Genomic DNA, 138,697 nt, shown 5'->3' with positions numbered 1-138,697 from the left:
TATTACATCAACCTAGATGTGACCCAGATACCACCAAGTAGAGGCTCTTCATTTATTATAAGCAATTAGGTCAGATTTTTTGTAAAAGTGGAAACAGGGAAAGTATGATCCATAGAGGACGTAAGGACATAGGATCCCTTCAAGTAATGGAATATGTCCCAGGGGCTTGAAAAGAGACTGTTTTGTTTGTCCTTCCAGACAAGGGAGTTCAGGGACATTCAGCAGCAGACAAGGGTGATGGATACCCAGAACATTGCCTATGAAATGATTTATATTTTTAATAATACTTTGTAGTTTACAAGGATCATTTGTACATATTATTTGATTGGATGTTGAAAACATTCCTCATTAGGGACAGCTAGACTTAGAGAGGTGAAAGGTCTTGCACAAAATCACACAATTTATAAATAGCAAAGGTGGGATCTGAACCCAAGTCTTCCTAGTTTCAGTTTAGTGCTTTTTACCAAACAAAAATGCTACATATTGATTTTTTTTTTTTTAATCCTGGGAGGGTGACTAGTTGGACATCTCAAATGGAGTAAGGACTTTACTTTTTCACTGGACTTTATTTTTTCAGTTTCCATGTGATTTGGATGTCATTGTGAAGACGTCAAGAGTCATGTCCACAAAGATAATACTGGTTATTACTTGGTGACCACCTACTGTGAGCCAGGCCCTGAGCTGGACACTTTATTTATATCTTATTTATTCCTCCTAACGACCCAACAAGGTAGGCATTATTATACCTATCTTGCAGAGGAGGAAGCTGAAGATGTTAGGTAACTTTTCCCAAACAGAGAGCTAGTAAGTGGTTAAGCCAGGTCATGAATCCAAGTTAATCTGCTATCTTCCCTCTCAGTGCTGCCTTGAAGAACGAGGGGTATCTGCTGCTCAGGCCTCAGGAATGGACACATAGGTAATGCTTGGTAATCTCAAGCCTGAAGTAAGAACAATTTATTTAAATTTGTCCCAAACTCCTGACTTCTCATTGGATGTCCTAGAAATTAAACCCAAAGTGAGGTCTTCGCTAGCCATGACCCTCAAAAATCCTTGTCCATTAGGCTCAGTCATTTGTGATGTCAGAACTGGAAACAAACTTAAAGTTCCTCTGGTCCAACATGGCCCTTTTACAGATGATAAAGCTGAGACCCAGAGGGGGGAAAAATAACTTGCCAACAGTATCAGGGCTATTTCCTGGCAAAACCAACATATTCCTTTGATTCTCCAGGCTTCAGGCCCATGAGGACCTCCTGGACTAAGAGCCAGTCTCACTGCCACCTGTCAGAGCCTTCTTCAAGGGAGTAAACAGAGGGGCAGGACTCACCTCGCTTCGTGCTGCCAGGGCTAGAGCTATCCTTTCTCCTCACTCCATTCCCACCTCGCTGGGCGAGCCTGCAGTTTTTCCAAGGCAGGGCCAGCCTGTCCTGTGCTGGAAGATGTATTAATCAATTTGATGAGGATGTTAAAGCTTTCTCTTTGCAACTAATTATGGCCTGATTTATAGGCCTGGCCTTGGTTTGATAGAGCTCTCCTCATGACAGGGATGAATGTGGTACTGGCATGGACCCCTTCATCTCTTCCATTTCTCTCTCTTCCTCCCTCCTCCCTCCCTCCCACGGCTCCTGCCTCCTGCCTCTGCTCTTGGTTCCCACAGGAACACCCTAATGACATGTTGACAAGCTAGTGAAGCATGGCTCCCTCTCTGTTGCATCTGCCTCTGGCACCACCATTCCTCCTGTATTCTCTGACATGGGCAGATGGGTGCTGTGCTAGAGGAAGCTCTGTACACCCTTTCCTTCTGGAAACAAGAAACAATAAAAATATTTTGGGTTGACGCAGCATCTTTCTTCCCAAACCTTTCAAGAGCTTGTTGAAATAAACTTTATCCCTGATGGAACTTCCAGGTAAGATTTCAGGTAAGGTTTATTCTGGTTATTTTACAAATGAGAGCACTGAGACAGAGAGATGAACTTGTCTGTAATTTTACACACAGCAGGACAATGAAGATGAGAATAAATTGGTGTCATGGTGTCCAGCTCCAAGATCTTCCCATTGCTGGGGTCTTTGGGTCACCTTACTATTGCTAGGAACCCTTTCCTCATACCTGCACAACTTGACAGAAGGAGAGCCCTCACATATGCACTGCTTTTTTGTTTTGTTTTGTTTTGTTTTTTGGAGACAGGGTCACACTCGGTCACCCAGGCTGGAGTGCAGTGGCGTGATCTTGACTCACTGCAGCCTCCACCTCCTGGGTTCAAGCAATTCTCTGCCTCAGTCTCCCGAGTAGCTGTGATTACAGGCACCCACCGCCATGCCCAGCTAATTTTTTCTTTTGTATTTTTAGTGGAAACGGGGTTTCGCCATGTTGACCAGGCTGGTCTCAAACTCCTGACCTCAAGTAATCCGCCTGCCTCAGTCTCCCAAAGTGCTGGGATTACAGGCATGAGCCACCCTGCCCGGCTGCACTGGTTTCTTAACAGTAAGCATAAGGACATTTGTGGCCACCGTATGCAAATAGGGATATGAAATAAGATGTAAATCATCACTCTGCACAAAGAGTATGTATGCACATGCATGCGAGCACACACAGGCCAGTTTCCAGAAGTCTGCATGTCACACAGAGTATAGATAAGGAACAACCCCAAATTATCACCTTCCTTAGTCCTGAAGGCCATTATGAAGTCACTTTCCCCAGACTCAGCAAGGTTCGATGGGCAGCTCCCCTGTGTGGGTATATTTCCTAGCAGTGTGCTATGACAGCCACTTCCCAGTAGGGCTAATGGAGAGAAATAGTGGCTTGGCAGCCGTACAATTGTTTGTACTCAGACTTGAAATTCATTGTGTAATATTTTTGAAATACATTTGTCTCTGCAAGATGCTAACCTAAACCTAACCAAAGTGCAAGCTCTAGACCTAGCCTGAACCTGAACCTGAACCTGAGCCTTAGCCTTACTCCTAACTCTAAATCTAAATCGTTTCCAAACCCTAACTCTAATCCTAATCTAAACTTGAACCCAACTCAAAATGTAAACATAACCTGATCCCAGATCCTAATCCTAACTCTAAAAACAATCTTAACATTAACCCTAATCTTTATTTTAACTCAGTCAGGGGTGATTACCCCTCTTCTTCTCAGGGAATATTTGGCAATGACTAGAGATATTTTGGGGTCCTACAATGCAGAGAGAGGGGAAATACTAGAATCTAACCTGTAGGCTGGTCCGAGTGCAGTGGTGTTTACAACTAATTGATCACAACCAGTTACAGATTTCTTTGTTCCTTCTCCACTGCCACTGCTTCACTTGACTAGCTTTAAGAAAAAAAAAAAAAAAAGAGGAAACTAATGGGTAGAGGCCAGGAATACTGCTAAACATTCTAAAATGTTTAGGATACACAGAACAGCACCCTTAAAACAGAATTATTCAGCCCCAAATGTCCATATTGCCAACTTTAGAAATGCTGTCTCAACTTTAACCCTAATTCTAAAATAAACTAATACTATTAACCTTAACTTTAAGAATAAACCAGGCCCGGCACAGTGGTTCATGCCTGTAATCCCAACACTTTGGGAGGCTGAGGCAGGCAGATCACCTGAGGTCGGGAGTTTGAGACCAGCCTGACCAACATGGAGAAACCCCGTCTCTACTAAAAATACAAAATTAGCCAGGTGTGGTGGCCCATGCCTGTAATCCCAGCTACTTGGGGGGCTGAGGCAGGAGAATTGCTTGAACCCGGGAGGCAGAGGTTGTGGTGAGCCAAGATTGTGCCATTGCACTCTAGCCTGGGTAACAAGAGAGAAACTCTGTCTCAAAAATAATAATAATAATAATAATAATAATAATAATAATAATAATAATAATAAACCTAAGGAGGCCATGCCTGTAATCTCAGCACTTTAAGAGGCCAAGGTGGGCGTATCACCTGAGGTCAGGGGTTTGAGACCAGCCTGGGCAACATGGTGAAACCCATCTCTACTAAAAATACAAAAATTAGCCAGGTGTGGTGGCACATGCCTGTAATCCCAGCTACTCAGGAGGCTGAGGCATGAGAATCACTTGAAAACTGGGAGGCAGAGGTTGTAGTGAGCTGAGATCATGCCATTGCACCCCAGCCTGGGCAACAGAGTGAGACTGTGTCTCTAAATAAATAAATAAATAAACCTAAGGCTAGGCACGTGGCTCACACCTGTAATCTAGCACTTTGGGAAGCCAAGGTGGACAGATCACTCGAGGCCAAGAGTTCGAGACCAGCCTGGGCAACATAGTGAAACCTCATCTCTACAAAAAAATACAAAAATTGGCCTGGCATGATGATGTGTACCCATAGTCCCAGCTACTTGTGGGATTGAGGTGGGAGGATTGCTTGAGCTGGGAAGGTCAAAGCTTTAGTGAGCTGAGATCACGTCATTGCACTCCAGCCTGGGTGACAGAGTGAGACCCTGTCTGAAAAATTTAAAAAATGAAAACAAAAATAAGCTTGGCATGGTGGCATGCACCTGTAGTTCTAGCTACTCAGAAGGCTGAGCAGGGAAGATTGCTTGAGCCCAGGAGGCAGAGGTTGCAGTTAGCCATGACCATGCCACTACACTCCAGCCTGGACAATAGAGCAAGACCTTGTCTCAATAAATGAATGAATGAATGAGTAAATAAACAAATAAACCTAAGCCGGGTGCGGTGGCTCACGCCTGTAATCCCACCACTTTGGGAGGCTGTGGCAGGCGGATCAGGTGAAACCCCGTCTCTACTAAAAATACAAAAACTTAGCCGGGTGTGGTGGCGGGCGCCTGTAGTCCCAGCTACTTGGGAGGCTGAGGCAGGAGAATGGGGTGAACCCAGGAGGTGGAGCTTGCAGTGAGCCAAGATCGTGCCACTGCACTCCAGCCTGGGTGACAGAGCGAGACTCTGTATCAAAAAATAAATAAATAAATAAACAAACCTAATTTCTCATTCCTAACTCTAAACTAACCCTAACCTAAACCTGAATCCCAATTTGAAATCTAAACCTAACTGGAACCCAACCCTAACCCTAATCCTAACATAGACAATAATTATAAATTAAACCTAATCTAAACCCAACCCTAACAACATCCAGATGACCAAGTGTTATTAAGATGAGAAGAGGGAACCCAGAACCTTGTTCTATTGCGATTTCCCTTGGTTTTTCTTCACAATGGACATGAAATTGTTCAGATCCTTCTGGAGCGTACAGGTCTTCTATTTTCCCCGGCCTCCATTATGCTTATATTACTGCTTGTCAGCTCCTTCTGCCCAGAAGAGAAGATATAAAAGGAGATGAAATTCAGACTTGGCTTAGCAGATAGCTGCTTACCAGTATATCTCAGAGGACACTGATGAAGGAGGATGATTTAAAATATGTTACAATATTATTTTTTTCAATTAAGAAAAAGTTCAAATCTGCCCTCCCACATGATTTTTAATTTTTTTTTAGTGGTGAGGTCTTGCTATGTTGTCCAGCCCGGAGTGCAGTGGCTATTCACAGGTGTCATCATAGTGCACTGCAGTCTTGAACCCCTGGGTTCAAGCGACCTCTTGCTGCAGCTTCCCAAGTAGCTGAGACTAAAGGTGCATGCTACCATGCCTGACCCATTTGATTTTCAATATTTTTTAAAGGTCAATGCATCAGGCAGTATTATCCTCACCTGAAAAATAAGACACTGAAGCACAGATACGTTAAAGGCTTTGCCCAAGACCACACAGGAAAGTAGCAGGAGAGCCTAGCCAGAGGGCTTGATTCGTAGTCTATTTTCCACTCTTTTACCACGCTTACGATCCCAATTACTATTATCTCTCGTATCCCCCAAGTGCAGTTATCCAAGAATTCTCAATTTTTTTTTAGAATTTAAAATGACATCAGGGCTGTGTCCAGGATTTGAGAAGGGGAAGCAAAGCCAGTGAAAAGAGTAGAATAAGGAGGATTAATCCATATGCCCAAGTGCTCAATGACAAACACTTTTTGAAGCTCCAGTTCTTGAATGAGAGTGGAGTGGGAGGTGGAGAGAGATGACCAGGCAGTCAAGACCAGGTGAAAACACTGGAGGATGGAGCCAAGTGTCGGGTTGAAGTGCTGACTGCGGACGATAAGAGAAACCAGTCTAGAGCCTCAGGAAGAACCTAAGCTCAGTCCTGTTTTCCCTGCTTCTTTCCTTATAGAAGGTCAGTGCCCCCTTTTTTTGGGCAAAAACATTTCCAGGATGTTTCTTATTTCTATGGAAGCTGGAGCTTTATATATTCACAACCCTGTGAGCATTACAGTGGCCAGTGACAAAGCAGGGTTTGCTCAGACGGGCATTTAAAAAAAGTGGTGGGCTGGGCCGTGGTGCCTCAGGCCTGTAATCCCAGCACTTTGGGAGATCAAGGTGGTTGGATCACTGGAGGTTGGGAGTTCCAGACCAGCCTAGGCAACATGGTGAAACCTCATCTCTACTAAAAATACAAAAAAAATTAGCCAGGCATGGTGGCGTGCACCTGTAATCCCAGCTACTCAGGAGGCTGAGTCACGAGGATCTCCTGAGCCCAGGAGGTGGAGGTTGCAGTCAGTAGAGATCATGCCACTGCACTCCAGCCTGGGCAACAGTGAGACTCTGTCTCAAAACCAAACCAAAGCAAACCAAACCAAAACAAAACAAAACAACAGTGTTGAACAGAGAGGGGGAGGGATGAGTGGAAACCCAGCACAAAAAGGATGTGCATGAGGTAGGGCTGGTTGGGAAGACATAGGGGTAGTGAATCTTGGAGCCCTATAATGTTGGGCAAAACAGACATTTAGAGATCAAATGTAGAGAAAAAAACCCTGGACTGGGGTCAGAACATGTCTATGTGAATCTCCTCTTTGATGTGGACTTTAGACAAATCACTTCCCACAATTTCTGCATCTGGAAAATAGGAGGGTTGAGCCAGAACTCAAATTCTGTCTCGACTTTGATATTCTAAAATTCTTGATGTTCCCAATCAAAACCACCCAGTGCACATCTTTTTCTAATTCTGTCCTCCCTCTGTACATCTGAACCAGCCTGGCCCTCTCCCGGGGGCACTTAAGTTTTTGTTCCATTGGATTTGCTTTCTGGTGAGAGAAGTCCCTGGTTTCTCCTGTTAGACACGAACTTTGAAAAGATGATGGCAGTCTGGAACTCACAGCTCTTGGAGCCTCCAGTTAGTGTTTTGCTGGCCAACAAGGCTCCAAGAGGTGCTCAGGCAGGTATGTCTGACCTGTCACATGACCTTCCCTGTGTTCTGGAAGCTGCCCCTTCCCTGCCCTTCCCTGCCCTGTCCCCAGGCCCCAGGGATGCTGGGCCAGGAGCTGGGATGCTGGGAGTCCTCCACAATGGCACACTCATCCCGCTGGAACTGGAGGCCCATCCCTCAGAGGAGCTGATGTTTCTTGATGAGGAGCCTAGCTGCACAGAAGATGAAAAGCTGTCTTTGCGGTGGAATGAATTCCCTCAGACCCAAAGCAGCTGCTCCTCAAGGTCTCTGAAAACAAAAACCCTCATGAATAAATATTAGGGAAGAAATGAGTTTTCTCGAGAACAAAAGCAGATTTGAGGAAGTTCTCTGGGAGAGGGTGGGATCTTTCATCTCATGAAATAAGTAATCTATGTATCACCCAGACTCTGCTTGCAAATTCCCCTCCTGTTCCACTGATCTGCAGCCACATCCTGCTCCTCCCTCACATGGAAACAGGCAGCACCTAGGCCATCATCTGCTCAGACTTTCCTTCAGAGGAAAAGAGAAACCACAAACAGCTGCCGCGTGGGCCCTCCTGCCAGATTCCGGATTCCAGCTCAGACCACGGATCTTGATGACTTCATTGGTATCTGAGCTGGAACTCTCTTCTCCGGAGACAGAGAGGCTGCTAACATCCCTGCAGAGCCCCTGGAAAAAGAGGAAGCTGCATGGTGGGTTCACACCTGGGCCAGTACAAAAAGGGCATGCTTGGAGAGATGCACCAAGATCTTCACCTGAGGGCTGAGTCCTGGCCCAGGGCTTGCTTCACTAGTCGGCAGCTTGGGGTGAGTGCCTCTCCCCACCTCCACCCTGCCCCTTCAAAAAGCTTGTTGCTCATTGAATCAAAAGACATTCCTAAGTGAGAGTCTCATTCCCTTTCATCTGGATCCAAATGGAAATGCAAATACCATGGGACAGAATGTGCCTCTGTGGGAATGAATTTATCAGACCCTGTCCACAGCGGTTTTGCTGAAAGAGAAATTTAGTTTTTCTGAGAGAGCCTGGTGAGGCAATGGAGTTAAGGGGCCAAATGGTTCAAAACTTCTACAAGGTTAGCGCTGGAGGGGAAGCTTCAGCAATCATGAGCCAGACTCCTCCTGTTGCAGATGAGGAAACCAAAGCCTAGAGAGGAGTATCTTTCACAGCATCATACAGCAAGTTAATATGGCTTAGGATGCTAGAACTCAGGTGTCCCAACTCTTAGCCTGGTGCCAGTCACAGAAAACAAAAGCCCAAGGCCTGAAAGATAAACTTGGCCTCCTTCAAAATCTGATGGGGGCTGGCACTTTCTGCCTTCAGAATATTTGTTTCCACCCGGAGTGAATCTCAGTTCTTGGCTGTGAGCAGTTGCAGAGGTCACATGAGTGGACAAAAAAGGAACGTGAGTGAGAAGGGAGATGGGGTGAAGATCTTCCTGAACAATGACTTAGCGAGGACAAGTCTGAATCTCCAACTGCATCAGACTCTGTGACCGGTGTTAAATCTTGACTTAGGGGCTATGGGCTTTTGCCTCTCTTTGTAGCCACGGTTGCCCAAAGAGAACTAGTAATGCTGTTATCTTCACATGCAAAGGATAACACATTAATAAATTATTCCTTGCTTATACTTCTAATGTCACATTCCCCTTGTCTTATAGTTGTTTTGTGATGAAAGAAACTAATGGGATCTTAGAATCAGACCTGGGTTACACGGCTTAAACTTTTTTAAAAAAAATGTAATTGTGGTAAAATATGAATAACATAAAATTCACCATCTTAATGATTTTTAAGTGTACAGTTCAGCAGTGTTAAGTATATTGATGTTATATTGCAACCAGTCTCCAGACCTTTTTTCATCTTGAACAATTGAAGCTGTACCCATTAAACAACAGTTCCTCATTCTCCATTCCCTTTCAGTCCCTGACAACCACCATTCTACTTTCCATCACCATGAATTTGACGACTCATGAGTGGAACCACACAGTATTTGTCCTTTTGTGAATCACTTATTTCACTTAGCATAATGTCCTCAAGGTTCATTCATGTTGTAGCACTTGTCAAAATTTCTTTCCTTTTTTTTTGAGATGGAGTCTCATGCTCTGTCCCCCAGGCTGGAGTGCAGTGGCATGATCTCGGCTCATTGCAACCTCCACCTCCCGGGTTCATGCCATTCTCCTGCCTCAGCCTCCCGAGTAGCTGGAACTACAGGTGCGAGCCACCATGCCCAGCTAATTTTTTGTATTTTTAGTAGAGATGGCGTTTCACCGTGTTAGCCAGGATGGTCTAGATCTCCTGACCTTGTGATCTGCCTGCCTCGGCCTCCCAAAGTGCTGGGATTACAGGCATGAGCCGCCGTGCCCGGCCTTCAATTTCTTTCCTTTTTAAGGCTGAATAATATTCCATTGCATGGATATACCACATTTTGTTTATCTATTTATCCACTGATGGACACTTGGGTTGCTTCCACTTTTTGGCCATTGTGAATAATGCTGCTATGAACACGGGTGTACAGATATCTTTTTGAGACCCTGACTTCCTCAATTCTTTTGGATATATATCCAGAAGTAGAACTGGTGAATCCTATGGTAGTTCTATTATCAAGTTTTGGAAGAATAACCATACTGTTGGCTTAAACTTATTGGGCTTTTATTTTCCTCATCTATAAAATAGACTTGAGGTTGTTGTGAGTATTAAAGAAATCATGTGCATAAAGCTCTTGGCTCAATGCCTGGTACATGTTTGAAATTTAAGAACTGGTTGTTTCCTATGAACTCTTGAAGACAGAGACTGTTTCATTTCGGTATCTAAGCATTTAGCATGGCATCAGACATATAGTAGGGGTTCACTATATGACTGTTAGTGAATGAATGAATAATGAACAAACATATCCTTGTAACTTTGAAGTATGGCCGGGAGCAGTGGCTCACGCCTGTAATCCCAGTACTTTGGGAGGCCAAGGCAGGCGGATCACGTTAGGTCAGGAGTTTGAGGCCTGGCCAACATGGCGAAACCCTGTCTCTACTAAAAATACAAAAATTAGCTGGGGGTGGTGGCAGGCGCCTGTAATCCCAGCTACTTGGGAAGCTGAGGCAGGAGAATCACTTGAACCAGGGAGGCAGAGGTTGCAATGAGCCGAGATCATGCCATTGCACTCCAGCCTGGGAGACAAGAGCGAGACTCCATCTCAAAAAAAACAAACAAACAAGCAAACAAAAAAAAACAACTTTGAAGTACATAGAATAATTCCTGCACTTTGTGGGTGTTTAATAAATGTCAAATAAATGCATGTAATAATCCTATATAAGTAAGGCCTATTTCTTCTGCATCCTACTTCATGAGAAAAGGAATTTGCTCTTGTCCCTAAAGTTCCTGAAGGACAATTCAGAATCAAGTATTTGACCTACTCTCAACTTTCTGGGGATCCTCCTCTTCCAACATTCATGGCAAATTCCACTGTGCAAGGGATACAAAGGAGGAAGATCTCCGTGCGAGAGTAACCGAGCACTTCAGTCTGCACTGGGCTTGCTAAGCTTTCTCTCTTTCTGCCATGTTCACAGAACACTTGCTGTGAGCTCCAAAGCATGTTGAAGAGCAGGGCTGTCCATGTTGAATCCTGTTAGTCATGCAGCTGAGGGAATTCCAATCACCTGACCCAGGTCTGACCGCAGTTACCAGTCTCAAGTCTTAGCAGCGTCTCCAGTGTTGGGCTGCCTTCTTGACTCCAGGAGGCATGCCTGCTCTTACAATGAAACTCAAGTCTTTTTTTTTTCCTTCCCCAAGTTTGGCTTCTACTTTTCTAAGTGCTGTTCATAATATACTCTGTGTTATAAGTACTCAGCTCTCTAGCATCTCTTTATACTACCTTTTATTCTTCTGGAATATCCTTCCTTCCCACCCACAAGTATATTGGCCAAAACTTGCCCACTGTGGTAACTGGAAACAGGACTGAGGGGAAGGAAAACTCTCTTCCAGGTGCATGGAGTGGGAACTGATTTAGGGCATCCTTAGTGCCATGCATAGAACCTGGAATACAGTAGGAGCTCAATTAATACATGTTAAATGGATAAATATTGGTCAAATGCATCATGTTTCTATACAATTCTCTTTAAACTATAAGCTCCCTAAGCACAAAGTTAAGAACAATGTCTCTCTTATCAGACAAGATGCCTCCTAACCCAGATTATACAGAAGCATTGTGAGGGCAAGCCCATGCCACCTCCACATTCTGTGAGCTCCCAAAATTCCACAAGGACCTTGCTTAATGATGACTTAGACCAGAGTTTCTCAACCTCAGCATTATTGACATTCTGGGCCAGATCTTTCTCTGATGTGGGGAGCTGACTGGTACACTGTACAATGTTCAGGGACATCCCTGGCCTCTACCCACTAGATGCCCATAGCAACCCCCTCCCAGTTGTGACAACCAAAAATGCCTCCAGATAACAACAGATATCCCCTGTGTTTGGGGGAATGAAGAGGTACAAAATCACTCCCAGTTGAGAACTACTGACTCAAACTGAAGCAAAACAAGAAGGGATTTCTCTACTTTTTATTGCCTGTGGGAATGGAAAATATTTTTCTAGCAGAGAAGTTGAGTATTTATTAGATTAAGAATTGGGCCGGGCGCAGTGGCTCATGCCTGTAATCCCAGCACTTTGGGAGGCCAAGGCAGGCAGATCACAAGGTCCGGAGATCAAGACCATCCTGGCTAACACAGTGAAACTCCGTCTCTACTAAAAATACAAAAAATTAGCTGGGCGTGGTGGCGGGCACCTGTAGTCCCAGCTACTTGGGAGGCTGAGGCAGGAGAATGGCGTGAACCCAGGAGGCAGAGCTTGCAGTGAGCCGAGATTCAGCTCACTGGACTCCAGCCTGGGCAACAGAGCGAGACTCCATCTCAAAAAAAAAAAAAAAGAATTGGGCCAGGTGCAGTGGCTCACACATGTAATCCCAGCACTTTGGGAGGCTGAGGAAGGCAGAACACAAGGTCAGGAGTTCGAGACCTGCCTGGCCAAAATGGTGAAATCCCATCTTTACTAAAAATGCAAAAATTAGCTGGGCATGGTGGCGGGTGCCTGTAGTTCCAGCTACTCAGGAGGCTGAGGCAGGACAATCATTTGAACCAGGAGGCGAAGGTTGCAGTGAGCCAAGATTGCACCACTGCACTGCAGCCTGGGTGACAGAGTGAGACTCCATCTCCAAAAAAAAAGAATTGATGAAAAATGTACTTCCAACTCCCAGGTATTCTTAGAATTGAACCTGGGAAGACTCCAGGTGAGAAAATCCTTGCCAGGGACAAAATTTCCTTGTCTAACCATTGGAGTGCAGAACAGAGTGACAGAAGAGGGAAGTGCTAGTGGGTAAGGGCATGCCCCAACAGAAGTTACTGGAAACAGCAATTACTTCCCATTCCTTGGGACCTACCGGGGATCTGAACCTGGATTCAAATACATAAAGGCCCACTATGGTTGGGGCCTACCTGCCTACTGAAATTGGAGTTTCAGAGACTGAGTGACCTTTCTGATATTGCACAGCACATCAGAGACAAAACTAGCACTTGAACCACCCTCGAGTTAGACATCGGAAGGATAAGGGGATGTGGTGCACCCCAGCTATCCAGCACCTTTTCTTTTTTCTTTCCCAATCCAGTGACCCCTCTGATTGTAGGATAACAGACCAGAGAGAAAGGCAAAAGGTATCTGTGGGTGATCTTTGCTTGGGGGTGGGGGTGGGTAGGGGACAGAGCTGCTCACAACAGCAGGCCATTTCCCAAGATGCTCAGGGTTGCTGGCTTCTGCACTCACCATCTCACTTTCTGGTTGCTGCGTGGAGATAAGCTATCGACTTCTGCACAGAATCAACCAAGGAAGTCAGGAGGGTGGGGAGGCCCTGGCAGCTGGCAGGAAAGGGCTGGCAGAAAAAAAAAAAAAAAAAAAAAAGGAAAGCATCCTGGGGACAAAACTGCTGACTGGACTGCTAAGAAACAGGAGGGAAGAAAAAGGAGAATCGATGCAAGGGGAGAACACTGGAAAAGCAGGAAAGGCAGAAAGACCCACAAAACCTAAAGAGACTCAGCAAAGCAGAAATCAGGAGAGTTTTCCCCTTTCTATTAAAAATGTATTTTCTTGGCCAGGTGCAGTGGCTCACACCTGTAATCCCAGCACTTTGGGAGGCTGAGGCGGGCGGATCACCTTAGGTCGGGAGTTTGAGACCAGCCTGGCCAACATGGTGAAACCCCCTCTCTACTAAAAATACCAAAAATTAGCCAGGCATAGTGGCGGGCGCCTGTAATCCCAGCTACTCAGGAGTCTGAGACAGGAGAATTACTTGAACCCGGGAGGCAGAGGTTGCAGTGAGCCGAGATCACGCCACTGCACTCCAGCCTGGGCAGCAAGAGCGAAACTCTGTCTCAAACAAACAACAAAAAAAATATTTTCTCATCTACCTGTAGGTATGTCATTTTAAAACATGCTTTTCTTCTGCCTTGGCCTTCAAAGAGTGAATGCAAGCCAAATATTCTTAAAATGCATTTGTGATCCAATAAACAAAGGATCAAGTCTTCAAGAGTGATTTACTATGTGACTTCTGGAAAGTCACTCAACTGTACTGAGGCTTTATGCCTGTCTTTTATTTAAAAGAAAAAAAAATGCAGAGATTACCCCAGCCGGCTATAAGGAGAGCCCTCATTGTCTAACTCACTGGAAGTGCTAAAGAGCTGTTCTTTCATCTGGAACTACCTAGGGAGAGATTTTCTTACCATGAGCTTTTACATCCTCATTCATTTGAATTGGTGCTCTGGGAACCAGGCAGGGAACAGGTATTTTCATCTTACTTTAGTGGATAAGCAGTAGTGTAACTAGTGGAAAAAAAAAAAGGGGGGGGGCCGGGCGCGGTGGCTCATGCCTGTAATTCCCAGCACTTTGGGAGGCCGAGGCTGGTGGATCACACGGTCAGGAGATCGAGACCACCCTGGCTAACATGGTGATACCCCGTCTGTATTAAAAATACAAAAAATTAGCCGAGCGTGGTGCGGGCACCTGTAGTCCCAGCTACTTGGGAGGCTGAGGCAGGAGAATGGCGTGAACCCAGGAGGCAAAGCTTGCAGTGAGCCGAGATCATGCCATTGCACTCCAGCCTGGGAGACAGAGCAAGACTCCGTCTCAAAAGAAAAAAAAAAAAAAAAGGATCTCTCTTTTATTACACTCTGATGCGTACTATAGAAAAGGCCCTGCCTTTCTCCTTTGGATAGAATTCAGATACTAGGCTGAGTAGACTAGATTTGGGTGGGCAAATCCTGCTCTTTGGAGAGGGAAGGGACCCATAGACTAGCAGGGAGGCTGCTGGTGTCATGGAAAAGCTCAAACCCAGAGCCTCTCGCCTGAATCCAAGCCCCTCGCAGTTATGTGGGTTCACAGCCTTGGCTGCTCTGGCTTGGTTTCAATGCTGGAACTGAAGCAGGACTACATTCCATAACTCTTTGATAGAGCAAGTCAGGGGTGAGTGCGGAAGTAAAATCAGGATTAAGAATTCCCGGCCTGGGCTCTTAATGAGCAGGGAGAGTTATTTCCTCTTCTGTCCTTTCTTATGTGCTCACTCCCAGTTTCTCTTTCTACAAGGTCTCCTCTCCATTCCCATTCAACTTGTAGGTGGCAGCCCCTTTTTTATTTATACTCTTTTCCAAACCACATCCTCCAGGAGGCTACTCAGATTACACCTGCCATTGAGGAATCCTTCCTTTACTTTGTTATTAGATCTCCAAATTTGTCTATAAGAACAAGACCCTGCACACCCAAAAAGACAGCAGTAAATTAGGGGTGAGTTATATGCCCAGTGTAATTTATATGCTACCATGTAAGTTAATACCATGTGGATGAAATCTAGATCTGCCCCTGTTAATGCAACCCCTTGGGCTCTGAAATTCTCACTTTTAGGAAACTGGTTTCTGCAGAGTTTCAGGGACTAGGATTCCATCAGGCATGGGGCTGAGTCCCATGGTTGTTAGAATAACTGGACGCTTTTGCTGTGTCAAATCCAGCCCTCGCCCTAAGCCCTAAGCTCTACCTCCCCAAGGACAAAGACTAAGTTAGAGAGGGTGCCCCAGTGGATGATGGCTTCATTCAGAACCAAGCTGGGGCATCCAAGTCGGATTGCTTCTGAAGCATCTGCCTCTGCTTTTGTCACAGGATGAACCCCAATTTTGGACCCCCAAATTTGGGAAATTGGGGTTCACGTGGGTTCTTGACTTCATGCAGGAAAGAATTCAAGAGTGAGCCAATACAGTGAAGTGGAAGAAAGTTCATTAAGAAAGTAAAAGAATAGTCCAGGTGCGGTGGCTCACGCCCGTAATCCAAACACTTTGGGAGGCTGAGGCAGGTGGATCACTTGAAGTCAGGAGTTCTAGACCAGCCTGGCCAACATGGTGAAGCCCCATCTCTACTAAAAGTACAAAAATTAGCTGGGTGTGGTGGTGGGTGTCTGTAATCACAGCTACTCAGGAGGCTGAGGCAGGAGAATTGCTTGAACTCAGGAGGCAGAGGTTGCAGTGAGCCGAGATCATGCCACTGCACTCCAGCCTGGGCAACACAGCAAGACTGTCTCAAGTAAAAAAAAAAAAAAAAAGTAAAAGAATAAAAGGGTGGCTACTCCATAAGCAGAGCATCCCCAAGTGCTGCTGGTTGGCTATTTTTATGGTTATTTATTGGTCATATGAATTTTCCAGGAAAGAGGTGGGGGAATTCCCGGAAGTGAGGGTTCCTTCCTCTTTCAGACAATATAGAGTAATTTCCGGATGTTGTCATGGTGTTTGTAAACTGTCGTGGCACTAGTAGAGTGTTTTTTAGCATGTTAATATATTATAATTAATGTATAATGAGCAGTGAGGATGACTGGAGCTCACTTTCGTCACCATCTTGGTTTTGGTAGGTTTTGGCCAGCTTTTTTACATCTCATTTTATCAGATGGGTCTTTGTTACCTGTACCTTGCAAAACAAGTCCTGCCCAACTCCTGTCTCACTTTGAAGTCTAGGTTAGAAGAATCTCTAAAGACAGGAGGCCTCCCATATGTCAAAGAGGAAGGGAGGTTCCAAGTTCAGGGCCAGGAACAGAAATAGAGAAAGGAAGGACTACCAAGCAGGAGGAACCTTTCCCCTCTCCTTGGGAGTACACAAAATCACCAGGGAACAAAAAGAATGTACTCCTTTCTCTACCCTAAGTGATTCCTAACCACCATCCCCCATCCCCCCAATCCTCCCCCACCCCCCCCACTCCCCCCACCCTCCCCCACCCCCCCCCCACCCCCGCGCTGCTTTTCCTGATCTGGCAAAGAGAGAGTTCCCTTGCCCTTGCAGTAGACCCTTGGGCCAGGCTAGACCAGCTGACCACACCCCAAGGAATCCCAGGACTGGGGAAGAGTGGGAGCATCCAGGCCAAGGGTCCTCTCCAGCCCCAGCCCCTACCGCAGCTGGAGGAATGCCGCAGGTGCAGTTTCCCAGCAGGATGGAGATGGTGCCTCTGTTCTTGACCGAAATTGTTTTCAGGACTGTACCTGCGTGGGATAGTGAGAGGGAGAGGGGCGAAGGGACGAAGGGGCGCCCGGAGAGGCGCGCGGGAATGCGGGAGCCGCGGGCGCAGAGGCCGCCGCTAGGGTGCAGCTGTGGGCCGACGCGGGAGCCAGGCCTAGGGTGGAGCCGCGCCAGAGCCGGGCCGGCAGCGCTGGCGAGGAGGTTCGGGTGTTGTGTTTCCACTGTAACTATAATTAGGCGGATTCAGTGTTTATTTAGGCTGAGAGCTGTAAGATAAATGACAGCTTCGAAGATGCTTTTCAGCACTTCATAAATCACCCATCCGCCCGGGCAGTTTGCTGCTGCCACGTCTCGGTTCTCCCTCCGCGCGCTCCCTGTCCCCCCACTCACCTCGGAAGAGGGCACACCCGGGGACGACTCCGGAGCTGTCACCACAAAGGGCAGGAGGGCAAAGGGGAAATGGTGTCTGTGCTTCCCAGAGCCCGCAGCGCCCCGGAAGGGTACAGGGCAGCCGCCAGGAAAGCTGTCAGGAGACGCTTCCTCCCGAGGTGGTCCCGGCGGCCAAGTGGGGCTCGGTTGACGGGCAGGCTTGCCCTCCTCTGGGAGAATATGGTCTCTAATCGGCTCTAATTCAAGATCTCTTCCCTGTGCCCTGATGACACATCTGGAGATTTACAGGAGACGTTTGAGAAGTATTTATAGTATGGGGACCGTTCTTTACCCTCCTGTGACTGTCTGCGCCTCTCTTGGGGGCTCAGGGTGGAAGGGCCCATGCCCTTTCCCATGGGAGAGTGCATTCTTGGAGAGGGTTGTGGACAGCAGGCCTGTCTCCCAGTGGGAGTTTGGAGCTCTCATGTCATTAGAAAGGGCAAAGACCTGGATGGCAACCCACCCTGCCTAGCCAGGCCTGGGCCTGATCAGTTCCCTTCGCAGGAAAAGGGAGCTGGGTGTGGGGAGGCCAGCATTGGGCTCATCAGGCTTTGACTAGAAGCATCTAAACAGACCCAATGCAGAGGTGATTAACCCAACAGGGACCTGAATATGGTCCCTGGACCAGCGCCTTCCCTCACAGAAGTTTTGAATCAGAGTGGGTACTGCAGGGGCTCATGTCAGACATCAGGGCCAGTGCCATGGACCCTTCTCCCAGTTTCCAAACTGGGAGAAGGAAATTAGTCTTCTGTAAAAGGAAACTGGATTTGGGGAAATTAGTCTTGTGTAAAAATAACAGGACTACTACTTTGGGAGGCCGAGGCAGGTGGATCACGAGGTCAGGAGTTCAAGACCAGCCTGGCCAACATGGTGAAACCCCATCTCTACTAAAGAGGGATTTATTATTTATGGCTACGATCCTCACTGCCCATGCCATGCCTCTAGGCCAAAATGCACCCAGCAAAGGAGTACATAGGCCAAATTCTGGCTTCAGAGATTGGAAGATTAACTATTGACATTTGTATTTGGTAGGGCATGAACGAGGTTGTTCTTTCTCCCACAAGGAAACCAAGCCAAGAGAACAGATGTAGTGGATCAAGTCCCCAATTCGGAGGCTCTGAGTCGTTCTGTTAGTGTTGGATAACCCTGGGAGCTGTGTCAGGGTTTCATTCATCTCTTCATTTATTCAGCACGTATGACACACCTTCTCTGTGCTAGGTGTTGAAAATAAAATGATGAAAGAGAGTTTCTTCAGCTTCTACTCTCATGTAAGAGATGGGAATAAAACAAATAATTACAAACAGCTATAGTGGAGATGTATACAAAATAGGATGGAGTCTGGTACCTACTTAGCAAGGGTGATTCCTCTGTCAGCAAGTGAGCCCAGTTCTCCATAGTGGTGCATTGCTGAAGTCTGAGTAACGCTGTTAAAAACAAACAAACAAAGAAACAAACAAAAATTATAGAGCCATGGTTAAGAGCGTGGACTCTGCAGTGAGACATATTTGAGTTTGAATTCCAACCCTGCCACTTACTGATTTCGGGATCTTGGGCAGGTTGTTTAACTTCCTTGTACCTCTTCTGTAAAATGGGAATAATAACTGTTGTTGTTGTTATTATTATGTTTACTTCATAGGGGTATAGTGAAGATTAAATGAGAGGGCTAGGCATGGTGGCTCATGCCTGTAATACCAGCACTTTGGGAGGCTGAGGTGGGTGGATCACCTGAGGTCAGGAGTTTGAGACCAGCCTGGCCAACTTGGTGAAACCCTGTCTCTACTAAAAATACAAAAATTAGCCGGGGATGGTGGCGGGTGCCTGTAATCCCAGCTACTCAGGAGGCTGAGGCAGGAGAATCGCGTGAACCCAGGAGGTGGAGGTTGCAGTGAGCCGAGATGGTGCCATTGTGCTCCAGCCTGGGCGACAAGAGCGAAACTCCATCTCAAAACAAAAGATTAAATGAGAGAATGTGTATAAACTCTTTCCTGCTACACCATAAGTATACCATACTGTAAATGTTAGGAATAGAAATAAATGAAGGAAGGAAGGAAGGAAAAAGAGAGAGAGAAGGAGAAAGGAATGCCTCTGTGTATAGGAACTAGGAAAAAATGCTCAAGTCCTCCGAATAAGAGAGAAGTAACTCTCACACAGCCACTGCCATCTTCTCCCTGGTTTCTAAGCCTTTATTGTGAATTGGGAGGCCTTGATTCTAATCCCAGGTCTTCCATTAGCTGGTAATACACCCTTGCTCAGTCTCTGGGCTCCCATTCCTCATTTGTAAAAAGAAAGGGGCAAACTCCCTTCTACAGTATTTTCACTTTTAACATTTGATGGCTCTGTTCAAGAATGTACACAAACTTTTGGAGGTGTGGATATGTTTATGGCATTGATTGTGGTGAAGGCTTCACAAATATACAACTAATCAAGTTGTACACATTAAATATGTTCAGCTTTTTGTGTGTCAATTATACCTTAATAAAGTGTTTTTTAAATGCACAGAAAAATACAAACAGTTAGGTATATTAATAATTTTACAAATCAGCTAACAAAATGCATTGCTGCAACAGTTTCTAAGCAATATTCTATCACTGATAAATACCCTATGTGGTGCTCAAAATGATGACATATCAGCTGTCCTCAGTCCTGTCAAATATCTTTGGGACACTATTAACAGCACAGCAACCACGCTGAGGCTGTAGCAATGTCAAGGTTGAAGAGGTCAAATTTCCAAACCCAGGATTATTTTGAAAGTTTTCCCTAAGCCCAAGATACTCAGAAGAAGAACTTAGATCTATTTTCTTTCCAAAATGTGGATCTCTCTGATTAATTTGTCCTTGTCCTCTCAAGCTTCCGTGTTCATTCCATTTAGTCAACATATACTAAATATTTCCTGTATACCAGAACCTGGCTAGACACTTAGGATAAAAACAAATACTAGTACAATTCTTTCCCTCAGCTGTATATTGTCTTTTAAAGGGAGATATCCAAAGACATATCAAATAAATGCAATAAAATGCTGTTAGTTTTGTGACAGAAGTTTGCATAGGGAACACTGGGGTGCCAAGGAGGAAGTGGTCAGTTCTCTCCCATGCCTACGTGGTGCTCTGCACACTATTGGTGTCTGATATGTGTTGGATAAATGAATGATCTAGCAAATAGCTTGGAGTAGAAGATCTGAGTCGGAGGAATAGCAGGAAGGGAAAGAAACCTACCTGCCCCCAACAATGCTATGAGACAAACAAACCAGCTAAATTAAAGGGAATAGGAATGGGGTATACATCCCTGCAAACAACCCCTGGAAACTGACATGTCTAATAGATATACCCTGAAGCTGGTACTCTCTTATTTTATTTTAATTTTTTTTAAAGTTAAATAAATGAGTCAGGGTCTCACTATGCTACCCAGGTTGGTCTCAAACTCCTGGGCTCAAGTGATCCTCCTGTCTGAGCTCCCCAAAGTGCTTGGATTACAGGCATGAGCCACTACTTCCTGCCTAGTATGTCTCAGACGTAAGCCACTACTCTCAGCCTAGTACTCTCTTCCTTTCTGATCTAACTCTTAGAAAATCCCAAGGCTAGATTTCCTAGCCAAAACAAGTTGAGCAGGGTAAGGGCAAGGGAGGGCTTTCTCCCACGCATATCAGAAGACCTGAATCCCTGCCTACCCAGATCATTATATAGAAGGAAAAAAGTCATTTATATTATATTATATTATACTATACTATATTATATTATATTATCCCTGCCTACCCAGATCATTATATAGAAGGGAAAAAGTCATTGTGCTGATTTCCAAAGAAGTTGGGCAAGGATGGACCAAGCCTCTCCAATCTTCATATGACCAAAGGCCACATTGTGTCCTGTTGCACATAGGCTTCCCTCACTCTGCAGCATAGGGTCTGATGCACACAAAGGAAGATAAAATTATAGACTTCTCTGTCTGATGGCTCACAGACTTCACCAGACACAAAGAGTGTTGGATGAGAGTATGTGGGTAAAGCAGCAAAACCAGCCCAACCTAAGTAGAAGAACCTCCAAATTGTGCCCACTCTGGGAGGGTAAGAATTGATAGCTTCCTTTGAGATGTAGTGTATTCCTTTCATTTGTATTTTGGCTTGAGATGCTAAAATGCAAGGAGGAGTGGAATAGCTGTCAAATTTACTAATGGGATCCATCTTCATAACCCAGATCTTCAGAAAACTTATTGCAGCATAATAATTCAACTCTCCTCAGAACTTTCCTTCATTTCTGCCCTCTTGGGGAAGGGAGCAAAGAAAACTAGGCATTTCCCATTCAGCCCTGTGTCCCTTTGATGCACTGAGAGCCCCTGCCTGGTTAACTTCAGGTTTTTCCCATCAACAATCTCAGAGAAAAGCCCCAAACATTAGCGGATGTTAACAGGCAGTGCACAGTTATTGCCACCCAACAATCTCCTTCTGCCGACCCCTGGCTCCAAACTGGGTTCAGTCAACGCGCTTGACTTTTCCCACACTCCCTGCTTCCAGTCAAAGAAAATGCAGCAGAGCCTGTTTTCCAGCGTAAGCATGTAAATTCCACACTCATCAACTTCAGGCTTTTGCGGCTCCTGGCTTGAGCCCTGCTAGGGATACAGAGAGACACAGACAATAGAATTTGTTTTGAAAATCTGTCCTTCGAGTTAGAAAGATGGTGTCACTAATTCTTGTCTGGAGGACCAGTAATTTCAATGTTTCTCCAGGAGTAGAGGGAGAAGTCACGAAGACCCAGAACACTTCTTTACCAGTGTGCCTTGGTAATCAGACTGAGAGCTTTTGCTAATGCTAGGTAATTCTATTTGGCTCAACAAACATTTGTTGAGTGCCTACTAAATGCCAGGCACTGTGACAGGTGCTGGCAATTATTGCTAATAGCCTGTGCTTGTATAGTATTTGGCCAGGGTTAGAGATGCTGTTAGGTGGCTGGGGGAAAAAAAAGGACTGAAGGGAGTACTGAACTCATCATTATAGCTTATCCTCTTTCAGAAAGCTTCTTACACTACTTCAGGTGAGAAACACAATCAGCAGCACAAAGGGGTCATGTCTCAGGATAACACATTTGCATCAAGTCAGCTACTTTGTCTCCACTTCTGAATCATGGCATAGTAGGCATGGAGTCAAAAGAGCTAGGCTCGGATTCCAGCCTCTCCATTTAGTTGTGTGAGCATGGGCAAGTCGCCTGACCTCTGAGCCTCGGTTTCCAATTATATGAATTCAAAATAAAAATACTTGCCCTGTCCGGATCACTTGAGGTCAGGAGTTTGAGAACAGCCTGGCCAACATGGTAAAACCCTGTCTCCACTAAGAATACAAAAATTAGCCAGGCATGGTGGCGGGCACCTGTAATCTCAGCTACTTGAGAGGCTGAGGCAGGAGAATTGCTTGAACCTGGGTGGGTAGATGTTGCAGTGAGCCAAGATCATGCCACTGCACTCCAGCCTGGGCAACAGAGCAAGACTCCACCTCAAAAAACAAAAAAACAGAAAAAAAAAACTTGCCCTGTCTACCTCATAGGTAGAAGAATCAAGTGAGATAATGTAATATGGACCAGTGATTCCCAAATTTAATGCACATATGAATCATCAGGGGATGTTGTTAAATTGCAGACTGTGAGTCAGTAAGTCTGGGTGGATCTGAGATTCTGCACTTCTTTTTTTTTGTTTGTTTTTTCGAGATGAAGTCTCATTATGTTGCCCAGGCTGGAGTGCAGTGGTGCGATCACAGTTCATTGCAGCCTCGACCTCCTAGGCTCAAGCAATCTTCCTGCCTCAACCTCCAGAGTAGCTGGGACTATAGGCCTGTGCCACCACATCCAGCTAATATTTTTAAATTACTATTTGTAGAGATGAGGTCTTGCTATGTTGCCCAGGCTGGTCTTGAATTCCTGGGCTCAAGTGATCCTCCCCGCTCAGCCTCCCAAAGTGCTAGGATTACAGGCATGAGCCACCAAGCCCGGCGTGCAGGCCTAACAAGGTCCCAGGAGATGCTGCTGAGGATGGCCTGTGGATCACGCTTTGAGTAGCAAGCTATGGACTGTTCACTGGTCATATGAAAAAGATGATGACACTGATGAGGCCCACCAGCTAAGTAAACATCTAAAACTCATTCAGCCCCATGAAGTGACTAGAGCTGTGTTAAACAGCCAGTGTGGTCAACAGAAGAAATTTATGTGATGGTATTTGCTTATTTAGGTGAAACCATTAGAGAATAATACCAATCTATCCAAACACAGCAGCTAGGTCAAAAATTTTTCCTATCTCCTTCAGTTAAAAACATTTACCCTGGATGTAAAACATTGAGATAAAGATCAGACAGACTTTGATCCTGCCAGATCATATCCATCCCACTGTAACTGTCTCCTGCCACATTCCCTTGGAATCTTAAAACTGTTAGAACAGATATGCTTGAGGGTGGAGACCGCAAATCCTCCCCTGCCCTGGGCCTTCTCCAAGTGTTTGAAGACACTTTTGAGGTCACTTCAACCTGCTTCTGGGCACTGAAACACCTTCCTCTTTCCCAAATGCCTTCAGAACACGTTTCTTCACTTCCCAAATACAAATGATGACTTACTCACACCCATAGGAATATTAATTAGCTAACATTTGTATAACTCTTATGAGCTCATGGGATTATCCTAGCAATGTACAACCTAGAAGAAATGAGCTTAAATCTGTCCCAGTCGCCTGCAAAGAGACGATCCATTCCTTAGAGCCTGCATGGCCAGGTCTCCAAGGGCCAAGACAAAACATAAAATTAAGGCAATTATTGAGATAAACAGGAGGGGGAAATACTATAATGCAACATCCCTGGATGGGAGGCAGGATTCTCAGATTTTGGTCTTATCTTTGCCATTGTCCTGCTGACCTGGGATGGGACTCTCCACTTTGCTAAGTAGAATTTGCCTGCTTGTAATGTACATACCGCTCGTGTGGATGGAAAGAATGTGTGAGTCAAAGGCAATATGAAGTGAAGAAGAGTAGTAAAAAGCAAGAAAGTAAATAAAACACATAGTTTTTTTTTAAGTTAACATGCCCTAGTGGTTTTTACCTGTGTTTTTCAGACAGTTGTGAGTTTTCTGCTTGTCATTCGTCCTGGAGACTTGGGTTCAGCTGGAGTTAAGAGGAATCAGGGTTCTTATCAGAGTTCCCTGAAGTCTCTGCTCCCTCCAGAACTTCCCTGGAGAGCAGCCAGCACTGAGATCTCAGCTTCTGCTCCAAGCCCATGGCTGATGCAAAGCGGAGTCTTTCCTGAAGGAGGGCGGGGAGGAGTAAGTGGCGACAGTTTATCTGAAGCTGGCTCTGGGTTCATTAAGAGACCTGGTGCAGTTTATCTGCTTCTTGTCCACGGAGTCAGCTGCTCTGAACGCTGAGTCCAGGGCCTGTCACCATCCCAGCCCTGGCGGCGTCAGGTTGGAAGGGTGTAAAACAGAGCATCCTCTCTCTCCCCCCACCTCAATCTCCCCTTGTCTCCAACTATCTGTCCTCAAGGGGTCAGATAGGAGCTGCAATTGTAGGAAAGAAGCTAGAAGCCCTCCTGTCAATGCTTTCTGCCCTGCAGTGAGGTCCTGTGAATTGATTTGACTGCTCCCAGAAGGAAGCAGCCTAGAGCTCAGTGGAGGAGGTGGAGAGAAGAGACATGGACTTACCTTTATCAAAGCCGCCTTGCCTTGAATGTAGGTGACATATATTTTAAGTGATGCCATTTGTCCTTGTCCATGTCACATTCTCATGATGGGGAATGGGATGAAGTTCTGTATTCCAGAAGGGGAGGCCCAGGGATGGTAAGACTTTCTTAATATCCCACAGCAACTCAGTGAAAGCATCAAGAATACAACACACATCTGAGTCCTGGACCAGTCCTTCCTGGGCCCTGAAGTGAGGTCTTCAGTCCTTCTTCACGCCGTTCTCATTATCACAACCAGCTTTAAAAATGAAGATGTTCCAGACCCCTCCACAGGATAGTCAGATGGTCAGGATGTATCACACTGCGCCATCCGTGCTCTCTTGCCTGGTTCTCCAGGATCATCAGCACAACAGGTGTGTCTGCCTGGGCTTAAAGTCCCAGCCTGTGAACAGAGGAAAGATCCATTCTCTGGCCAGGCTCAGTATTCCTTCAGTTCAGGGCAGGTCAGTGACTTATCCAAACAACTTAAGACACCTGTCTCAGGAGGGAGGAGGCACCTTCCTAGAGCATCAGTGCATTATTCAACTACTTGGAGTAGACTCCAAAAACTGAGATGATCAACTTCCTACTCTATTGGAAGAGTACCACCACCATATCTACTATTGGAATTCATTTCCAAAGGGTTATTGACTTTTCCCAGGAAGGTGGGAGACAGCAAGTGGATTTATCCAAGTAAAGGAGAAATGGTTGTTTAATGGAAATCTGCCTCTTCAAAACTCCAAAAGCTGTCAGCCCCAAACCCTCAAAGCCCATCTCCAAATTCAGCTTCTCTGAGGGTCCAATTCACACTTACCCTTTGCTATCTGCTTGATCCATGACCGCCTAGAGTTGCTGCCTCACTCCAGGTTTCAAGCACCCAGTATGCCACCAAGCAAAAGCAGGCAGAGATCTCACACTGGTCTGTAAGCCCCCACAGCCCTCTTTTCCCCCAGGAGAGAAACCAGCCACAGTGCATGCCTACATTGGAGGGTAGAGTTGTGGCTGAGGGAGAGTGAACAGTTTGGCCAGAAGGTGGCTGGGCTCAAAGCCTGCACTGGCAAAGACCTAGGAAGAGTAAGGCTGTGAAGGGGGTCACTGTGCCACTTTTTGAGTTTCTTAGCTGGAAGTGTTTGGGTTTTGTTTGTTTGTTTTGTAGAAACGAGGTCTCACTATGTTGCCCAGGCTGGTCTAGAACTCCTGGGCTCAAGCAATCCTCCCACCTTGGCCTCCCAAAGTGCTGGGATTACAGGCGTGAGCCACCGTGACCAGCGTGGCTGGACATGTGGAAAACATTTATTGTTGCTAACTCAACAAGGAAATTTTAGAAGAAACTGAAGAAGCTTCCCTCAGAGGGCAATGGTTCCTTGCCTCAAGTTCATAATTGCTTGCCTCTCAAGGGGTAGAAAGGGGAGGAGTGGATGTGTCAGGATCCTGGACCTCTGCAAGTAGCAGGATTTGATGCTGTGAGACTGCATAAGGAAAGGGCTAGGGACAGTTCAACACTCGGTCCACTGAGCAACTCTAAACTCAAACCAGAGTCCACAGAACTCTGTACCCTCAGACTCAGCTGCCCATGGTATGTCCCTCTACTAGAGCACAGTTGTTAAGGGTTTGGGGCCCTGGAGCCAGGATATTCCACATTTACATTTCAGCTTGTCATCTTACAAGCTGTATACTTAATCCCTCTAAGCCTCTATTTCCTCATCTGTTAAATGGATATAATAAGAGTATTTATTTCTTGGGATTAAATGAGATCAAGTTCTTAGCCCAGGGCTTGGGTGCATGGTAAGCACCCCATAAATGTTGTTATCATTAACTTCATCTTTAGAGGCTTTTAGGGAGGGGGCTTCCTCACCCTCCACTTCCAAGTGCATCCTTCTAGAATGCTACGTCTGTCCCAGTGGGCCTTTCTCTTCGTCTATCCATCCCCCTCCATCATAAAACAAGGTTTGTCTCTGATGAGCTCTGCCCAGCAGATACGCCTTCTCTCTTACTTCTCCAAAGGCAAGAAGGACAGATGGATTATTTGACTACCTGTTTCCAAAATCTGTAAATAGAGAAAGAGCAAAACACCCTGCACACCAGATAGCTGGAAAGCAAGTCTCACTTGACCCCTTGATATAAAACCTCAGCAGCCCTCACCCCATCCAGCCCTGCTGCCCCTGGTAACTGGGATGGGGGCTCAAGAGAGGTATGTAAAGCCCGTAAGTGGCTCTCCCCAGCTCTTTAGAAAGCTGCTTATCAGGGAATGAAACACTGGCCCAAGCTTGCCGTGACAGCAGGAGCTGCCTGAGAAGAGAGGCTGAGATAAATGAAGTATCCTTCATCTCCATCAGTGTGGGCCAGACAGAAACCAGGTGCGAGGCAGTGAGCCTTCATCTTCTGTAAACAATCTTCCATCGCCCACTGCAGCAGCTTGAGCCTGAGATGAGGATTAGAAGAACAGCTTCTGCAGGCCTGGGGCCTCTCAGCTGGACAGAGAGTTAAAGGGCGCACAAGATAGCTCACTGCTGGGAAGGATGCTTGAGGAAACACAGCCATTCGTCACCAGGGGGTTTGCCTGACCTGGCAGGAGAGAATCTGATATCTAAACAGTTCCCTGCATCCCTGAAGCGCTCTGAAAGTTCTCCAGCTAAATATTTGATACTGCATCAGATAACAGCCCAAAGCTCTTCCCGCTAGTTTGAGAAGGCTGCTGCTACAGAAGGGAGAGGCCTAGCCAGTGCTGGGCTTGGCTGCAATCAAGCAGGACTTAAGGTGGGGGCATCCTAGCTCCCACCTCAAATTTTTGGTGTCCTTTAACCTCGGCCAGGTTAGGGCCAATTAAGGGCAAAGACGTTGCCCACCAAAAGTTAGTGCTCTATAAATCCATGACGAGAAATGGAACCTAAATCCCTTTCAAAGGCAGTTCTCTTCTCCCCACCCCATTCCACCTGCCTCCCCCACTCCTTTGATAGAGGTTTCGCTTGCAGGAGCTGAAAAAATTACCATGACCCCTGTGCTCAGATGGTAGATGGATGCCAGGTTCCTCAACCTGAGATTACAAAACAAAGTTAAGTGCTTGAATCCCCTCAGGGAGCTGGGGACAGACAAGCCTGGCTGAATGAAAGAGCTATTCTGTTTACAATTCCTATTTTTCCAGCAGGGGGGATGAAAATGTCTCCAATTCCGTGTTTCAAATTTCTTGTAAGATAGGCAAATGAAAGCACATTTCAAACAGTATTGCCTCCAAGAGAAAGATGTTCCCCTCTGGTTGTAAGGAAGTGAAGCAGTGGAAATAGTTAAAGATGAGACTTTGGGTTGGGCACGGTGGCTCACACTTGTAATCCCAGCACTTTGGGAGGCCAAGGGGGGGGTGGATCACTTGAGGCCAGCAGTTCGAGACCAACCTGGCCAACATGGCAAAACCCCATCTCTACCCAAAATACAAAAATTATCCAGGCATGGTGACACATGCCTATAATCCCAGCTACTTGGGAGGCTGAGACATGAGAATCACATGAACCCAGGAGGCAGAGGTTGCAGTGAGCCAAGATCACACCACTGCACTCCAGTCTGAGTGACAGAGCAAGACTCTGTCTCAAAAAAACAAAGGGGCGGGGGATGCTTTGGGACTGGACACTCCTGAGTTCAAGTCTCAGCTCTGATATTTACTAAGGGTGTGATCTTGGGCATGTTATGTGACCCCCTCTGAGCTTCAGTTTCCTTATCTGTAGAACAAGGATACTAGTACCTAAGTCATAGGGTGGTTGTGAGGGTTAAACACTAAGACATGTAAAGAAAGCACTTATCAGAGCACCTGATACACTAAACTCTCAGTAAATGGCCATCATTGTCGGTAATGAGATCTCAACCATTAATATAAAACTTGGAGACAGGATTTATGGGAGAAAGTTTCAAAGGGGCAGATTTCAGCACAGAAAACAGATTTATTCTTTTTTAAAAAAAAGTTTATTGCAGAAAAATTCAAACATATACATAAATAAAAGAATATAATGAACTTCCATATACCCAACAACACCCAGCTTCAACAATTATCACTCAAGGCCACTTTTATATCATGCAAACTGCCCTAGATGGATCTAGTCCATTTTAATCTAGTTATTTTGGTCACAAGGGTAGGCATTTTCTTATAGGAGAGGGAATTCGGGATTTAGAGTCTGAAAATGTGTTTCACCTTTGATTAAATGTATGACCTTGGGCAGGTCACTTAATTCTTTTGATCCTCAGTAAAATGAAGATCTTTCATCTGTAAAATAAAATTGATAACACTGGCTACACATACAAAAAGTGTACAGGCAGTGAGATGTCTGTGAAAGAGGCTCAAAAAGGAAGCACTATGTAAACACCTGCCAATGTGTACAGCACCAGGTGTGTGCTCAACAAACATTTATTGAAGTTATTGTTAAGTATTAGGTCATACCAAAAAAAAAAAAAACCCCAACTCTTCAATTTTAGGTTGCACCATTGAGCTTCTCTTGTCACATTGCAAATGTGGTCACTAAGGCAACTGGGCCAGACAGAATGGATGACTCATCCTGCTCCAACCTAGTATGCACATCCTGTTGGACCAGGAGAGTCACTTCTCATACCGCATGTCCTTGTTCAATGTCAAGGCCTGGAAAATGTCAAATCATGTCAAAAGTCTCCAGTCCTATATCTCCGTGAAGGTTCAGAGTGAGAACTGCAGAGCCAGTGGGCAAGACCTGAAAATTATATTTTGAAAAAGCAGCTGTTGTGAACACAAGCCAAATCACCCTTCCAAAAAGAATTTGGAGATAAGTCTCAGATACAGAATTTAAAGCTGCAAGAGGAGACCATAGGGGAATGCCTGACCCAAAGGTTCGTCCGAAAACTATTTTGACTACAGCCAGAGAGATGCTATTTCTTCCTTATTTTTCTTCCCTTACAGAGAAGAGAATTTTAGAATTTCATCTTTGCCCTAACCTCTGCCTCCTGGTGGCCCATGAAAACAATATTGTCCTGCTCAGCAGGGCAAAGCCTCCTATTTCCAGCTGTCCTTTACCCATCCCATAGCTCCACACTGAGGTCCCCACTGTAGATGGATTTCTCAGCCAGTGATTTTCTCACTACCGAGCCCCAGCTGTTTTGCATCCGTGGAGCACATCAGGGAGAGAGCAGAAATGAAAGGACCAAGGCAGTGTCAGCACACTAGGGTCCAGGTCACTGGTGATCCCACTTTTTAATGAACATGGAGTCCAGGGACCTGAAAGGAAGGTCAGAGTTCACAGAAGAGCAAGCACAATGTACGTCTGGATTATTAAATCCTCACTGTGCAGACATCACTGTTCCTCAATACCCATTCCTCTCAGGGGCTTAGTGTTGCCCTGAGCAGTCAGGGCTCCTGATCTCCTGGAAGCCTTTGACTTCATGCTGTCAGAGGAGTATGAAGGACATTTGACAACTGGGTTATGTCCTAAGAATTTGATTCCCACTCTGACTCTCCAGGTTTCTGACTTCTCTTTTTCCCCAGAAAGAATCCACAGCCAAGTTTCCAAAGTGGCTCCAGGAGAAAGATGTGGCCTACAGAAGGGAAGTCTCGCTCAGAGGTCTATTCTGGCCTCTCCTTAATTCAGCTGTTCCCCATATTTTCATTTGGTCATGCCTTTGAATTTCAGAGATCTTGACTTCCTGGTTCCATCACTGAAAAGAATATGTTTTCTGGTGGGAAGCAGTGTTTATTTCTTCCACTTCAGAGTTGTTTTCTTTATCCGCTTCTAGGAGAAGATACTATCCACTTCTTTTTTTTTTTTTTTTTAAACAGGGTCTCACTCTGTCACCCAGGCTTGAGTGCAGTGGCATGATTTGGCTCATTGCAAACTCAACCTCCTGGGCTCAAGTGATCCTCCCCCCTCAGCCTCTTGAGTAGCTGGGACTATAGTTGCACACCACCACACCCAGCTAATTTTTGTAATTTTTTTAGAGACGGAGTCTTGCCACATTGCCCAGGCTGGTCTCGAACTCCTGGACTCAAGCAACCCACCTGCCTCAGTCTCCCAAAAAGCTGGGACTATAGGCATAAGCCACAACGCCTGGCACTATCCACTTCTCTGCAAAAAGGTGATGCCCATTTTTGGTGGTAGTTGTGGTTAAGCCAAGCATGTAGATGTTCACATAAGGTATAGGGAAAACCCAAAAGGAATCCTAGAGTCATTGAGAGATCTCAGGGCATCTGGTCCAAGCTTCCACCCAAGACTCTCCCCTACTATATCACTGATGGATGGTCATACACTGATGCTTTAACAGCTCAAGTGGTAGGGACCTAATTTGGAAGCCCAGCTGAATTTTGGACAGTTTTTATTTAAGAAAACAAAACAAAAACAAACAAAAAAATTTTTTTCTATTCATTTTCTAATTTCACTCAAAGAAGCAAAATGGGATGAATGGAAGCCCTCTCAAGAACCTCATGTGACATCCCTTCAAATCTATGAAAATATTTATAATGTCTGCACTGAGTCTTTTCTCCTCTAAAGTAAGCATTTCAGATTACTTCAACAACACCTTATGCAGGGAAATAACAATTAACTGGGAGTGAAAAGACTTGGATTCAGGTTCTTTTTTTTTTCCTGAGATGGTGTTTTGCTCTTGTTGCCCAGGCTGGAGTACAATGGCGCGATCTTGGCTCACCACAACGTCTGCTTCCCGTGTTCAAGCAATTCTCCTGCCTCAGCCTTCCAAGTAGCTGGGATTACAGGTGTGCACCACTACGTCCTGCTAATTTTGTATTTTTAGTAGAGACAGGGTTTCTCCATGTTGGTCAGGCTGGTCTCAAACTCCCGACCTCAGGTGATCGGCTTGCTTTGGCCTCCCAAAGTGCTGGGATTACAGGAGTAAGCCACTGCGCCCGGCCTTGGATTCAAGTTCTAATTCCATCAGTTTTCAGCTGGGTGACTTTGTCACCCAGTCATTTAACTTCCCTGAGGCTTACTTTCTTTCTCCATAATATGGAGACTACATGTATATAACTTACCTATGGTTGAAAGGATTAAACGAGATGATATATGCCTACATTATTTGATTATTATAAAACATTATACATATGCTTTGTAATCACCATCATTACTCTCCTCTATTCTGGCTGACCTCCTCTGGATCTCTCTAGTTCATAGTGTTCAGCTAAAAATAGCAGTTGTTAGTTCAATAGGCATCTATGAGCCAAACACTGTACTAGGCACTGGGGAAAACAAGGACTAACAAGATGATCTCTGTCTTCAAGGTAATCAGGGGATTATAAATGCACTGGTGTAAAAGCCATGGTACAGGTGTGCATATGGAGTACTATTAGAATACAGGGGAAGGGCTCCTAACTCAGGGCGGAAGGAAGCAACACCTGGAATGGGTCTTAGAGAATGCATAGAAGTTATCTAAACCAGAGGAAGGTAAGAGGGCATTGTAGGCAGGGATGAAAACATGCAAAGCCATGAAGTTTAGTTGGGATAAAGATAAGCTATTTTGAGTTCAAAAAGTCATTGTTGGCCGGGCGCAGTGGCTCACGCCTGTAATCTCAGCACTTTGGGAGGCCAAAGCGGGCAGATCACAAGGTCAAGAGATCAAGACCATCCTGGCCAACATGGTGAAACCCCGTATCTACTAAAAATACAAAAATTAGCTGGGCATGGTGGTGGGCACCTGTAGCCCCAGCTACTTGAGAGGCTGAGGCAGGAGAATCTCTTAAACCCATGAGGCAGAGGTTGCAGTGAGCTGAGATGGCCCCACTGCACTCCAGCCTGGCGACAGAGTGAGACTCCGTCTCAAAAAAAAAAAAAGTCATTGCTCCATCAAAGGACACAATCAACAGAGTAAAAAGGTAATCCGCAGAATGGAAGAAAATATTTGCAAATTACATATCTGATAAGGGGTTAATGTCCAGAATATATAAAGAAGTCCTACAATTCAAAAAAAAAGCCCCAAACAATTCAATTAAAAATGAGTAAAGGACTTGAATAGACATTTCTCCAAAGAAGATATACAAATGACCAATAAGCACATGAAAAGATGATCAACATCACTAATCATTAGGGAGATCCAAATCAAAACCACAATATCACCTCACACCAATTAGGGTGGCAACCATTTAAAAAAAAAAAAAAAAAAGGCCAGGCATGGTGGCTCAGGCCTGTAATCCCAGCACTTTGGGAGGCCAAGGCGGGCGGATTGCCTGAGGTCAGGAGTTCGAGACCAGCCTGGCCAACATGGTGAAACCCCATCCTACTAAAAATACAAAAATTAGCTGGGCGTGTTGGTGCACGCCTGTAATCCCAGTTACTCGGGAGGCTGGGGCAGGAGAATCGCTTGAACCTGGGAGGCGGAGGTTGCAGTGAGCTGAGATCATGCCATTGCACTCCAGCCTGAGCAACAAGAGCAAAACTCTGTATCAAAAACCACAACAACAAAAAAAAAACAAAGACAAAACAACAACAACAAAAAAAAAACAAAGACAAAACAACAACAACAAAAAAAACAAGGTGGGATGCTGTGGCTCATGCCTGTAATTCCAGCACTTTGGAAGGCCAAGGTGGGTGGATCCCCTGAGGTCAGGAGTTTGAGACCAGCCTGACCAATATGGTGAAACTCTGTCTCCACTAAAAATACAAAAATTAGCTGGGCATGGTGGCATGTGCCTGTAGTCCCAGATACTCAGGAGGCTGAGACAGGAGAATTGCTTGAACCCGGGAAGCCGAGGTTGCAGTGACCCGAGATCACGCCATGGCACACCAGCCTGGGCAACAAGAGCAAGACTCCATCTCAAAAAATAAATAAATAATAATTATTATAATAATTAATAGATGGCATAGATGTGGAGAAAGTGGAATCCTTGTGAAGTCTTAGTGAGAATGTAAGATGGTATAGCCATCATGGAAAACACTATGACAGTTCCTCAAAAAATTAAAAATAGCATTTCTGTATAATCTAGAAATTCCACTTCTGTGTGTATACCCAAAATAACTGAAAGCTGAGTCTCATGTTCATAGTAACAGTATTCACAATACCAAAAGATGGAAGCAATCCCAGTGTCCATCAGTGGATAAATGGAAAAACAAAATGTGGTATAGCCATACAATGGAATATTATTCAGCCCTGAAAAGGAAGGAAATTTTGACACATACTACAATATGGATGAATCTGGACATTATGCTAAGTAAAATAAGCCAGGCACAAAAGACAAAAACTGTATGATTCCACTTATATAAGGCACCTAGAATAATCAAATTCACAGAGACAGAAAGTAGCATGGTGGCTTACAGGGACCAGGGGGACCAGTGAATGGGCAGTTGTTGTGTAATGGGTATAGAGCTCCAGTTTTTCAGGATGAAAAGAACTCTGGAGATTGGTTGCACAATAATGTCAATATACTTGACACCACTGAACTGTACATTAAAAATGATTAAGATGGTAAATTTTATGTTTTGTGTATTTAATCACAATTTTAAAAAACATTCAGAGAACATTACAGAAATTTGATATGGACTGGGTTTTATTGCTAATTTTTTAGGTATGACAATGGCACTGTGGTTATATTGAGCAATACCCTTATTCTTAGGAGATGTGTGCTGAAACTCAAGGTTGAAGTACAACTTATTTTGAAATGCTTGGATGGAAGAATGAGTGCTTGCATAATAACATAAAGCCAAACTGGCAAAATGGCAACAATGGATTTCAGGCAGTGGATGTATAGTGTTCATTGTACTAATTGTACTATTCTTTCAATATTGAGAAAATAAAACCAAGCCACCATATGCGCCAAAAAAAAAAAAAAAAAAAAAAGATGTTTCAATATGAGCCAGCTCTGGGTGTCTGCCCCCCCAAAAAAAAGTCAGCAAAATAAAACATGAAAGTAACCATGAGCTGTATTACTAGAAATATATTTTATTTTTTACTAAAAAAATTTTTTTGAGACAGAGTCTCACTCTGTTGCCTCGGCTGGAGTGTAGTGGTACAATCTTGGCTCACTGTAACCTGTGCCTCCTAGGTTCAAACGATTCTTATGCCTCAGCTTCCTGAGTAGCTGGGATTACAGGTGTGTGCCACAGCACCTGGCTAAGTTTTGTATTTTTAGTAGAGATGGGGTTTCATCATGTTGGCCAGGCTGGTCTCGAACTCCTGCCCTCAAGTGATCCACCCGCCTTGGCCTCCCAAAGTGCTGGAATTACAGGCGTGAGCCACTGTGTCTGACCGCTAGAGATACAATATTTTAATATGAGCATGGACAGGTTACTTATCCTCTGTAAGTGTCAATTCTATTGGATGTAAATGGGAATTATAATAATACTTTGCTTCTTTGAGTTATGGCAAAAAGTAAATATGGTTAGCCTTATCATTTAAATCTTGAAGATCTTTACTTATCTGAAGAGAGAAAACCAAAAAAGTGAATAGATTTGCTGTATCTGTCAGCTATAATATTATACTATCTATGCGAAGTGTTGGATCTGTCTCATCTTTACCTTCGTATTCATTCATTTATCTTTTTAACAGTTCATATATACTTACAAGATACATATTTTCCTAGATACTAAGGATACAAAAATGAATAGACATATTAACAGGTGAAAACAGCAATGTGCTATATGCCCAGCAGTGGGTTGACCATGGCACAGAGAGAGAAAACAAGGAGACAGTTTCACGCTGTCTAGGAATGGCAGGGAAGGCTTCTGCAAGAAAGTGACATTTGAACTGCATCTGGGATGATAAAGATTTTCTAGACAGAGAATAAGTAGAAGATCATTCAGACAAATGAAAGGACTTATTGGGCCGGGCACGGTGGCGCACGCCTGTAATCCTAGCACTTTGGGAGGCTGAGTCGGACTGATCAGGAGATCAGGAGATCAAGACCATCCTGGCTAACACGGTGAAACCCCGTCTCTACTAAAAATACAAAAAATGAGCCGGGCGTGTTGATGGGCGCCTGCAGTCCCAGCTACTCAGGAGGCTGAGGCAGGAGAATGGCGTGATCCTGGGAGGCAGAGCTTGCAGTGAGCAGAGATCATGCCACTGCACTCCAGCCTGGGCAACAGAGCGAGACTCCATCTCAAAAAAAGAAAAAAAAGAAAGCACTTATTAAAAATCAAGATAGAAAGAGTGCCACTTTTGTTGTTGTTGTTTTGTTTTGTTTTTGTTTTGAGACAGAGTCTCTGTCGCCCAGGCTGGAGTGCAGTGGCGCAATCTCGGCTCACTGCAACTTCTGCCTCTCAGGTTCAAGTGATTCTCCTGCCTTAGCCTCCCAAGTAGCTGGCATTACAGGTGCATGCCACCACACTGGGCTAATTTTTGTATTTTTAGTAGAGACAGGGTTTCACCATGTTGACCAGGCTGGTCTTGAACTCCTGACCTCAGGGGATCCACCTGCCTCAGCCTCCCAAAGATTACAGGGATGAGCCACCATGCCTGGCCAAGAGTGCCATGTTTTAGAGGGACAAGTAACCAGGTAAGACTGAATCTCAAGGAAATATGAAAAGCCAGAAACATTAGGAACATGTGTCACAGTTCTTAAAGGAGAGAGTTACTTAAGCACCAACCTTCTGTTTATCTTCTTCTTCCCATTTTCAGAGCCTGTCTCCTAAAACCCAGTATCTGTTCGTTCTTAGAATTTCTCTCCTTCCAGGTATCCTTGCATTTTAAGAAGATTTGCAGATACAACCTAGAATTGGTCTCTTCCTCATTGTAGATTTCAGATTTTTTGACCCTACACAGTATGTCCTACCTGCCCACTCTGCCCTTTAATGGGCTTATCTTGGCTCTCTCGCCATGACACTCCCTGAAAGCTTGTCATGTGTGGAGAGCTCTCGGTTTCCTCTGATATCGCCTCCAGCTAATTGAAATTCTGTGAGCCTCCATTTCTGTAGCCACCAATCAGGGCTGATGATGGGAGAGGTGAAAGTGAAAGTGCAGGAGACTCATGAGGCTTTAACTTGGTCTTATAAAAAGAAACTGTAAATCCCACCCCACCCCCTTATACTCTCACTGTCGTTTAATGATTTTTACTGATTCTCAGCAAAAATTGATATTCCCCTTGGTCAGGGGGCTGAGTGACTATCTGCAAAGTAAGTGAAATATTGCAGATTTGGAGTCCCTTAGCTTGTGAAAATTACCAAGACCCATTATTTCAGCCTGGTTGTCTCCAGGCTGGCTCCAACATATGAAAAAAGAACTTGTAAGGTGCCTGGATCCTGCCTTCCCATAAACTATTTAATCTGTTTGACACCTCTTGCTGGTAAAAGCTCAGGTAAAGACATACTGAAGCTAGACGAGAGCTAGGATCTCTAAATATGTTGAAAATGTTATCTGTTCTTTCTCAAATATGTCTCTCCTATTCAGGTATTTGCTCTGTGATAGCCTTTTACCTTGGCAGCCACTGAGGCTCTGTGCCTTGTATTTCAAAACTGATGAAGAAAGGCAAGATCCTCCCACATTGTTCCCTCAGAGCACTTGGTGAGGATGGGCCATATGTGATGTGGACCGCGTGGCCTCACTACCAGTGGCTCACCCACCTCCCCCTTCTTGCACATGCCTTGCTCATCTAGAGAGCAGAAGGTAATGGGAAGGAGAAAATAAATGGGCTTTCTCTGAGGGTCTCACACAGGCACTCCAGTGATCTCCTTATCTGCAGACTTGGCAAATTCTTTACAACATCTGATCAAGGAAGGGCTTTTTTGATATTTCTGCATGTTCTCGATTTACTGCCCTGGTGCTGGGATATGACGAGATGCCCGTATCAGGAGCCCCTCAGAGCTTTCCTGATGGGCTGCAAAGTCTGCATATTTTTAAATAAACAACAAGCTAGTCTCAGAATGTGGCTTCTTTGGGGTTAAAGCAACATTTGCATAAAGCAGAAGAGCAGATGCCAGACCCAAGTGATCTACTGCCCCTAATCTGGTTCTGTGTCCCTTTCCTCTCCTCTACCTGCCTCTCCCCATCATGTTAATTCTGCTGTCAGTACCCTCTACAGGTTCCCCAGGACCTGGGCTAAGTTATAGGATGGGAAGCTGCTTGTGGCCTCCAGGTTTCTGCCTTCCATCTGCCTTGCAGCTGGCTCTGCAGTCCAGTGATGGGAGATTCACAGGTGAAAGGTGTTGGACATTTGCACTTTTGATCCGCTTATTCCCCAAAGTCTTCAAAGCTCTGACCCATATATCTACCATGATGGGGTTTTTAACAAGGTGGGGGAGGAAGTGATGTGCAGGGAGGCTGATTCATGTGAGGGCAGGAAACTGGGCAATGCTGTGGTCTCTAACTCTGGGACTGAAAGCCCCCACTTCTTACTCCTCCCTGTATCATGACTCCCACTATCTGGACAGTCATAGCATTTCATGCCCATTGGAAGGATTTAGAAAGAGATGTCCTCAAAGAAAACGCTTCTCAAATTCACTGTAATAACCCCCTTCTCATTTTCCCAGGCTTGCTGTAGTATACAAACTGGAACCCTTCAACTGCAAGATCAGGTCACGTTCAAACAATATCTTTCCAAACATGGAGAAGACCACCTCAAGCGGAAGATCCCTAAAGCAAAACTACCCATCACAGCCAAGCCATGGACTATTAGAGGTTTTTGCAAAATCTGAGTCAGTGTCTGACTTGGACTCTATTTGCAGTGATTCTCATTCTTAAAGGGTTACACAGAGAGGGGTATTCTCTTGCTGAACCTGATGATCTTGGCTATTTGGGCAGTCTGCTTGATTTTTCTTTTCCAAAAGGAAAAAGAGGAGGGAGTGACCTAAGACTCTAAACAATGATTGAAGATCTGATACCTAGGGGTAGTGTTGAGGAGTAGGGAGAAAGAGAGGCCATCATCCTAAATGTACTGCATATTCAACATATGTAAATTTATATAAATTCTTGAGGACCAGAGGCAGAAAAAGAAAATTATATGTTGCTTTTCAGATATATGATCTGGAATACATTACTTATTTTCTCCAGGCCTTGGGCTCTTCATATGTGAAGTGAGAATAATGATCATACTAACCTCCCAGAGATGTAGTGAGAAATAAGGGCTAATAGCAAAGTGCTAGATAAATGTCAATAACAATAACAACAACAAAGCTAGTAACAGCTGCCACCAAGGAGGAAGGTGGGGATACAGTATCATGAAAGAAATAGATAGTCAGGCATCATAGCTCATGTCGGTAATCCCAGTGACTCAGGATGCTGCGACTGGAGGATCGCTTGAGCCGGGGAGTTCCAGACCAGCCTGGGCAACTTAGTGAGGCTCTGTCTCTAAAAAAAATGAAATAAATTTGTCAAGCGTGGTGACGCACACCTGTAGTCCCAGTTACTTGGGAGGCTGACTTGTGAAGATCTCTTGAGATCTCTTGAGCCCAGGAGTTTGAGGCTGCAGTGAGCTATGATGTCATCACTATACCCCAGCATGGGCAACAGAGCTAGACCCTGTTTCTAAAAAAGAAAAGAAAAGAGAGAGAGAGGAAAGAAAGAAAGAGAGGAAGAAGGAAGGAAAAAGGAAGGAAGGAAGGAAGGAAAAGGGAGGGAGGGAGGAAGGAAGAAAGGAAGGAACGAAAAGGGAGGGAGGGAGGAAGGAAGGAAGGAAAGAAGGAAGGAAGGAAGGAAGGAAAGAAGGAAGGAAGGGAGGGAGGAATAGAGAGAGGGAGGGAGGAAGGGAGGGAGGGAGGGAGGAATGAAGGAATTACCTGAACAGCAATGGAAAAGAGGAATGGAAATGGTTAGCTTCCCTAGCCTAGGTCATCTGCACTTCCTTCCCTTGAGATAACAGGGCCTCTCCTTCTCACCTGTCCACGTTGTTTCTTTGCACTAATGCTCCTTTCCCTTCTCATAAATTACAGATTCTACTCTGCAAATGTTTGCTCCCCACAAATGGCTGCTGATGTGGCAGCTCCCTTCCTGAGCTTGGAGATTTGTATGGATTAAGGTATCAGTGACTGATGCAGCCCCAGAGGTCAAGTAGATGGACACAATTTGCAAGAGAAAGAGAATTCCTCTCATTTCTCACTCCCAGCCTGCCCCATAGTCCTTCCCTGCCCAGGCTATCCTGCTTATGTCAATAGAAACACAGTGATAGCTCAAGGGATGTAGTATTCCCACTGTATTAGAATTTATCTGATTATACAATATTTTCCATTCAGTTCTGGATACCTCATTTTATAGAATATATTAACTAAGGAAGGAAGAACAGAGTGAGGAAAGATCTGAAATCAGGTCTCAGGAGGAACAAATGAAGAAATCGAGAATATATATTGCTCAACAGAGGGAAAGACCTATGGGCACACATGACAACTATCTTCAAATATTTGGAGAGGTAGCTTATGGAAAAGGAATTAAGAGTTATTGTGCTGGCTCCAGAGGGCAACAAAGAGGTAGAATCAATGGGTGTAAGTGCCAAGAGGGCAAACTCCCATTCCATATAAAGAACCATTCTATCATTTACAGCAGCCTAACATTATGGGAGTCTTCCTTATAAATAGTGATCTCTGCCAGGCACAGTGGCTCATGCTTGTAATCCCAGCACTTTGGGAGGCTGAGGAAGGCAGCTCACTTGAGGTCAGGAGTTCGAGACCAGCCTGGCCAACATGATGAAACCCCGTCTCTACTAAGAAATACAAAAATTAGCCAGGCATGGTGGCGGGTGCCTGTAATCTCAGCTACTTGGGAGGCTGAGGCAGGGAGAATTGCTTGAACCCAGGAGGCGGAGGTTGCAGTGAGCTGAGATTGCACCACTGCACTCCAGCCTGAGTGACAGAGCGAGACTCCGTCTCAAAAAAAAAAAAAAAAGAAAACAAACAAACAAAAAACCAAAAACCCACCATCTCTGTCTTTTTGTTTTTTGAGACAGAGTCTCACTCTGTTGCCCAGGCTGGAGTGCAGTGGCGCTATCTTGGCTCATTGCAGACTGCCTCCTGGGCTCAAGCGATCTTCCACATCAGCCTCCTGAGTAGCTACAGGTATGCACTACCACGCCTGGCTAATTTTGTTCATTTTTTTATAGAGACAGTCTCCCTATGTTGCTCAGGCTGGTCTCGAGCTCCTGGGTTCAAGGGGTCCTCCCACCTCGGCTTCCAAAAGTGTTGGGTTTACAGGTGTGAGCCACTGCAACCAGCCTCCATCTGAGTTTTAAAGCCTGCCTCAATTGAAAGGAGAGAATAGAAGAGGGCTCCTCTAGGTTTCCACATGACCCAAAAGAAGAATCTGAGTTATTTCTCAGGGACTGGGCAAACATTTACACTTGTCACCAAAAACAAAACTGAGAATTAAACTTAAAGGTTCTGGGAAGGATAAAAAGAGGGAACTGGGTATTTTCTTGTTTACTAAGGGAGGAATCTGACTTTGAGAGGAACTCAGCACTTGCCCAATGCAGAGGATATACTGAACAAGAGGCTTATGATATCTATTAAATTAAATGGAAACCTAAGGCACTGTTTTTGTCTGGAGATTTGTATACAAGAGGACTAGAGGAAGAAAAAGAATAAAGCAAAATCTGCATTGAATTTTTTTCCAGTCTCCCATATTCCTTTGATTTTGAAAAAAATAAAGAGGTCAGATGTGGCTCATGCATGTAATCCCAACGCTTTGGGAGGCCAAGGGGGGAGGATCACTTGAGCCCAGGAGTTCAAGACCAGCCTAAGCAACATAGTGAGAGCCCATATCCATAAAAAGTAGAAAAAAATTACTCGGGTGTGGTGGTGCATGCCTGTAGTCCCAGAAACTTGGGAGGCTGAGGTAGGAGGATTAGCTTGAGCCCAGGAGGTCGAGGTTGAGGTTGAGGCTCAAATAGAAACTCCAGAGAGTGGAAGAGAAAGAGACTGTTTTCTCATAATTAATGATACTGAGATGGCGCCACTGCACTCCAGCCTGGGAAACAGAGCAAGACTCTGTCTCCCTCGCCAGCTTTCTCTGGCTATGCAGAAACCGGGTCTGCAAAACTGTGTACAAGGTCAGTTTGTTTTCTGACTGAGAACACAAGGAACAATGCTTGTGTTTTCATTTGTTTGCTTGTTTGTTTGTTTGTTTGTTTGTTTTTGAGATGGAGTCTTGCTCTGTTGCCCAGGCTGGGGTGCAGTGGTGTGAACTTGGCTCATGGCAACCTCCGCCTCCCAGGTTCAAGCAATTCTCCCTGCCTCAGCCTCCCAAGTAGCTGGGATTACAGGTGTGCACCACCACACCCAGCTAATTTTTGTATTTTTAGTAGAGACAGGGTTTCGCCATGTTGGCCAGGCTAGTCTCGAACTCCTGACCTCAGGTGATCTACCCACCTCGGCCTCCCAAAGTGCTGGGATTACAAGCATGAGCCACCGTGCCTGGCAACAATGCTTGCTTACAGATAGGTCTGCAAATGTGTAAGGGAGGCCAGCAAGTCTGCAGCAATGTGTCCAGGTGTGGATTTCAATGGGTTTTCAATGGGTTTAAAATGTTCGAACTGTAGGTGGGAACCTGCAAGCACTCAGAGTCTTTCAAAGTCATTTTTTGTAATTCCAATTTCCAACATCCAGATTACTGGATTTGAGTGTTCTGAATGGAGACCCCATGCTGAATTCAGGCCTTGCCCCATCCCAGCCCACCCATCCTCCAGGGACGTCTTCCTGCTTTGCTCAGACTCTTTCTAGTCCAGGGTCTCTCCTGCCCTACTCAAGTGTGGGGATTGAAAATTGCGTTTTGGGGCTGGGCACAGTGGCTCATGCCTATAATCCCAGCATTTTGGGAGGCTGAGGCAGGTGGATCACTTGAGGCCAGGAGCTCGAGACTAGCCTGGACATCACGGTGAAACCCTGTCTCTACTAAAAAATTACAAAAATTTGCCAGGCATGATGGTTCACACCTGTGGTCCCAGCTACTCAGGAGGTTGAGGCACGAGAATCACTTGAACCCAGGAGGCGGAGGTTGCAGTGAGCTGAGATGGCGCCGCTGCACTCCAGCCTGGGAAACAGAGCAAGACTCTGTCTCAAAAAAAAAAAAAAAAAAAAAAAAAAAAAAAAAAACAATCGGGTGCGGTCGCTCACACCTATAATCCCAGCATGTTGGAAGGCCGAAGCGGGTGGATCACAAGGCCAGGAGTTCAAGACCAGCCTGGTCAAGATGGCAAAACCCCATCTCTACTAAAAATACAAAAATTAGTTGGCCGTGGTGGCAGGCGTCTGTAATCCCAGCTACTCAGGAGGCTGAGGCAGAGAATCACTTGAACCCAGGAGGTGGAGGCTGCACTGAGCTGATATCGCGCCACTGCACTCCAGCCTAGGTGACAGAGCAGGGCTCCGTCTCAAAAAAAAAAAAAAAAAAAAAAAAAAAAAAAAAAAAAAAAAAAATGAGTTTTGGAAGAAGACTGAGTGTGAATAGGAGAGATAGTGGAGTAACTGGAGGTGATGGAAGAGAGGAAGTTCTGGGCCTGAGAAGAATATGAGGTAGCTCTTCCTGCCATCTATCTGCCCCCTGTGCTTCCAGGAAGATATACCTCAAAGGCGTCCCCCTGCACAGCTTGTTGTACACATTTTGCCTCTTCAGACTTTCTGGCTTGAAAAGTGACAGCTCTTGGCAGAAGCTTTGAGCTGGTCTGAAATGAGGAATCAGAGAACTCTGGCCAAAATTGTTAGATCCATGCCCTGGACTCTTGAACCTTCATTTTCCTTCAAGTGAGGAATTCTCTCTCCTAGCTTCATTCTCCCTAGGGGGGGTCCTAATGTAGAAATCTAACCCCAGGGTGGAACAGGCAGGTGACCTTCTTCTTTTTTTTTCTTTTGAGATGGAGTTTCACTCTTGTTGCCCAGGCTGGAGTACAATGGCACGATCTTGGCTCACCACAACCTCCGCCTCCCGGGTTCAAGCAATTCTCCTGCCTCAGCCTCCCAAGTAGCTGGGATTACAGGCATGCGCCACCACGTCTGGCTGATTCTGTATTTTTATTAGAGGCTGGGTTTCTCCATGTTGGTCAGGCTGGTCTTGAATTTCCAACCTCAGGTTGGGATTACAGGCGTGAGCCACCGTGCCCGGGCAAGTGACCTTCTTTTTTCTCCTTTTCCTTTTCCTTACCAGTTTTCTCCTTCCCTCTGCCTGACTCAAGTCAGGTTCCGGGTCCTGTTTCTGTGGCATCAGGATGCATGTGTGTAGATCCATGTGTGGAAGAAGGAAGCAAGAAGATGTCATCAATTCCCAACAATTTCCACTGATGGTAACTGACCATGCCAGACTGATCTTCCCAAGGGCTCTGTGAAGCTTCCAAAAGGTGGCCATCCTTGTCCTTGAGTTCCAGTAATGTTGTCCCCTTTCTGATCCCAAAAAACCTAAACCCACAGCCCTGTGTGAATTCACCTTACTCGCCCTAGAAGGGGGAAGACAACCCAGACGTTTTTGGAAAAGATTAAACCAAACCTTGGTACAGTGGTGCAGAAGGGAATCTGACACTAGCTTCTGTGGGAAGTTGGAAGATGGAAAGGAAGGTTTGAGACAGGCTCACTTCTCTTGGGTGTCCCTGCAGGAGGTCTTCTCTGTCCATTTTCTACCAATAGAAATATCCAGCTGGTCCTTCAAATCGTTTACATTTCCAAAGTTGAATCTTTTCTTGGGTTTACACTTGCTAAAGTAAAGGAAGCCCAAACAAAACAAAAGAAGAAACAAAAACTCTGTGGGAGAACCCTTAGATCAGACTCGCCCTGAAGCTATCCAGTGAATGCTTTGTCATTTGCCTGAGATAAATACCTCTAACAGAAGGGAGGGAGAAAGAAAATGCCTCCCAAGTCCTCATCCATCTCTAACCCTGTCTGAAATATCTTCATATTAACATATTCATTATGATAGCACTATTAGACTAATCAAACATCTAAAGCTAACATCATTTCTTCATTTCTTTCTTTTTTTTTTTTTTTTTTTGAGACAGAGTCTCACTCTGTCGCCCAGCCTGGAGTGCAGTGGCGTGATCTCGGCTCACTGCAACCTCCACCTTGCTGGTTCAAGCAACTCCTCTGCCTCAGCCTCTTGAGTAGCTGGGATTACAGGCGCATGCCACCATGCCCGGCTAATTTTTTTTTTTTTTTTTTTTTTTAGTAGAAACTGGGTTTTGCCATGTTGGCTAGACTGGTCTCAAACTCTTGATCTCAGGCAATTTGCCCGCCTTGACCTCCCAAAGTGCTGGGATTACAGGCGTGAGCCACTGTGCCCAGCCTAACATCATTTCAGAACACCGTTTTTGGGGTGCTTGTCTTCTAGGCAGAATTTTGCTTCAATATTCATTTATTTAACAGATATTTACTGAGCATCTACTATGTTCCAGGCATTGTTATAGGCACTAGAAATGGAACAAGGAACAAAACAGACAAAAATCCCTGCTTAGCCGGGTGCAGTAGGCACACACCTGTACAGTCCCAGCTACTCAGCAGGCTGAGGCCAGAGGATGGCTTGAGCCCAGGAGTTCAAGTCCAGCCTGGACAACATAGCAAGATTTTGTCTCTAAGGGGGAAAAAAAAAAAAGCCCTGTCTTCATGGATCTTACATTCTAGAATGTTAGGAGATAAGAGATCAGTTTTCATATGTGTTGCTGAGAAAACAAGTGTCACTTATTTATTGTATTAGCTCTTTTAGTGTCTTTGGAAAGAGTTCAGACTGTTACAAATTTACCAAGTTTCTCTACCACAAACTATGGTTTATAATATTGCACTAATAACACAAAGCTATGTGAAGCTTTCACAGTCCTGGATCATGTCCCCAACCCCACAGTTCCATTTTAGCCAATCTCCATGCACTCTTCCCCCAAAAGACAATCATTTGCTGAGTCTTCTTTTCTAGAGGCTCAGGCTGCTGGTCCAGTAAGGGTGGAGAGACCAGGGCATGACCCCACGACTGACTGGTGCCCTTCCCCCGCACTTCTGGCCTCAGCAGTCCCCCGGACAGGCGGCTCTGTCAGGGCTGGGGAGTGGGGGGGCTGCAAGCCATTGCAGGGCTGAACTCTCCATGAACTGGGAAGGAAGGGGGTGGGGGCAACAGAGCAGAGCCAACAGGAGGAGGCTGGGGAGGCAGGCTTCTGGACAAACCTCTCTGGCTGAGTAAATATTGAGCTGCCTCATCTCCAAGGTGGGGTTTGAAATGGAGCTGTCAGGCCAGAGTAAACTGAAGGGAGCATCAGGCCTCTAAGGAGCAGAGGGCGCATGTTTGGTGCAGCTCCCTCCCTGCTCGGTTCCCCTCCAGGCAGAAAGGGCTGCAGGGCTCAGAATTGTCTGGACTCAGGCCAGTGATCCGGAGAGGACGAAGGAAAGGGGTGATTTTAATTAGCTCTAACTAGGCCAGTAAAATACATCCAACAGGATGCTTCTCCACCCAACCCTCCCATTCCCGTCTCCCACCAAGTTTACACTCTTTCTTACCTAAGTCTTCATCTACCCTCAAAGGAAAGAATGAGTCCAGCTGCAGTGGGATAATTTAACTTATATTAAAGACTGGGAAAATAGGCCCAGAGAGGTTAAGTGACTTACCCAAGGACACAAGGAAGGGTCTTAGTAGACTAAACTTAGGTCTCCTGACTTCCTACAAAATTATTTCTTCTCTGAAACATCTGATCCATTTCTTTTCTGATGAAGAGAATAACAGTGGATGAGGGCCAGGAGGTCAGCCTTGGAGCTGAATCCTGCAGCTACTTGAGCCTCCATGTTCTCCCAGGAATGGACATCTCCAACTTTTGTCCCACCCAGGATACACTCTGATTATAGGAAGCATTTTGAGAACCACAGAAATAGCAAAAGCTGAAGCCTCTGGAATACTCTGGTTGAGTCATGCCGGGAAGTCAGAGCCAGGACTGAGTCACAGGGGAAAAAATCTGGTACAACTGCAGGGGGCGCCAACCTCGTGAACTACAACGAGAATATCCTCCCGAGTTATGCAATGAGGCTGTCTTGTCAAGGACATCCCTCGTTATAATACTGTACTTAACTGTAAGCCTGTAAAGCCTGTATTCCGTGGACTCCTCTGAACCCTTTCATTCATAATTATTTTACTGTCTAGCAGCAAGTCCCATGCTTATGGTGCTGGCTGGGTCTGCTGGTACAGTGCAGGGGGACCAAGGCTGGACAACATCTGCTTTCATCATGCCAAGACCAAGAATAACTCAATGTGAGAAAGTAATAGGAAAATGTCCTATGTAACTATGTAAAATAGGAAGCCTCTACTGAACACTCACCATACACCAGGCAGTGTTCTAAGCATCTCTCATATATATCGTTTATTATTCAATATCCTTCATTGTATATCTGAAGAAACTGAAGCACAGGGAAACTGAATAACTCACATGAGCTCATCCAGCTAATAAAAGGGGACCATTCTGAACCCTAAGTTATACTCCAGAACCCTTGCTCTCCACCACTCTAAGTCAGGGAATTGAAGTTTCTGCCTTCCAGACTTCTTATCCATCTTCTATAATGGAGAAGAGAGGGAATGAGCGTGAGAGGCCAGGATAACTTTCCTCTTCGACAGGTGGGTAGGCTGAGAACAGAACAAAAAGGTGTCTCAGCCAAATGCACCTTCAGTGTTCTCAGCTGCTAAGAAGGCAATCCCTTCCATTTGTCTCTAGCTCCATACACATATCAGGGATCAAATAAGCTATGAGTGTGAGAAGTGGGCATAGTCAAGATACTACCTGGAAGAGACTGGGGACTTTAGAAGGGAAAATCACAGTCCCTTTTAATAATGATAATAATTTGCTATTGCTCACATTTGTTTATGTGGGACCATTCCAAGCATTTTACACATATTAACGCATTTAACCCAACATCAACCCCATGAAATAGGTACTGTCATTATCCCTATTTTGTAGATAATGAAACTGGGCACAGGGAATTAGGCAACTTGCCCAAGGCCACAGGGCTAGTGAGAGGCAGGGCTTGGATTTGAACCCAGATATCCTAGACATTTCCCCCAACTCCTTGGTGCTGCTTTCTGGCTCATTTTGATCTCCCTTGTCTGTCATCTGGAGAGATTCCTCCAAGCCTCCCAACCACACTCTCTTCTAAACACCATCCCACCAACTCCTTCCCAGCAGCCCGGTGCTATCTGCAGAAGGAATGCTCACAACAAAGAAACCTGCATTGGCCAGGTGGGTGTGTTGGCTCACGCCTGTAATCCCAGCACTTTGGGAGGCTGAGGCGGGCAGATCACCTGAGGTCAGGAGTTCGAGACCAGCCTGACCAACATGGAGAAACCCCATCTCTACTAAAAATACAAAATTAGCCGGGTGGGGGGTGGCCCATGCCTGTAATCCCAGCTACTCCTACTTGGGAGGCTGAGGCAGGAGAATCACTTGAACCTGGGAGGCGGAGGTTGCAGTGAGCCGAGATCACACAGCCTGGGCCATAAGAGGCAAACTCCATCTCAAAAAAAAGAAAAAGAAAAAAAGAAACTTGCATTAACAGTTAGAAGAGCTTCAGGGCTGGCCAGGCACGGTGGCTCACACCTGTAATCCCAGCACTTTGGGAGGCTGAGGCAGGTGGATCACCTGAGGTTGGGAGTTCAAGACCAGCCTGACCAACACGGAGAAATCCCGTCTGTACTAAAAATACAATGATTAGCTGGGCATGATGGCGCATTCTTGTAATCCCAGCTACTCAGGAAGGCTGAGGCAGGAGAATCGCTTGAACCTGGGAGGCGGAGGTTGCAGTGAGCCGAGATCATGCCATTGTACTCCAGCCTGGGCAACAAGAGTGAAACTCCCTTAAAAAAAAAGAAGAAGAGCTTCAGGGTTTTCAAAATCTTTTTCTTTCTTTCTTGTTCAGGAGATCAAAGGGCCTCACAATGGGAGAACAAACGCTGAGGGAAAAGGCAAAGGAAAGAGGAAAAGTTCACACTTGGGCTGAGAAACAGATGGTGCAGAGGGTTGGGTGGAGTGAAGACTTGACTGGCCCCCTACCTGATGCCTGGGTTTGTGGGGAGTGGGGGGCTCCTCAGAAATCTTGACAAACTTTCAACCAGCCTAGAGAATTCTCCCTCCTGTGAAGAATGAAGACTAGGCAGGCATGGTGGCTCATGTCTGTAATTCCAGTATTAATACTTTGGAAGGCCAAGGTGGGAAGATCCCTTAAACCCAGGAGTTCAAGAGCAGCCTGAACAACACAGCGAGACCCCATCTCTTAAATTAAATTTGTAAAAAAGACAGTCAAGACTCAAAAAACTCAAGCTTTTTATTTTCAAACTGGAAATATTTTTTGACATTTGGGAAATGGAGGTGTGGGAGAACAGCTTTCAAATTTTGCAAAAAAAAAAAAAAAAAATTACTTTCAGACCTCCTACTAAATATAATACCCTCCTTCCCAGAGCTATGAAAAAAACCAGCAATCTGAAAGGCGTGACGAAGTCTGTGAGTGAAGCAATTTGGCATCTATTCTGGAAAGTTGAACAATGAAGGGCTGGGCACGGAGGCTCCCAGCACTTTAGGAGGCCAAGGCGGGCAGATTGCTTGAGCTCAGGAGTTCAAGACCAGCCTAGGCAATACGACAAAACCCCATTTCTACAGCAAAAAGATATAAAAATTAGCCAGGCACGGTGGTATGCGCCTGTAGTCCCAGCTACTTGGGAGGCTGAGGTGGGAGGATCACTTGAGCCCAAGAGGTCGAAGCTGCAGCAAGCTGAGATCAGGCCACTGCACTCCAGCCTGGGCGACAGAGGGAGACCCTGTCTCAAAAAAACAAAACAAAACAAAACAAAAAACAATGAAGACTATCAATTTATCTCAGTGGGAGCAAAATGTTTTTGTTAGTTTACCGTTCTCTCCTTTGTCCTAATGTCTCCCATGTAGGCCTGTCTAGGGCCTCAGATTGGAAGTGGAATTCAAGTAGGAGAGTGCAAGTAGGAGAGAGGAAGGGGTCAGGATCTCTGCATCTAAGGAGATGGAAGGCTTACATTCACTGGATATTATTTTGAGCCTGCCCCTGCGTGAACAGAGAATTGATCTGTCCCTCACCCTTCCCTGGGGGAATCTGGTGGCTCCCTCTGCTATGATCAAAAATCAAATGGGCCAGCAGCCTTCTTCTTTCCTCTTGGCCCCTTCATCAATCCTCCCCAAGGACCTGTCGGCCCATCTGAAGCCCTGCTCCACCATACTCATGGTTCTGCTTTGCTCTCACCACCGCACCTTCCTCCTCCTCCCTGCTTTCTTGCCCACTTGTCCAAAGTTTGGAGGATCCACAAATACCCCAACCCAGAAGGGTCCACTGGCTCACACTGAATGTCTCCAAGCAAGGGGAGTTTTGTTTCCACTGACACTCACTCTCTCCCCTGTGTCAAGGTGACCTCTTTGGGGAAGCCAAGCTTGGTGGCAATTTCAATTAAATGCAGAAAAGCGGTTAATAGAATTTTTTTCTTTTTCTTTTTCTTTTTTTTTCTTTTTGACAAAGGGCAAGACATCAGCCTCTGGGAAAGATAGGCTTCCTCTTGCAACACACTTCTCTTCCTCTCCAGCTGGGCTGTACAATTATTGATAACGTTTCCTCTCACATAATGGCACTAATTTCATTAGGAATCAAATGCTCAGCGTTTCTCACGTACGCTTCTAGTCCTTTTGGCTGCCTCTTTTCCCTGGAAAGACCAAGAATTAAATAGATCAGAGGGTGTGGAGAAGACACCCCGCCTTGGTCTGGCCCGCCTCCATCCTGGCCCCTGGGCATCTGGGCTCCCGGGGTAGCCGGAATCAATAAACCAGGGCCCGATCCCCGAGGCCCGCGGCATCTCGACGGCTCGGCGGGGCGAGTGAGCGATCGAGGTTTGTTGCCCGCCGCGGAGCTTCCTGAGCCCCGGCCCCCCGCCTCCGCCAACCAAAGATTTGCCAGTGGGACCGGCCCGGAGACAATAGCTGCCCCCGCGGGCGCGCTGTCGGCTTGTTTGCAAAGCCCAGATGCGCTTCGAGGTAAAAAGGTCAGCCCGGGATCCCAGGTTACCTCGGCCTCCTCCGCCCGCCGTAAGGCCCCCGACCATCCTCGGACTCCCCCCGCCCCCGACGTCTTCCTCCCTCTCCCGACCTCGGGATCCCCTCCGCCCAGCACACTGCCCCCCACTAGGCCCCTTCGGGGCCACCTCCTTCCTGCCGTCCAGCGCCCGGAGACCCAGGGCTTTCACCTTGAGCCCAGGCGGAAAGGCCTTGCGGAGGCTGGCCGGCTGCGGCCGGACTCAGGCAGCCACTCCTGACGTCCCCGAGGAGTGGCTGCGTGGAGGGGCGCTGGGCTGGGGTGGGAGTGGGGGTGTTAAGCTGTGTGCCAATTTGGAGTTTGTCAGCGACCCCTCTGGGGTCTAAGCTAGGCCTCACTCTGGGCGGGAGGGAGGCAGTTCAGGGGGAGGGGAAGGGGTAGAGTTCGCGTCGCCTTCCCCCACACTTCCTCCTCTTTTTACACCCTCTTTTTGTCCTCTCCAAACAGATGTTTCTCTTCTTTCCCGTCTTCCTCTCAAGACCCTCTGGGCTGGCCCGGCGCGGGGGCTCACGCCTGTAATCCCAGCACTTTGGAAAGCGGAGGCGGGCGGATCACTTGAGCCCCGGAGTTGGAGACCATTCTGGGCGAAATGGCAAAATCCTGTCTCTACAAAAATACAAAAATCAGCCGAGAGTGGTAGTGTGCGCCTGTGGTCCCAGCTACTCTGGAGACTGAGGTGGAGAATCGCTTGAACCTGAGAGGCAGAGGTTGCAGTGAACGGAGATTATGCCACCGTACTCCAGCCTGAGCAACAGAGTGAGACCCTGTCTCAAACAAACAAACAAACAAACAAAAAACAAAACACAAACAAACAAAAAAACTGCACTCCAGTCTGAGCGACAGAGCCAGACCCTGTCTCAAAAAAAAAAAAAGAAAAAAAAAAGAAAAAGCAAGCAAGCAAGCAAGCAAGCAAGCAAGAAAGAAAGAAAAGAAAAAGAAAAATCTCTGGGAATTGCATTCATTCCACAGACTTCTTCCATGCTTTTCTGGATTCTCCCAATAACCAAGGGACTGACAACTGTCAAACCTGAATGCCTGGGACCCAATCCTGCTTAGGCCACACCCAGTAAGTCCTTCTCTTTATCCAGCTGACATCTTAAAGCTCAGTTCATTCCAGCCCAACCAGCCAATGGCCACTCTTTCTTCACCTCTTCTCCACGGTGCGCGGAGTATGAGGCCTCCTCTACCCCTGAATGGAGAAACAGAAGCAGGCAGGAAGAAGGGAAAACACAGACTTTATTGAAATGAGGTAGTTGCAGGTACAAAGAGAACCCGGGCTCACTTGGGGCTCAGGTTTCCAGAAACTTAGATGGCTCCTCCTCTTTCTCAAAGGTTCAGATAAATCCTTGCAGCTGTTGGGAGCCCTCACTGTGCCTGGCTCTCCCTGGGCTGCCCCCAGGGGTAGGGGTGGAGATGGGGAAGAGGGTCCTGGGTTTTCCAGGAGGCAATAAATAGGGGAGGAGCTAGTGGGGGCGTGCCTGCACCTTCCTGGTTGTGGCTTGCTGGGGGCAGGCCTTGCACAGCGTTCCAGAAGTCTCTGGAATACCAAGTTCCAAAACACTTTGGTGACATAGTGATGAGGTCGCTGGTGTGAGGAGGCAGGTCTCAGAAAACAACCTCTGGAGGCTGCATTAGTGCAATATAAATGTGCCAGGAGAGGGCTAATGGGGTTAGATGGAGGCAGGGGGCTTTTTGGTCTGTCACAAGGCAGCTGGTGCTATTGTAAGGTCTGTGGTGACTGGATTAAGCATTGATAATAATATGGCTGCACCCAAACACCTCCCACACAAGAAAATTTAAGGTTCTGTCTCAGGCCTAGAAGGCGGAGTTAGGATAAGAGTGCGCGAGGAGACTCCTCAAAGCTCGAAGGCACTGAACTGAATAAACCCAAGTTTGAAGGGAAAGGAGGATGAATCCAGGAGGATGAGGCTGGCCCCCAACCCCACCACATGTTGACACTGAGTTGATCCCCAGATCAAAGGCAGAAGCCCTTCCCTCTACATTTGACAGGTTCCGTGCCTCCCAGGCCTCTGGTCCTGTAGGGCCCCCAGCCACCCAGATCTGATAAAAATGTTTCCCCATCCCCCCTCCCACCCCCAGGCAGCTCTAAACTGGCATTTCAGCCCTAGAGAGGATCCCTAGGCCAGTGAAGCCCAGGCCTGGGGTTGGGGAGAGCCTGGGATAGGGCTGGACTGGGGCACTCCAGTGCCTGGAAGCCCCATTGGTGGCTAGGTTCAGTTCAGGAGGTGACAGAGCTCGGTGAGGCTTCTGGGGAGGTGCATGTCGACTGGTCTGAGGCATCTCCAGCCGCCTCCTTGGGGCAGCCTGGTGGGGCTGGGGGGACCCGACCTCCCTCTCGCTCGCGCTTCTTCTGCTTCATTCGTCGGTTCTGGAACCAAATCTTGACCTGCGTTTCATTGAGCTCCAGGGTGGCGGCGATCTCCACCCTCCGGGCCCGGCTCAGGTACTTGTTGAAATGGAACTCCTTTTCCAGTTCAGTCAGCTGCCTTGTGGTGAAGTTGGTGCGGAGGCCACTGGGCGAGCCCAGGCCCAGCTCTGACACCTTCGCTAGGGGCGGGGCAGGGAGAAAGGCCAGGTCAATTCTCTCACCTCTTTCTCCTTCCCCTTCCCTCCTCCCGGGGCTGGCTCTGGACCTCCATTCGCCATTCTGCCCAAGTACAGTTGTCAAAGTTCCCAGGGATCACCAGGTACCCCCATGGTGATCACCAAGTCCGGAGCAGCCTTCCCCATACTTCCATCCCCCATGCACACCAGGTCCTGGATCTGTGCTGGGTGCACAGATCAGGAAGTGGGGTGTGTATGGAAACTTACTCCTGGGGTGACCGGTTACATACTGGGTGGGGAGACCTCACCTGACCTGAGACATAGGTTGTGCTCTTACCTGTGTCTACCAGAGCCGCTGAAAGAGAAGAACCCAGCCCAGACCCAGGACATGTCACTGCAGGGGAAGCAGAGATGCTTTGGGCCCCGGAGAAGGGGTGGCCACATCTGAGCCCTACCTGTCTTGGGTGGGTTTCTCTTAACCTTCATCCAGTCGAAGGTCCGGGCCGTGGGGGTGTTAGGTTCTGAAGGGCAGGGCGTTTCCTTGTCCTCCGAGAGGAGATCAGCATAGGCCGGTGCAAAGCTCGCGGTCTGCTCGTTCCCATAAGGGGGATGCTGCGGAGGATATGGCCCCGGACCGGCTCCACCTGCTCCGTAGCCATCGGACAAGCCCCCTAGCTGGGCCCCGTAGCTCGAGGGATGAAAATAGCCTCCGTCTCCTTCTGATTGACCCAGAGGGTAGTACTGAGAAGGCCCATAGCTGGGGCTGCAGGCGGCAGGAGCATACCCCGAGGGCGCGGAGCTGGGGAAGGGCACCCCCAGGGCCGAAGGCTGCTGCTGGGCGGGATAGCCGGAGTTCTGCTGAAACGCAGGGCTGGACAGCCCCCCACCGTAGCGGCCCTCGCTTGCATAGCTGTCAACCGCCTGAGCCGAGCTTGGGGGAAAGGAGGTTGGGGCGCTGTGGGCGCTGTAGGCGCTGGGTCCCCGGTTACAGAGTGGGTACTCTAAGAAGGAGTTCATCCTATTATAGTCCATGCGTCAAGGCCGCAGGAGGGTCGGCCCGTTTGGGGGAGACACCCTCTTGCCCTACAACCTTTCGGCAGTATGTCACAGCGCTGGGGCTCGAATCCATGGCCTGGCCCGCTCGCCTGGGCCAGCGCTTCCCTAGGAAGGGGGTAGGGAGTAGGGGTGAGGGGGCACATGTGATCTCTCCCAGGCCAATGGGCTAAGCGGGCCAGAGTTTGGCAGCCCCAGCGCCCATCCATCACCCCCCAAGCATTAGCATGACAAAGACACTTCAATCACCCGCAGCCCATCCATCTGAGAGCGACATGGAAGCGTCAAAAACATCTTTCTTCAAAGACTTTTGGAAAGAAGGGACCAGAGGGAGAGGGGGAAAAAGTTAGGAGAATATTCAAGACTTTCCTTCCCTCCCAACCCCCAAGGCCTTCAATAGGCTCCTAGGTTATTAGATTTGGACAAATTCAAGCCAGCTGCCCTTCACTCTTCCCACCCCTCAAAGAAACCTTCCCCCCAAGTCTGTGGACCTGGAGGTGGGGAATCCGGCTTCCTTACTTTGCCCAGAACTCCCAAACCATGTTCCTTTCTTCTAATTTGTCTTAGGGTGATGGGCTAGGACAGCCGGGTGAGGTATGTTATCTTGGGCCAAATGGATGACTGTGTGGTGGGGAGGTGGGGGAGGGTGGGGGAAGGTGGTACAAAAACACCTAAGGGTGTGGGGCAGGATCTAGAATCTAGAGGAAGAATTCATGAAGCCAGGGGTGGGAAAATGGCATTTCAGGAAGCAAGGCAGGACTATAGAAATGTGGAGTAAAGGATGAGAAATGCCCCATCTTCCCTCTCTCTCTCTTTACATAGATGTTCTCTCCTCATTCACACATCCATTTCTCTCCCTCAGCCTCTCTTTATATTCTCTCTGTCTCAATCCATCTCTCTGTTCGTCTATCTTTCTCCATATTTATATTCGTTCCCTACCTATCCATCAACTCATCTCTCTAGATGTATTTATCCTCTCTCTAGCCATCCATAGCTGTAGCTGGCTCACTCACTCAGACTTAAATAACTCCCTATATCTCTCTAGAGAGCTACAGTGAGCACAGCCAGGTGATGTTTACAGGGGGGTGAAGAGGAGGGGAATTTTTTATTCTCTTCTTGAAGTGTTTAAAACTAGTGGAGACCTGCATTCTTCTGGTTCCCTCCTACCTGTCTCTCCTTCACCACCCTCCATCTCCTTCCAAAAAAAAAAAAAAAATTCCAAACCTCAAATGCATAAATTTAATACCAGTTAAATCTTAAAGATTCCTCCAGATTTCAGTAATTTTTCTAGGATTGATAAAGGGAGTTTGGTCAGAGAGTGGGAGAATCGGGGTGGAGGCCCTGAGGCTCTGAATTCTAAGACTCCAGAGTGAGGAGTGGAGTCTCGCCCCTTTTTGTTCTGTGTGGCTGTTGCGGAGGGACACAGGATGTGTCTTCTTCACTCTGTCAGACTCCAAACCCATTTGGGACTAGAAGAGAAGCCCTTAGGTAGAGCCCATTGATTCTCCTCCTCCGGACAACTCGAGGGCAAGAGCTTGGCGCAATCCAACACCCACGCTCATTTGTAACCTGTCAGGGTGTCTGCCTGGCCCGAGGCCTGGGGCTGAAGCTAGGACAAGTCCAGGAGGGCAAGAGTTCAGGGAGTGATCTCTGTAAACAACGGAGCTCAGGAGAGGAAAGGGAAGCAGGTGGGACAGGTTTAAGGAGGACCCTCAAAACTTCTCAGGTTTCCACACCCCAAAAAGGGCAGGGTAAATACTCCTTCCTCTTCAAGGGACCCCAAAGTTGTCCCCTTCAGTCTGTGTCTTGCCCGTCCATCTTTGTCTCCCATTCCCTCTTGTTTTGCTTGGCCTTACTGTAGCTGCCTCTCCTGCTTTCTGCTCTATACCACCAGCATCACACTGCATTTCTCTTCTCTAATAATTGCGGGCCTAGCCCAACTCTGTTTTTTTCGGGGGGAGGGTTTTGGTGTTTTTTTTTTGTTTTTTGAGATAGGGTCTTACTCTGTCATCCAGATTGGAGTGTGGTGGCATGATCTCAGCTCACTGCAACCTCTGCCTCCCAGGTTCAAGCAATCCTCTCACCTCAGCCTCCTGAGTAGCTGGGACCACAATCAGGCACTTTTTTTTTTTTTTTTTTTAAATAGAGACAGGTTCTCTGTCACCCAGGCTAGAGTGCAGTGGTGTGGTCATAGCTCATTGCAGCCTTGAACTCCTGGGACTGGGCCTGGCTAATTTTTTTTTGTATTTTTAGTAGAGACAGGGTTTCACCATGTTGGCCAGGCTGGTCTCGAACCCCTGGCCTCAATGATCTGCCTGCTTCGGCCTCCCAAAGTGCTAGGATTGCAGGCCTGAGCTGCCACGCCTGGCCATCACCCCCAACTCTGAAAGAGCTCAAAGCATTTCACAGAACCCCTGCCTCCTTTTCCTGATCATGTGTATTCTGCTTCAGACCCTGCTTCAAGCTGAGGGGGAGGGGGACCAGCTGGTAACTTCTTTAAGAGATGCAATGGGGGAGAGAGAATGTTCACTTGCCAAGGGAATGAGGGCAGACAAGAGAAAGGAAAATTGAGATGGGAGGAGGTGACCTGCAGAGGAATTGAAGAGAAAGAAATTATTGAGGTAAGAGTAAGCTTATTTCTTTCTATTTTACTTTTTCGGGGAGAAGATTTGCAGATGCATCATCCTTTCATTTTAAGATGTCTTCCACAGATGCTAAGAATAACTTGTCTGGAGGAAACTAGGACTTGTCTTCTAACCCCAAATTTGAACTAGGCCTATATCTGATCTGGCAGCCCTGTTTCTGAGAGACTTGAGACTTGTTCACCTTTCTACCTTTTCCTCATCCCAGGGAGAACCTTCTCACCCCATCCTTTGCCTTCATAATTAAGGGAACAATTTGAGGTCTAAAGGAAGAAGTGAATTTCAAATCAGTTTAATAAAACAGCACAAATCTGTCTGGGAATTGAGGAATGCATTCCCTCTATAACAGCTGAAGTCACCAACAATCTATTATTTATGACAGCAAGCAAAGACTGAGGCAAAAGTGCCCTAAGTTGGCTGGGTGCAGTCCCAGCACTTTGGAAGGCCAGGGCAAGAGGATCACTTGAGCCCAGGACTTCGAGACCAGCCTGGGCAAGATGGTGAGACCACATCTCTACAAAAATAAAGAAATTTAAAAATTAGCTGGGTGTGGTGGTGCCTCCCTGAAGTCCCAGCTGCTCAGAAGGGAGGATTGCTTGAGCCCAGGAGTTCAAGGCTGCAATGAGCTATGACCACACCACCACACTCTAGCCTGGGTGACAGAGAACCTGTCTCTATTTAAAAAAAAAAAAAAAAAAAAGTGCCTCAAGTTATACTGTCAAATGCAGTGATTGCCTCAGCTTTCCAAATTCACTATGCTCCCCAATTCATCCCTGAGTCATGCCACCTTCTCTTGTGTTAGCAGGGACATTAAAACTTCCCCAAATTCCTGCTGGCTCTCCCAGCCCCAGCAGAAAGGACTGGGAGAACCAAGCAACTTTGCTCCCTAGGTTCCCAATCTCCTCCTCCTCCCTAAAAGAAGCTTCACTGACTGGAATAACCTATGGCCCATAGGATTTTTGGTGGACCAAATTAAACTCACCAGAGAGGGTCTGGATGGACCCAACACCAAAATGAAATAAAGTTGATGTCCTAGTTTGTATGATCTGCTTGTACATAAAAGAGAGCAGGGAGAACACAGACATGTTTGGAACTGAAGTTATCTTTGACAGTTTTCACTCCTTATCACACTGAGAATGCAGGCAAGGAAACCATCTAACCAGAATGGGGATATATTAGAAGTTTAATCTCAGATTCTGGTCCTTTCTGTGGAGGAAGCTGCTTCAGCTGGGGGCTTGGCAGGAGCAATCTAAATTCTTTCATTAGACCTTAAATGTCTCTATCTGCTCTCCCCAGCCCAAATCTTGGGAAGCCAAACCCAAGATCAAAGGTTGGGGCTAGGCCAGTGAGGTGGCTCATGCCTGTAATCCCAGTACTTTGGGAGGCCAAGGAGGGCAGATCACCTGATGTCGGAAGTTCAAGACCAGCCTGACCAACATGGTGAAACCCCATCTCTACTAAAAAATACAAAAATTAGCCAGGCGTGGTGGCAAGCACCTATAATCCCAGCTACTCAAGAGGCTGAGGCAGGAGAATCGCTTGAACCCAGGAGGCGGAGGTTGCAGTGAGCCGAGATCGCACCATTGCACTCCAACAAGGGCGACAGAGCAAGACTCCGTCTCAAAAAAAAAAAAAAAAAAAAAAAAAGTTGGGGCTTAGGAAGTAAAGAATATTCATAATTTTTTCCTTCTTTCTTTTTTTTTTTTTTCAGGCAGGGTTTCCCTCTGTTGCCCCAGGCTAGGGTGCAATGGTGTAATCACGGCTCCCTACAGCTTTGACCTCCTGGGCTCAAGCGATCCTCCCACCTCAGCCTCCTGAGTAGGTAGGACTACAAGCATGCACCACCACAAGTTTTTCACTATGAGATGAATTGTTTTTGTTGCTGTTAGAGAAAGGACTTTTTTAATGCAAGCTAATTAAACTGTCATAAATCTGGATGAGAATCTTAGACTGTATGTAGTACATATTGTAATGAGATTAGTGCTAGCTCTGGGGCCAGAATAGTTGGGTTCAAGCCCTTACTTGGCCATCTTTTTTTTTTTTTTTATACAGGGTCTCACTTTGTCACCCAGGCTTGAGTGCGGTGGCGCAGTCTCGGCCCACTGCAACCTCTGCCTCCCAGGCCCAAGCAATCCTCCCACCTCAACCTCCCAAGTAGCTGAGATCACAGGTATGTGCCAACATACCCAGCTAATTTTTTGTATTTTTGGTAGAGATGGGGTTTTACCATGTGGCACAGGCTGGTCTCGAACTCCCAAGCTTGGGCAATTCACCTGCCTCAGCCTCCCAAAGTGTGGGATTACAGGCGTGAGTCACTGTGCCTGGCCTTTGCTTGGCCACTTCTTAGCATTGTGGCCCTGGACAAGTTTCTTGATTCCTATTAGTCTCAGCCTCAGAGAAAAAGAATGGGTTTAATACTACTTATCTTGCTGCCTTGTTAGTAGGATTAAAGCAAACAAGAAAATACAAACCACAGGGAACTCTCTAAATGTATGATATTAACTTTAAATCACATTCTGAAATGGTATGAGTCAGTCTTCTGCTTTTTAATATAACTAGCATATTAAAATATGGAAATATGTAGGCTGGGTGCAGTGACTCAAGCCTGTAATCCCAGCACTATGGAAGGCTGAGGCAGGCAGATCACCAGAGGTCGGGGGTTCGAGACCAGCCTGGCCAACATGGTGAAACCCTGTCTCTATTAAAAATACAAAAATTAGCCGGGCATGGTGGCACACACCTGTAGTCTCAGTTACTCAGGAGGCTGAGGCAGGAGAATTGCTTGAACCTGGGAGGCAGAGGCTACAGTGAGCTGAGATCACACCATTGAACTCCAGCCTGGGTGACAGAGTGAGACTGTCTCAAAGAAAAAAAAAAATCTATCTATCTATCTGTCTATCTATCTATCTATGTGTGTGTGTGTGTGTGTGTGTGTGATAGGAGGAGAATAGCATTTAGGCTATATTTTCATGTAACATAGCACCATATATTATACAGTATAATATGTACTTTATCATATGCAAATTTCATTGAGAATTGAGAAGATTGGCTCTGTTTAGGCAAAGGATTTTCTTCTAACCTGAAGGGTTTCTTGAAAACCAAAGCCTAATATTTTATACCTATAAAGAATCCAAATTATTAAAATTGCAACAGAAAGGTTTGTGGTTGGGTATTAGAAAGAACTTCTTGATTTTCCAAATATTGGGGAAAAGTTTTCTAGGGAGGATGTTGTCTCTTCTTCCTTAAGGAATTTCGCTTGGAAACTGTCCATCCTAGAGGTGACCTGACTTCTGGATCTAGACAGATCAGCAAGATGTAAACTTCCATCTGGAGTCAATAATTGGGGGCATGATTAAATAATGATTGAGATCTTTCTAAAAGGAAAGGTTAGCGTGACATGAAGAATTAAAATAATTTTCTACTTAATCGAGTTTTTCTAAATGCAATAGTTTTTTTTTTTTTTGGCCAAAATATCTGCTTTGGAAATCTTAGCCAAACAGTGATCAAGCTGAATATGGGTCTGAATGACTGTACAGATTGTGATTTTTCTGCAGTTGTTGAGAGAGAGAGAAAGTTTTTTTTTTTTTTTTTTTTTTGAGACGGAGTCTTGCTCTGTCACCCAGGCTGGAGTGCAGCGGCGTGATCTCGGCTCACTGCAAGCTCCGCCTCCCGGGTGCACGCCATTCTCCTGCCTCAGCCTCCCAAATAGCTGGGACCACAGGCGCCCGCCACCACGCCCGGCTAATTTTTTTGTATTTTTAGTAGAGACAGGGTTTCACCGTGTTAGCCAGGATGGTCTCGATCTCCTGACCTCGTGATCCACCCGCCTCAGCCTCCCAAAGTGCTGGGATTACAGGCGTGAGCCACTGCGCCCGGCCCCGGAGAGAGAAAGTTTTGAGAGGGCTCCTTTACTATTCATTCTCTCCTCTGAAGAGGAAGATCTCTTTCCGGCACTCAATATCTACCTTACCCCTGAATGTGGACAGAGGGATGGCTGGAGGAGAGAAGAGGGGTAGGCAGAGCTGGGCTGGAGAGATCAGTGGAGGATCTGGGCTATAATCAGCCTCAGCAGGGAGAGGATGAATTGAGGCCCTACAGGCCACCTTCTGCAAAGTGAGGACTGAGTACATCCCAAGAAGAACTGCAGTGGGGCCAGCAACTGCTTGTCAGAGACTTGGGTGAAAGATGGGTAGGCGAATTCAGCAGTGCTGTTTAGGGAGTCTCAGAAATTGCGCCTATGCTCTGATGCCCCAGCAACCAGGTTAAACACAACTAAAAGGGACTGTTAAAGTCTAGAACATCATGGCAAAAAAGAAGTTTGGTGGCTCTTTTTATATGAAATGGCCTACTTAAAAAAACAAACAAACAAAAAACAAAAGAAAAAGAGTAAATGTAACCAAATGTTGGGGGAGGTGGCAGAGGATGAAAGTCAAAGGAAAACTTGGCTAGGATACTTTTTAATACTCATATTTATTGAATACCGGGCACCTGGCAGACAACGCTGCACCCAATTACCTGCTTGCTGAAAAGATTTTGCTCTCTACTCATTTAAATAAAGATAAATGCATGATTATTGGTGTAAAGATACTAATTAAAATGTATTGACCAGGCACAGTGGCTCACGCCTGTAATCCTAGCACTTTGGGAGGCTGAGGCAGGAGGATCACTTGAGCTCAGGAGTTCAAGACCAACCTGGGCAATACAGTGAGATATCATCTCCACAGAACATTTTAAAATTAGCCATAAAAAATAAATAAATAAAATAAATAAAAGGCCAGGGGAGGTGGCTCACACCTGTAATCCCAGCACTTTAGGAGGCCAAGGCAGACGGATCACTTGAGGTCAGGAATTCGAGGCCAGCCTGGCCAACATGGTGAAACCCCATCTTTACTAAAAATATAAAAATTAGCCAGGCATGGTGGCGAATGCCTGTAGTCCCAGCTACTTGGGAGGCTGAGACAGGAGAATCGCTTGAACCCAGAAGGTGGAGGTTGAAGTGAGCCGAGATCCCGCCACTGCACTTCAGCCTGGACAACAGAGTAAGCCTCTGTCTCAAAAATAAATAAATAAATAAATAAATAATTAGCCAGCCAGCTTCGGTAGCTCATGCCTGTAATCCCAGCACTTTGGAAGGCGGAGGCGGGCAGATCACCTGAGGTCAGGAGTTTGAGGCCAGCCTGGCCAACATGGCGAAACCCTGTCTCTACTAAAACTACAAAAATTAACCGGGCATGGTGGCGGGCGCCTGTAATCCAAGCTACTCAGGAAGCTGAAGCAGGAGAATTGCTTTAACCCAGGAGGCAGAGGTTGAAGTGAGCCAAGATCACGCCATTGCACTCCAGCCTGGGCGACTAGAGCGAGACTCTGAAAAAAAAAAAAAAAAATTAGCCAAACTTGGTGGCTCGCACCTGTACTCCTAGTTACTCAGGTAGCTGACATGGGAGGACCACTTGAGCCCAGGAGGTTGAGGCTGCGGTGAGCTGTGACTGCACCACTCCATTCCAGCCTGGGTGACAAAGTGAGACCCTATCTCAAAAAATAAAAGAAAATTTGTTAAAATGGCCCCACCAGATTCATGTGAGGTAGGTCACTGCCGAACACCAAGAGTTACTTAACAGCACAAGACATCGGCCATAATAAACAGTTAATACATTGTTTGTGAAGACTAAATAATATATACTAAAGAATATACATATATTAATGTAGAGTACATTAGAGGCATTTAATTCTTACATTTATTACACAGATAGAGAAACTGAGGTCCAGAAAGGGGAAGAGACTTGCTCAGGCATAAGTTAACTTTTTTTTTAATGACTCAGGGTTATCATGATTGCAAGTAATTCCTCAGTCTAATGGTCCTTTGCTTTCACTGTAATATTAATGAGACATGCTTCTTAAAAGAAGGATTCACTAAGAACAGGGCAGACTGACCAGCAGCTTTCCGGGCTGCACTGAAACCTTCCCACTCCAACCACAGGGAATTTATAACCACTCTATGCTACAGACCACTCACAATTGGTCCTGACCCAAGAGGAACCCTGCCCTAATCAGGATGGAATAAGCGAGTGCAGCCACTTGGAGCTGCCCTCTAATCTGCCACCACCACTGCAGTCTGCTGCCCTATCTGGGAACCACCCCCTCTACCCGTTGCTCCTCCATGGCCAACTGGGAAAACTCAAGCTAAAAAGGATGACGCAAGAGATGAAAGAAGGAAAAGAAGTTAATTCGGAATACAGGGATCCTGAATTGCAATCCTTTATGAATCCCAAATTGCCAGGCATTCCCTTGAATCTGAATTGGGTAGGGAAATTGAAGATGGGAGTCACTTCCTTCTGCAAATGCATTGCCTCTTTGTTCTGCTGTGGTATCATCAGAGACAGTGAGTTTCATAAATTTGGAAAGAAGAGAGCCAGCAAGGCTTGTGTGTTTCCTGTAAAAAGAGTTTCAACTCCTCTCCAATAATCAGCCAAAGGCAACACCTGGACTAAGAACTCTCACCCCCTAGGATATCCAAAGCACCTGAATCTAAACAGGTACATTGAGCCTTTGGTTGGCTCCCCACTACTTTGGCAGGAAGGAATCAGGACTGATGCAGGCCCAGGCAGGAACAAAGATTCCCTGCCATTTGAGCTACTGGTTTGGGTTGGGAGAATTGGAAGGCAGGGGCCAGGTAAAGTGAGTCAAAAATTCTGAAGCATGGAGGAAGGCAGAAAGCAAGGTGGCACTATGATCTAGCAGTACTTCTCAAATTTTAAGTGTATATAAATCACTTGGGGAGCTGCTAAACTGCAAATTCTGATTCCGTAGGTCTGATTCAGGGGCCTAAGATTCTGTATTTCTAAGTAGCTCACAGGTAGTGCTGATGCTGCTGGTCCATGGAGCAGCCAGGCTCCAGAGAACTGGTGCATCAGAGGCCCTTGAGTGCTGCAGACCATGATGGGGGATAGGAATTCTCTCCTGCAGAGCCAACTCTGCATTTTTTTGGCATTGAGGAAGGGTGCTCTCCTTTTGACCAAAGAAACTGGAAGGTAGGCCATTAGCAAGATCCTTCTGATATTCTTGATCTTTTTAACAACCTGCTATAGCTAGCTGCAAGAGCATTTTTAATTACACCAAATTATCTAGTTTGACTGTCCATAGAAATCAAAGCCCCAGCTGAAATATCTGTTCATTTTGCTTAGTGTAGAGATGGCTTGTGTGCTGTGATTTTTAAGATGTTAAACACTGCCTGTGGGCATATTTTATGGCGAAATAAACACACAGCCCAATGAGATGTATAGCGTAGTTTTAATATATCGTATATTCACTTATTTATGGGGAAAATAAACACATAAGCCAATAAGCTGTGTATTATTACTTTAATATATTGAATTTATTTCATACCTATATATTTTATGAGGGAAAATAAACTAAGATACATGATATTATTATAACACATCTAATTGTTCTATATTAATTTATTTATGAGAGAAATAAGTGCAATTTAACATGATGTAAGATTATTTAATGCACGAGATGAATTCTATATTAAGACAGTTTAAGGGATTAAGTTCCAGCTAACTAAGATGTGTGTACTTCCCACACTGAGGGACCCATTTTAAAATATGCAAAGGGCTGTCTAGTCCTCTGTGTCACAACCTATGTTGGCTCCTGGCTTATCCTGACAATTGCTGCCTCTGGGTGCCTGGTACTCAAAATCCCGGTCCTGTTGGTCCAGGGGAAAGTCTGGAGACCCAGGAAATAAACTGCTTTTTGAGAAGGGCAGCATCTGCCGGGGAGATAGCCCCGTAGTGTCTGTTTCTGAGCCGGAGAAATATTAAAGAAACCTAAGGAGGATGGATGGCTTTCCGGGGCCCTTTAAACCTCCGCCTTCCCAGAACAAACCAGGAGGCAGATGGGGGAGATCGATCCTTGCTTCCCGCTTACCAGGTTTGCAAGGAACCAGGCAGGGTGTGGTGGGGGATAGACAGGACATGGTGTTGATACGGAAAATGAAGTTGTTGGTCAAGACTGGTGGGTCTGCATTCAGAGAAAGCTCTGGCCTGGCTTCAAATCCCACAGCGAAGAATCAAAAGTCAGACTGGATGAGGCACACCCAGGCCCGCAGACCCGCCGCTCTCCTTCCCTTCCCACATCCACCCGGACTCTCCTTCCATCTCGCGTCCTCAGCGTCCGTTGGGCTCCACTTTAAAAATAAAAAAATCAAACAAACTAAAACGAACGTGGGACTCCCCAGGCCCAGGCTCCCCTTCTTGCCTGGCCTCTGGAAAATCCAGCTGGGAGGACGCGGGGGCAGGGGCACATCCCAGCTGGGCCGGCGCCACCCGCAGCGGCTGTCATGGCGGCCACAGCTTCTTCCCTCGCCGCACTCCCCGCCCGCCGCCCGGCCCCAGCGCCATTTTGAGCATCGTCTTTGCTTCCCTGTCTCCCTCCCGCTCTCCTCGCTCCTCCTTCTCTCCCCGCAGGTCCAGCGCCTCGCGACACTGCCGGGCCACCCTGGGCTTCTCGCCCGGCTGCTTCTTGGATGGTCCCCCAAACCCCAGCAGCCCCAGAGTCCATGGGTGTCCCGGCAGCGCCACATTTCTCAGCTGGCCTCTTCTCTTGCCCACTTGGAAGCCAGTTACCATCCCTGGGTGCGGGACCCTGCTTCCCGAGAAAATCCCCGACCCCACTCCACTCCTTGGAGAGCCACCTACAGCTCCCAAAGAGGCCCGGCTCAAGCCCCAGGCCTCGCGTCCCTAGGCTTCTTGAGTTCGGAAAAAGGTCGTACACCGGCTTCGGTCATAAGAAGCAAAAGCCTAGGAAGCCCCTGGTTTGTTCCCAATTCGAGGGAACTTCTGCCCCGCCACGACTCTGAAGCCTGTCCACAGGCTTCCTCTCCTTTCACCCTCCTCTGTTCGCTGTACACTCTCTCCCTCGACCTGCCCACCTCTATTTCTAAGCAGAGGCCCCAGAACCACCCGCTCAGGACCAAAGACCTTCTGCTGAGGGGCAGGGAAGTGACCCAGCTTCCTGCAAACTCCCGACTGTTGCCGGAGCCGTGGGCGAAGCGGCCATCAATCGGGTCACTTTTGTACCACCCGGACTTCGCCGGCCCGGGAGGCTTTGCTGCCACATGGGCCGCTGAACCTAATCAACTTCGCACAGGTCCTGGAGGGGTGAGGACCCGCCTTGGGGCCGCGGGGAAAGAGTTTAGGTCTCAACACAAACACTCGTTTTCGTATTATAAAGACATTTATTTAATCTATGAAAATAATGTACAATAAATACTTTCCCCTTTTCCTATTATTAAAGAATTTTAATAAATAATCTACAGTCTAAAACATAAAAAAAGAGGAAAATAGGTCCCTCTAGTTATTTTTAAGAAAGTCCCCCTAGAGTTTAATTATTCCTGAGATTTCATTGGAAGGAGTCTACCAAACGGAATTTTTCTGTGTGAATTTTAAAAGATGCCCGAGTGCCCAATATTTTAGAAGAAGAAGAAAGGGAGTGGATTAAACGCTAATTCAGTAATACCTGAATTTTAGCAAAACACATAAGTCTATGTGACTGGGGGTGGAAGAGGCTCGATTTTTCCAGTAGACGGCCAAGGAGCGCGGGGATCGAAAGGACCGGGAGGAGGAAACGGGTTAGGGAAACTGCAGGTCGATGGCACAGAGCGTACTGGTGAAGAAGTCCAGCTCTTCCTCGGAAAAGGGGACCGGGCTGTCGAGAGAACCCTGTAGGCTAGGGGAGAGGCCTCCGGATAGCTGGAGACAGGAGTCGGCCGCGAAGAAGTTGAGGTCGGGAAGGAAAGGCGAATCCTGGCGCTCCGAGAAGACGTCTTCTGGCAATGGCCCGGGCTCCGGCCCGCCGGCCCCGCGCAGCGCGCAGCCGAGGCTCGGCGCGCCTGCGCCCTCTAAGCGACCGGCTAAAGGCCGGGGGTCCGCGCTTAAGGCACCTGGCACCACCTCCGGCGGGTGAGAGCAGGCTTCCCACGCCGCCCGCGAGGCGGAGGGGCCGCCCGGGCTGGCCGCGGGCTCCTCGGCAGGGTCGCAGGTGTCCTCCAGGGCTCCCGGGCAGGCAGGCTCCCCATCCGGCGGCTCTCGGTGCTGCGTCTGCCGCTTGTGCTTCATGCGCCGGTTCTGGAACCAGACTTTGACCTGCCTTTCGGTGAGGTCCAGCAAGGCCGCGATCTCGACGCGGCGTGGCCGGCACAGGTACTTATTAAAGTGGAATTCCTTCTCCAGTTCCAGCAGCTGCGTGTTGGTGTAAGCCGTGCGCAGCCTGCGCGCCCCGCCGCCACCAGCCTCCGGCAGCCCCAGGCCATCTGCAGGGAAAACAGGCTCGGCATCATAGCGGGCCGTGTACTCAGCCCAATCTCAGTTCGCACTACCCCATCCGCCAAAACCAATATCACCTCTCCCCTTCCTCGCCACCCCACCCCCGCCCCCACACCAAAGCCGCTCGCTTTACTGCTTTTGGGTTTTCTTCTCTCCCTCTCTAGTCTACAGCCCCGGCCCGGGTCAGGGCAAAGCATTTAGAGCCGCCCACGGGCCACGCAGTGGGGGAGAGCGGCTCCCTTCGGCGCCGGAACCTCAGATCCCCCTCCCAAGCCCTCCCAGTGGACCCCTCAATTCGGAACTTTCCAACTCAACCGGAGCGAGGGTCATAAAGATTGTTCTTCACCCCTTTTCCTCCCTAGCTCTGAATTCTTCCTCTTCTCCTAGAGTTGGGGCAGAAAGGACCGAATCTTTTCCTGCTTCTAGAGTCTATCCCAGCAACAACATACTCATTCCCTTACACAGATACGGGTGAAAACCTCAATCAAATCATTTTCTTCTAGCAGAAAAAAAAGCGTTTCCCCAACCAGCTTCCAAAATCAGCCGTAGGGAGAGAGAGAGAGAGAGAAAAAAAAACAAAAACAAAAACAAAAAAAACCGCTGTTAGCGGCCAGGCCTGAACCCCAGTGGGATATTCTACTTCCCCATCCCAGGAATGGAGGGGGTAAGGAACCCCAACAGGCTCGCCACCATTTTTTTTAAACCTCCTTCCACTGCTTTTTCTCCCCCTCTTCTAGCTGCCCCTCACCCCACCCCCACCACGCTTACCGACCTGCAGGCGATCCGACCCCGGAGGCCGGAACGGCGGAGGCGGCTGGAGAAGGAGACGTGGCGGATTGGCTGGGTTTCTTGGCGGATTTCTTCTCTTTCATCCAAGGGAACTCGGGGGCCGGGGGGGCAGCGGGGAGCGGCGGCGGCGGTGGCGGCGGCAGAGCAGGCCCATCTTCGGCTAGCTTTTGGCTCCTAGGTCTCTGAAGGGTGGAGGCGCCGGGCTGGAGGCTGGGGAAGGTTTGCTCGAAAGGAGGAGGAGGAGGAATTAATGTCGACTCCTTGATTGATGAAGTTTGAAATGTCTCCAAGACAGCGGGGAAGGAAGTCAGACACTCGGCGAGCGATGGCTGGCTGTTTATAAACCCAATCTCCCTCTCAAATTCAAAATTCATGGCTTTCAATGGTGGGGGAGGGGGCTGCTGGGGGGGCGTCAGGAGGGAGGATCGGAAGGGACCCCCCCTCCTGCCCCCCCCAGATTTATGTAATGGAGCGATTTTGGGAGGGGGAGATTTTGGTCTCTCTTTTTTTTAATTTTGGGCCTTTATAATTGTATATTGCTGATAAATACGAACGTATGGGGACTCTCTCTATTAAACCCAGGACTCCAGCGAAATTACAGGGAATTCGTGGTCACGGGACCGGCCTCCGCCAATCGCTCGTCTGGGCCTGGTGGAAAACAGAGCATTATTTGGTTTAATTGATTCAAAAACACCAGAGGACCACGACCTGGACACCATGAGCCCCCATTCCTACACCAGTGCCTCACACGCTCTCTCCCCAATGCCTCCGTTTCTCCAGAAAAGCTAGAGGAACTTTTTCCTCATCCCCTTCGAAGGTTAGAAGGTTTCAGAAGCCTGGAAAAGAAGAGACTCTAAGGGAGAAACCCTCCTCTTTTCCAAGTATTTTAATAGAGTAAATTAAGGCCTTCTTTACGTGACCAGCAGCATCCCCTTCCCTTCTCCCCTTCCCCAGGAAAAGATGAGTGAGGATCTCCGCGTTGGAGGAAGAGGGAGTCGAAAGAGGCTTCCACTGTTTGAAAAAGGTCAGTGTTAAGGTGCAAATAAGAGATTTACAATCATCAGCACCACTATCCCTGTTACCCTCCAAAAGCAACAGTTAAATCTTGGGAAATGGACAGGAAATCCCAGGCGGACACATAGAAGTGAGATAGAGCATGAGGGGCATTTTTGGGCCTCTGGCCTCCATGGCTGTATGGCCTGGGTTCTCTTCTCTACCCAGTGTTTGCAGCACTGCCTCTGCCCCTTATGTACCCCTGCTTTCCTCACTTTCAGGCTTCCATGCTTCTCTGTGACATCCCCAAAAACAGGCAGAGTCTAAGATGTGCATTTACCCACTCAAGCCTCAAGCTTGTATCTGTATCCATATCCAGGGACATGAACAAGAACTGGGGTAGCCAATTGATTTAACTTAGAGCACTCTCAAAGTTCAGATCAGCGTTCTGTGTGTGCATGAGTGTGGTGGGGAGCTTTTCCCCTAGGACAAAGAGACTTTCCCTCCCATTTTTGCCATTGTGCTAGTTAAAAAAAAAGTAAAGAAAAAAAAAAAAGAATCCCTGACAAGGAAGAATTCCCTGAAGATGGTAGGGGTGGAAATAATGACCACTGAGATGATATTCCATTTCTGGCTCCTGGGGGAAAATGTTTTTAAAATTTATTTTATTTTGAGGAGACCAAGATAGTCTGAAGTTTAGAGTGTTGTAATTTACTATAGGGAGAGGGCACAAGACTCTGAGCCCCAAGCAATTGGTGGGAAACTAGGCCTCAAAGCAGAAAATGAAAAGTCGATCTGGGAGAAGATTTTTAAATAAGTGGGTCAGAGGGATGGAGAGGAGATGAGGCGATCAATCTTAGCCCCCTGACAGCTCCCTCCGATTGCATCAAAGAATTTGGCTCTTTGGGAAAGCAGAGGCAACAGCCAAAACTTCACATCCCTTAAAAAGGCCTGGGGGTGGGGGTGGGGGTGCAAAAGAGAAAGGTGATTCTGGGAGAGCTGGGAAACAGATGGGAAATGGGGACAGAGGGAAAGCGCTAAGTTGGGTGGAAAGTTTGCCTGGAGAACTCCCACGGCTCTGGCCTCCCCTCCCCCTCCTCTCTCTCTGCTGCCCAGCCAGGAGGAGAAGGCTGGTTAGCAGAGAAATGGCAACTGAGCCCGGAGCTGGAACTAGAAACTTTCTGTCAGTGTAACATCTGCGTGGGTGGTGGTGAGTACTTAAAAAGAAGGACAGAGAAGTCTGAGTAGAAGCATGAGGGTGGGGGAGAGGAGGATGGAGAAAGGGGAGTTGGAGGCGGGGGCTGCCGGGACCGAGGAGGCATGCTCTGGAGGGCTCAGAACAGAGAGAGCTGCTCTGACCTGGGCAAAGTGGCCAGCGACAGTAGTGTGCAACTAGGCTCCAAAGAAAACAATTTTTGCCATTTAGAGGTGTGGATGGGGGTCGGCATGGAAGAATCCAAATAGTAACTGTCTGGAAGTCATGCAGGGAGGCCTGAGAGTGGGTTCACCCCCTTGAACACCTCTGAAAGTTTAGCAACAGCTTCTCCAGCTGGCTGAAGGATTCAGAGCTTATCTCAGGCAACTCGGGCAGACTGTCCCTGCAGGAAATACAGCTCTCTCTAACCCTCACTGACAGATTTTATGGCCAGATTAGCAAACAGCGGAAAACTTGGGTGTTAAAAGGGGCCAAGAGAACCCTCCTTTTCAGAGACATCCCTCCCCTGCCGCCTGTCCTGCTGTGAATTTAATAGCACGGATATTTTACCCACGTCTTTGGCTGCTTTAGCTGAGCGCCTGGAATCTTCCAAAGAGAAGGATAGGGAACAACACCAAGCCAAGTTGGTTCTTATTTTTCTTGTTTGCAATTCCAGCTTTGAGCCAAAGCTCTGTTTTTCAAACTTAAGCTACATTCTCTTTCTTGGCCTCTTTCCTGCTAGATAAATAACAACCCAACCCACCCCCAGAGCCAAACATGGTGTTCATCTAGTTATATCATTCAGAAAATGTTACTCAGGGAAGAAGAGACAAAGAGAAAGAAAGAAAAACCCTTGAGCATTATTTGATCCCCATCAAACTTTGCACACTCTTATGCCTTTAAATTATAGCCTGACCCAATGCTAAATTGCTTGCTGCTTGGATGAGTCCAGTTAAAATCCTACTTGATGGTGGGGAAGGGGGAGGGTGTAGAATTCAGGTTGCTTTTTTATTGTTATTTATTGTTGCATAAAGACTATAATTACTAACCTTGGACTGCCAGGATGCAACATAAAAATGAAAATCAGCCCTCGCTTTAAGGCGGGGCCTGGAACGATTCTCACTCCCCCACCATCACTACCACCAAATATATGCTCCTAATTAAGCAATGTGGGCACATCGCTTACAATTAGAATTATGCAGCTCTTCAGCAAGCAGCCATCGCTTCTCTTTCAACGAATTAGCTCCATATTTCAGCCGCGCTGTCTTCTCGCTCTTATCGGCTCCAGCGACTCGGCGGTGACATTTCATCTTTGACAGACCCTCTCTATTCTCACTCCAATGTGATAAAACTTTTATGGAACCACGACTAAGAAATGAAGTTTTCCCAAGGATGGTGGAAACAGAGCTGCACTTTAGCCTGGGGACCATTTTATTTATGCTTGGATCCAACAGCTTCTCCTACCCTCCTCTCCCCTTTCTCTGGCAGGGGAAATCGAACGTGCTTCCCCTCCCTCCGCCTCGAGTTTTATTTAGTGATTTAATTTTACTTAGTTTTAAAGTTTGACCTGAGAAGTCTAGGCCTCAGTTTTTTTTTTTGTTTTGTTTTGTTTTTTAGATTAATCATTTTTCTTTGTTTTCATTTTAGACCCAATGGTGGTTGGGCTTCGGGTCACGTGACAACTTCTTTGTAGCTCCGGAAGAGGATTGCGAAGTTTAGGTTTCGTGGAAGAAACCGTAATCGGCCAGATTTTCTTGTTGGTAGTGGGAAGGGGTGGGGGGTGGGGGAGGTCGTGGCCAAAGGAGCTAACAGACGAAAGGTCAATGAATGAAAAACCTAGAGGCATAGAGGCCAAACAGAAAAACCTACAGAGAGCATCCAAGAGTCCCCCCTTACCTCCCAACTTGTTACTTAAACCACAGCTGAAGAAGTTGGCAAAATGTTACAGGCTCTTATGAGTGAGAAAATGGTATTTAAACTTAAGACATATCAAGGGGGAGACAGGAACCTGGGAAGTGGACAAAAAGGCCAGGGAAGGGTCTTCAATGTCCTTGTCCTTGTCCTTCTTCCCTTGGGGGAAATTTGGCAGTCAGCAGCCTTGCTCTGCTATCTAAATTGGACCACCAGGACAAGATAAAATTGATAACAGAAAGTTTATTCAAGAATTGTTTGACAGACAACCCTTTTAGGTAAGGAAAAAAGTAACTACTGAAGAACAAAGAAAGTTCCAAGAGGGAATTAACTCTAGTTCTACAAATTCAGGACTATACAGTGATGATTAGGAGCTGAGTTCATGCCTTTTAGAACTAATTACAATTGTTCATAAGTACGAGTTTAACATAAACCTACAGCTCTTTTCTAGAGTACAACAGTAACTAAAATAGCTGGTTTTACATGACAGGAAACACAATGTCCTTTATAACAAGTAAATACTAAAAAAGTACAATTTTTTCCTTTTTTTCCCTCATATAAATACATAATGTAGGGGGATAAATAATACAAAAAAGAAAATATTTTAACAGGCTATAACCAATAAATATATATGAAAATGTTCACTAGAACACACGCTTTTTTGAGCAATGCTGGACTTCTGCAGGCCCAGACATCTCTCACAGTTGTTTTTACATCCATTAAAATGTAAACTCTAAGTGCAACAAAAGTGTCCTGTCAGGAGGCTGAGCAAGGCACACAGGCCCTGCCCAGCCCCTGCCTGGGACAGACAGTTTGTTCAAATATACCCTGTTTTCACGTTAAGTCAAGAGAGCAACAGAAGAAAAGAAAAGTATAGAACCTCTTGTCACCAACTGCTTTCTGTGGAGAGGGGGATGGAGCTGGAGCTGAGATGGAGGCAGCAGAATGGGCAAACCTTCAGTCCTAACAACCTGCCTGCCCTAGCCTCCACACTTTCCCTTAAAAAATATATATATATAATTTATAATATAGGCAGCTCTTTCAGGATCTCTCACCATCCCTGAGCCCTCTAAAAACTGTAATTGATGGGGGTGGGATGTATAGATATGAACGTTCTAGAGCAGAAAAACCAGGGGCTAGAAGTGGAGGGGGTAGGTACCTCAATAAACCTCAAATAAATGGGAACAAATTTGAGGTTCTGGGAAAGTTGGAAGGGAACGTGTTTTGTGCCCTTTAGGTCTGAAATGTGTTTTCTTATTTTTTAAAGGATAATTGAGGGAAAAAAATCAAGATTTGGGGGAATTACCTACAAAGATGTAAGGTAAGTCCGTTGGTTGGTGATGGCCTAGCCATCTTGTCTGGTTTTTAAAATGTGCTTTTCTGCCTCGTCCTATCTCGTCTTCCTCTACCCCACTCCCGGGCGTGGAATTCCAACTTGGTAGTGCTGGAGCCCTGGGGTTGATGGGGTCATCTCCAATATGATGTGGTTTTCTTTCCGATGGGTTGGCAGGCAGATGGAACAAGGGGTGGAGGACTTAAAAGCAACCTCTCAGGCCAGGGGGAGGGGCAGGAGTTCTAGGCCGGTTCTGACCAGGAAGCCTGGCGACTACCTTCCTGGCTCCTCTTTCAGACCTCCAGGCTGCCCCCCAGAGCTCCACAGTCTCTCTCTTCCTCCCCATCCCCTAATCCTCGTTCGCCCTTTCCCATCACAGGTGTGTTAATTTGGGCGCTTCTTGGATTCTACCCTGAGGAGGAGGCGCGTGGTGAGAGGAGAGGTCTGTGTAGGTGGGGTGGGGTTCGCAGGGTCCGTGGTGCTGGCTGGGCGCCATAGGGGGCGCCCCGTTGTAGTCCAGGTTCCCGGAAGGGTGATGGGAAAGGTGGTTGAGGCCATAGAGGGAGGGGCCGGCAGGGGGCGGCAGCGGATCCGCGTAGCCGCCCCCGCCCACGTACACCGGACTGCCCTGCATGGTGGGCGTCCCGTAGGCGCCCCCGTTGGCTTGGAGGACGTGCGGCTCATACTCGGGAGCCGGGGTCGGAGGGTACTTCTGCGGGGCGCCGCAGCCTTTGAGAGGGGGCTGGTAGTTGGAGGGCAGCGCGTAGGCATTCTGGTGGGCTTTACCGAAGGCAGGTGGGGACGGGCTCTCGTAGCTGGGGGTCATGGAGTGTAAGGCGTTCATGAAGCCGGCCGTGGACTGCATGGGCTGTGGGGGGCTGCCAGCTGGAGATGGGCCCCCCGACGACGAGGCCAATCCCTTGGCCTTCTGGTCCTTCTTGTACTTCATGCGCCGGTTCTGGAACCAGATCTTGATCTGCCGCTCGCTGAGGTTCAGCAGGTTGGCCATCTCCACACGGCGAGGCCGGCACAGGTAGCGGTTAAAATGGAACTCCTTCTCCAGCTCCACCAGCTGCGCGCTCGTGTACGCCGTCCGCGCCCGCTTGGACGCCGCCGACCCCGGGGGGCTCTTGTCCCCTCCCCCGCCGCCGCCGCCGCCACCGCCCCCGCTGCCACCACTGCCTCCGCCGCCGCCGCCACCACAGCCCTCTGCTGGATCCGAGAGGGAGGGGTGGGAAGGGGAGAAAATGAAATAAAAGATAATTACTGAACACGCCGAAATTGAATGCATCGTTTCTTAATAAATCCAGGCCTGGACTCGGAGCCCCCGCCGCCCTCCCCTTCGCGTCCCCGCCTCCTCCTCACTCCCCCACCCCACCGCCCATCGCATTAGCGGACACTCTATAATAGTGGCATTTATTAAGAGACCTGTTCTCCTTTCGCTGCCCCAGCTTATGAAAATTTGATCATGTCACGCAGACAGAGCCGCATGGCCATTTATTTAGGGCTGGATTTTCGCGTGCGTGCTTTCTCCCCCTTATCCCCAATTCCAGGTCAGGGAAGACATTTCCCCTCCCCGCCCACCCCGTCCTGAGGACAGGATGGGAGACTGAGGAGAATCCTCGGGGTAATCTGGACACTCGTGGGCAGGAAGTGTGGCACGAAGAGGCTGCTGTTCCTGGAAGCCGGGACCCCGGGCCGTCCAAGCGATTGTGATTAATACCCACAGTAATCATACTTAATAATAATCAATCCTTGACGACTCTGCATCCTCCCGGCAGCGCCTCGTCTTGGCTCTGTGGCCTTGGGAAGGGCTTTGAGGCCACACACCGGGCCTTCTGGAGCTTTCAGAAGCTCCGGTGGAGGGCGGCTAGAGGGAGGAGGGTGTTGGCGGGGTCAGGGGTCATTAGGGGGTGGGGGTATCAAAAATGTACCCGCCGGCCACCTAATATTGTTCCCAGGCAGCCTCGCGGGCGCCTAGGGGCTGGATGCTAGAATAACAGTGACATTCCTGGCTCCGACAAAAGCTGAGGACAAGGAAGGCAGAGAACTGGTACCTGTGCCGGGGGAGCTGTTTTTCAGCTTGGACGTTTGCCTCGACTCTTTCATCCAGGGGAATATCTGTTTGGTGAGGGTGGAGTTGGTGCCGGGACCGCACTTTGGGGGACCACTTTTGCTGGGCCCGCCCCCATTACTGCTGTTGCTAGTGGCACTGGTAGGTGCGGCACTGGGCGGGGGTGAGCCGGGCGGGGCGGGCAGGGGCTCGGGGGCCAGACCCGGCCTCATGCAACTGCCGTTGAGCTCCTTGCTCTTGGCATGTGGGGCAGCGTTGCCCAGGGACTGCAGCGAGCACGCTGAGCGCTGGTAGTCACCCTCCAGGTGCGTGGCGGCCTGAAATGGGGGTTGGGGGGGGCCATCGAAGCCGAAGCCATTGCTGCCAGGGTACGAGGAATAGCCTCCGAAGAGAGCAGGCGCGGCGTTGTCGTAGTAGGTGGCTTTCTGCATCGCTGGGTGAGGCCTGGGCAGTGGGTGGCAACTTGGAAAGGCCTGATACCCTCAGGACCGGACATTGGCAACCCTGGGGGTCACGTGACACGCCGGACCCCCCCCCCCGACCTCCCCTCTCTGCCCCCCTCCTCCGGGGTCTGTTCCAAGCGGCTGACCTGCGAGGCGAGAGAAGAGACACAAGGGGGAGAAGAGGACTGGGGCTCGAATCCATCTTAGGAACTGAAAAGGGAACTGACATCAATAGGGTTTTTTCTTCTCCCCTCCCCAACATCTCCAAAGCAGATGCTGAGAAAAAAAGCCCACCAGTTTTCATTTCCACTAAAAAAAAAATAAATAAATAAAGACTATATGCCTTTCAAGACTGCCTAGATGTAGAATCTATGGCAAAGGCCATTGCTTCTCTCCTGCCTGTGCACTAGCCCCTGACCTCCCCTAGTCCCTCTCTCCCTATCTGTCCTCCCCAACTCTGGGATAGGATGGCTCAAGGGAGGGGACACTAGGAGACTCCAAAATAAAAGCATCATCAACACCATCCTCTGAGCCCAGAGGCTTCTATGCTTCCAGCCTTTGCCTCCTTCCAAGTCGGTTTAGGTCTCTTGCCCAAGCAAAGTCTAGCCTGAAGGAAAACCAAAGGATCTCCTAAAAGGACAGTCAGGAGAAGCAAGTTCAGCAGAGAAGCTTCTCTTGTGAGGTGTCCTCTCCACTTCCCACCACTCTCCCACCAGGAAGACAACAACAGCCTGACCTAGAAACTTCCCGATGATTTTTAACCTCAAGAGCCAGCTGAACTGAGACTCATCTGTCCATGGCCCTGCTGCAGGCACCACCACCTCCGGCCCTTGTCTTTGCTCAGCCAAACCTGGGATCCAGCAGCCAGTGGCCCTGTGGGGTCCCCAGATGGAGCAGGATTGTTTCAATTTCCTGGGCCACGCCAGTTGATGCTGTGACCATTTGGCCCAGGTCTCTCCCCGGACCTCTCTTTTTTTTTTTCATGAGACTTAATTTTTCCCACCCTTTCCTTCACCGTCTGTTTTCTTTGATTTCCCCCAAAGAAAATAAGAAACAAGAAGTTACAACTGCTAGACTTTTCTACTGAGACGGGGAAAGTGCTTTCCAAAAGAGAAAATTATTCCTGAGGAAAAAAAAATTAACAAAGCAATTTTAACAATATTATTCTCTAGGTTAGAAACAGAGGTATTCCTGTTGACTGAGGTTCCCTGAGGCAAAAAAAAAAAAAAAAAAAAATCACTATTTTAATACAGCCTTTTAAAAGTGTGCCAGAAAAATAAAGATTCAAACTAACATAGGATTTTGTGTATTTGTTCTGAAACTTCTGACTGCATTTTTTTTCCCTCTGTCTCTCCCAACTCTTCACCACCACTTTTCATAAAACCTCCATACTGCCGTGTGTGTTTGGAAAACTTTAATCTCATTCAGCCTAGCTGTTCAACTCCTTTAGTTAGAGAACTAAACATAGGAAAATAAAATAAAAGGAGTGCAGGTGAAGAAAGTCCCTCCCTCACATAAATCCCCTTCTTCATGGCACAGATTTGTACTCAAAAGGGAATCAATGTAACCCTGAGTTCCAATTGGTTTCTGGAAATACACATGGGTCTGCAAAGCAGCAGGTCCTTCCAGGGAGAACCAGAGTTCAATTGACCAGGCTGACCCAATCCCTTTATTATTATTACCATTAGCCTCTGCTGATTTAACCAAAATTAGCTTCCGAGCAGCCCTGGCTGAAGGGGGAATTAATTAACAGGCATTAGTTGTGGTTGTTATTAATAGAGAAGAGAATGAAATAAAAACGTTGGAGGGGGTTGGCTGGCTAGGCCCTGGCTTTATTTAGTCTAAATGATTGTTACAGCAATAATAATGATGATGATAGTAATAATAATAAAACAATAATTTAACTAGACGCCTGGGGCCGAAATTCCTGCCGCTCCCCTTGCAATAAACCCCAAACCATCGCGGGACGGAGGCCAGGCGAGTGTGGAAAGCGAAGGAGCCAGAGACGCGATAGGAAAGAATGGAGACTCCGCCGGTGGTGCAGACAGGGCTGGGAAGGTTTGTGCACCCGGGTAGTCCCTGGCTGCTGCTGCCAGGCTGCCTCGGCCGGTCGCTGCTGCCGCGGCGACTGGCGACAAGCTACCAGCCACCTACGATGGCCCAAGGAGGCGAAGAAGAGCAAGCGATCAGGACACCAAAATGGTTATCGGAGGCAGGTTCCCAGCACACCAGCTGGCCGAGGGCCGAGCCCCGCGGGCGGCAGCAAGTTTTGGGAGCTGGAGGTAACCGAATTAAAAGGCGCCTTAGAAACTCCGCTTCGGGACTTTGCTCAGCAGGGCTCCGGGTTGGAGAGCGCCGAGGCCTGGCGGACGGGACAGTGGGAAGAGGGAAAGGTGCTAAGGGGACCCGAGATCTGGGATCCAGAACAAGAGGGGGTGGGGAACAGCTCTACCAAGCCAAACAGATCTATTTCCCTTGCCTCCATGTTGGAAAAATTCAGGTTCCATATGGCTCTTCGGGAGGGAGGGAGGGAGACGGTGGCTGCCGGCTTCCCCCCAGGGTCTCGCTGGAGAAGGGAGATGAGCCCCCCGCAAGAACCCCACCTTGCCAAGCATACCCCAGGGAGAGCCAGGAGAGTAACAATAGCTGGGGAAGCCCCGAGAGAGGGGATAGGCCATCTTCCAGGACTTAAAAAAATTAATGGAAGAAAAATAACAAGAAAGGAAGACAGAGAAAGGTTGAGACTTTCTTAGCAGCCGGGGAGAAAATTCAGCCCTGGATCTGGCTGCTGAAAGAAATGAGAGGAGAAAAGAGGAGAGAAGCAGGAAGAGAGAGGGAGAGAGAGGGAGAGAGAGAGAGAGGGAGAGAGAGGGAGGGAGGGAGGGAGGGAGAGAGAGAGTCGCTGCGTGGAAGGAAGCTTAAAGCTTGTGAACTCTTCTTGAACCGAGATTGGAGTCATATGGGCCATAAATCATTGAGACATACTCTCCGCCATTCACAAACTGATAGCCTATTTCAGTCCAGCTTACCTTAGCCACCGACGAGGGGAGAACAGGCAGACATAATATATATTCACATCGAGCCCCAGCGCGAGCGGCAGGCGAGAAATCTCCCCTCCTTGAAGGCAAAGGAAAAAAAGACCACTGTTTAAAGCTGCGTCGCCCCCCGCCCCCCGCGCCCCGCAAAGCCACCCCCGGCTGGGGAGCCCGAGGGGCAGACCGGCCAGAGGAGCCGCGCGGCGTCCGCTTCAATTCACTCGGCTTAGGAGCAGGGGTGCGCAGGAGGGAGGGGGTGGGGGAGCGGGAAAAAAAATAGAAGACTGAAAGGTGCCGGGCGGCTCAGCTCGCCAGAATCCAGCTCCGGGCTCCAGCAGGGCTAAGCCGCCACAGTGTGGTTGCCCTATAAGACTGGTACGCCCTACTCTCCGTAACAATGGCCTCTGCTTTTACACAGGGAAAAAAAACCACACAGACACACACACACACACTCACTCACTCACACACAAGCTCACACACCCCCCCACCTCTCCCCCTTTAGCAAGCTTAGATGCCTGATAAGAAGGGAAGGTGATGGTGGTGATGGGGAAGGGGGGAAATTTTAAAATACCCTCCCCAAAAAAAGAGTGAGAAGGAAAGAAGAGAGGGTTTTCTTTTATTTTTTATTTTTTCTTAAAGAACAGGTAAAAATTTAAATCTAGATTGGAGGGACAGGGAGGAAGAGGTGAGCAAAGGCAAGGAAGGGTGGTGAAGTTCACAGCTCCCCCCATACCCCACTAGTGAACCATTATGCTAATTTGAGAAGTAGCATTTGGAGGCTGAGTCAAAGGCAGGCCTGGCCCGGGGGTGAGGGTGCCAGGTGCCCCTGTGCACTCATTCGGAATTGGAACACTAGGACTTTTTTAGAAAGTAGTTCTGGATCTCCAACCCTCACACTCTGGCTCCCTCCTTCTGAGTCTCCAGCCCCGGCTTCTTCCCTCCACTACACCCTCTCTATTCCTCTCAAATCTCCCCCCAGTCTCCAGGCCCAGTCTCTAAACAAGGGAGAGGGAAAGACCAGACCTTTTTTTTTTTTTTTAAAAAAAACTCTCCCCCTTTTTCTTTTTGAGAACAGACAACAAGCGGTGAGTGATGATTTTAAAAACCCTGAACATCTTGCAGGAGGAGGAGGGTTGAGAAAAGGGTGACAAAAGGAGGACTCTGTGTTTTAGCTTGAGCTTCAGACTGGCTGGCAGTAGACAGGCTGAAAGAACTTCACGGATAAGTTTCTGTTATGATTCTCACCTCCGAATAGGCAGAAGGGGCTAAGAGGTGATAAGGACATTTGTACTTCTAAGAAGAGAAGAACTAGCAGGGTGGCTTAATTTTAAATGCACTGGCAGAAGAGATGGAAGATGGTTATTATTATTATTCAGAACAACTCTGTTTGTTTCTCTCTGCCCTGCAAGATTTATGACTCTTGGCACAAGTGAGGAAGGCCACAAAAGCTAAAGTTTTCTTAGGGTGTGTTTGAGCAGGGCAGGAAAAGGCAAGGAGGAGGCCTGTAGGAGGAAGACAGGAGCCAAAAATGTAGGTGTCGGCAGATTTGGGACAGGGGGTGGGGAATAGTCATTCCGGGAGGAAGGAAAAGACAAAAAGAGCACCAGGACATTTCCCAAAGCAGGAGTGTTTGCAATTCTGCCTAACTGCGGACTCGGAGCTAGGGGACGAAATAGAAAGCTGACTCTTTTCTCTAAAGGCAGCTTGGAAAACTGGTCCTCTTAACTTCGTGTAAGGCACTACCCTGTGATTTCCTGGTTAGAATACTTGGCTTTTGCCTTCTCCCATCTGGATGCACCAGAAGAGGGAATGGGACTGGGGACAACAAAGGTGAGAGTTGATTTCCAGCTATTGTGTTCCCTCCAGCATAGGCTGGAGGTGTCTGGCAAAGCTTCCCTCGTTCCCTCTCTCTCCCCACTCACAGGCTCTACTTTGGGATGAGATAGGGAGTGGCCCCTGGCCTCCAGCCCCTACTTCTTCCAGGCAAGGCTAAGTCAGGCCAGGTGATATGGAGCAGCCGGTTTCCAGGGACCCTGATAAACCAGGGGTACCTATGGCCTTCCTGCCCTCCAGCAACAGGAGCCACTTGCAGAGCCTCAGAATGTAATGTCCTGAGGACCCCACCTCCTACCTAGAAAGTCAACGGCTGGAGGGAAGCACGGGTTGGGGGATGTAGGGATGGAGGGTGGGAGCTATTTTTCTGTGTTTATTAGTAGCTATTATTCTGTGTTTATTAGTATTTTTCTGTGTTTATTAGTAGTATCAAGAAAATAAAACATCCAAGTCAGACCTAGACTTGGGGCTCAAGCCAGCCTGGAACCCCAAAGAGACCTGTCAGGGGTGCCTGAGTATGTGGCTGCAAAAAGTCTGTCCTGAGATCTCTACACTCTGGTTAGAGACCTACAGGGTCAGACCCCATGTAACTTTGAGCTTGGTGGGTCGGGGACTCAGGCCAGGGAGGCTTCCAGAGGCTTAAAGAAACCAGTACCTTTGGGGTTTTTTTCTATCACTCCCCAAAATAAAAAAAAAAGCCAAGAATGTACCTCAAAACCTCTGCTGTCCTAGCTGTTACTATCATTGGGTTAGAGAAGGTCATTGTAAAACTGAGAGAAGAGGAGAACCTGATTGCTTTTAGGACTGCGCAGCTTTGCCTCTAGGAATAACACAAGAGTCCAGAAGGCACCCAGGCAGCCTCAGGCCGGCTGCAGGAGAAGCGGGCCTCGAGCTGAGCTGGGGGTGGAGGAGTGTTCCAGAGACAACGGCAGACCCCTCCCTTCCCCAAGCCTCCTCAACCCTTTGTGGTTCCTCGGGCTACAGAAGGCAGTGGGGCATAGTGGGGTGGGAGTGAAAAAGAGGACCGAGAAGCAAGAAAACGAACCTGGAGAAAATCTGTCGGAGGACATACACCCCCAAATGCGGTAGGAGATGGAGTGGGGGCTTCTTAATTCTGGAGTACAGAGCCCATTTGGAATACTTGGGAGGCAATTACATCCCAGTTTAGTTTCTGTCTTGCCTTTTTTCTTCCATTCTCAGAGGTCTCTGGCCAGCAGGCGGGCTGCCCTCTGATTAGGGCTGGGAGGCTGGAGGACGGAGGGTGGAACAGGCACCCCTAAGGGCCCCTGTTTGGACTGAGGTGTTGCTGCTAGCCAGGGGTTTTTCAAACTTCAGGGGATAAAGGCTGGTAGTGAGGAGTTTGGGCAAGGAACTTGGGGTGGGGGATGCCAGAGCAGTCTGAGGGAAGACTTTGGGGTCTGGGAAAAGAGAAGCGGGAGAAGGGCTTATCATCCCTGAGAGTGAAGCCATGATTTCGGAGCAGACTGGAGATACAGAAGAGGGAACAATTTCTTCTTGGATTTGGGAGTGAAACCTGGGAAACTTTGTGTGCCCATGTGTGTGTGGCGTGTGTGTGTGTGTGTGTGTGTGAGAGAGAGAGAGAGAGAGAAAGGAGGAGAAAGAGAAATTGAAAAAGAGGAAAATTGAGTAAGAGTCAGAGACACTAGCATAAACTAATGAAGTAAAAAAATAATAAGGGTAAAGATGAGAGAAAATGCCCTTCTTCACAGACATCCTTTCCTCTTCCATTCCGTTTCTTTGGAGCCAGAGCACTCGCTCTAGCACTTCTCTCCCCCACCCCACTGGGTACCCAGTATCAGGCGACAGGAGCACTTTAAACCCTCTGGAGCAATCAAGGGCTACCCGCTCTTATAGACCTCGGCGGGATCGTGCCTGTTTCTCTCCTCCCCCAAAACTGCATCAACTAGCAAACAAAAATTCTCTCAATAAGGGCATACTGGTTGGCTCTTAAAACCAATCTCTGATCTCAGACTTGGGGCAGTCAAGGATCCTGCCCCTGGCTCAATCAGCACAAAATTTGCCTGGCCCAAAGGCTAGCTGGGGAGCTAGGACCTGGAAGCCTGGGGGGCAAGATGTTTGGCGATGTGTTTCTTCCTGGCCGTGTCTGGGTTCCCGGTCCCACACTGTTTTCCAGCTTCACTGCCCAACTTTGTAGCCCTAGAAGAGTGGTATAAAGTTCACACACTCACCCGAATCTCCATTTTCCCTTAAGTATTAATAAAGATTTCAAAGCTGGGAGTTGTAAAATGGGAATTGCTAATGAAGAAGGCTCTTGGCATTTGGATCCCCATCTCCAGCTCTCCAATAAGCCAGAGCAGGAGGGAACAAAGGGGCACCCGGAAGGGAGAAGAGGAGACCCGCATAGACACTGCTCAGCAATAGTGGGGATCAAAAGAAGAAAAAGGTCGCTGCAGTGGAAGAAGAAAAATCCAGGCTGTACTTTTTCCCCACCCCATGTGTGGGGGCGCTGCCCTCTCCCCAGCCGAGCCCGTGAAGGGGTGGCAGGACAAAAAGGGCAGCCACAAGGGTCTGCGAAGTCCACTCGATGACCACGGAGGCCGCCTGAACATGCTAATGAGGGGATGTCGGTGCTGCCAGCGAGTTGGGAGCCTCAGGCAGGTGGGCTCCTTGGTGGTGATAGATCCCAGTCTGAATCAGGGCTCCCGCCTCATCTAGAAGCTCAGCCTTAGCCTGGCAAACCCCACCCCCAGCAAGTGTTGAGACAAATGTGGGCAGAGCAGAGAAAGCAAAGGAAGGGAGGCTGCAAATCCTGGGCAGCTTGGGGGCTGCAGGGGGTGCTGGGAAAGGGAGGGAGAAGCAGGAAAAGAGGAATGGGCCCAGTCCCTGAGGTTGAGTGGGCCTCTCCTGACAGACTGGATGTTTCTCTCCCAGTGACCTCTGTTTAGCAGACAATAACTCAGTGGATTAATGACCAATCAGCGAAAGGCCTTCCGAATTGCCTCCAAATATAAAACTCCGAAGTCAGAATGGGACAGGGCCAGAGTCTGTGCCTGCCAGCCCTTTTGTTTTTTTTCTCTCTCAAATTAGTGTTCGGGGCTAGGCTTTAGGAAGTGGATTATCTGCCCAGTGTCTGGAAATCTGGAAGATTTCCAGAGCCCCAAAGATGAGGTTGTTTCCCATCTCTTCCCATCTTCTTCTTCCCTCCTTCCCCAGAATTCACATTCCAAACTACACTTCCCGCAGCCTGGAAACCTCCCCTCCCCTGTTAGCCTCTTCATATCCCTGATCCTGCAAGAAATTTCCTTGCTCACAACCGTGCAATTGAGAAGCCATCACTCCTTTGGAACTGGGGGAGGAGCTGGAAAATAAAAGCAAGTATAGAGTGGGGTCTTCCACCGTGCAGGCCTTCTGTCCTGGCTACCCTAGAGGAGACCCGGTAGAGTGCTGTGGCACCCTGTGTGTGCCTCCTCCCAAGAAGCGAGGGCTCAAAGGCCCAGGGCTGGGGTGAGGCTGAGAAGGGGGGCAGCTTCTCAGAATCTAAGCTCTGTCACAGAATCTAAACTCTGCTGTCACAGAATCTAAACTCTGAAACCACTGTTCAGTCCCTGGGCTGGGGTAGGGGGCACCTTAAAAACCACACTGTTGGGAGGCCGAGGCAGGCGGATCACCTGAGGTTGGGAGTTCGAGACCAGCCTGACCAACATAGAGAAACACTGTCTCTACTAAAAATACAAAATTAGCCAGGTGTGGTGGCGCATGCCTGTAATCCCAGCTACTCGGGAGGCTGAGGCAGGAGAATCGCTTGAACCTGGGAGGTGGAGGTTGCGGCGAGTGGAGATCGCACCATTGCACTCCAGCCTGGGCAACAAGAGCGAAACTCCATCTCAAAACACACACACACACACACACACAGACAGAGAACAACGACAGCCTTAGCCCAGTGCCTGGCAGGGAAAGGGTCTTGCTCAGTAAGGCCCAGCCCTTCTTTCCTTAGCCCTTCTCCAAATGCCAATCTCAACCCAACCCAGCTAGCTAGCCCCTCTCCACTGCCTTCTAGTTCCACTGCTCTCCTCAGTGCTACTCCTCAGCTGAGAATAAGGGCACCTTCAGAAGGAGGAATAGTCCAGATTCCAGTGGATTTCCTAGAGCCAGACTGAGTAAGCATCCACTGCTCTGGGTGTATATAAACTCTGAATATTGCAAATAAACATGCAGTAACTTCTATTCCCAGATGCCCACAGAGCTCCAGGACACACAAGGGAGTGCCTCCCATGCACTGTCTTGCTGAGGATGGGTACACACAGAGGTGCCCAATTTCAGAACAGGAGAGAAATCAGTCCAACTCTTGCCGTTGTTACAGATCATGAAACTGAGGCCCAGAGCAAGGAAGTGATTTGTCTATAGTCATACTTGGGATAGGCTTGGGAGTTGGAAGGCTTGAATTTCAGATGTTCCAGCTTGACTGTGTGACATGAGGCAGGGCACTCCTTGGGCCTCAGTGTCCCCTTCTGTAAAGCCTGGGCATGTGTATGGAGGGAAGGGGTTTAGCTAAATGATCTCTAAGGTCTCTTTTTGGACTGAATGTTAGTGATTCTCCATGTGCTGATGTAAAAGTGAGTGACAATAAGAAGTAATAAACTGAGTTCAGACAATAACGGGCACCATCGTGACCAGATTCAGAGTATTTCCTCTTGGGGTTTAAATGCTTACCACCACTGAGCACCAACCCAGTGCCTGGCCCTCCCTTGCCCCATAGAGGCTCATGCACTGGGTTTTACTGCTCTTCTGTGTGTAGGGTGGGTTGTTTTCTACCCTCATTACCAAACTAAAAGTGCTATTTTTAGACACTGCAACTTGAGCAGTAAATAATTAATTTGTCTAATTAAAGGAGGAAGGTTTCAACCCGGCAATTTTTAACCAGGCATCAATGCACCCATTGTACCAGCCGAGCCTTCTCACCCGACCCCCTCCCTGCCCATACACCTACCAGCCTCCCCAGTTGCCTCCCCCTCAGTTGGAAACCAGCATTCCCCCAGATGGCCAGCAGGGTCCACAGGGCCAGACTGTGTCCCTCATGACAAAGTTCCACGCTCTGCTATGCTTCCCCATAGAAATAGGTCTGCCAGCAGCTGCACCTCAAAGCTTGCTTTCCCTACCCCCAAAGCTGTGCTGGACTCCAGGTCTCTGCTCTCTGCTCTTGGGAAACGTGTAATCTACCTCCCCAGCTCAAGATGCCCCAACAATGCAGTGAGTTTGCATTTCAAGAAACTCCCATTAATATCAATTTACTTCACTGAAACCTCGGGTTCTTCATCAAGTTGATGATTTATGATAAAATCAATTAAATTACGGCCACTTAGGGCCCAGCCGCTTCCTCTCAGATTTCATTGGTGCGGGGCCCAAGTGTCTGGTGGAAAAATGCAAGTTTAGCTGGAGGCGAGGAAAGATAATTCTGCGGCTGAGAAAATTTAATGCAAAACAATTTCCAGGCAAAGCTGGGCGTCTGGACAGAAATGCAAGAGCCACTAGTTGGCCTGCGGAAATTACTATCTGGGGGTCAAAATGTTTTTCTCCCCACCCCCATCCTCCTGCATGGCTCCCTTACTCTGTTCGTCTTTGTATTCACTTGCTCCCCACTCCCAAAGAGAGATTTTGGGGGAATTCGAGCAGTAACGGTGGGACACGAGGCTGCCAAGGTCCAGCCTCAAACCACGGATCTCCCCGATCTTCCCTACCACACCAAGCCTTTTCTCCTTTTGGCCTCCCCTCCTCAACCAACCATACTCACTAATTCCTTGGCTTCCCACCGCAAAGTTAAAAATTCAAAGTGAAGATGAGGCTGGGTGGGCAGAAGGCACAACAGGCACACAGGGAAAGGGCAGAGGGTCAGGGACCAGGAGGCCAAGCCAAGTGGGCTCTGCTGCATGTGGCTGCGGAAAGAAAAAAGCAGGAAAGAGCACTACTTCGTGGACAGGACAAGGGCCAGTGTGTCTAGAGCTACCCCATCCCAGAGTTCCAGAACCAGAGAACATGGGGTCTCTCTCCTGGCTCCCAATCTCCCAGCTCACAAAGCGATTCTGCAAACCCATCCGCAAAGCCCCACCTGGAGTACATACAGCTCCCAATGTGCAGATTCACTCACACAATACACGAACATACCTACACATGTGCCTGCTTACACGCTCCCTTTGCATACACCCACCACACTGTGCGCCTGCAAAGGGACAGTTCCCACTCTCCTCCCTCATCTGGGAAAATAAATCCCAGTGCGTCAGGCTGGCATCGCTTCCCACTCCAAGGAGAGGGGCTTCTCTGGCCTCTGCTCTGTTTGGTTTTTGGTTTCCAGTACAGGCAGGAGTAAACACAGCTTTTCTGAAGCCATAAATCACTCCCTTTCCTACCTTCTGGGCTTAACACTCAGCCTCAGTGCAATCCCTTGTAGTTTTGTCTTCAAATAACCCGCTAGGTGCTAAAGGGTTGGGCAATGGTGGCAGCTGGGTTGTGGAAGCTGACCCAGCGGTCGCCCCCCAACCCCACTGCCCCTAGCAGATGCCCCTCACATTTCCCTCAGTACCCACAGCCCCCAACTGCACTGGAAAACCCTCCTGGGCCTCAACACCCTTTCTGAGCGGGAGAGCTCTCCCATCCCCTAACAAGATCATGTCCACACGCCCACCCAAACAGCTCCACATTCCTCCACACTCGTCCTCCCCCCCCAGGTCCCTTTACCCCCTTGAAGCCCCCACCCTGCCTCTCAAAGTTGCTCTCATCTTCGTCTTCAATTCGGATCCCGGCCTGTCCCAGGAGAGAAGCCTGGGGGCGGGGTTCTCAGCCACACACCTCTGCACCCCTGCCAGGCTCCGAGCGCCCCGGCTCCGCACCCCACACTTACCTGTGCGGTCTTCCGCTAGGGCGCGGGCAACTGCGGGCGGCCGGGCGCTGGATGCGCGCGAGGGCCGACTGCCAGGCCCCGGACCCTCGGCCCGGGCTGGGGCTCCGCCGCCGCAGCCAGCGGCATCCTAGTCGCTCAACCCCCAGCAACCCCCAAGCGTCCCGGCGAGCTGGGGGAGAGGCCCGGATGCGCTCGCCCCCACCCCGCCCCCGCCCCCGCCCCCGCCCCCGGCTTTGTTCGGCCTCCAGGGCCCCAGGAGCGCGCGGATCTGGCACTCCGGGCGCGGCAGACGCCCGTTTCCTGAGAAGCTCCCACTCCGTCCGGGCCGCGTGGGGCTGCGGGAACCCCGGGCTAGTCTGGCACCGAGCTGGACTCGGGCTTTGAGAGCGGGCCAAGTTGCCAGACTAGAGGAGCGGCAACTGACAGGGGCACTACGAGGCGTAGGGAGCGCCGGGGGCGCCATGGCGGAAGGCGGGCACACCGGCGGCTCTTCAATGTCACCAGCGAAATGGGTTCCATATGTCCGACCCGGCAGAGAAGGGAGGGGAAGGGAGAGAGTTCTGGGCAGGACAGGAGTGGGGACAGGGAGGCGGGCAATGGAGGGAACAGAGCAATGGCGAGGGGGCAATGGGAAGGATCAGAGGGGCGAGAAAGATTTGCATCTGCCCTTTTCCCTCGAGTTTTCTAAAGCTGCTTAGGCTGGTAGGAAATTTCTTTCTCTTTTTCCTTTTCTTGTTCTTTCCTGTAAGATGGGGGAGGAAGGAGATTAGTAGGGGAAGCATCCGCTTGTTAAGGCTGGGAGTTTGAGGGAGGAGATGTGGAATGGAGGTGAAAGTTCTTAGGCGGCTGGAAGATCAACAACTTCCCCAGATCCCTAGAGAAAAAAAGAGACCAAACCCACAAGGGGGAAGAAAAGCCAAGAAAGGATTCCAGGGTCCAGGTGTGAAAGACTGGTCCCAACTCCCCCCACGCCCATGATGAAATTCTGTTTGGGGAGGTCCCAATGATTAAGTTACTGATGCTGGTGACTGTGTTGGAGGCTGAAGTGTCCTGGACATCTTGGCCATTCCCTGGCACTTCAGCTCCTGCCACAGCTGCCTCACACCTGATTTAGCACCCCCAAGGGCCTACTCTAGAGGCAGTTGTTTCTGAGATGGGCTGGGCTTTGGGCAGCTTCCTGTAAAGAAGGCTGCTAGGGAGCAGGGAGCCTGGGGGGCTTCCCTCTGTGCCTGCTCCCCAAGGGATTTGGGCTCTTTTTCTGTGTTGGGTCTCTCTGTCTTTTCTAACCATCTCTGTTGTCTCCGTTCCTTTCTCACAGCCCCTTTGTCTTTTTCCAATTCTGCCTCTCTCAGTGTCTTCAGTGAATTTGAATTGAGCCTTGAAAAGGATTTAGGAGTGTCTCCAGAAATCACTTCTGGGCTCACCCATTAGGTTGAGTCTCTTCTTCCCTTTCCTCTATCGGGGAACCCACCCTCTGTCCAGAGAAATTCTCTTCTAGCGAGAAGGGGACAAAGGGGGTAGTTTCCTTCCCACTTCCTTTCTTCTCACTTAACTCTGTGTGTGTGTCCCCTGGTGCATTGTGGGGCTTCTTCATCCAGGACAGCCTCCCTTCCCCTCTGACTGGCCTTTGTTTCCACTCTCCCTGTCATCACCTCCTTGGGCTCAGCCTTGACTTCCCACCCCAGAAAGGGATCCTGCTGCTTGTTCTCTCTCTGGGTCCCTCTCTTCCTCCTCTCACTCTTCATCTTTCTATCCAATTCCTCTGGTCACTAAAGCATTAGCAGCCTGGCTCCTTAAAGGCACAGAGATAAACACTGCAATTATATAGAGAAGATACCAGCAGAGAGTTAGGGGAGAAGACAGAGTCAGCAGCTTTCCTAGAGCTCTGTCTACCAGATGCATTATATCCCAACCCCTGAACAACACAAAAGCAAATCAGTGGGGTGGAGGGTGCAGGACTGGTAAGAGACAGGGTGCCTCATAACTAAATGAAGCAAATGTATATATAAACAACAAAGTCCTTTCAAACTTGCTGATTTGGGGTAGGCCTAGATGCCTGGATGGAAGGCATTAAGCATCACATGGGGGATTTACCAGATAATGGTGGCAAGCTATGGTCCCCTTGCTTTGTCTCCTGGGGAAGAGTCTGTGCGTGTTGGGGAAAGGGAAGGGGAGGGGGTATCAGTGTCACCTCCCCTCCTCTAGGCCAGAGGAGACAAAGACCTGAAGAGGGCTGAAAGAATAAAGAGGAAAAGCTGGTGGAGTGGGGGTGGGGGTGGTTGGTCAGACTTCCACGTCACAGGCAAAGGTAGCAGCAGGAGGGGAAATGGAAAAGGGTTGGGGAGGAGGAGTTGCAAATGCAGGGGGAAGGGGGCCTATGGGACTGGCTCTCCACACTAGCTATGTGCTGGCCCAAAGAGCAGATATTTTTCTTTCCCATCTTTCAAAGCATGCTGAATTCAGAAGCTAATACAAATGATTCTACCCTCTTCTTTCTCTTTCATGTCCCTCCTCCTCCCCATGGAAGAAGTGATCCTTCCCTGCTGTCCCAAAAACTCCAAGACTTTGCCCTAACCCTGAACCACCAGTTTGAGGGAGAATGCACCCTCTTCACAGTTCTACCCCCCCACACTTTCCAGATGAGGGAGAAGTAGAAATGCTTGCCTCCCACACTGAATGTGTGTGGGATTCTCCAACACTCAAGGAGTGGGTGGGGAATGAGACGGAAAGGTTTGGAGCCCCTATGCCCCAGGTCTCTTTGCTGCCTCTGCCGGCCCTTCCCACCTCCTCACAATCTCCAGTGCTGTCAAAGCTGCCCCTGTATCCAGACTTTTCCCCAGTTCCTTTTATCCAGGTCAGACAGTGCCTCTGCCCATCCCAGCCTTGGGTCCTGGCTTTCTCTTTCTCACCATGCCCTTTTCAACCGAGACTCGTGAATTGGGAGGCTTCACCCACTACCCACCGAGAATCCCTTGTTAACATGGATGAGACTCAGTGTTCATTTGGAGCAGAGTGTGGGAGCGAGCTCCTGGATGCTGCAGGGACTGGGGCCTAAGCTGCCACTCCACTTAGCGGATGCCATGAATAATTAACACCTGGGCGCGGCGTTGCTCTAACTTCCCTGCTTAAAGGTTTACACTAGCAGGCAGAGTTAAATATCACAGATAATCGTGGCTATAAAGTCAGTTGGCCTGGCTCCAGTCAGGGAATGAGCGGCCAACAGCTGCGACTGGAGTTGGCGAAGGCTCTGGCCCTCTGCACCTCATCCATCACAACTTGGGGCACAGTGCAGAACATTCCCCAAAGCCACCTCTGGCTTTGCTCTTGACCAGCAGCCTCTCCCCTAGTAGGAAGGAACTGTGACCTCCACATGAAACTATAGGAGAAAGTTAACAGCTCTTCCCCTCCCTCTCCAATCTGCACCCCGTTTGCTCCTTTTTTGGATGGGGACTTAGTTAAAAGAACAAACCCGACATCCTCCAACACTCCCAACTTTCTGGGACCACCTGATTCCCAGAACATTTCTTTTCTAGAAAAACTTCGGAGAACTTCTCCCCACTTTAGCCCCAAACACAGACTCCCTCATTGCTGAGGAAACTTTTCTTTGTTTCAGCAGGTCAAAGGAAGGCTCCTGGGGTGTGAATTCATTTCCTTGTTTTGTTAGCCAGGAGGGTGGGGAGCCAAAGCTTTCAGCTTCTCTCCCTGCCCTTCACCCTCTGCTTGCCTCCATTGTCTCCCCCAATTTGGGTAATTCCTTTTCCACCTTCGACCACCCCGCCAGACACATCGGTCCTATAAATTAAGCTTTAATAATGTAACGGAACCCCTCCCATCCCTTTCCAATTGCACAGAACTTTGATTTGGTCTCCATTGATCACAAAAATATTTGCCTTCAACTCCAGTAATTTCTTTCTCTACTTCCACCTCTCTTACTCTAAGGCTCCTTCTGCCTTCAGAGTTGGGTTTGTTCACCCAGGGCTGGAGTTGGAGAAGCCAAACTCCTGGAGGGGAACCGCTAAAAAATGGAGCTCTGTCTGCTGCTGCAGGAATGTTGGCTCTATCAGGCTCACAAATATAATTTTTATATTAGACCATGGTCATTGACTGGGTTTATATGCCAATGAGGCATTTCTGGTTTACCATACAAATCTCGCTTTAATTGATAATCACAGATGCTGTAATTTAAGACCTCCAGCTATAGAGCTTTCATATTAACTGCTGATATATTACTGTAAATCGTCTGAAATAACCAACTCCTGGGAGCAGAGCAGAGAGGGAGGAAGTGCCTCCGAGAGTGACTCTCTCCCGGCCGGCCGCAGAAACAGCCCAGCTTCCACATCATTTTCTGTGAAAAATGATTTATCGAAGACATGGCCATAAACAACACAACTCGCTCACAAACACACGCAGACGCGCGCGCACACACACGCACACACACACACAATGGCTGGCATGCCGGCCGAGAAGCTGACACCCATATTGCTATAAATCAAGAAAAAGGTTGGAGGACAGAGGGAGAGAGGGAGACGGAGGGAGGGAGGGAGAGAGAGAGAGAGAGAGAGAAAAGAAGAATATTCCTAAAATCTCTATGCAATGCCTCAATGGGTATAAACACACAGAGCACTGTGTGAAGAGAAATGGCAGGAAATGAAGATGGCTATTTGTCACATTTTACGACAATAACATTAATAACAAACAATAAATTTACATGGACATATAAGACGCGGTAGGTAGTGAGAAATCCCTTCTACTTACAATACCCCAGCCCGCGGTGTGGCTCCGGCTGCGGGGCTGTTTTATTGCTGTCTGCCTTTCTTTTTCTCTCTCTCTCTCCCTCTCTCTCCCCCTCTCTCTTTTTTTTTTCTCGGGGTACAGGCTTGTTTTTCAAAGGACAGTTGAATTGCACGTCAGAAACAGGGAGACCGAGCCTGCGATTTTCCTGACGAATACATATCTATTCTGCAACCTCGGCATTAATTATTTAATGAATCACGTGACCGGGAGGGGGAAGGGGGTCTTTCGATTTCAGGCTCAAAGGACCACTATGACCTTCCCCTTCAGGAGGAGAAATTTTCCTGCAAAATAAGTTCCCCCTCAACCCACCAATGGAACAGTAGTGAGGTCTCCGTCTGTCTCCCACACTCACATCCATACCTACTACATCTGCAGCTCCCTAAGCCCCATGGACACACACTTACCCACAGCCCACCTCTCCTGTCTCCCTTCTCTTCCTGCTTCTGCTTAATTCGTGGAGGTGCAGAAATAGTCTGCCGGGGCGTCTAGGGGGTGGGGATGGGGTGGGCTCAGAGCCCTTCTCCAAGCCCCTGGATTTCTCAGCTTCCAGTTCTTCTCTCTGCATCCTTTAGGATTAAGGTTCCCTCCCCAACTCCATTTTCTCCCCAACTCCTGGGGGTATTTACTTGAGTGGGACCCACTCCCTCTCTTCCTAAATAATGGACAAAATTTCTGAAGGAGCCACTTTGAAAATAAACACTTCATAAGTCCATGGTATAAGTGGATAAAGAATGGGACTTCTGGCTTTATTCTCGTTTTGATCTTTTCTGGTACCTTTTGAAGGGGCAAAAAAGGGACAGGGTGAAGAGATTACTCTGGAGCTTCCAGAGTTGAGAATAAGGGCAAGGGGGACTTTTTTCCCTGTTGTGTTGTTACTACTATAGGAAATCAAATGCGACTGACCGTTTGAAAATAGAGTCTAGAGACAAAGACTGGGACTAAGGTTTCTACACAAAAGAATCGGAGTGTCAGCCTCTCTCTACCTATGTCACACCCTGTCTCATTTCCCCCCCCTTCCCAAACCCACCAGTGAAGACAGCTGGAGATTTGAACAGGAGAGGAGGGAAAAGAGAAGAAAAGCTTTGAAGTCAGCCTGGCAGCCCCAAGATCCCTATTTCCCAGGTGTTAGCACCCCGAGCTTCCAATCAACAAACAATGGAGGCTGATCAATGGGAAGAAGATGGGGGATGGCTATGCCTGTTAAAGGGTTAAATACCAGGGACTAAAGAGAGGGTTAAATACCAGGGACTATTCCCTAGGCCTAAAGAGAGACACACACAGACCCCTTCACCTCAAATATAAACAAAATAAAACAAAAACAATCCCCCATCCAAACTTGACCAGTTACATGCAGCTAGAATCAGAGTTCTCGGCCGGGGCATGGGGTGGGGGGTGGGGATGCAAAGGGAAGCAGAAAAGACATTCCTGAAGAAGTCGCAGCCTTATCTGTCCTCAGCAGCTCTCGAGGCAGCCAGGACCACAGCCTCCGGGGCAGGCGGGGAATCTAGGAAGAATGAGCTTCAGGGTAGGGGAGCAGGAGTCTGAGGGGCCTCCCCCGGCTTGTTCAAAGGGGTCTAAACCAAAAGCAACTCAGTGGAGAGAAGGTTGAGGACCCGGTTGTCTTAACAAGCCCCAAAGAAACAGCCACCCCTGTGTTGGCCTCAGAGGTTCCAGCTACAGTGGCAGCTGCACAGCTTCTGCCCCAGCCAAGAGCACTGGAATCTGCTCTGGCCTCATGGGGTGGGGGCGCCGGCCAGGTCTGGATTCTGTAGGGGAGGTGGTCAGCTTTGATTGTCCAGATACAAAACACAGACTGGTATTGAATTCAGCCCGATCCCGATGGGGGCCCTGCTCCCGGCTCCAGCGAGGGCAACTCCCTGAAACGTTCTGGCCACAAATCCATTAAAAATGGTCCTCCAAAGAAAAACACTCTGCTAAAGTCTGAAATGAAAACAGAGAGAGAGCAGAGAGAGGAGAGAGAAATGCTGGATGTGGGAAGACAGCAATCTCTAAAACGGAGAAATAATTTTTAAGGACAAGAAAAAGAACAGCAAAATGACACGAAGGCACGCCGGCAGGTTCTGTTAAAATGACCATACTCTTTTCGGATCCTGGGAATGTCCACGTTCAAATAAACAAGCGCCTGATCGCGAGCGGAGCACTTTCTTGCTGCCGATAAAGCGAACGTTTACACTGTGAGAAAGACGAGATTGATTTATGAATCTGAACGCGCCAGTTTTATGGCTGATCACAAATCCGTCAGCGCTCAACTCACGCTGGGAAACTTCCCAACTCCGTTTTCCAACCAGACCCCCTCCCCAGCTGCCGCTTCCCAGGGAGACCCACTGCCAGCGCTGGGGCCGCCTCCAAGGGCTCTGGCAGAACTGGGCAACCCCCTCTGCCCAGGACAGGCGGGTGGAAGTAGGAGGGAGAATGGGGAGGGCCGAGGGAACTGGGGAGAAAGAGGGAAAGAAGTCAAAAGGTTGGGAGGACTGGAGTGGCACTAGGATTGTCTGGAGTGAAGGAAATTGGAGATCTGGCAGTTCCCCTTAGTGAACCCCAGGCTTCCCTGACTACGGTCTCTCTCCTTTTCCCTTTGGTGGTCCCTAATCCTCACATTGCAGAAAGCAGTTTGTAAAGTCCTCGGCGACTAGGTCTTTGTCACTTGAGCCTATAGAGGGCCCACAACTGGCTATCTGCCCTTACAGGTAATGAATACACATCTCCCTGAGCCCCAAATATTTTTAGTCCAGGAGCAGCCTAGCTCGCTTTGTGCTCATCCTCTTTCCTTCCTGAGGCCTCCAGCCCCTCTACTTATGCCACCCAGGGACAAAGGAGAGAGTATCAACCACTCCAGTTATTTCTTGCCTGAGATAGAGTCCCCAAATTTCAAGAAACAATTTACAAAATGCAAACCAACAACCCACATATCCCAGAAAGGTTCTGTCTCTCCTAGTCTTAACTGAAGGGGAACATTTCATCCTCCCAGCCAGCATCTGTCTGTATGTGTCTCTTTTTCTCTTTCTCTTTGTCTCTGTCTCTCCCTAAGAGGGTGGCTGCTGGTGTGGATTTTTAAGATACAACAAACAGAATACAGTTTTTGGAAAGGCTCTATGTTCAGGGCTCACTGTTTGGCAAATCCTCCACCTATTTCTTAAAAGTTTCTGGAAACTTTGGCTAACCTGGGACAGCAGGCTCTGGAAAGTACTCAGAATAGTCTGCACTGATCATCCTCCCATTTCCCTTGCTCCTCTGGTGCGTGAGGCACTCCAAGGGCTTTTTTCATTATTGAGGAGATTGAGAATTAGGGGAAAGAGGTAAAGGTAATTATAGAAATAGCTTCCTCAACAAAGGAACTTCAGAAAATGGGTTGACAGGGTGTGGATTTGGATGTCAGCCCTCAGAGAGATGACAGCCTCTGAAGCAATGTTCATGGTGGAAGCCCTTTCTCTTCTCGCAGCTCAGGAGTTTATTCCTCTGGCCCTCTGAAGCCTCGTGGATTAGGCCCCTCCAACCTCTCATATCTTCTCCCTTTGTCTTTCTTCCCTCAGTTTCCTCCAAGTGAAACAGTAAAGAGATGAACTGGACCTGTGAGTGGTTGGGGGGAGGATGGCTGGAGCCTGGACTGCTGAAGGTGCTGTGTATAGACAGACAGATTAGCACCCTACTTTCCTCCCCTGACTGGACCCTTGGGCTAAAAATCTTTACGTTTTTTCCCCCAGTGGACCGTAATAGAAAAATAATCCAAAATTTCCAAAATAGCAAAGATGGGTTTGGGGCCTAGAGGGGGATGGAGAAGATGGGACATATGATGGGCCAAGGACCCCTCTCTGCAGAGGTGTGACTCTCCTTCCTGGGCAGGAGGCAACAGCCAACACAATGTCCAGTCTCAGCGAGGTCAAGGGGCTTCCGAGGTCATTTTGTGGTTCTAATACTGAGCTAATCGCCTAGAAAACGTGGCCTCTCCATGAACTCTCTCTCCTGCCAGCCTCCCGCCTCCAAACCCTAAGTGAGGCCTCAGGGAAAAAGGGCCAACACATTCAGGTCGGCTGCAGAGCCCACTGACTCCCTCAGCCTAAGAAACAGGGCTGCAGAGGAGAGAACAGAGACCTCAAATTAGGAGAGCAAAGGGAAACCAAACCAAACCAACATTGCTCCTCCAGGAAGAAGGCTGGGGGGACAGAGCAGAAGAGAAATATTTCTGCATCAGTGCACCTTGTCTGTGAACTGAGCAGTTTCCTGCTCCAGAGAGTAGCATATATTTGTCTAGAATCCCAAGCTAAACACAAGAAGAAAAAAAAAGAACATATCCACTTATACCCACTCCAAAGCTGGAACATTACATCCAAGCACTGGATTTGATTTTTCCAAGAGGCAGCAGTGACAACATCTCACCGGTAAACAGGCATAGGGGACACCAGTACCCAGTGTAGACAGGCAGAGTCACAGGAACACACCGACCACATGTGGACCTCACTAGACGCACCCATGCACACATGCTGGGGCTCGCTGTGCCTGCCTGCATTTTCCAAAACCAGAAAAGCACTTCTGAACTGCCTCACAAAACAACCTTCTTCTCTGGGGTTTTTCATGGGCCCTGACACCTCAGTCCCAACCAGTTCAAACACTCTCCAGGTGTCGAGGCCCCTCTTTCTCTCCCTCTGACCCAAGCATCAGTCATCATAAAAGAGAGCAAACCTGCCGAAGCATCCACCATAAAAACCCAGCCAAGAGAGTTAAAAAAGAAAAAGGAGGAGGCGAGAGAGTGTTTCTTCTTTCACTTGTGAAAAGAGCTCATAAAACGATCAAAACACGCCAGCCCGGGCCCGGGCTTTGTTACCTTTGCGCCTCTCGCCTCCTCTCGCCCGAACTCCGCGGATCCCATTCATGACGAAGGGCTTCTTCCAAACTGAGAGAAAAAAGTTTTCAACTTTATGGTTCCAAATTTTTTCCCCCTTGCAGATCCGGGAGAGACGGCTAACACTTTTTTCCCCCAACAGCCGGTCTGAGGAGATTTGCTGTTGAATAATAACAAAGGAGAGAGGATACGTATTTAAAGAAAAGAAGTGATTAATGGTTTTCTGTATAATTCTCACATTTTTCTTAGCTCTTGTCTACACAGAATGGCTGTGAACTTTAAGCTCCATAGAAATCTCTTTTTTTTTTTTTTTAATTCTATTCATACCTTCCAAAGAGCAGCTTTGATTTGGTTCTTTAGAGACATTCCTTAGGGGGCATGTGCTTTTTAAGAACTATTTTCCCCCTCAACTCGGGGCTGCGGCATCCCCTTGCAGCTAAAACACCACACCGTGATCCGACCTCAATAAAGCTCGCCCCTCTCATCCTCCAGGTCCACGACGATTTTTTTACGAGTCTCCCAGCAGCATTTAAACGGACAGTTCAGCAGCCCTTTCGCGGCTGGGGACGCCGGTTTGTCGGTTCCCCCTGCCCTACCCAGCCTCCAACTACCGGAGCTGCAAGCTGGAGGAATGCAAAATAAATAACAATAAAACGCGCGGGTGGGATTGGTTCTTTTTATTTTCTGAAAGGAGATGGGACTGAAAAAACGACTTTTAATTGCATATGCTCTCCCGAGCCCCGAGATTTTGGAGATGGGGTGGCTGCACCCTGGACGACCAATAGACCAGAGACCCTGAGGCTGGAGCTCCCAGACCTTAGAACTTCTAAGCAGTGCTGCACAAAAGCAATCCGAGCCTGACAGAGCTTCTGAGGGTCACCTGCACCCCTTTCCCCTACCCCCACTCCATTCTAGGGGTGACTGGGACCTCAGAGACAGAAAGCTATTTGGTCCCCAGTCATACTTTCGATACTTTCTATGAGAAAGAAAATGAAAATTAATACTGGAGCAAGGCTTCACGAAAGAGGCCATTTGTCTTCTTGATTATCTATTTGCTTGTCAGAGTTTGAGCTATGGCACTGGCTAGCTCCTTTGTAATATAAAAATACTCTGAAAACCTGCAAACACCCAGAAACATCTGTGCAAAAAATTAGACTCATTAAAGCCTTAAACACCTCAGAGGAAAGCGATACCTTCTTATGCTGCGAGGAAAGAGGCCAGCCTCATGGAATCCTCTCTCGGAACTTTAATAACCAAAGAGCCGTCTGTCTAGAAGGAGACAGCTTAACCGCATTTTATTTGCTTATGACAAATAAATCACGATATGAAAGGCTTTGCCGTACTTAAGCCTCTCGTGTCCTACAATGAAACATTTTCCCCCATTAGGGACTGGAATCAGCCCTCCCAGTCCTTTCAATCCATTTTTGGACTGAAGGGAAAAAATTAAAAGCCCCAAAACAAAACACACCCACCCTAAAAGGAAAACAAACCAGCCACCACAATTTGGAGTCCTCTGAGATAAAAATTCCCATCAGACTCTGAAAAAAAATCTTCAACCACACACAATGTGAGGCTGAACCCAGTAGGGTGCTTAAAATATACACTGGGTGGCATTTGTCCATATCTTTACGCCAATGTTTCAACAAAAACACACTGTGCTGGTCACAAGAAACCAAACATTTATTTCTATTGTCACTCTGTACAGCACACAGATATTCACACATACGAAGGGTTCTAGACTCAAGCAGCCCCAGAGGTAGGAAGGGGCCTGGTTTTGGAATGTCAGAAGAGAAAAGGAGAGAGGACGCACATGACACAAAAAAATAGTAATAATAATATTATCAATAATAATAATAAACGATGAAACATGATAAACTATGGGAGAGGGCTCTGCAACACCCTCCTCCCAGACTGGGAGGGGCACATTTTATTTCCTAGTTTCACATTCATTTTCAGTCTAGGTGACAGGCCTCTGCTGTACAACTCTGGACTGGCAGAGTAGTGCCCAGCTCCCAGAACTCAACTGGCCCCTCACCCTGCCAGGCATGGCTTGGCTTGGCCTTCCAGAGGAAGGCCCTCCCGGGTCTCTGAGTCTCTGTTTTTCCTTGGACTCAATTTCCCTGCTCACTTCTGAGTTGCCAAGGCCACCCCCTTCCCTACTTGCTCCCCTCCTCTGTTGTCCACCCCCCAACCCCACGGTGGAAGTGGGTGAGCAGTCATTCTGGCCCTCCGTGAACGGGCACGGAGGATGAGGGAGAGTGTGTGTGTGTTACCGTGGCCAAAACACTGCACTATCTGGCAGTCAGAGGGTGCTTTCGCTGGGTATCGGGAGTGGGGGACAAAGAAAGGAAATCCAGGCTGTCTTCCAGCAGCGGCAGCAGCAGAGGCGGAGGCGGCCAAGCCGGGCCTCATTTGTTAGCGGGTGTCGAGGTAATGGTCGCCACCGAGGCCCGTCCTCTCCTCGGCAGAGTAAACAAGACAGATGGGTCTGGGCCTGGCGTGATTAAAGATGAAACGTGGATCCATCTTCGCCAAAGCTGAAAACGAGGAGCTGCGGCCTCCTCCTATTTCTCTTTCTGTCTTTTTCTTTCTTCCTTCTTCTTGCTTTTTCTTTTTCTTTTTCTTTTTTTTAAGGAAGAAAGCAAGAGATTTGAATCTTGCTTCTGGGGGGGCCTCCCCGTGGCCCTCTATTGTCATTTCTATAAATAAAGCTTCCCCTCCCCCTCTTCTGCGTTTATTCGTATATAAAGTGTGGGGGAGGGCAGATAGATTTTTCCGGGGCCCAGGCCCCAGGGCCCCCTCCTGTCCCCCCACCCCATCCCCTGCACTCACTGCCCACCCCCACCCCGAAGTTCGTGGCTCCCGCGTGCGGGGGCACTAGAGCACAGGGGGGCCTCCATTGGGCCGGCCAGGGGGCCCTCCGGCTGAGCCTGCCGCCCCACCCGAGCGGATCTTGGTGTTGGGCAACTTGTGGTCTTTTTTCCATTTCATGCGCCGGTTCTGGAACCAGATCTTGATCTGGCGCTCGGAGAGGCAGAGCGCGTGGGCGATCTCCACCCTCCGGCGCCGTGTCAGGTAGCGGTTGTAGTGAAATTCCTTCTCCAGCTCCAAGACCTGCTGGCGCGTGTAGGCGGTCCGAGAGCGCTTGGGCTCCCCGCCGGCGTAATTGGGGTTTACTGGACACACACGGAGAGAGGGAGAAAGAGAAAGTTTTATTGCCCCCGAAACGGAGAGCCCTTTCTTCCAGGGAACACAGTGTTTCCCTCCCTCCCTCTCCCGCCACCTCTTCTTCCTTCTGAGGGAGAGGGGGAAAAACGAAAAGGGAAGAACGCAAGACCCAAGAATGAGAAAGAGACCTCCAAGTTTTGGAGGGTTGTGCTGTGTCCTTGTTGTTTGGGTGTCTGGTGGGGAAGGGGGGCGTGTGAGGACTCCTCCAAGGTTTCAATTGCTCCTCTCTCCCCCTCAGCTTGGGGTCCTCAGAATGGGAGAATGAGGGGGTGGAAGAGGGAGGGGAGGTTTCCCTAAACCTTTCCTCTGTTTAGTTCCCACCCTTGCTGCTCAGATTCCAAGTAATGCCTGCCCCTACTGAAAACTTTTGCCCACTTCTCCAGCCAAGGAGTCAGACTGGAAGAAAGGAAAAAATAAATACTGGGAGTTGACTAAACTCTCTGCTTAAATACGGATTACCTCCTCCTCCTTCTCCTCCTCCACCTCCTACACCCCTCCCCAACTTCCAACTTCACTGAGACTGTATCTCCCTGGCGAAAAAGTCGCTGGTGAGAATGGTGAAGAGGATGGGGAACCCACTTCAAAGGCGCAGGGCCCACCAGGCCATAAAAATTTATGGGGGATGTAATTATGTGGCTCTGAAAACAGGCGACCGTAAATCTCTGGCAATGGCGAGTTTATAGCGGGGACAATTGGCTTCCACATCTCACCCCCCCCACACACACACCCATGCCTCCGAAGTCCCTTTGGTGTAAAGCTCCAGGGGTGGGAGGGGGAAGGGGTGCCCACGCACTCACCCGTGCTCACGTGAACTTTGCGCATCCAGGGGTAGACGACGGGCTCTTTGCACGCGGAGTGGGACGGGCTGGGGTGCAGGGGGTTCTGGGCGCAGGGAGGCGGCGGGGGGCTGCTGCTGACCGCCTCGCAGCGCTGGCCAGGCTCCGGGAGGAGGGCCCCGGCGGGTGGCGGCGCAGGAGCCCGAGGGGACAGCCCGGGCGGTGGCGGGGGCGGCGGGGGTGGTGGCGGAGGCGGCGGGGGCCCAGGGTCCCGGCAGGCCGCATAGCGCTGCACGGTGCACGCCGCGCGCCGCCCGAAGCCCGCCTCCGGCTGGAAGCTGCTCTCTCGCCTCTGGCCGCCGGCGTAGTACGCGGGCGAGTGGTCGCTGGGTAGGTAATCGCTCTGTGAATATTCCTCGCATGGAGGGAACTTGGGGTCGACATAGTTTGAGTTGATCAAAAAAGAACTCATAGCCATTAATTTCTGGGAATTGCCCACAAAATATACTAAAATTTATTCCGACCCCTGACTCGTTTTCCTGTTTCCGAAAGCCCTCCTACTTACTGTCAAGTGAACAAAGTTAGGCACCCACGTGATCCTCCGAGCCAATGGCCGCCCCGCCTGCGATTCCCGGATAAGGAAATCTGCTCACCCGGACCCCACTCCAGCCAAAGAGGTTTATTTCCCCTTCTTCTCTTTCCCCTCCCCACCCACCCACCCAACACCAGGATTTACATAGGGCCCCTGCGGGGCGACCCCCTCCTTGCCTCGCTCTCTCCGGGATCAGAGAGAGAGCGAGAGAGAGAGCGAGCGCGCAGGTTGCTACTGGAGGGCCTGTTGGGGCGCTAGGCAGAGCGCAAACCCTAGATCCCTTAAGAAGTTGGGGCTCCCGGTGTAGCCCTCCTGTTCTGCCTCACCTCTGCCCAGCATTCTGTACCTTCCATAGGCGCCAGTCTCCTCCCCTCGGCGGGAGGGAGCCCTAGCACCCTGCGTCTGTATGGGGAGTTAGGTTACTGGCGGGCTGGGGGCTCCGTCTCGAAAGGGGAACCCATACGGGGGCCAGAGCACAGAGCCTGGGGCTTTTCTCTGCAGCCGGATGGGGAGGGGTAGGGATGAGAGAGGAGGCGTCCAGAGCTAGAGGGCGGGTGCGCAGAGGGACTTGTCAGAGATGAATGGAACCGCGGGCGGATCGATAGGAAATTCATGCACTAATTCGGGGAGACTTCGCCTTCCAAATCGCATTTAGCTGCACGGTTAGCTAGACTGTCCGTCAGTCCGTCTGTCCCCCTTCTCCTATCCACTCCTCCCTTTAACCCACACGGCCCAAGCCCGGAGAAACGACTTGGTTTCCCACACTAAAGACAGAGCGCTGGGGTAAAAAATCTGCAACTTTTGAGAGCAAAATTGATTAGCAATTTGCTAATTCCATAACCACCCGAGCAATACTAACCATGGGTCCGAGACGTTCTAATTGTCGCCGCCTCCGCGGCGAATAGAAATCTCACATCCCTGTGATACTGGGGATACAGCCATAGAGGTGACCCCCACACACAATAACACCCCTTGGTAATCGAGTATTTCCAGGTCATCTTGTTCTGAACTGAAACGGAAAGGCGGCCTCAGCATCCGTTTGTTAAACAAATTTCCTTTGCCTTCTTCGCACACTGAAGACAAGTCATTTTTTTCGCAATTTCCAATAAAGCCTCCCTGAGCCCAGAATAGAAAATGGGTGCGTTTGGGACGAGAAGATAAATTTAAAACTTCAACAACAATAATATTAACCTCTTAAAGAGAGGTGAAAAGGGACCAAGGCTCCCGGGGCAGGCGTGGGGAGAGTTCAGGTAGATGATTTCTCCATTTCTAACCAGTTGAAGGAGGAAAAGAAAGAGGAATAAAGAGGAAGGAGTCTTCGTGTGGCCAGTCACCAGATTGTCCTCATTCAGAAAAATAATACATATATACATATTTTTTTTTTCTGCTGGAAAAATACGAGCGGAGTGTTTATGTCAACTACATATTCCCCTAGATACGAATTTGTGACCACAAAATTCCTTACACAAATTCGGATCTACAGGGTATATACAGAAGACAGACAGATCTTCTTGGCCCAGAAATTTTCCAGTTCTCCTACTTTCCGCGCCTTCTTCGTTTGGGGTGTGGTTTGAGTGCTTTGGTTTTATTTCGTTTTGTTCTAGTTTTGAGCTCTGGGAACAGAAAAAGGCACTGCGAGTCCGTTCTTGGGATTACAAGGTTTTCAATTCTCCTCTTCTATTAGAATTTCAAGTAGCCAGTTCGCAAAGGGACGGGAACCTTGCCTCCGCCGCCGCCGCGCAACTCTCGGCGGCGCATGAATTATGAGATGTAAACATTAGCTAAGCACAAAAGGAGGAAGGGTCATTCTGAGGCTGCCGCGAAGTCAGATTCAGGCCTTTCTGGGTGCCTTCGCGCCCCTCCCCTTCCCCCAGGACTTTTTTTTTTTTTTTTTTTTTTTAGAAAAAACAAAACCCCAATCGGCTCCTCCGTGCCCCTCCAAGCCTTTAGTTTGTGATCAAACGAATATCTAGATATTTTCCAAAGCGCCTCTCAGCGAAGGGAGGAGGAAGAGGCGGCTGGGTGTGAAGGTGGTGTAATAAAAGTCCTTTTGGAAAAATTCAGTGGTAAAAAGAGAGAGAAACAGCTGTAAAGAAAAATGCTGGGAGACCAAGCAGATGGGGCCCCGGATATTTAATGACGGGCAATTCCGTTTACAACCTGAGAAAAGATCAAAGGCGTTTCATTTCCGAATGAAGGGCAATGAGGAACCATGAAAGATGCAGCCAGATGATATACGGCCCCTCCCAGCCTCTCACACATCCTGGGAGCCAGGAGAGGGGGTCTATCCCGGGCAGGTGTGGGGAGGAACCCCATTTCCCCACCTTCCTAGCCCCAGGCGAGTCCTTTCCTTCTAAACACATACGAACTCGCCTAGCCACCTGCTTGGGTTGCTGGTGGTAGGGCCAAAATGGGCATCTGGGGTTTCCGAATCAACTTTCTGAGGCTCCCAGAAGCCGTGAATTTACTAAGCTGAGGGTCTGGGGATTGGGCTGGAGGGAACTGAGACTGTGAAAGCTGTGACAGAGTAAGGGAAAATGTGCATAGAAAAAGCCTCCACCCCACCCAGACTCCCTGTTCAACTCCCTAGGTCTGAGAAATACTTGCATCTTTAGTGAGGAAGTCAAAATAATATCAATTTCATTAACAAATACAGGAACAACACAAAAACAACCCTCTAACTGCAACACTCCAGAGATTTCTGCCTATGCCCAGTCCTGGGACCTTGCAGGTGGGCAGGAGGAGAGTTCCCACCTGCCCACAACTAGGTCCAGAGACCCTCTGATTTTCTTTTAATCTTAAATCTAGGAATTGCCAATATTGGCCTCTGGGCCTGATTTCTAACATCAACATTCTCCCAGACAGGCTGAACTCGCACATATTTGGGAGAAAAAAGCAAACTATTACACTATGGTTGTCTTTGCCAAGAGAGGGTCTAATAGGTAATCTCAGACCCCCATCTGGGCACTCAGGGAGACTAGAGTCTGGCCCAGGGCCCACAGACAAAATGCGATGCTAGGATCCCCACCAGCTCCCTAGCGTCAACCAGGGACCTTTCCAAATCTTGTCAAAGGCCACTTAGGGTCTCCAGGACCCACTCCAACTGTCCAGGCCCCTCCCCCACCCCATACCTCCTGTCCTTCTCAACTCGCCAGCTCTCGGAAACCCGTCCAACCCGTCGGCATTTCGGAAGTTTGGGAGGGCCGCTGGGCCGGCGGCTGGGCCTCTCTGCTGCTCTACACTTCACAAGGGATGCGGCCCAGGTGCCCCAGCACCCCAAGAGAGAGGAATAGGAGGCAGAGCCACCGCGGGTTTGGGTATCCTTGATCCTGACGCCCAAGAGCAGAGATTTTTCTCCTCCGCGCCCTGGAAGCCGCCACCTGCTAATCCCACCAAGGCGCCGCACCCCCCTCACCCCTCCAGCCGCCCGAGATGGAGAACAGGGTTTATGGGCGACTCCCAGGACGGGTTTCACCAGAGCAGGAGGCTGCCTCTCCCCTTCACTGCCCAGAAGGATATGAACAGCAACACGCATAATAGTAAAATAAGAGCAGGGGCTGCGCGCGATCTGAGCCACCACCCCTGCGCTCCCGGGTCTTTCCGCGGCTTCCCGGCCGCCTTCTCCGGGCAGCCACAGGTTGCTAGCGTGACCTCGCGCCTCCCAGCCACCCTCCGCCGTCCGGGCGTGCCCAGCCCGCGAGGAATCATCACCTTTTGTTGGCGGGGAGAAGGGACTCAGCGAGGGAGCGAAACCGAAGGCCCAAGCGGAGGCGAGTCCCCAGCCGGCCTGCGCACCGGCGGCGGCGGCGGCGCGGAGGAGAGAAAGGCCCAGAGGGGGCGCGGGCGAGGGTACTCACCGGGAGGCTCCCCAGCCCCGCCGGCCGCCGAGCCGCCCGCGGACGCGCTGGGCAACAGCTGAGCTCGCTCCTGTCCACTATTGTGTGTCCGGAAAACCGGACCGCGGCGGCGGGCAGAGCCACGGGCTCCCTCAGAAGCCGGAACATGACTTTTTTTTTGGTGTGTTTTTGTTTTGGAAGCGCAAGTTTTCGTATTAATCTCATACTTTGTCAGTCTTTGTTAAACAGCTAGGCGCGTCACGAGGCTCTCAAACATTTTAATAATTTTTAGACGCCGTGACCTGCGGTTCACCCCTCTCCCGGCCTCCCCCACGAGCAGGCAGTTACTATAATACGCTCGCGCAGTTCGCTGGGTCATATTGAATTTTGCGTAGGTCATTACTTGGGAAAAAAAAAATGACAGAGCAGAAATTTGATTCAGCTCATCCTCTCCAGCTCGACTTTTCGCCAGAGCCTTCTCTTCTCTTCACCCAATCCCCACCCGAAAAAAGTCCCATTCGGATAGGAGTCAGTCGGCCACGCCCCTGTTTTGATTTTCCATCAGTCCCATATTTTGTCAGCTCTGGTTCCAGAGAGAGTGTGAGGTTTCATGTGGGATCCTTTTGAGGCCTGAGAATGAGGCTGGCACAGGGAAAACTGAAAACATGGCTTTGGGCACCTGGGCCCCAGAGAGCAGGCCTGAGCAAGAGGCCCCTTCCCTGAACTTTATCCCTAAATGCCTGTATGGCCAGGGCCCGGATCCCCACCCCACTGCACACTCCATCTGCTTTATTTGCTCCCCCAAGTGTCAGAGATACCCTCATTTCTACAAAAGCTTTGGAAGCTCCAGGGCCTAGAAATGACCACTCCACCTCTTGGGGCCAAGATTTTGGTCCACACAACCCAGCAGGTTTGGGGAAGATAGAACCCTGAGAGAGGTGCTGGGCTGGGCTGGTCAAAGCCGGGGACATAACTTTCAGAGCTTTAACTGTCCTTTAAATACAAAACAATAGCTTCCCCCTCCCCTCGAAGAATCGTTCTCATCAATACACTAACACTTTTGCCTACCCCCATCACCCACACAAGGAGGTTCAGGAGCAGATCAAGAAGGCATTTAAAATAGTGAGATTTTCTTGGGTTTGTCTCTCCAGGATTAGAATCTGGTGGATTGCCTACAACACACTTCTCCCTTTCTCCAGCTTCCTAGGGTCCTGCGGAGGTGGGTCAGGTGACTCCCCTTCCTCCCAATTCAAGTCTACAGACTGAGACAGGACTCCAGCCTAGTTGGTAGGGTGGTATCCTCCTAGTACGGAGAGGTCAAGAAAGAACTCCCCAAGGCACCCAGCTTGGTCCAGGATGGCAGAGGCCACTTCTTCCCCATCCTGGTCCCTCTAGCCCCGGGACCTTGGGCTGCTCCAGTCTATACCTAAATTTGCTAACGTTCTGTCCTGGAACAGAAGGAGATGGCTTCTTCAGTTCAGGCTTTGACATCTGTCTCTTCAGGAGTCCAGGAATTCCTTCCTGGCCTGACACTGCAGAGAAACTCGCCTAAGGACTAAGCAGAAATAGGGACCTTCACCCAACTGGTTTAGTCAAAACCCTGGGTTAAATCTATTTGAAATTTGATATTAAACCTTTGTCTCTTCTGGCCACGTTTCAAAAGCCATCTTTACAGAAACTCTCAGGTTATCTCCATCCTGGAAGGAAAAATGCCCACAGTGTACCTCCTATAGTAAATGCTTGGAAGAGAAGATAATGACATCTCATAATACAACAGTCATTTAAAGACCCAAAATAGGCATATGCTCCAGTGTTATAATTACTGAGTCTCTCTAGGCATTTACTCACGAGCTAAGCTTAATGTATGGATTCAAAGTTCATTTCAGGTCGCCTGTTTCAACTCCCTTTAAAAAGATCTCCATGAGGCCATTTGGTATTTTTCCTTTGCATTTCTCCTCCCTCATCCAAATAGGAAGAGAAGGAGTCAAGATGAATACACAAATGGAGGCTTGGGAGAGAGTGAGAGAATTAACAAGCTAATCTTTCAATAGTCAAGTTCTTAAACTGGAGCAATTTGGAGAGAGGAGAGTTTGGAAAGGCTCCAGTGTTGGCCCATGCTCATGGACCCCACCTTCCTGACACAGCCTGGGGGTTAAGGGTTCTTGAAAACAGGCCTGCCTCTCCCAGGGGTGGAGGATTGAAACAGCCAGTAGTTTGACCCCTTTAGGGCAAGCAGGGTGAGCTGATGTTGGTGAAAATCAAACCTTCACATTGAAAGTATTCTTTGGCCCTGCCAGAAGTCCTACAAAGACGTGGGGGTAATTTAATTGAATTTCTAAAATGTGTGTGGCTAGGATGGTTTTAATTAAATTTAATATGGTGACTCAAAGATTATTTTTGGAAGAGAAAACTGCTCAGAGGGTTCACCACACCCTAAGCGCTGTCTTTTCTACAACTCACCACCACCACCAGTCTGGCCCTTTTTGGAGAAGGGATTTTTCCTTCCTCAGTTTCCCTTCCCCAGATATCTGCCTCTTCCCTGCCCATTTCTGCTCCCCCACTTCTGCAACCCACAAGTCTTCCTTACCTCCAGCATCCCTGGCTCCCTCGTCCGTCTTCACACACATACAGCCCCCTCCCCCACCGCTCCACCCCGCCCCCGCCTCTAGTCTCCTCTGACGCTCCCACTCACGCATGGTGTAAACTTTTGACCCTCCAACTTTGCGACCCCTCCGGCAATAACACTGGCCTCACCACCCAGGGTCTCATTCTGCTACGCCGGCCGCAGAAACCCCAGGGCAAAACGCTTTCCTTACCCCTCCCCACTTCGCCAATGTCTCCACTCCCCCAGAGCCTTAGACCTGGGCAAGAGGAGTCTTTTGACTATTAAATAACTCCTTGGAAAAAGACGCGGAACCCACTTCCCGCATTTTCAACGGTCTCTTCTATTGGGATGCCTGGAAGGGCTTTTGACCACCCACCCTTCTTCATTTTTGACCCTCGAGTGGGGCCGAGGTTGCTGGACGAGGAGACCTATGGCGAACAGTAGAATGGGCTGACCTGGAGAAGGGCATTTCTGGGGTGAAGGGTGGAGAGAGCTTGGAGCAGGGGCTCCTCGGGAGCAGAGGGGGCCACTGTGCTCACAGGGCTAGAGGGAGAGTTCAGTGTCCCAACGATGCGGGGGGGGCCCGCGGCCACCTTGCGCGGCCGCTCGCTGGCGCCTCAGAGGCCCCAGCCTGGCTGTGAACTTGGTCTAAGGCGGACTCTACTGGCAGCTCCGGGTTGTTACAGCCTCTGCCTCTATCTAGTCCAGAGCAGCGGCGGTGCGGACAACCCGCGCGCTTTCGGTTTCCCTTCTGCCCAAATATCGCCTCCCAGACCCCCACCTCTCACTGGGAAGGATTTCCTTTCTCCTTCCTTGGGATCCCTTGGGATTCAGAAAACAGAAAAGAAAACGAATTAGAACGATGCATGCACCTAAGGACAAGCCTGCAGAAGCCCCGAAATAGGGTATCCTCTATCATGCCTCCAAATCCCTCAAGAGGCGACGCCCCACACAGGCTGGCACTTTCCCTCCACCTCTCCTCTAGGTGTGTCTTTCCGTGCTGACTCCCCATCTTTGCAACTGGCCTGGGTCATCTTTTGGTGAGGCAAAATGGTCTGGGGCCTGCGAGGTATCTTTCCTCCCTAGATGCATTCAGCCCTACCCCACAGGGCTCCGAGGTCAGGGATCCAGGGATCGCTGCGACCAAAACCAGCCGCTGTGCTCCGAAGCCGCAAGGCTCAGCCCGGATGCACTCGGGGAGAGGCAGTCCAGAGGGCGGCCTCGCAGCCTGGGAACCGTTTCCGGGGAGGAGAAGCTAGAGGATACTGCAGAGAGCGCATTTTTCTCTCCAAGAGGAACTTTAGGGGGAGAAGAGACAAGAGAGGAGACGCCTAAATCACTGAGAAAAGGAAAAAGAAGAGAGGGAAGAGAAACGTTAAAACTTGGGGACAAGGTGCTTTTTGGGATCCGACAGGTTCCCGAATTGCCCGAAGTCCAATACTCTCCAGGCTCCCAAATTTCCCCTCTTCCTCTTGGAGCCTGCAATCGGTAAATTTGCCAAAAGAAAGAATGAAAGATCCGCCTAAATCTGCCGGTGCCCCCACCCCCGGTCTACAGCGGCGGAGGTGGCTGCGGCGGTGTGGCCGGCGGCGCGCGTAATGTATGCTGCAGCGGCTCGGAGCCCCACGTAGGCCGGCGCTGCTGCCCCCGTCTGCTGACCTCTGCGTGATCCCGGACTCTATGAATTATTGATGAGATATGAGCGTTGATTTCCCCTTTCAGGATGCAAACTCCATTATATTGTTAAAATGGCGATTTAATCGTTGAGAATAGCTTTGGTGTGGGTTTTTTCCCCCAACTCATTTGCGCCTCCTTCCTTTTCATTTAACTCTCTTAATTAAATCCTTTAACAGATTTTAATCACTTTTTGGAGGGAGGGGTAGGAGAAAGGAGAAGGCCATAAGACCATAACTACCAACAACAACGGGACGCTAAAGCAAAATAAAACAAACCAATTCGAAAACCGTCATAAGCCTCTACCTTTGAGAAGTTGAAAGGAAGGTGGAGAGGGGGAGGTTAACCCCTCTGGAAAGGATGCTCGCTAACCTCTGCGGGAGACAGAGCATTAGAGGGCTGGGGAAACCCACTAGAGACAAGGAAGAGTGGGGTGGGACCTGCAGGAACGACCTGAGGGATATTTAATCCCCCCCCCAACCATCACCACCATGAGACTTGTGTGTGGAGTTGACTGTAGAGACTAAGTCATTCTTGCCCTTGCTGAGAACTCCAGGGGCTTCAAGCCTGGGGAGGGCCACAGGATTCATGTGCAGAGGGCCCTCCAATCTCAACCTCAGAGTCCCTTAGGGAGAAATATCCATTCTGCTTAAGGGGCCCCCGTTTTTCCCTTCCCCTCCCCATACAGCTCGGTTTCCAGGCGGTGTTAATTAATATGGATGTGTAACAGCGCTGCAGCAATCGATAAATCTCACTGTGGGCAGATCTCAGCCTCAAAATCCGATTACTCTGAAAAACTCCAAAAATGGGGAGGGTTACCAGTATCCCCTCCCTTAAAAGAGGGGAGCTCATTCTTGCTAGCCCTGTCTTCCAAGATTGACCAGGTTGGTCCCCCAAGCTGAGAAGTCCATGCTGGGGAGACTAGTCCCGGGAAGGGACTGAGTTTGGGGGATTGTGCCGAGCTTCTGTCTTCTCCATTGCTCAGAATCCTTGGCCTGCAAATCCCAGGGATAAAGGAACCAGGCAAGGAAAGGAGCTTCCTCTTAGATGTTCCCATTCTGCTCACCAGCCCTCAGAGAATAACTTCTCACAGCCAGGGAAGGGTTAAGTGTCCCTGCCACAGTTATGGAGAGGAAGCCGATGAAATATGGGCACTTGGAACTCCAGGCCCAGCTGGCTTTCCTGTTTACACTTCTTTATACTTCCTCCCACCCATTGGCCTCAGAGAAACAAAACAAAACAAATAACCAAATAAAACAAAACAAAAAAAATCAAAATTGAATTGTCCACCCAGTGGTGGCCAGGCTGGCCTCAGAGGGAAAAGAGAAACTGCAGCCTTAATCTCCAGCTGTCACCTCCTGGGGCCTGCCCCAGGTTGAAGATTTGGCCAGAGGGTACCGGCTTGGCTTGTAGCTCAAGAGGTTGAAACCTGGACTGGCAGGGAGAGAAAGCAGGTGCGAGAGGAGGGAGAGCACAGCCCTGGAGAGAGTAGAGCAGCTCTCTTAGAGGGAGACAGCCTGGGAGGGCAGGAGGAGAGGACAGAGGTCTGGGGCAGAGAAGAGAGTTCTTGGCACCAGAAATCTCTTCACACTTCTCATTGCCTCCCCCAACTTGTCCTGACTGGGGTTCAGACAGGACTGGGGTTCAGCTCAGGGAGCCTGAAGTGGAGAAGAGGAAAGCCCAGGCTAGGGCATCTTCTCCAGGACCTGCTTAGAGCTGGAGGAGACCCTTCAAGAGTTTGGTCACTGAGGTGGAAGTGGGCACCCCAAGTTGCTCTTTGCCATCCTGGAAAATCCGACCAGATATGCCTAGTAGATGTTAGAGCCTACAGAACTGACATGAGAGGGGGTGAAGAAATAATTTTTCAGGAGCAGGCCTTGCTATCTGGGGTTCTAGCTTCCGGGAGGGCTTTCAGAAAGGGAAGTATATTAGAGTGAGGCCAGGGGCACAATAGGAATGGGGTTCCCCTGGAGACCCAGGTCAGACTTGCCCTTGCAGAGCTCTTTGTCTGCATGTCTGTCAACTCCGTTGCCTTGTAGAGTGGAAGACTGGAAGCTGTGCCTCCATCACTTCTTTATATTTTCAATGGTGCTGGGGATCCTTTGGGAGATGACCTGTGTCTCCTTTCTAAGGGATACAAATGCCCTCATCATTCTTGGGATGATATGTCTTCAAACCAGGGTGACTCTGCTCTTAAAGCCTGTTAAGGATCTCCTGTAAGTCAGGCTTGGGCAGTGGATAGAGAGCTCAGGGAAAAGAAAGTGGCTTCAGGAGAAAGAGGACAGGGGGAGAACGCCAATGTCCCTTAATGAGAAAAAGGGAGTCTTATGACCCCATCCTTGTCCCAAAGATTAGAAGCCCCTCGAGGTGCCACATATCCAATCCCAGAAACTACCTATGGCAGTTGGTGAGCTGAATCAAGGGATGGCAGGCTGGTGAAAGTAGGAGTGACAGGGTAGTTAGCCCCATGGGTGTTAAATTGGAGGGAGGTCAATTTGGTGGAGAAGAAGCCTCTGGCTTTTAGAAGGGTGACTTTTCCCTAGAAAATAACAGAAGCCCTGGGGATCAAATCCTGAAGTCTGTCTGGTTTATGGTTCTACAAATCAAAGGGGACTTTGAGGGTGTGCCTGGAAAAGAAGAGGGAAAAAGAGAGGAAAAAAGAGCACCTTTCCTATTTTCTCTTCCAGCTCCTGAATCTATTTCCTTCCGACAGTTGAGGGATTTGTATTCCTGAGCTGATTTTATTTGTGGAGGGCTTGCCAGAGTGCTACTTAAACACCTAACACCTCTAGGCAAGAGAAGAAGCTCTTCCCTTCCGCCACTCCTAGTTCAGGAATTAGGTTTTGAATTGGGGGGATTGCCCTCTCTGTCTGCTCCCTAGTCTGACTTCAGGATCCTACTTCGAGCCAAGGAGAAAGATTAGCTTGAGACCAACAGGCTGAAGGTGGAGGCAGAAGCAGCACCGTGCTCCCCATCCCGGAGAAGCCTGATGAAGCCAAAGATAACCAGAGGGACCCCTTTTTATGGGCTTCAAAGATCGGAAACCCAGAGATCACCCCAGGGCAAGGCAGCCCACAGCAGCCGCCTACCCGGTGGGTGCTTTTTCTCAGCTCATATGTATCCAGATAAAAGTGCCCAGCGGTGCACCCCCACACACCTCTGACAAATGAATGTCATAAAGTTTCTTTCCTGAGGGTGGGGGGATATTTGTCTGAAGATATCCAGCAGTGAAGTGGCCCCCAACAATGGCCCCTTCTTTCAGCAATACACACCCCTCCTTCCTGGTCCCTAAATTTCCACTGGCACTGAGGGAGCATGGATCCCCCACACAAACCCTTTTCCTCACAAAGTCAGACACTCCTGCTGGTAAAAATCAGGCACCCCCGACTGATGAGGCCTTATGAAACTGAGAGCACTCATTTCAGGCTCCCAGTCCCTTAGAACTGGGTGCATAAAACAGGCTAAGTTTCCCCTACATCACCCCACAGCCCCAGGTGGAAATAAGTTTTCTTCCCCCAGTCCCAAGCCCCAGAATTGCAAGGGGTAAAAGCGAAAGCTGAAAGTGACTTACTGCGGGAATGCTGGCCTGGGCCGCCGCTGCCTTCTGGGCTGGTCCGGCTGCTCCAGGCTGGGAGAGTGCTCACCTACCTCTGCCCCCTTCCCCACCACAGCGAGCAGTTAAAGTGTCACTTAACATTCTGGAGAATGTGAAATATACTGCGCGGTGTCAACTCCCCAAAACCATAAAACTAACTTTATGGACCTCACGTGACTTTCTCGAGCCAGTGAGGGGTATCTGTCTGACTTCTCGGCGATTTTTACGATCTAACTTCGAGATAAAACCCCTATCCATTTGACATCTAAATGTCATAGTGACTTTTGGGATAGTTTGCTATCGACAAAGGGGGACAAAGTCAAGGGGTGAAGGGAAAGGAGGGCCAAGTAGAGCCTCCACGACCCTCGGCTGCCTCCTCACCATCTCCCCCTCCTCCCAAGTCCAGTAAGAAGTTGGGCCATGCTGGAAGGGATTGACCGGGTAAGTGTCCAGACTTGACTCTTGTGCTCAGGGTGGAGGCTGACTTGGATAGAGGTGGACTGGGCCCTAGCCCTGGGCCAGGCTGAAAGGGAACCAGGGGTCTTTCTGAAAGAACCCTAACTCCTAATCAAGAGGGAAGATCAGTTGGGCCCTTGGAGAGAAGGAGCCCTTGATAAGGGTAGGGAAGGCTGAGGGTGAGAGAAATCCTTTGAAATCCAGCTGATTTTTTATTTATTTATTTATTTATTTATTTATTTATTTTTGCTTTAGTTGGTGGCAGAACTGAATTGGGACTTGGAGTAGGAGACAGGGGGCTGGGCAGGCCTCTACCACTCCCAAAAGGCCAGGAGCCTCCTGCTGAGGACGTAGGCCCAAATTACTTTCCCAGAAGAGTTTTCCAGAGGCTTCCTTGGCCAGCTAGTGGAAGACCAGGATGAAGTCTAGCTCAGCCTTTCCCCTGCCCCAGCCCCACATGGGGTTTCTGGGCCTTGGAGTCCCCCAGGCATGAAGGTCTGTTCCCTGGCCCAAGCACTGTTGACCAAGCCAGGAACTTGCATGGCTGAGAAGAGCTGTTGGGGAGCAGCCTACTTTTTCTTCCCTGCACCCCAGATCTATTGAGAATGGTGCAGGGTGTGCCCGGGATGGGAGAGGCAGACCCCTCGGAGAAAAGACAAGTGGAAGGGCAATGGAGTGGGGGAAACATTTATTTGACTTCCAGGAAAGCTACAAACAAATACCAAAAGCGAATCACTGAGACAGGCCCCGCAAAGACAGATTTCACACGTAGCACAGCATCCACTCGCTCACTACAAATGGTCTTGGAAGCAAGACGGGTAAGGAAGAGATGGGTCTGACCCAGACTATCCCCGTATTTACAAGCTTTGGGCCCTGTAGCCAGACCCATGGATTCACAGAGAAATACACAAGACATTTTGCACTGAGGATCATTTTTGTTTCCGTATACTCCCAGACCAGGCCTTGTGGGGCCTACCCAGGCAGCAGGAACTTAAATCTCACTATCTTCTTTCTCTCTTCTCAATATCATCCCTTTGGTCCTCCCTAGCCCCTTCCCACCCTAGGACCAAGCCCCTAGGAGACTTAGGCCTAGGAAGTGAGGAGGGAGGAGGAGGAGAATGAAAAGAGACTCCATCTCCGAAGCCAGCTCTGCTTGACCCCACTGCGGCAGTACCCCACCTCAACTGCTGCCTCTTACAGAAGTTTCCAGCTGAAACTCAAAATACAGCGATCATCTTTTTATAAATAAGTTAGAACACAGACGGGGAGGGGAGAGTTCACATTAAACATGCGAATTTCTTTTTTTTTTTTTTTTTCCTGGGGGAAGGACTGCAACCACAGACACAAACATTCAGAAACATTGGCGGATTTGGGACAAGCAGAAGGGAGTCGGGAGCATGGAAGGAAAATAATAATAATTATTATTATTAACAATAATAACAAGATAACCAGTCCAGGAGAGAGGGAGCCACAGGAAGACCTAAGACCAAACGAAATATCGTAACACAAGGCCGGGGCGAGGCAGGCTTGTGGGAACCGGTCCCCAGCGGGCGGCGGCAGCGCGGGGAGGATTGGAGGGGCCAGGGCTGGGAGTGGCACGGGCTCTTGGGCCGCTGGGCTCCTCTGGGCGGGCTCAGGGCTGGAAGGCGCTGCCGGCTGTAGCCAGGCTCATACTTTTCAGTTTGTTGTCCTTCTTCCACTTCATGCGCCGGTTCTGGAACCAAATCTTGATCTGGCGCTCGGACAGGCAGAGTGCGTGGGCGATCTCGATGCGCCGTCGCCGGGTCAGGTAGCGGTTGAAGTGGAACTCCTTTTCCAGTTCCAGGGTCTGGTAGCGGGTATACGCGGTCCGGGCCCTTTTCCCGTCCGGCCCGGTCATATCTGGAGCAGATAGAGGAAAGCCGCAAGGCAACGTTATTCCGGTTAAGGGAGGGGGCACTGGGTGGGAGGGGGCGGGGGAGCAGGACCCAGGCGTCCCGGCACCCAGCTCACCACAGCTCCAATCCTCTCTACTCCAGATGCCCACATTCAAGCTCGATTTCTGCACCCCTTTCTACTGCATCCCCCACTTCTGCTGGCAGCCAGTGAGCCCGGCTTTGTCTCTTGCTCGCTCCTAGTGCCTCACCCTTGGCTGGGCTCAGGCGGCCGCTCGCCCCGGGAGGGAGGAGAGCGGTTGCACTTTTGCCCCGGAAAGCTCCTTTTACTGTTCACCCCTTCTTTGCTAGCGACAGTCTCAAAATTTCAGGGGTAAGCAGGACCCTTCCCCACATTATGTGAACCCCATCCTTTATCCTAAAGCTGGTTCAGCTGCGCTAATAAAAACCTAAGCCGAAGCTGGAAACGAACTATTAAAAATACCCCCCTCTAACAGAGAGACCCTTTTTGGCTCTGTCTACGAAGCTATGAGGCCCCTCTTAGAGACTTCTCCCCCTTAGAAAAATGAATCTATATTTAGGGTAAAGCCAAGCTCTCCTTGTCCCCCCATCCCACCCCAAAACGCAGAGAAGGAAAGCCGAGAAGACAAAAAAAGAGAGAGAGAATTACCATGGCTGATGTGAAGCTTCCTCATCCAGGGGAATATCTGCGGAGTCTGCCCCTCGGGCGCGGCTGTGGAGGTGGCCATGGGCTCTGGCTGCGCCCGAGCTAGGCTGGGGCTGCTTAGCTGGCTCGCCGCTTCCTCAGGCTCCGAGGACGCGCTGGCCTCGTCTATTTCGGTGAAATTGGCGCTGGAGCTGGCTGAGGTCGCCTGGTCGGAGGGGGACGAAGCAGAGGGCTTGGCGCCGTGGCTGTCGCCGTTGGTGCAGGGCAGGGACTCGGGCGAGGACAGGGAGCAGCTCGAAGCCGCTTGCCTGAAGCGGGGCTCCTGGGCGGGCGCGGGGAAGGCGCGCGAGCTCTCGCCCACCGCCCCAAAGTGGCTGGAGGAGGCCGAGGAGCGGTTGACGCTGAGGTCCATCCCATTGTAATTGTAGCCGTAAGAGCCGGTGTGCATGGCAGCGGGATCCCTGTAAGAGCCGCTCAGAGAGCTGCCACTGCCATAATTTAGCAACTGATAGTCCGGGCCATTTGGATAACGCCCCGAGAAGGAGTTTACAAAGTACGAGCTCATTTGGGTGATTTTGGAGGGCTTGATTTGTGGATCGTGGTCGTTATAACCCTGTGCTTCACGATTTATGATGTATTAATGAATTATAGCGATGCACTGTACTTCGTTTTGCTATGTATGCGGCCAAATATGGGGGGGGGGGTTGGAAGGGGGGTGGGGGGGCGTTAGGGAATCACGTGCTTTTGTTGACCAGTCGTAAATTCTCGCTGATGACCTCAAGAGGTAATTCATGCTCTATGGTTACAAATAATGACGATCCGAGAATCGTTAGGGCCGATTCAATGCGAGCCTCCGAGAGAGGGGGAAAAAAGGAGAAGGGGGAGAAACAGGGAGAAGGTTGGCTTTGGCCTCTGAGCAGAGCGCGCCACCTCCCGGCGATCGACGGGAGCGCGGGCGGGAGACCGCCATGGCGGCGGCGGCGGCTGCCTCCCTGCTGGCTCCCTGCAGTCGCCGGGAGAGAAAGAAACCCGGCCAAGGCTCAGCCACAGGGTTGAGCCTTTTAGAGCAGGGTTTGGGCTTTTTACCCACTTTCTTGTGGGTGGGGTTAGCCTCTCTATTTGGTTCCTTCTGCCTACATCATCATTGTCGTTATTATTTTAACTTTGGATGAGAAGATCAAAGATTGAGTTGCTTTTCCCTTTCTCGGGCTTTGCAAGTCTCCGAATTGGAGGCGGAAATGGGGGAAGGGTTGGAAGTTGTGTGTGAAAAACAATTATTGCAACGGGTTTTCCCCAGGAGCTTAGCCCGGCCTGCATCCTGGTGGAACTGCTGTTGCCGGTCCACAGCGCCCAGGCCGAGCCGGCAGGGCTGGGCGGGAGGCTTGAAGAAGAAGAAGGAGAAGCGTTCACTTCTCCTGGGCCACTTGGAAGTTCGAAATTCCCTTCCTGACCTCCTTGGTGGTCCTTAGCCCAGGCGTGGGGAGTGACAAAGCAGGACAGGGACCCCAGAAGCCGAGCACAGCTGGGGCTAAGCGGCCTAGTTGCCGAAAAGACTGCAGCGGCCACCGCGTCTGCTGCTTGGGTTTGAGTAGTAACATGCGTCTGAGAGTTTGTAAAGCGGGATCCCTTCCCCTCCTCCTCGGCTATTGCATTCGGAGGCCCCACTACAGGCCCCTCACTCGCAGCTGGGCAGTTTGAGAATTTGCCTTGTGGCAGCCGCCTTCCCAGAAAAGGGGTTCCAAGGACCCGCATGCTTTGCTGAGCACGCTGGGCGGCCAGAGACCGCCGCAGCTGGTCTCCTATTAGGAAGGAACTATTTTCTTTAAAAATAAGAAAGGAAGCGAGAGGGCGGAGGAATAAAGGAAAACAGTGTCCGCAGCTTGCCCTCTGGGTGCCGGTGCAAGCAGAGAGAGAATGAGCCATTCTGGGTTGAGAGGATGACACTAAATGCCCCATCACCTGGCCTCCTGCCCTGGGGTCTCCAAGGAGCAAGGGAAAGTTGTGCCCTTCGGCCTGTGCCTGGCTGGTGGCTTTACATTCCCCTACTGGAGGCTGATCTCCTAATTGAGGTGGGAAGGGGCACCTGGAGCCTTCAGCTACAGGGTGAGAGATACCCAGTGGCCCCATTTTTTAGTCTCCAGAGCCACAGGCCAGGAGCAGAGGGCCAAGGCTGGCAAAAAAACCCGGCCATGTGGACGGGCCAAAGGCCAGGGGTCTCTGCGAAGGTGAGGACAGAAAAGCGCTGCAGAGGCCCCCAGACTCGATGGCTCCGTCTCCGCAAAAGAGCTTTAGGGGCCTCAGTGGCTCCCTTAGTGCTGTGTACACACGAGGAAAGGCTAGAGAATGAGAGGGAGACAGCCCCTCTCCATCCCCCAAGTCTGCACGGGGAGAGGCGGCTGTAAGCCTCAGCACCAGGGAAACGCAGCGCTGGGGCCTGGGCAGGACTGATCGCTCCAGCCTTTATCTCAACTGTAACTTCCCAGTCGAACAGGGCTCGCTTCGGCGGGCCAGGGCTCTCGCCTTTGCTGAAGAATTCTGGCTCAGGAAAGATGGAGAGGCTGGGGGTTGAGGGGAGAGGAAAAAAATGGCAGGGGAGGATTGGAGGTGACCGAGCGTCGAGTTTTCACATCTTTATTATTGTTGTTGTTGTTATTATTATTATTATTATTATTATTATCATCATCATCATCATCGAAGTATTTCACGTCCAGAGCTAAGACAAGACTACAAACACAACACATAGAAAATTAATAAAATAGAACTTTGTTTTCTTCTGAGGCTCCTCTTCTTACTTCTAGGTAGTATGTGCTCCTTCCAGTGGCTTTGGGGAGGGGGTGGGAGAGACGACAGGTCTGGGATCAGGGAGTCTTCAAGGCCCCCGCTGAGGGGACAGCGAATCTACCATTGAACCGTGCACGGGGGACATGGACGAAATGAGACGCGACAGGGACAAGAGCATTTTGCTCTGCTTCCAGGAAACATCAAGTGAGTCCGATCCTCAGTTCTCACCAGGAAGCCTGATCAGGCTGAGGCGAGTTCCTCTGGAAGGAAGGGCGCGCGGGGTGCTGGGTGGGCTCGAGTAGTGAGGCCTCAGAGCACCCGCCGGGAGCTGCGCGGGCGGGGGCGTCCAGGAGAGCGCTGGGCCCCGCCTGTCTGCGCTGGAGAGCAGGTCTCCTGGCTCCCCCACCCGAGAGCCTTCCTTCCCGGGTCTCTCTGACGCCCTCGGCTCCCCACAGGCCTTTCCCCTCGCGTCCTCCCTCCCTTTCCAGCACCTTCACTCGGCCGGTTTTTCTTCCTCTTCCTCGGCACTGAGCTGAGACGCACTGAGCAGTTTGCTCTCCTTTTTCCACTTCATGCGTCGGTTCTGGAACCATATCTTGATCTGCCGCTCCGTCAGGCACAGGGCGTGCGCGATCTCGATGCGCCGCCGCCGCGTCAGGTAGCGATTGTAGTGAAACTCCTTCTCCAGCTCCAGCGTCTGGTAACGCGTGTATGTCTGGCGGCCTCGCCGGCCGCTGGGCCCAAAGGAGGAACCTGTTACGCAGAGTGGAGATGGTGAGGCCTGCGGTCACTGGGCCCAGGGCCCCCTCCCCTAGTCGACCCTCGAACACAGACTCCAGCCAGTACCGGGATACCCTCTATTCTGCCGGTTCCCTTCCCCCGTTTCGCACTCCTCCAGCGCCCCCTCCAGATTCCCTCCTAGTCTCCTAGGCCTGTGCCGTCTGTCTAGACTCTAGATGGGGGAGGGGAGGAGCAGTTTGAACTCCCACCTGAGCCTGGGGGGAGGGGCTGGTCAGGTGTGTCTCTTCCTAGTCGCATCTTGTCTTTCCCTCCCTTTCCATCCATCTTGTTCCCCACCATCCCGCCAACCCAGTGATAAATCCAGGCCCTTAATCCGTAATGACGTAGATCGATCCACAGTCCACATTAACGGCTCCTCACTTTCGAGTCCGGCTAATGGACATCGGTTGGGACTTAAGGCCAACAAATAATCCAGCCTGAGACCCCGCGCCTGTTTCTCCTTCTCTCGCTCCGCCTGCTCCCTCTCTCTTCCTTCCCCTTATTCCTCCTCCCTCCTCTGACTACCACCCCTTTCCTGGCGCCTCATCTTGCCCCAGCCCCCCATCCTCAGGGAAACACAGTCCCAGACAGACTCAACTCTTCCTCTTCAGCGTCACCCCCTACCCCCTTGCATGACGCACTCCGTTTTTAATGGAGCCGTCTTTGGTTGGGGAACCCTACCAGGGCTGGGAGAGGGGGGCTGGGGGCGCAAAGTAAAGCCAAGCCAGTGACTGCGGGCCCCTGCTCCTTTCCCTGTCCTGGAACCCCGGTTCTGGCCAGGCGCCCCAGGAGAGCACACTTGCTCCCCATGGCTCCCAGTGCAGCTGGGACTTTGCAAACTTTGTAACTCCTGCCTAATAGGGGACACAGCGAGAGACCCCGGGCAGGCGCCCAATCTTCTTCTGCCTCCTAACTGAGATGCCCACCCAGCACCCTGTGGGAGATTGGGGCAGGGGGCGCTCACTAGTTCTGTGTCCCGGGGTGGGGACCCAGGGGAGCCGGGGCGACAGCGACGGGAAGTCTCACTCACTGTTGCACGAATTCATCCGCTGCATCCACGGGTAGACCGGAGTGGAGCACTTCTGCTCTTCTGTCTCGCCGAACACGCTCTTGTCCTGCGCGCAGTCCGACTTCCGCGGCTCGGGGTGGAACGGGGGCTGCTCGTCTGCGCCGGAGAGTGCGCAGGCCGACTCCTTCTCGCGGTAGAAGGCCGGCGCCGGCCCGTAGTCGCAGGGCGCCGCTCGGCCGTAGCCACCGCCCGTCGGCGGGTAATAGGAGGAAGTGGCAAAACCCTTGTCCTGGCCCGGCCCTGGCCCGTAGGGCGCGGGGTAATGTCTCAGCGGGTCCGCATAGCCCGACGAATAGAGCGGTAGCTGGCCCAGGAAGGACTCCTGCCCGCTGGCCAGAGTGACGGGGAAGGTGGAGTTCACGAAATAGGAACTCATTGGGAGGGGAGGCGCGCGCGGCCGCTGCTGCTCCGCCGGGTTTATGATTTGTTGTGTTTTATAGTGCGAGCGCCGCGCCTATTAGTAGTATATCCGAGATTGGGTTTTAGCTGAGGGGGGATGGCGAGGTGCCAGTGAGGGCCAGAAGGAAATACAACCATCTGATCCAACACTGACCAATGGCAGAGGCAGGAATTGTCAAATAGCACCCAGGAGGAGCGCAGCCTGCACGAGGGACCCGCGCACAAACCTATCAACCTTTTTTTTCCTCCTTCTCCTTCGCCTTTCTCTCTCTCTCTCCGCAACAACACAACGCGTCCTGTTCCACCTACGTAGGATCTGTGAAACAGGCTCTGTGCCTCTGAGGGAGGAGGGAACGTTTAGATTGAGACCACCCCACTCCCGGGTGATTAAATAAATATATCTCTCCCCCACCCCACGCAGGATTGGAAAAAGTTAATTGTGTTTTCAGAAAAGTTAACCCCTGCGTTGCTTAGGCCCCTTCTCTCCAGGGAGGGGTGGGTAAATGTCTCCGAATCGCCTTGAGAGAGAACTAAAGAAGAAGGTTTGTTTCTAGGGTTTTGTGTCGGTAGAAGGTGAGAAGAGTTCTCCGCTAAGATAAGCAAAGAAGAAACACCCTCCTCCCCAGGTTTTGAACATCGTTTTTCCTGTTTATCAGATCTGCTCTCTCTCCTCCAAGCCTCGGGTTATTGTTCCTGCTTCTCCACAACCCTTCTGGTCTGAGGGGGCAGGCCAGATCCCACTGCCTAGAAGACCCAGATGAAGAGGAGCCGGCAGGAGGGACTGAGCCCAAGCTTCCCCTTCTGACTCTGTGGCTAGACTAGGAGCTTCTTGGAAGGCGGCGACGAGGGCGGCTGCCCAAAACATTCTGCCTTGTTCTAGTATGCAGCTGCTCACTCTTGGCAGGGGAAGGGGCACTGGGGAAAGGGACTAGCCCTCCCCTCACTTGGTGATATGGAGTGAAGGAGTGAGGGGTATCCCTCAGCCTAGGTGGCTTTATTTGTCTGATCCCTATCCTGCCTGCAACCCTCACTTCAGTACCCTCTGCAATCCGAAAAGACTTAAGAATAGCCTGGGCTATAGGATTTTCAGGAATCAGGGATGTCCCAGTAAATCCGGGCACAAGGAAGAAATCATTCTTCTTCCAGTTGTGGGCTTCAAACCCTCCTGATAGTTGAGGCAGTCAGAGACCACTGGGAAGAAAGGCACCCTCACTCCTCTTCCAAGTCTCTATAGGAGTTGCCAGTTCTTTTTAAAATTAATTCTTTCCCAAGACTTGGTTTTTGCTTTAGTTTGATAGGGAGAAAAGAGCATTTGCGTTCTCTTGGGGACTCAGCAGGCAGCTTCCAGCTATCAGCCAGCATCCCCTCTCCCTTCTGTCTGTATCTCAGCATCGCTACAATTCCCTCCCACACCCCATGTTTGTATCATCAGCTTTGCTGCCTTACAAATTTGGGTGTGCCAGAGAATATATGTCTCTGGCTCTTTCACCCAAGGAAAATGAGCATTGAGCCCAGGCTGGGAGACAGGGCCACAGTGCATTTCCAACATTCTAATATACATACACAGGCCAAGTAGTGAAGGGTGACAACCTTCACACCTGGGGACAAGAAGGGGCCAGGGCATGGAACAAAGTCAGATGTCAGGCCAGGCTGACCCTCCTCTGCCTTGTCCTTCCTTTGGGCTCCTTTTTCTGGCCAAGTTCTGCCCACTGAAGATGGTACAAGACACTAGGGAAGGTGGCAGAGAACTGAGCTTGGATCACCAAGGGTGGGAACTTATTTGGTTGCAACGTGGTCTCCAAGGCTCTCTGAACTCAGGGCAACTTCTAGGCTGTACCTTAATGGCAAAATAGCCATCCCTAGATGGCCTCCAATTACTTCCTAAACTGACCCTGTGGGAGTGTTTGATAAGCATTTAAGAAAACAAATTTAAACCCCCCTTATAATGAAGAAGGATAAATATTCCAAATCTAGGTATGGCTGGGCTTGCTTCTAGAGAGGACTAGGGGCCATTTGAATAGGGGGAGAAAAGTGGGAGAGAGTACTTGCATGCACCTCCCTCCCTACTGCTGAGGCTGAGCCCTGGGCCTCAGACTTCCCTGCCCCCTCCCTGCCCACAATGTCTCCATCCTAGCACTAAATAGTGTGGTTTTCTCGGTGAAGTCTGAACAAAATAAGATCTGGTGAGGAAGGGAGCATTTCGCTGTGTCAGAAGCAGGAAAATAATTGCCTTATCTTTAGAGCCACAGCCCCCAAATTAACCTCACCTCTGCAGGTTGCTTGTCTGGAGACAGAGCCACTACGGGCAGGGCCTGGGCGCCTGGAGTCGGGCATGAAAGGAAATAGCGCCTCATCGCTCTTATCTAAGCCCAGAGGTATTTATGAGCGTTTATTCGTCTGATCCATTTGTTTGGGAAAAAGAGCAGGCAGGCAGGGCGGGCCAGAGACCAACTCCTTTCTGGAGCCAGATCCCTACGAATCTGTCTGTGGTTCGGTCCACCGCCCTCTGTCTGTCTCCTTGGGGGAATATGTAAATACACAGCAGGCTCAGACATCCGCCAGTCTGGGGTGTCTCTCCCTGCCTCAGCGAGGAAGTGTGTGTTCAGAGAGATGGATAGAAGTGTGTACCAATTCTTGATTACATAACAGAGGGATTGTACAGATACCCCACAGGCAGGATTTATAATTGTAATTTTCTATGCTGTGAGTCTGCAGTCCTGTGGGCAAGCTAACACATTCCAGCTCCCAGGAAAATGTTTCCTAAGTTGTGTTCAGTTTGGGAGTAAAATTCTTGATAGGTAACCTCAGGAGAGATATTTGCGTGTGTGTGTGTGTGTGTGTGTGTGTGTGGTGTGGTGTGGTGTGTGTGGGAGGGTGCTGAGACATTGTCCAGGCTCCCAATTTCCTCTAAGCTACAAAGCCCTCTCCCTCAGCTCTTTGAGGTGATGAGCACCTTCCCCCACCACCCCCAACTTTTGCTGGGGTGGGGTGGGATGAAAATATTTCAACTCAATTCTCATCCTGGACTCTGTTTCTCTGGGTTTGGGGAACATAAATATATGTTCCCAGGGGTACTGAATGATCACTCCCATAGGTTGAGGGAGGCTGTTTAGATGAGACACTTTGCCCTAAAATCGGCCCCTCCAAATCAAAGTACAAAGACTTCATTTTCATTATGCAAATGAGCGGCATCCTCTTTGATCTTTAGGGGAGTGAGCAGTAGTGCTGAACCCACTCTCCCGGTTTCCTACCCGCAGGCCCAGGGGACAACCTAAGGGCCCTGAAGTGTTTCAATACCATGTACCAGCTTGACTTCTCTACCTGTCCTTTGGATTGCCCAAAAGCAAAATCTCGGAGGGGCCAATGACCTTCCAGGGCTGACTCCTTCAGGGCCTCCTATAGAGCAGCTTCCTGAGTCGGGCCTTATAGCCACCAGAAAGTCACCTCGCTGCAGAAAAGCTGTTAAGAGCTGCTTCAGAGGCGCCGAAAGCGGGTGAGGGCTGCAGCCACAGTGTTTGTCCCCAGCACCACCAGGCCCCTTAACCTCATCAGCTCCTCTAGCCCTGGGCCAGACTCTGGCAACACCTTGGTTGGCCTCGCACCGCAGGCAATTTCCTGGAACCCCACCCCCACCCAGGAACGGGGACCACAGCACCTTTAAAGGAACTGCCAGAGCTTCCTCCTGCAGCTTGAAAGCCCAAGCTAATCAGTAACCCGTGAGACAGGGGCCAATATTCAAACGCTGCAGCAGAGGCGCATAGCCTAGCCCTGGCCACCCACTCTTGGGAAGGCGGTCGAGTTAAGCCGGTGTGAAGGGTCCAACAGGAACGGAAATTACGACGGTGTGGTTCCTTAAGGATTTGGCCCCAGTCCCACTACTAAATTTTTCCTAAATCATATTTAGGTCTACTTCGCTTGAAAAGATCGAGAATGGGGGAGGGGATCGTCACTCACTTGCAGACATCAACAGTTTCCAGAAAACTCGGTTCAATTCCTTCACCACGGACCCACCAACCAAGGAGCTGGCAAGACCCACCAGCCAACCAGGAGAACACAGACCCGGTTTGTCTTTTGACAACCGAGTGGAACTGACGGGGCCGGCGCCTGCCCTGCGGGTCCCCTCCCTTGGCTGAGAAGAAAACCAAATAAACCTTGAACAGCCTTGGCTTCGGATGTCTCAAGCGGCCTCATCCTCTCCCGCGCCTTGGTGGGGTGGGGGTGGGGGTGGGGATGGCGGTGGAGGTGTCGGCTCTGATCCCTCCACCCTTTGATTCAGGGCCCCTGCCCGCTGGAAGCAGAATTAGACCTTTTTAAATATGCCCTAGAGGAAGCCGCTTCCCCTGCCAGCCGCCAGGTTTGGGGCTAGGATGGGCGGGGACGGGGGAGTGGGAAATTGGGGATGATGGGTGGAGGAGAGACTTCTGTTCTCTAACTCACACCGGGGAACCAAGATCTAGCTGAGAGCGTCGGTGTGGGCCCGAAATCCCCCGAATCCCGCGGACCCTGAGAGGCCGGGGCTCCAGGCGTCGAGCACCGCTGGACAGTGTCGCGGGGCTTGCGGCGCCTAAGCCGCGTGTCTCCGAACGGACGGTAGATGGCAGCAGACCGCATAATTTGGGTCACAGCGAACTGCCTAAGGGAGGATTTATAACCCTCCAAGACTACAGGAGAAAAAGACCTTTAGTATGGGTGGGTTTGGGAAATTTTTCCCTTGAGAATAGGCCCCGAGTGCCGTGAGTGCTGGCGGAGAACTCTAGCTACGAAGCCCAGCGGTCTCTCCGGGCGCCCAGACCGGGCCTGAACCTAGGGCATCTACCTGGGGCCACAGAGCGGCCTCTTCCGCGCCACAAGTGGCAGGGTTGTCCCTCTCCTAGCTTAGGACTGAGATAATAAATATATCCCCACTTCCAAAACGCCCCAGACCCTGTAACTCCGGGGCAAACAGAGGCCCGAGGCTGAACGTCCTGCATCTGGTCTTAAGAAAGAGAAAAGCAATCACATGTTCGTGCAAACCAGACTAAAAATCACAATTTCTCCTGCCCTGCACAGCCAACATGACTTATCCCTTGGCTGGAAGCTTCCCCAGAAGCTCCCTTACCCCATTTTTAAGTCCTTGCCTCAAGGCTGGTACCTACTTCCACCCCACGAGCTACTTTAGGAATCTCTGTCGCCTGCCCAATGTTCTCCGCCCTCCCCACCCCCTAGAAGGCCTGACTGAGGGATAAAATTGGACACCCGAGGGACGGGACTGTCAGAGGTCAGTGCCAGTTAGCTTTTCAGTTTAGACGGCGCTAGGTCCCATAATTGGATTTTATTTTTATTTTCTTCTTTCATTTCTTTCTCTTTTATTTTTATTTACAAGCATAAAACAAAAATGCACTTAACAGCTTCTTCACAGTCACCATATCTGGACCCAGGAAAGTTTGAAATGTTATCATATCAGACACACACATGGTAATTTTTTCCTCCACCGAAATCCACACATCCCATACCAATACAACGCAAGTAATAGAATCAATATCGCGCAGAAACCAACAGCTGTAACCTACCGCATTAAAACCACAAAACTGTCTCCCTGCAGAGCGAGGCTCCCTCCTGCGGGAGTGGCGAGATACTTGGGCATTCTCGGGCAGGCTTCCTGGTTGGGGGGGGTCTCCCTCGTTTTTGGTGTCTCCACCCACAGCCCTTTAATTTCAAAAATGTCTCCGAAGGGAAATAGTGAACATTTCTCTGTAAATTGTCTTTTCTGTGTTTCTCTAGCCGTTTCCTCTCCCTCGCCGGCCTCGGAGGAGATTCCAGGCCCTGTAGAGACCAGGACGTTCCTTAGCGCCACCGCCCCACATGCCAGTGCTGCCGGGAACCCAGCGATATCCGCACCAGGCAAGAGAACTGCGCGGGGGCAATAGCCAGAGGCCGAGACAAGGGAGGGATGGCAGGAGGGGGAGGGGCAAGCCCGCGGAGGCCAGAACCACTGGCTTCTTTGGGTGCCACTGAAGCCCAGATACCCCCCATCCTCTCTTTCGCACCCCCTTGCTTGAGTCTCTCCTCCAAGCTTAAAAAGGCGACTTAGAGCTGGTCTCCTGGCCCTCTTTTGATTCCTCTTCCCGTTCTCCCTGCCTTGGCTCCCCCTCCAGGAAGCAGCCACCCATCTCTCCACCACCGAATTTCCTGGGAAGCTTCTCCCTGCAGCGCCCAGAGGTGGGGTTCAGCCCCGTCTTGGAGCGGGGGGAGGAGGGAGAAAAACCCAAGCCCCACCCCCCCATACACAAAAGCGATGCAACAGAACAAGAAGAAAATTGTAGAATCTCCCTTACCTTTGCAGACCTTGGGATTTTTTCCCCCTCCGGATTTAAAGGAATGGGTAGGAAGGAAGGAAGGAGTATTCAGTTTCTTCTTCAGCTTCCAGATAATATTGTCCCAACGTGAGAGCCGTTGCTTCCCCTTCTCTGACTTGGGAGAGAGGGTGTTTCGTTTTTCTGACATTTGCATAGAAAATGGAGTAAGTTCTGGCTTTGAAAAATAGTATCGGGCTGCAGTCCTGGGCAGATTGTCCATTTACCCTCCATGGTGACTAAAATCCCAGATCAGTGAGCAAGTTAATTTAGGAATCAAAATTATTTTTGGTTCTCTCTTTGTGTAATTCCCATCCCTCCTTCTCTCCCTCTCCCTCTCGCGCTCTCTCTCTCTCTTTTCTCCTCACCCCCCTCTCTCGTCCTCTCTCTTTTTTGCTCTATCGAGCTGATACTGAAGCACAAAAATATCAAGAGGCTGGAGCCCTGAAGGACGACAGTGCTCCGACCTAGGTGTGGTGTCCAAAAGAATGCTGCATTATAACCACCAGGGAAATGATAAAAAGTTCATGTTCACGATCGCCCGGCCACATGACCGGCGCCGGCCAATCGCTGGATTCAACCACTCATAAACTTCTATCACAAAGTTGTAAATTTTCATAAAACAACAAGGAATTTATTGCATTTCTTCATGGCTGCTCCACCAGCAACCCTTTTCTCAGTCGCCATCTTCTTTTCTTCTCCTTCTCTCTTTTTGGGGAAACCCCAATCTGAGAAGGGGTGAGATTTGGGGGGGGCAGGGAATCAGAGTGCAGAAGCCATAACGGTACAGCTGGGAAGGGGGTTCTTTTCCGAACCTCCCTATTTTCCACAGGAGCTCTGCTCCCTCTTCTAGTAAAAGTCTACCCCAAATCCTCTGCATAGGGACTGTTCTGAGACAATTTTGGGGGGAGGCAGGAGCAGGAAACGGTGTCTAGAGTTGCCACCTGCATAAAGGCAAAATGAAAGCTTCAGTGTCCCCTCTCCCCCCTGAACTGGCCTCCTCATTCCTAGCCCTGTAGACAGCAGGACCCCCACCTGTGAGGCTTGCAGCATTGCAGGCGTGGGGACCTTAGATCCCCTAGGGCTTAGTTTTTGCCCCAGGAGGAAAAGTGGCCTGGATGGGGGCCAAGGCAGATAGTCCGACAACCTGTCTCGCCTCCGCAACCCAGAAACTGGGGGAGGGTAAAGCCAGATCCTGGCTTCTCCCGCCCAAATGCAGGCAAGTCCAGGTTCCCTATGACAGCTCCATGCGCTCTCCAGGGCGTTACGTGGTCATTAATGGGGGAAACTTCAGGTTTAGAAGCATTTTACATGCAAATTCAAATTCAACAGATTATCCTAAAACCAAGTGTCTTCCCTCTTTCTGTCCAAAATCTGCTTAAATTTAAACAATCCAGGGTTTATAATCGAATAAATGCTAAAAATCACTTCAGCGGGTCTAGCTGCATAGACACCATCCTCCAAGTTTTGGTCCTGCAATCAGCGGGTGTTTGGAAGCAAAAAATAAAATAAAAATTCAGCCCGGGTTTCTCAGGTCCCCTGAAATAATCCCGTATTTCAAGTTGACCTACCAATGCCCAAATTCTGGAAACGAAATAGCCTCCCCCTACATTTTTCCCCCTCTCTCTCTGTGCAGCGGAGAAGGTTCCAGGCTGCCGGCGGCGGCGCGGAGAGCGGGAAGAGAGGAGCGGAGGAAGCCCCGGGCGTGGCGCGGTCAGGCTCCGAGAGCGGCCGGGATGCGGCCACATCGGCCTGGTAAACTCGTACCGCTTAGGATCTTGCTCCCGAACTCATTCCCTTCCCCACCCCCCATTTTAAAGTTTTATTTGGGTCGTCTGTGTCAATTTAGAACGAGATAAATTAAGACAAAGAAAGTAAAATAAATCGAAATAAAATAAAGGAATAGCCCTTGGCGAAAATGTTTGCCGTGCGAGCAGGAAGCCGTGAGCGCCCTAGCTGGAGGCTGCTCTGCGCCGACTGAGAGGCCTCTACTCCCGGGCCTGGCCTCTACCCAACGCCACCTAAGAAGTCAGAGTGAATTTGGGTGTTCATTTTCCCTTTCCTTCCGCTCTTCCTTCATGTGGGGCCTAGCAGCTTGGATTTCAGCTCCGTCTTTGTGCCTGGGCTGCAGCCCAGATCCAAATCCCGCAGCTTGGTTTCCAGGCCTGAATGAGGAAGCGGGTTTGTGGAAATGTGAGGTTTTTGTTTTGTTGTTTTGTGAGCGTGTGTGACTAAGCATGTGGGCTCCTGAATGCGTTTACTTGGGGGCAAATGTGAATCTGTGTTTATAAGCCAATGTGTGAATGTACGTTGGTGTCAATGTGTCTGTGAGTGTGAATGTGTGTTTACTTGTGAGCGTGTGTGAACATGAATGCATGTTCTGGGCGTGAAGCTGGTATTATGTGAATGCCTGTATGTTTGTTAACATATGGGTATGAGTGTCTATTTCTGACTGTGACAGTGTGTATGTTTGATGTCAGCCTGTAAACACATGTGACTGTGTGCATCATGTATGTCAATGGGTGTAAAAGGGTGTAAAGGGAATGCATGAGTGCAATATCGGGGTTCACTACTTGGCAGCCCCCCAGAGCAGGAGGCACCAAGAAAAAGAACAAACTCAGCACAGAAATGAACCTGCATCAGAAGTCAGAGCCAAGGGGCTCTGGGACGCCCACTCATCTCTAATCCTGAACCCCTTCCCAGCTTTAGGAAGACACAGAAAATAGGGCATCTGTTTATTTTTAATTGCGCTTTATTTTTCCATCCTTTAGATATACATAGAATGTAAAAGGGAGCATGGGGCCCGGGGACGGGAAGCAAGAAGCAGCAGCCAGGCGCTTGGGGAACACGCGAGTGGTAGGTTTGGGGGCTCCCTAAGGCCCCTTGGTGCCGCTACTGGGAAGGCGGAGGCTCAGGAGGGCAGGCAACCACAGGGTTAGTCCAGACCCCCAGTCCACAAAGACAGCACTAAAGAGGGCTTACAAAACAGCAAGATTTTACAAAGACCTTACAATAGCAACATAGAAAAGGGGAGGTAAATTCCAGAAAGCTACAGAAAAGGTAGATAATGTCCTTCTCATATTGTACAAAAAAACCAAACCTGACAGACTTTCCTATAGGTAGTATTTTTTCAGTGTTGAAAAACCAAAATTTCTCCTTTCTCCCTCCTTAAAAAATGTTTTTAAACTCCTTTCATTTAAATAGGTTTTTTTTTTGTTTTGTTTTTTGTTTTTTGTTTTTTACTTCCCTATTTGATTTGAGTTTCCTGATTCAGTTCCCAGAGCTGGGCTTCTCTTCCTCTCCCTTTCTCATGTCTCTTCCTCTGCCCTTTCTCCATCCTCACTCTTCCTCTTCCTCCTCTGCTTCAGCCCTGTCCTGGCCGGTGGTCCCGGGGCTCGCGGTCTTGTTCTCCTTTTTCCACTTCATGCGCCGGTTCTGAAACCAAATCTTGATCTGTCTTTCTGTGAGGCAGAGCGCGTGCGCGATCTCGATGCGCCGCCGCCGCGTCAGGTAGCGATTGTAGTGGAATTCTTTCTCCAGCTCCAGGGTCTGGTAGCGGGTGTAGGTCTGGCGGCCTCGTTTGCGGTCGGTTCCTGCGCACAGTATGTAGAGGAAAATCAGTGAGTAAAGAAAACGCCGGTCGGGCGTGCGGTGGCTCAAGCCTGTAATCTCAGCACTTTGGGAGGCCGAGGCGGGCGGATCACGAGGTCAGGAGATCGAGACCAACCTGGCTAACACAGTGAAACCCCGTCTCTACTAAAAATACAAAAAAATTTAGCTGGGCGTGGTGGCGGGCGCCTGTAGTCCCAGCTACTCAGGAGGCTGAGGCAGGAGAATGGCGTGAACGGGAGGCAGAGCTTGCAGTGAGCCGAGATTGTGCCACTGCACTCCAGTCTGGGCGACAAAGTAAGACTCTGTCTCAAAAAAAAAAAAAAGGAAACGCCAAGAGAGTGCCCACCTCCCTCTTAGACCCTGTATGTGATTTGAAGGTGATGGGCGATGGGCAAAGAAGCCCATTTTCCCACTAAACCAAATTCTGGCTTTCCATACCCCAGCCCTTACTCCAGCTGCAAACTCCCCTAATTGCTGAATTTTCTGTAAGCTGCTCAAGGCAAACATTCCCATTTTCCATCCAAGAAGTCTTTTTCAGCCTGGACCTTCTGAACCCAGGAAAGTAACCTGCTGGTTCTTAAAGGCTCTACACCTAAGGGGTGCAAGTGGAATGAGGGGAGGTTAATCCTCCTTTTACTCTCTGGGATCAAGGACCCTAAACCCCCTCTTTTGAATGCTGATCTGGTGGTCTTCCCAGTAGAGACCAACAGAAACCATGCAGGTGACCCTGGAGTGGGGTGCCAGGCCTAGCTTGAGAATGTTTCCCAAGAAGAAAAGGAGACAAAGGGGCCTCAAAGGCCCAGTCCCCCCAACTCATCCCCAGCATGTTGTGGAATGAGAAGGTAAGAATTTGCAGTTTTCGTTGGAGCAAAGAGTTGGTCTGACAGCACTGACCCTCTGATGATTCTTTTCCAGTGAGTGGCTAAGCTTCAGCCAGGGCCAGGCTGTCCTGCTTGCCTGCTTGCTTGCTTTCCTAGACAGCCCAGCTCTCTAAAGCAATCTTTGGGCCTCCAGGAAGGCACAGGGGAAGAGCAGAGACAGCAGCCTGGGATAGGATGGAACATGGATTATCTGGGTGATGGGGACTGAAGGGTAGAGGGGAACTTCTGCGTTAGGCCCAGAACCTGAGGAGACTTGAAAGAGGTGCTGATGTCAGCCCTCTTGGGAAGGAGACAGGGGAGGAGGGGCTAGGGGCCCTAGTTTCAAGTCAGATAAAAGCCAAGCTGAAATGCTGATGAGCAGAAAAAGTGAGGCTTTGATAAATCAACTGGAAAGGCAGTTAAACTATGGAGCAGGTAATGGGGTCTATAACCACCAATACTGATGGTGTGAGAGCTGGGCTCCTTCTGGCCCCTGACCATCGCTGGGTTGGGTGCCTCTGACCATGAGCATGAGTCTTGGGTCTTCTGGACTTTGGGGCTAGCCCCTAAGTTCGTCTGCTTTGGAACAGTGCAGAAAAGGATGTCTGCGTCAGACTCAACAGGGACCCCATGGAACCTCAGCCTCTTGGGGTTCCTGCAGCAGTTGGCAAGGTGAACTGCACTCTCTAAGTTTTGATTTGACTCCAGAGAGTCCTAGCCCCTCCCCCAAGAAAAGAGTCACTTATCTGGAGTGACACCTCCAAACTTGGCCAGTTCTTTAGGGGTTCCTAGGAGCCCTAGGAAGAGCACCTCAGGAAGCCAGCTGCACTCCCATGAAGCCTCTGCCTCTTTCTAGTTCTCCTGTTCCATTCCCCCACCCAAGTTCACTGGGATCAGGAGGCTCATCTCCTTTGGCCTCAGCCCCCTCCCGCCACCTGCCTCTCTAGCTCTGTGTCCCTGGCTGGGTCCTTTTCTTCTCCCGCCAGGCCTCTAGAGCCCACCTCTAATTGTCCTGATGGGAATAATGGGGGAGCGGGGTTGGCTGGAAAGGAAGGGGGAGGGGAGAATTGCTTAGCGCTATGGCCCCCTCCCCCTTACCTTATCCGGGCTAGGGCAGGGGGACACACCCAGGGCTGAGATCCTTAGCTGGGAAGGGGGGAGAAGGGGGAAGAACCTAATGGCTATTCTCTACAAACACCGGCCTTCCTCCGCAAGACAAACGGCCTAGTCTCCAGCCCGTGCCGGCGCTGCTGATAAATATTTAAAGCTAAAAGGCCAAGAGAAAGGGTGGGGGCGGGCTGGGGGCTCGCAGCGCCGTGGTGTCGGCGAAGAGAGATCCGCCGGGAAGCAGAGCGAGCCTGAGAGCACCGAGCAAATATGGGGGCGGGGATGGCCTGCTGGGTCGCGGCCCGGTGGGTGCAGCCTTCCAGGGCCGACCTCCGGCTGGGAGGACTCTGGACGCGGAAAGGGGCGCCCAGCCGGGAAGGGGGCGCCTTCCAGGTAATGTGCCCCGGCCCCTGGGGCTCGGGACAGCTTGGTGCGCGGCGTTACCTGAGCTTCGCATCCAGGGGTAGATCCGGAAGTTACTCTCGGCCGCCAAGTCCGAGTCCCTCTGCTCCTTGGCGCCCGCCGCCTTGGCGGAGTCGCCGGGACACACCCCGGAGAGGTTCTGCTCAAAGGGCGCGCAGTGCATGTTGAAGGAACTCGGCTCGAGCCCGTAGCCGGCCGCGTAGACGCCGGCCGCGCTCTGGCCCGCCATGCCTCCCCCGCCGGGGTACAAGCCCTGCATCGAGGCGGCGAAGGAAGCACCCGAACCCGCTCCATAGCCCGGGCGCTGGGGGTTGGAAGCAAACGCACAAGAAGTTTGTTCGGGGAAGGCTCCGGTAGCGAAAACCGAACTTGAGGCTGGATATTTAGAAAATAAAGCATTCGCATAATACAATGAACTCATAATTTGGCCGGATGATTTGTAGGCAGGGACGTTTTAGTGTCGGTTTTACGAGATTCCTTGATATATTACAGAATTAGAGTCCAGATTTACACCAAAAAGGACCCCCTTTTTCCTCTCCGGACCACGTGACCCCGCCCACGTGACGTCCCCTCCGCCAATGGCCGGGCCGCCTCCCCACTGCTCCCGGTAATGTGGAAAAAATTGTGTGGCGTTGGATTTATAAAATATGATCAATAATGAATGGGAAAGCCGAGCCCTGTGGATTGGGGCTGGGGGCTCAAGGGCCGCTGCCGACTCGCGGGCTGGAGGCAGCTTGCAGGCGAGATTTGGGGAGGAAGAGATTGAGTGGAAGGGAAAATAAATAACCTCGGGGCGATCCGTGTCACCCCCAACCCATCCTCTTCAGCCCGTTACCGAGCGAGAGACAAACGCAGGGATTGAATGCACGCAACTGGGTGGGTGGGTGCTTAGGGCAGGTCTGTTCTTTATTAATCCGGGCCAATTCTGCACGGCAAGGCCTTTTGGGGAAGTTGGTCCGGTTCTCCCAAGACGAGGAATGAGGCGAGCCTGGCTCACGACTCTGTCTCTCTTGGTGCCCCAGATATGCGGGCGGAGATGGAGCAAGGCTTCCTAGGTGTTCCTAGGGCACAGGATCCAGCCCACGGGCCTTGGACGCTGCAGTTTCTGGTGGCAAAAAAAAAAAAAAAAGAAAAGAAAAAGAAAAACAGGTTTGAAAGTAAAAGAAAGAAGGGGGTTGGGTGGGTGGGGAGAGAAAGGAAGGGTGGAGGGTGGCCCGGGCGCGCTGCTTTCCTGGTTCCCGGAGGCGGATGCCTCAGTGGAGCATGACTACCAGAGAAGCAGAGGCAGCGAAGGAAGGAAGGCAGCGAGCCATGGCCTCAGAACAGAGCGAAGGTGGCCAAGTCCCTGAGAGGGAGAGGCAGGGAAGAGCGGTCTCCCTTCTCCTCCTGCTCCCCCAACAACAAGAGTCCGAGGGAAAAAATAGTATGCTCAGCAGGCCTGCACTCCACCTTTATGCCTGCCCTCCCCCGCACCTCCCGACACACACTCTGGGGAGGACAAACAGCAAAACAAAGAGGGAGGTGGCGGGGGACACAGCCACCAGCCCAGCCGCAGGTCTCCAGCGTGGCCTGGGCGCCCTGGTCTCCCTGGCCGGGCAGCCTCGGAACGCGAGAGGAGGGGGTTTCTCTTGGCTCCCCTCCCTCGTTTTTCTCTCCTCCAATCAGGCTCAGCTGCCTCCCTCACCCCCAGCGCCCCTGAGCCGAGGGACTCGCACCACCTGCCTCCAGCCCCCGCCCCCTCCTCTCTGCGGCCTAGCCTCAGCAGGCGCAGGAGCCCGGTGACAGACTCCCCACCGGCTCTGCAAGGCACCCGGGAGCAAATGAGGAGCGCTGGCCGGGCCAGTCTCGGGTTCTCGCTTGTAAACTTTATTGTAACTCTTCCGCCCTTTTCAGGCGCAGACAACAGAACAAAGTATAGAGGAACAACAAAATATATAATTAGCCCTCCCTCCCCCCCATAAAGCAATTCACGGATACAAGATACATTCTCTTCACAGTAAACCTAAGAACACTTGTAACAATTGCCCACAGCGCGCATGCTAACTAAAGTAACCTCTTTTGAGAAACACTTAAGACAAAATTGTCAAACCAAAGGGGGTGGGTGGAGGAGGAAAAGAGAGAAGCCAGAGAGAAAGCCAGCGAGCTGGGGGGGTGCAGTGGGGAGAGAGGATTGGGAGGGGAAATGAGGACGCAGCGAGAGAGAGAGAGAGCGAGAGCGAGAGCGAGCGAGAGAGAGAGAGAAAGAGAGAGAGAGAGAGAGAGAAGGGAGACAGAAAGAATTACGGCGTGAATAGGCAGTTTCATGTTGTTGGGAGAACTTAGCAGAAATCGGTACCTTGGTCATTACAAAGAAGCACGTTCAAAGGAAAAAAAAGACAATTGCACAAGGAGGCTTTTTACACGGGGTGGGAGGGGCATGGGGGGCTCAGCCGGGCCTTAGCCGCTCGCCCTCACAGGGCGAGGGAGTCTTTGCTTAAATCCTTTTCTTTCACCCCGGCCCCCAAGAGAAGGGAAGGAGATCCACGGTAGCTCACACACAGAAGCTATTACGAGATACTACCACTAGCGGGGACTGGCGCGGCGGGGGACGCTGCGGTGGGAGGCCCGGCTCCTGGCCCCGCTAGCGGGGCCAGAGCTCTCTCGGGCAGGGGCGCGCGGCGGCGGTGCGGCCGGGACCCGCGGACGTGCGGGCGGCCGCGGCCCTGGCAGTCCCAGCTGAAGCCTACTTCTTGTCGCCCTTCTGCGCGTCGCCCTCGTCCGCCGCCTCTGGGGCCCGCTCCAGCTTCTGTTTCTCCAGCTCCTCCTGCTCGCATTTGCTGCTGGGGAACTTGTCTTTGTTGTTCTCTTTTTTCCACTTCATCCTCCGGTTCTGGAACCAGATTTTGACCTGTCTCTCTGTCAGTCCCAGGGCATGCGATACCTCGATTCGCCGCTTGCGAGTCAGATAGGGATTAAATAGGAACTCCTTCTCCAGCTCCAGGGTCTGGTAGCGGCTGTAGGTCTGTCGGCCTCGCCTGCGTCCAGCGGCTGCTGGGAATGGGGGAAAGGGCGAGACAGAGGGGAGGGGAGGGTGGGGGAGGGGGGAGGGACGGAGAAGGTTGGAAGATTCGTGAACGAGCCTAGGAGACCAGTATAATAAGGGCAGGGGACCTTCTACCCCGTGCGGGGGCGGGGGAGTGCGAGAAGGCCGCTGTCAGCGGAGGAGGAGGGGCGAGGTGGATCAGACACAAGTGAATCTAAGGGAGCCAGAAAGGGGAGCCCCCTCCCCTGGTGACCAGCACCAGAGTTGGGTAGGAGGTGGTTCAGATCTATTAAAAGTGCCATAAACTTTAGGAGGAAGGATGTGAAGGAGGGGGGAAAATAAGAATAAAAAAGCCGGGTGGGGACGAATGGACCCACCTTGAAAAGCCCCCAGAGCCTCTGCCCCAGAAGAAAAGTTTCTTCAGGGTAATTAAACTATAAAGCAATTGAGAAGTGCAAAAGTTGAGCGCCCCCACTCCCACCACCCTCTCTTCACTACCCCCCATAAAACAGTAAAAGGGGAAAAAAAGGAGGGGAAGAAGAAGAAAAGTAAGGCAGGATGAGGGGTTTATAGATTCAGGAAATGTTTCTAAGCGACCCCCTTCAAGGGAAAGAAAAAAGAAAGAAAGATAAAGAAAGAAAGGGAAAAAGCGGCAGGCGATCGGAACGGAGCCGGCAAGTCTTCCAGAAGCTGGAGGAAATGCGCCCCGGCCTGCCCGGCCCCCTGCCCGGCCTTGGGCCCTCCCGGCCCCCTCCTGCCCCTGTCAGCCCCGAGGCGAGCTCACCTTGCGGGCGCATCCAGGGGAAAAGCTGTGTGGGCGACGGGCTCTGCTCGGAGCCCTCGGCCTCCTCGCCCAGGCCGCTGGCGGCGGCAAGCTTGCAGTCTGCGTACTGCACCAGGTCTGGATCCTGCGCACCGAATAGGCTCTGGCGTTGCAGCGGGTCGTAGCCGTAGAAATTGCCGGGGTCCCCGTGGCACGCCACGGCGCACGGGTTCTGCTGGTAGGGAGCCGTGGACAGCGACGACGGCCCGTGGTAGAACTCCTGGATTTGCGACGGGTGCTGGAAGCTGCCGCCGCTGCTGGGACCGTACACCACGGTGGGTCGGCCGCCCAGGTCCTGGGCGAAGCCGCAGTCATAATAATTGGGGCGCAGGGACTCCCCGGTTTTGTATTTGGAGAACAGTGAGTTGACGAAATAAGAGCTCATTTTATTGAATTTTGAGGCGGCGGCGGCGGCGGCGGAGGCTGTAGTTGGGGGCTGTTGGGGAGGGGGTGGGGAGGGGGAAAGGGAGGGAGAGAGAGAAAAAAACGCAGATTCGCCGGCTCCCAGTCACCCTCGCCAGGAAAGGAGAGGGAAAGAGAGGAGGAAAAAAAAAAAAAAGAAAAGAAAGAAAAGGCGAAGAAGATCTCGAAGCCGACACACTTTTTGTGATTTCCAGGAATAGAAAAGGACAGAGAAGCCTCCAAAAGTCTAAGCTTGCATGACAGCCGCGGCTCGCTCGCCCTCCCCCCACCCCCCACCCCCCAAACAAAAATATAC

At 49.6% G+C, this 138,697-nt stretch overlaps 8 protein-coding genes and 2 long non-coding RNA genes across 17 annotated transcripts in view; 2 read left to right on the top strand and 8 right to left on the bottom strand.

The window, feature by feature from the left end:
* Nucleotides 1–51,846: 51,846 nt before the first annotated feature.
* HOXB1 (homeobox B1) lies at nt 51,847–54,458 on the bottom strand. The gene is made up of 2 exons (XM_003780352.4): nt 53,775–54,458; nt 51,847–53,322 (listed from the first exon to the last, which is right to left on the bottom strand). The coding sequence occupies exons 1-2, from the start codon at nt 54,349–54,351 to the stop codon at nt 52,994–52,996; spliced, it is 906 nt and encodes a 301-aa protein (XP_003780400.2). The 5' UTR covers nt 54,352–54,458; the 3' UTR covers nt 51,847–52,993.
* An 11,771-nt stretch (nt 54,459–66,229) lies between these two features.
* Nucleotides 66,230–69,072, bottom strand: HOXB2 (homeobox B2). Its single transcript, XM_003780102.4, has 2 exons — nt 68,109–69,072; nt 66,230–67,323 (listed from the first exon to the last, which is right to left on the bottom strand). The coding sequence occupies exons 1-2, from the start codon at nt 68,497–68,499 to the stop codon at nt 66,644–66,646; spliced, it is 1,071 nt and encodes a 356-aa protein (XP_003780150.3). The 5' UTR covers nt 68,500–69,072; the 3' UTR covers nt 66,230–66,643.
* A 154-nt stretch (nt 69,073–69,226) lies between these two features.
* LOC103889591 (uncharacterized) lies at nt 69,227–74,835 on the top strand. Its single transcript, XR_002912071.3, has 5 exons — nt 69,227–70,328; nt 71,961–72,069; nt 73,492–73,545; nt 73,937–73,999; nt 74,526–74,835. It is a non-coding gene; the product is annotated as an uncharacterized LOC103889591 (long non-coding RNA).
* Nucleotides 72,448–113,867, bottom strand: HOXB3 (homeobox B3). 5 transcript variants are annotated; one of them, XM_063718157.1, is made up of 5 exons: nt 113,751–113,867; nt 97,451–97,628; nt 79,104–79,191; nt 75,615–76,220; nt 72,448–74,769 (listed from the first exon to the last, which is right to left on the bottom strand). In XM_063718157.1, the coding sequence occupies exons 4-5, from the start codon at nt 76,060–76,062 to the stop codon at nt 73,931–73,933; spliced, it is 1,287 nt and encodes a 428-aa protein (XP_063574227.1). In that variant the 5' UTR covers nt 76,063–76,220; nt 79,104–79,191; nt 97,451–97,628; nt 113,751–113,867; the 3' UTR covers nt 72,448–73,930. The 5 variants fall into 5 exon arrangements, with proteins under 5 accessions (XP_063574227.1, XP_063574228.1, XP_063574224.1 ...); XM_063718158.1 differs by having other exon boundaries at nt 75,615–75,678; nt 113,751–113,849; XM_063718154.1 differs by lacking the exon at nt 113,751–113,867 and adding an exon at nt 105,922–108,547.
* Nucleotides 99,123–102,176, bottom strand: HOXB4 (homeobox B4). Its single transcript, XM_002834250.5, has 2 exons — nt 101,494–102,176; nt 99,123–100,644 (listed from the first exon to the last, which is right to left on the bottom strand). Exons 1-2 carry the CDS (start codon nt 101,948–101,950, stop codon nt 100,346–100,348), a joined length of 756 nt encoding a protein of 251 aa, XP_002834296.2. The 5' UTR covers nt 101,951–102,176; the 3' UTR covers nt 99,123–100,345.
* A 98-nt stretch (nt 113,868–113,965) lies between the features above and the next one.
* On the top strand, nt 113,966–125,971 carry LOC100447711 (uncharacterized). 2 transcript variants are annotated; one of them, XR_653968.4, is made up of 3 exons: nt 113,966–114,215; nt 124,076–124,175; nt 125,705–125,971. It is a non-coding gene; the product is annotated as an uncharacterized LOC100447711 (long non-coding RNA). The 2 variants fall into 2 exon arrangements; XR_010137983.1 differs by lacking the exon at nt 113,966–114,215 and adding an exon at nt 115,849–116,019.
* Nucleotides 114,902–117,344, bottom strand: HOXB5 (homeobox B5). Its single transcript, XM_002834252.5, has 2 exons — nt 116,775–117,344; nt 114,902–116,111 (listed from the first exon to the last, which is right to left on the bottom strand). The coding sequence occupies exons 1-2, from the start codon at nt 117,334–117,336 to the stop codon at nt 115,864–115,866; spliced, it is 810 nt and encodes a 269-aa protein (XP_002834298.1). The 5' UTR covers nt 117,337–117,344; the 3' UTR covers nt 114,902–115,863.
* Nucleotides 119,387–128,673, bottom strand: HOXB6 (homeobox B6). Of its 2 annotated transcripts, none has more exons than XM_009236570.4 (3): nt 128,115–128,673; nt 121,363–121,887; nt 119,387–120,305 (listed from the first exon to the last, which is right to left on the bottom strand). In XM_009236570.4, exons 2-3 carry the CDS (start codon nt 121,775–121,777, stop codon nt 120,046–120,048), a joined length of 675 nt encoding a protein of 224 aa, XP_009234845.3. In that variant the 5' UTR covers nt 121,778–121,887; nt 128,115–128,673; the 3' UTR covers nt 119,387–120,045. The 2 variants fall into 2 exon arrangements, with proteins under 2 accessions (XP_009234845.3, XP_009234846.3); XM_009236571.4 differs by having other exon boundaries at nt 121,363–121,855.
* Nucleotides 128,674–130,862: 2,189 nt separating this feature from the next.
* Nucleotides 130,863–134,699, bottom strand: HOXB7 (homeobox B7). The gene is made up of 2 exons (XM_002834255.4): nt 134,156–134,699; nt 130,863–131,725 (listed from the first exon to the last, which is right to left on the bottom strand). Exons 1-2 carry the CDS (start codon nt 134,553–134,555, stop codon nt 131,472–131,474), a joined length of 654 nt encoding a protein of 217 aa, XP_002834301.1. The 5' UTR covers nt 134,556–134,699; the 3' UTR covers nt 130,863–131,471.
* A 1,280-nt stretch (nt 134,700–135,979) lies between these two features.
* The window catches only part of HOXB8 (homeobox B8), a 2,982-nt gene continuing 264 nt past the window's right edge, over nt 135,980–138,697 (bottom strand). The window contains exons 1-2 of one of the 2 annotated variants that reach the window (XM_024235562.3): nt 137,941–138,697; nt 135,980–137,164 (exon numbers count right to left, since the gene is read on the bottom strand). The exon at nt 137,941–138,697 is cut by the window's right edge and continues 264 nt beyond it. In XM_024235562.3, the coding sequence (XP_024091330.1) occupies nt 136,857–137,164; nt 137,941–138,364 (732 nt within the window). In that variant the 5' untranslated portion in view covers nt 138,365–138,697 and the 3' untranslated portion in view covers nt 135,980–136,856. The remainder of the gene's footprint in view (nt 137,165–137,940) is intronic. The other variant, XM_024235563.3, reaches the window with a different exon arrangement.

This window comes from Pongo abelii, chromosome 19 (assembly GCF_028885655.2).
Source record: "Pongo abelii isolate AG06213 chromosome 19, NHGRI_mPonAbe1-v2.0_pri, whole genome shotgun sequence".
In the NCBI taxonomy this organism is placed as follows: Eukaryota; Metazoa; Chordata; class Mammalia; order Primates; family Hominidae; genus Pongo; species Pongo abelii.
The sequence above is the reverse complement of the archived record's forward strand: the minus strand, read 5'-3'. Positions and strand labels throughout refer to the sequence as shown.

Excerpts from the sequence above, each read along its gene's own strand:
- HOXB1 (XM_003780352.4), bottom strand. The coding sequence starts at position 54,351 with ATGGACTATAATAGGATGAACTCCTTCTTAGAGTACCCACTCTGTAAC. Across the intron at positions 53,323-53,774 it reads GAGAAACCCACCCAAGACAG|CGAAGGTGTCAGAGCTGGGC; the intron begins GTAGGGCTCAGA and ends CCCCGCCCCTAG.
- HOXB2 (XM_003780102.4), bottom strand. The coding sequence starts at position 68,499 with ATGAATTTTGAATTTGAGAGGGAGATTGGGTTTATAAACAGCCAGCCA. Across the intron at positions 67,324-68,108 it reads CGGGGTCGGATCGCCTGCAG|ATGGCCTGGGGCTGCCGGAG; the intron begins GTCGGTAAGCGT and ends TTTTCCCTGCAG.
- HOXB3 (XM_063718157.1), bottom strand. The coding sequence starts at position 76,062 with ATGCAGAAAGCCACCTACTACGACAACGCCGCGCCTGCTCTCTTCGGA. Across the intron at positions 74,770-75,614 it reads AAACAGCTCCCCCGGCACAG|CAGAGGGCTGTGGTGGCGGC; the intron begins GTACCAGTTCTC and ends TCTCGGATCCAG.
- HOXB4 (XM_002834250.5), bottom strand. The coding sequence starts at position 101,950 with ATGGCTATGAGTTCTTTTTTGATCAACTCAAACTATGTCGACCCCAAG. Across the intron at positions 100,645-101,493 it reads CAAAGTTCACGTGAGCACGG|TAAACCCCAATTACGCCGGC; the intron begins GTGAGTGCGTGG and ends GTGTGTGTCCAG.
- HOXB5 (XM_002834252.5), bottom strand. The coding sequence starts at position 117,336 with ATGAGCTCGTACTTTGTAAACTCCTTCTCGGGGCGTTATCCAAATGGC. Across the intron at positions 116,112-116,774 it reads GAAGCTTCACATCAGCCATG|ATATGACCGGGCCGGACGGG; the intron begins GTAATTCTCTCT and ends TATCTGCTCCAG.
- HOXB6 (XM_009236570.4), bottom strand. The coding sequence starts at position 121,777 with ATGAGTTCCTATTTCGTGAACTCCACCTTCCCCGTCACTCTGGCCAGC. Across the intron at positions 120,306-121,362 it reads GCGGATGAATTCGTGCAACA|GTTCCTCCTTTGGGCCCAGC; the intron begins GTGAGTGAGACT and ends TCTGCGTAACAG.
- HOXB7 (XM_002834255.4), bottom strand. The coding sequence starts at position 134,555 with ATGAGTTCATTGTATTATGCGAATGCTTTATTTTCTAAATATCCAGCC. Across the intron at positions 131,726-134,155 it reads CCCCTGGATGCGAAGCTCAG|GAACCGACCGCAAACGAGGC; the intron begins GTAACGCCGCGC and ends TACTGTGCGCAG.